The 119,646-nt window shown below is 37.1% G+C and overlaps 3 protein-coding genes across 13 annotated transcripts; 2 read left to right on the plus strand and 1 right to left on the minus strand.

Moving 5' to 3' along the window:
• Window positions 1-10,834: 10,834 nt before the first annotated feature.
• Window positions 10,835-80,327, plus strand: smoc1 (SPARC related modular calcium binding 1). Of its 11 annotated transcripts, none has more exons than XM_053509991.1 (16): window positions 10,835-11,027; window positions 30,777-30,942; window positions 32,194-32,277; window positions 38,055-38,167; window positions 38,499-38,598; window positions 40,540-40,590; window positions 41,286-41,333; window positions 44,287-44,376; window positions 44,451-44,510; window positions 53,505-53,594; window positions 61,519-61,711; window positions 64,199-64,275; window positions 65,515-65,620; window positions 67,513-67,760; window positions 70,681-70,734; window positions 79,558-80,327. In XM_053509991.1, the coding sequence occupies exons 1-16, from the start codon at window positions 10,944-10,946 to the stop codon at window positions 79,572-79,574; spliced, it is 1,581 nt and encodes a 526-aa protein (XP_053365966.1). In that variant the 5' UTR covers window positions 10,835-10,943; the 3' UTR covers window positions 79,575-80,327. The 11 variants fall into 11 exon arrangements, with proteins under 11 accessions (XP_053365966.1, XP_053365969.1, XP_053365964.1 ...); XM_053509994.1 differs by having other exon boundaries at window positions 79,561-80,327; XM_053509989.1 differs by having other exon boundaries at window positions 70,681-70,714.
• A 12,891-nt stretch (window positions 80,328-93,218) lies between these two features.
• Window positions 93,219-99,445, plus strand: LOC128535970 (solute carrier family 2, facilitated glucose transporter member 1). Its single transcript, XM_053510100.1, has 10 exons — window positions 93,219-93,245; window positions 93,654-93,752; window positions 95,084-95,244; window positions 95,340-95,580; window positions 95,707-95,869; window positions 95,963-96,147; window positions 97,618-97,722; window positions 97,919-98,020; window positions 98,255-98,458; window positions 99,217-99,445. The coding sequence occupies exons 1-10, from the start codon at window positions 93,231-93,233 to the stop codon at window positions 99,394-99,396; spliced, it is 1,455 nt and encodes a 484-aa protein (XP_053366075.1). The 5' UTR covers window positions 93,219-93,230; the 3' UTR covers window positions 99,397-99,445.
• Window positions 99,446-105,252: 5,807 nt separating this feature from the next.
• On the minus strand, window positions 105,253-109,096 carry LOC128535421 (procathepsin L-like). Its single transcript, XM_053509317.1, has 8 exons — window positions 108,978-109,096; window positions 108,655-108,755; window positions 108,343-108,485; window positions 107,301-107,492; window positions 106,980-107,171; window positions 106,629-106,794; window positions 106,352-106,457; window positions 105,253-106,082 (listed from the first exon to the last, which is right to left on the minus strand). The coding sequence occupies exons 1-8, from the start codon at window positions 109,019-109,021 to the stop codon at window positions 105,983-105,985; spliced, it is 1,044 nt and encodes a 347-aa protein (XP_053365292.1). The 5' UTR covers window positions 109,022-109,096; the 3' UTR covers window positions 105,253-105,982.
• Between the last annotated feature and the right edge of the window lie 10,550 nt (window positions 109,097-119,646).

Below are 119,646 nucleotides of genomic sequence, written 5' to 3' on the forward strand. Positions count from 1 at the left end.
GTATATTTAATAACAAACTGGACTCCATTTTAACTTAAAAACATCAACTGTTATACAGAACTTCCAGCCTTCTAACACTCAGTATGAGTGCAGATCAATCCCTGCTATCCGTTATCACCCAAATGAGGATGCGTTCCCTGTTGGGTCTGGATCCTCTTAAGGTTTCTTGCTATTGCCATCTCAGGAAGTTTTTTTCCTCAGCACCGTCGCCCTCGGCTCACTCATCAGGAACAATCTGATCACATCTGGCTCAGGCCTCTAGACACTACAATTTAGCTCTAGTTAAAGTCATTCAAATTTGTTCGAAACAAAGGTTCACTTGTTGCCTAATATATCCCACCCACTTCCAGCCGCAATACAGTAATTGTAGAAAGTGTGAGAACACATACACACACATTATACAGTATACATACAAAAATGTACTGTACACTTTAACAGTTGTTGTTGTTTTTTTAAAAAGAAAGTAAATTATGTCCGTCCTTTGTGGTGTTCTGTTTCCTCTAAAGATGTCAAGAGTCACACCATTTGATGTTTATATAAATAATTTAGTACTACAATGTTTTTGTGTATAATTTGTATACTGTATGAGGATATATATATATGCTACTCCTGATCTATAAATCCTTCATAATGCCTCCTATATGAAGTGCTGTTTGTTAATTGGTGATTTCTGAGGCTGGTGACTATATATGGTCTCCTCTGCAGCAGAGGTATGTTTTGGTCTTGCTTTCCTGGGAAGGTCTTAGTGAGAGCCAGTTTCATCATCGTGACTAATGGGTTATGTATATGCAGTTGACAATACTGTTCTTGCAAGAACTGTTCCAGAACGGCTAACCTACATGTCTTGGAATAACGTCTGACTGGTACTGTTGTTGTTTTTGTTGTTGTTGTTCAATCACCTAATTTCATGCAGTATTAGCTCATGTGTTATGTCCATTGGTTTCTACAATAACCCAAAATAAACAACAACTTTGTTTAAATACAACAGAACTGCAGTACCACCAGCTGTACACACAGAGGCGCCACATCCCCAGCAGAGTAAGCAGGACATACCAATGGAAGCCCAGGGCTTAATATCTAGGGCAGTGTTTCTAAAGCCTGGTCCTGAAACACCACCATCCTCATAATGTTGTTCTCTTTCTTCTAAGTGTATCAGTGATAATTATTTCAGACTTGCTTAGATAATGAGTTGAATGAGGTGAATTGGAAAATACCCAAATGTTCTGAGCAGTGGTATTCCATATTAGGAGTTTAGGAAATAGGTAATTAATTGTGTTGATATAGCGTATAATGTAAAAATGATGCAACATTTCTATTAAGCAGACAAGAGTCACATTCTCATCAGTACATTTAGGAATGTTTTATTAATATAATCACTCTTTACTGCAGCTCTACAAGTGTACACTTTATACACTGAGTGCATTGCATGAGTGAAAACTCCACCCAATTATTTTCTTTCTGTCACCATGTGAAAACAAGAAAGATTCCAATAACCCGAGCAAGCATAAATATTTTTCAGACTAAACAAGATTTTTTTTCCGTCACAGCGCAACAGTAATGTTTACACGTTTGCGAGAGGATATCCCTAGAGGGTGGCATGAGGAACAATCTGTAAACTGTTGTGTTTTATGGTTTTGTTGTGTCACATTACTAACACGTCACATTGCACATAACAATATCTTTTGATCCATTTTTCAGTCTTCGTGTTTGCTTTTGTTGGTGCTGGTGGGTTTTTGCATGCTCCGTCAGAGGAAATAACCAGAATGAGCTAAAACTTAATCTTAAATATTTGTCATATGAATTTTAATACATACAAAACATATTTTATAGGGACCTCACAAAACAGATTCTCAAACTAATGTAATGTTAATATACAGTCTTATGCAAAAGTTTGGGCACCCCTTGATAAATAACCCCTTGATGTTAACACAGTCTCTCTTGGAAAAAGATAAAATGCACAATATTTTTAATAAACATTGATGCATACAGTAGTTACTTCTTATGTCAAATTGTACAAAAATAAAAACATTATTATTAGTAGTATTATACCTCCTCATGCAGATATCACATCTTGCAAATGCTTTTTATAGTCAGCTAAAAGTTTTTCAATTCTTGTACTTATGCCTTTCTCCCATTCTCCTTGCAAAACGCTTCTAGATTTGTAATATTCTTTGGTCGTTTTGCATGCACAGCTCTTTTAAGACCTACCCATAAATTTTCAATGATGTATAAATCAAAGGACAGTGATGACCATTCCAAAACCTCCAAATTCTATTTATTAACTTCATCAGTCCATAGCACTTGTTTCCAAAATGCATCAACTTTTGTAGATGTTCTGTTGCACAGGTTTGGTTTTCTTCTGCTGACTCTTCCATGAAGGTCTTGTTGTGGAACGGTGCACTACCACTTCTGAGTCTGCTAAACTCTTCCTGCAGGTTTTTATTTTTGCAGCCAAAGGGGGGTTTTGATTTGTCTTTCTGACCAGCATATGAGCAGTTCTTTCCGAAAGTTTTCTTGGTCTTCCAGATCTCATCTTGACCTCCAGAGTTCCCCTGAACATTTCTCACCGTGAAAACTGCAAGCTGACAACGCTTTGCTATTGTCTTGTAGCCTTCTCCTGCATTGTGAGCATCAGTAACTTTCATTTTCAGAGTCTTACACAGCTGCGTAGAGGAACTCATGGTTGTTGAGTGTCTGCAAGCGTGTGCACAAGGTTTGAAGGGTCAAAGTATTTGTAAAAGCTTTGAAATTGGCATTTACTAATGACAGCTGTTGCCATGCATCAGATCTAATGAGCTGATTAAGGTGTGAAACCTTGTAAAAAAAAGAATCCGAGACTCTGGAACGCTTGGGGTGCCCAAACTTTTGCACAGTGCCGTAATAATGCTTTTATTTTTTTATTTTTTTATCTTTTTTTTTTCAGTTTCCAAATGATGTGTTAACATCTTTTCAATTAAAAAAATCACCAAAATCTGTTCTTTATCAAGGGGTGCCTAAACTTTTGCATAGGACTGTACTTTTACGTGTCTGAGCAGTGTGTACTGTAGGTTTAGGGAACCAGAGAAATTAACTGGTGGAATGGGTTCTGGTGACCCACTAAACTGTTGACCTGAGAGGGGTACAGTGCGAGTTTAATTGACCTCCTGTCTGTCGGCCGTATCACAGAAACAGCGAGTAAGAACTGACAAGAGGGAAAGTGTAAAATGGGGGCATGGGATGTAGCAGGGGGTCATGATTAGTACAGCCAGTGAGCAGTTCACTGGATCAAGAGCGTGTGTGTGTGTGTGTGTGTGTGTGTGTGTACTCTAAGCTGCACTGGGGTCACAGAGAGGTCAAATACATGGTGAATGTATAATTTTGATATTTATCTTAATTTAATGTGTAATTATTGTTTTTGTCCTGTGCATGACGTAAGCAGTGCCCAATTTTAACCCACACTTGTCTGATAAATAAAGCCCTGAACTAAAGTTGTATCCTGTAAATCAACACCTTTTAAGTTTGGAACATGCGAATTAATAAATCTCTTAATACTCAATGGCACAGATAGGTACCAGCAACAAATATATGCTGCACCAATTTTGTTATATATGTTTATCATGTCTGCGTAATTATGTACATAATCACTTAGTATTTTGATATATACCTTAAATATTTATAAATAAATAACATTACAGGAGAATATATGCATGGCTGTAAACAAAAAAACAAAGGTACAAGACAGACCAGTTTTCAGATGGAAACAAAAAACCTAATGTACGCTCCTGGGATTTGCTTAGAAATATAAAGAAGCGAGTGTAACAAAGTTACCAGAAGAACTCCAATTCTCCAGCAAACTCAGTAAAACCTAACACCTATTTGACTTATACCATACAAGTACTGTGCTGTCAAGGGCACATACAAAAATATGGCATATATGTTTTTGAAAACATTTTTGCATAAAAGAAACTTCTATAAAGAGCAATAAAAAGTAATACAATTAACAGTCAATATTTGGAGAGAAAACTCATTGTTTAAATCAGGAGTTTTAGACACAGAGTTTGCAGTTTTATAAGAAAACAGCTGTTAGGTTTTACTGAGCATTCTGGAGAATATGAGTTCTTCTGGTAACTTTGTCACAGCCATGTATTTACAGTATTCGAATGTACTGTAATGTAATGTTATTTATTTTTAAGTTATATATAATAATTTTGTACATAAATATACAGACATGATAAACCATATATAACAAAATTCATACAGCATATAATATGGTGCCTAGGACTTTTACTATATATATATATATTGTCTTATATATTTTTATTGCCTCAGACATCAAACTGTGTTTGGGTTTTTGAATATGTCAGGTAGAACAAAACGTATAACTTTTATAGCGTGTACATTTTACCACTACTGGAATATGGGATTGACGTCGCAAAAATGTAGAACTTTTAAAATGAGCACATTATAATAATCTTTTGGTCATAGAAACAACAATAAAAACATGTGATTATGTGTATTTTTGCTGCTTCTTTGCCTTTATAATCTTTTTTATTAATTTTTTTTTTGCTCAGACACGTGTGTATAGTTGGTGAAAAATGAACTAAAATTCAGTTCATTATGTTGCCTGCAGTAGGTTGTGCTAAAAAAAAGGATACGCTCTATATTCTATACTACACAGTTCCGAGCCGAGTATATGTTTATATTAAAAAAAAAAACAGCAAAACAAAAAATACAGAGGCTACAGAAACAACAACAAACAAACTATAAGAAATAAATAAAGTAATAAATAAGATTCACTAGGATCTCACATGTTATGTGAATGAAAAGGTGTTTATTTTTTTATACTAAGATTTATATTGTTATACTAATAGAAAAAAACTTTTATCTGGACTATCATTGATATAATAAGAAATGTGTAATACATTAATTGAGTACGGGCACATTTATTTATTTTAATTCTGTTCAGTTTAGCTTAGAAATCATTCAGTTCTTTAGGGAATAAATCGGCGCCTAGGGCCGATAGAGTGTCTTTCCGGCAGGCTTGTCCTCATCAAAACCGTGACCTTTGCTTGCCCCCATTTGACATTTTCAGCATGGCTTTGTCAACAGGAAAGGCCACGTTTTCCTGACAGTTTTGACTACTCATGGCCCCTCTGTTCTCTGTTGCTCTCCGTCTCTCCACCTGGCTCGGATGGAGAAAATCTCCTTGGCTGGAATAGAATAAGGGTCCCAGAAACCAAGTTGTTAATTCAATCAAGAGTGTGGCATGCTCAATTAGGCACCCATAAGGGCCCAGGAAGGTTCTGCGGGGCCCTGTGGAGAGCAGGCAGCCCAACCTCTGAGAACCATTAATTGTGGATGACATTGTGTAAACATTTGGGTGAATAGGCGGCACAGGTGCTGGACACCCAAGCCCTGTCTCAATGGGCCTTTTCACACCCAGATTCCCTCTACACTCCCTCACTCTCACTTCTCCTTATTCTTTTTCAAATATTACATAAGGTGCAACAATGACAGGGTTGGGAAAAGTTTGCATGTTTGTATAGAAGAAAAGAAAAACACTGATTCAGTGATCGGCGAGATGTGGAATGAAGAGGCTTCTCTAATTCAGAAGCGAGAGCCCGCTGCAACCAGAACATGTAAAAGATGTGGAATTCATCAAATGAAAGCCAGATGAGAGGCTTTAAAGAGAGAACTTTCCCTCTGACCCCAAATTCTTTTTTTTCTTTCTTTCTGTGAAGTCCCCTCTCTGTCCATCTTCCTCTTTCTTTGCACTTACTGTATCTGCTCTCCTTTTCTTCTTTGTTTCCTGACTAAGAAATATATAGAATTAATCAATCCATAACAGATCATCTAGGTTATAAGCAGGACCTTTTCCTTTTTATATAATTAAACATGACAGAACATGAAGTAAAATACAGGAAAGCTGCAAATGACTGAAATACTAATCATGTTTTTTTTTTTTTTTTTTCAGGTATAAATAGGAATTCTTTCTCTTTCCAGGAAAAAAACACTTGCCTGGCCAAAAAATTCACCTTTTAGGAAGGGTCAAATTATTGGTCTGCATTAAGCAAAGAAAACAAATAGGGATATTTGCAACGACTTGAACTGGACTTAAAAATTGTTCAACACATTATTTATAAAACATGGAAGGATAGTGCTGAAATCGAATGAATATGCATGGATAATTTAAACACTTGGTGAAGCTGCATCATAAATAATCAACAAATCACAGCTATCTGAAACTAAGTAAAAGCATTCCCCCACACACACACACACACAATTTGTGATGAAAACTCATAGGATTGGGACTAAACAGCTGTTTTTCATCAAAAAACCACTTGTTAGTGAGACTCATCAGGGAAAAAGTCTTCAGTTTGCTTAAAGATTTGGACCTTTGGAGTGACGGACAAAGGTCATGTGACCTGATGAGTCCAGACTGAGCCTATTCCAGAGTGATGGGCGTGTCAGGGTGAGAAGGGAAGCTCATGAAGCGATGCTCCCATCATGCATAGTGTCCACTGTCCAAACCTCTGGAGACGGTGTTATGATCTAAGGCTGATCAGTTACTCAGGTCGAGACTCAGCAACGTTATGGGGCAATAAAATGAAGCCATGAATGTATTGATGAATGACAAGATTATCACATCTATGGAGTTTTTCTTCTTCCCTGATGGCACGCGCCATATTCCAGGACTCAGAGTGTGAAAAAGTGTTTCTGGGAGCACGAGGAATCAATTTCACACATAAACTGGACAATACAGCGAACATATTTAACGGCCATCAAGTGAAGTCTTGGAGTGAGTGATATATTTCTTTTAGTCAGGCAGAAAGAATTATTTGAGTGTGAAAGTGTCGAGACAAAGAAACTTTCCTGTTGATCTGGTGAAACCACAATAAAGCCTGGTCCAGATGTCTAATTAAACAAGATGAAACTAGGTTTAACAGTTTAACTGCGCAGTATGAGCCAGACAGGTATTGTGATCACTCGATATGAACTTGGCCTGTCATGCTTATCTTAGACATTAAAATAATATAAAGTCATTCCCTCATCTGTACATCTGCGTTGATTAAAAGCATGCGACGTGCGCGGCCCGTCGATGATTAATCCCAAAATCGGCAGGGAGCCACTAGCTGCTCTTGTCTACAGACACCTGCTAATTTGCTGTCGGCTCTGTTCCTGTAAACAGATAGCGGAGAGCGAATTGAAGATCTATCAAAAGGCCCGGCATGATAATTGGGAGGCGCGGGTCGTTTCAGTCTGTTCGTTAATTGTTTTCCACCTCCCCCTTTTGTCAAGCAAATGTTTCAAGTCCAGCCAAGTGACAACACCAGAATGTGTCGGGCAACTTTCCACCAGCAGCAGTTTTTCAACACTGTACTTTTGTCTGGTGCTTGGGCATAGTTAAAGCACAGTGTGGGCAGAGCAGAAGTGGATGGAGTACATTAAGTGATCTCGTTAACATTCCATTAGATGCTCTTGATCCCCAGTCTTTTCTTTTCTCAGAATAACTTCACACAGGAGTGGACCAGCTGGCACATTGAGAAGTGCTTCAGTTGAGCCAAGCCCTCAGGAAGAGATCCAGGAGTGGATAAGGACACAGCCCGGCTCTGCAGGCGTGATAACGCATATCGCTGCGTGATAGCTTAGTGCCCCGAGCTACAGGTTCTCTATACGCAGCTGTAGAGCCCATGTAAGATAACTTTAGACTGAGAGAGAAACTTTGTTTGTTTTTTAACAGGCTTTCAGTTTCCAGGAAGGTTTTTGTGCCCTTTCTTATATTCACACAAACTTGATATTGTTCTCTTTCATTCCAAGCCTGTTCAGTGTTGATTTCTAAACCATCATGCCCAGCTGTACAAAGTGTGTGTGTGTGTGTGTGTGTGTGTGCGGTTGGGGTATAAGAAAGTGAGAAAGTAAGAGAGTAAGTGGAGCAGGAGGGGGGCAGGACACCTGCACACAGCTCTAATCCCCTCTGTCTCTGCTTCACACTCTCAAACACACACACACACACACACACACACACACACACACACACACACACACACACACACACACACACACACACACACTTTACAGGGAGCGAATAATGAGAATATGACATAGTTTTAAAAAGATTAATACAAATATGTCATAAGTTTTAAAAAGTATAAGAATTACAGTAAGTGACCATAACACTTCCTACACATCAACACAGTTTAGCACTTACAGTTTTTATTGACTTGCATTAGTACATGGCATTGTTTTGCACATAATGGCAGTTCGTACATTATGAATAAATACCTCAAGAAAAATAAAAGATAAAAAGAATTAGGTGCTTTGATTGCCCCATGTACTTGTCCTACAGCTACAGTAAAAGTCAAAAAGGGACAAAAATCCTTTAAATTCCATTTAAGGAGTTTTTTTTTTAAGTGTACAGTATAATGATTTTTATGATTCAATTATTAAAATATTAAAATATGATTAAAATATTCAATGCATAATTGTCTAACACACATTAAAATTTCTTCATTATAACACACAATATTTGTAATAATGCATAACAATACCTTCAATAGCCCAGAGGATACAAACGATTAAAAGCAAAAAAAAAAAAAAAAAAACACTGCCTGGAGGACATGGTCAAATTTCTGACCAGCATCAAGCAAAAACAACAAAGCAAAAGGAAAGTGATAATTTTATTATAAAAACTGTATAAGAAAAACTGTATAATACTGTGTTCCTAAAAGAAATTCTATTATGTCTGGCAATATAAAAATGATTAGGTATTAAAAAGCACTTAAATGCTTGGTAAAGTTTCATAGTAAAAAATAGTAGAAAGTAGAAATCACAGTTGTTCTTTCTCACAGTGCACATTTAAATCATAAAAAAAAGTGGTTCTGTTATCATGAGCAATCATTTTCAGTTATGTATTGGCCCCCCACACTGCACTATAAGCAAAGTCAAAGACTGTACATTGAAATCTTAGAGTGTGTGACTGTTTTTATTTTCCACACAATCTATAGTAGTTGAGAGCAGCTATTATACAGTATATGACTAAAACTTAAAAAATAAAAAAAAATAGTCCATCCTACCAAAGGACAATTATCAGTAATAAGGTGGTGAAGAAGTGTTACTGATTATTTTGTCTTATAACATAACCTTTCCTTTCTCTTATATCTTCCATGATTACAATTATTGTATATTAGATATTAATTAATAACACACACATTTTACATGTTGTAGAAAAGACACACAAAAATATGCTCCTGTTATTATTTATAATATAGCAGCTGTAAACAGTCATTTTCTCACCAACCCTTTTATTTCTTTTTCTTAAAGTCAATAAAAGAAAATACAGCAATTACCATATTATGCAAAAAAGCCAGAAGGTCTTCTGGTCTTCTACTCTAAAACATTTAGTGCTTTCTTTAATATACATACAGTATGTGTGTATGTACTGTAAAGTATATAGTAATGAAATGACAGAAAGAACAGAAACAAACCAAGCTGTTTACCCAGTCCCTTTGCCCCATCTTTCCCAAGTTACTGCTAATGGACTGAACAATGTACATCTGTATTATTATTATTATTATTACTATTATTATTATTATTATTATTATTATTATTTGTGCAATATTTTCTCCCTTCTAACAATACCTGTTTGCACTGCACTGTTTGCACTAAGAACCAAGTTCCACTGCATATATTTTCCATTGTGTATATTGTTATCTTTATATTTTAATGCAGCTATCTTTTTTTTGCTTATCCATACATTTTCTTTACTGCTGCTGGTCTTTAAGCTACCGAACAAATTTTGTTGTAGCACTACAATGCCAATAAAATCTTTTTGTCTTTTCCGAAATGTAAAGTATCATGCACCACTGACATTGGTAGTAATGCATTCAATCAATTTTGTCTGCAACATGTTAACTCTTGCTTAAAATATTCTGTTTGTGGCGGCACGGTGGTTTAGTGGTAAACACTTTCGACTTGCAGATTTGATTCCTGCCTTGGTTCTGTGTGGATGGAGTTTGCATATTCTCTTTGTGTTTGTTGGGTTTCCTCTGGGAACTCCGGTTTTCTTACACAGTCACAAAGCACAAAGACATGCAGATTAGGCTAATTGGTGATCCCAAATTGCCTGTAGTGTGTGTGTGTGTGTGTGTGTGTGTGCTGTAATGGATTGCCACTGCGTCCATGGTGTACCCTGCCTTGTTCTCTAATTCTCCTGGGATATGTTGCAGCACCCCCCCCCCCCCCCCCGACCCTGTATACAGGATTAAAAACTAGTGCACCATGGACTGTATGTAAATTAATATCCATTTCCAATAAAAATATTAATTTGATTTATTAAAAAAGAAAAAAAAAAGAAAAGTATTTAGGCAATATTTATTCAGTCTGAGAACTTAAACATCCCTTAATCTAAATAAAAAATATATATATATATATATTTGTCCATATTGTCTTTTATCTATATTCTTCACAGGTAATAAATACTGTATGTAACGCGCAGCGCGTTCATTGGTCGGTTCTGATGTCGATCATCCTCGGAGAGCCCGCCCCCTGGGTTTTTAAATGCGCGCGTAAAGAAAGTGAACTATTCAACCTGTGGCTGCCGCGAGGAGCGCGCGCGCGTCTTGGATAAACCGGGTTGCTATGGCGATCATCAGTCTGAGCGCGAGCACTACGTAGACTCTCACCGTCATCCAGAACGTAAAGAGAAAATAATAACAACAACAACAACAATAATAATAATAATAAAAGTAATAATATTAATATCCGGAGCAGGACGGACCGTGGACAGGAGGAGGACTCTGTGGACACTCTACTGTACTGTACTGTACTCTACTCTACTCTACTGTACTGTACTCTACTCTACTGTACTGTACTGTACTCTACTCTACTCTACTGTACCATCACTGTGTGTTCAGGCCTGATTTCCGCTCATCACCTGCGCTTTGATCTGCTCGGCGTTAACAGTCATGTTTCCTCATCACCTGGTTGTTCTGTGCGCTTTAGCGCTGCTCGCGCTGCGGATCCCGGCGCAGAAATCCACCGGACAGCGGGTGAGTGAGAACACACACACACACACACACACGTGTGCGTTTGTCTTTTACTCCTCTTTCACTTCCAATTAATGCAGCTAATTAACACTAACAACGAAAAACATGTTAACACTAAAACAAAACCTAAAGCAACAACAAGGAAGCTACACTATCTATCTATCTATCTATCTATCTATCTATTTATTCTTCCTGTCCTACTGTCTGTCTTCTGTCTATCTATCTATTCATGTCTGTCTGTCAGTTCAGCTGTCTGTCTGTCTGTCTATCTATCTATCTATCTATCTATCTTATGTCTGTCTGTCCATCCATTCATCCATCCGTCTATTTCCATCTATTAGCCTGTATATCTGTCTGTCTGTCTATCTATTCTTCCTGTCCAACTGTCTATCTATCTATCTATCTATCTATCTATCTATCTGTATATATATATATATATATATATATATATATATAGAGAGAGAGAGATTTAGATATAGATAGATCAATACATAGACAGACAGACAGACAAATAAATAAATAGACATATATATTTATTCATTTACTTGTTTGTTTATTCACATAAAGGTCCAGTTGTATTTAGAGTTTATACGGTTTTGTTAAAATGACCCCAGAATTCAACAAAATTGTTCAGAAAACTTTTTATTTCCAACTACACAATAACTCACACACACAGACACACACACACACACGCACGCACGCACGCACACACACACACACACACACACCAGATAGGATCAATTATCCATAAGTATTTATACATTTCTACATTATATACCTATAATCTAATTACGTAGCTTTTATTTTTAGATTTAATAATTACTTATGTGCACCTGAATGAGGACCATGACCTGGTGACCTGTCCCACATTCCTGAAAGACATAAAATCTTTAAAAAAAAAATAAAAAAAAAGACTTTTCTCCTCTTCTTGTCTGCTTGCTCAACCCAAAGAGAAGACATAGTTAAAGCAGCATTGCAAAAAAATGAATGAATATACACATACACTATCTTATACATAATTATGCGTCTAATTATGATGAAGGATTTTCCTATCACATTTCTGATATCAGAGCTCCGAGTATCAGAGACGATACTTGATGCCGTACTGACACCATCTCGACTTGCTTGAGTGTGACGGTGGCACACGTTAGGACATTTTTGTGTCATTTGTTCGTGTGCATGGAGATCAGAGTTGCATCAAAACCTGTGAACGGATTAGACAAAGTGTTATTTACCGTATGTTTGCTCGGGAACTTATAACAACCGGGATGAAACAGAGAGTTACAGTTAAGTAAGTGCATTGCCCGAGCTCTCAAGCACATCTTGGTGGTGCTGGGGTTTTGATCTCACCTGAATTCTTATAAACAGCAGCCTGATACCTTAACCGCTTCACTCACGAGGCTCGGAAATTAAATTTGACCCCACTGCAAGCCCCAAGGAAAGTAAAGACAAAAGAAATTCGACACATGAACCAGGGAATTGGTTCATCCTTAGTCTTACTTTATGCTAGACATTACTGGACAGTATTTGAATAAAAGGAAGAAAGAAAATAAAAGAAAATCGTAGTGGAATGAACACATGTACACTGTTAAAATAACTCTCCCACAGCCCTCGATCATGTCTTAGACTCATAATTCAATTCCTACATGTCCCAATAATGTCCAATAGGTGTTATTTCAAGACAAAGCATTTAAGGTACATAGACTAGAATTAATTTTAATAATAATATATGAATTATTATTACTTAAAAAAAAATAGCTCAGTGCTGAATAGTCCAGCTATCTGTGGGTGAAGTCTCATTGTCCTGTGGGTTTGCCAGTGATACTTTAGTGAACCCATTGCCCTTTTGTCGTATATGTCTTTTGCTCTCCTTGCACCCCTCTGGGTTGTAAGAAAGGAGCGAGCGGTTGCCTCCTTGGCGCTGCATTTTATACAATTTCAACAAAGACAACATTGTGGATTTCTTTTTCTTTTTTTTTTTTTTCACAGTTGAATCAGTTTGCGGGGGCAGGACGTCCTGAATGGTCGCACTATATTGCTGTATTTAAAAGCAATACTTTCCCCTTTGCCAGCTTTTGTTTTCCGTCCATTCGCCAGGCCATCATTTTCACAAGTGAGAAAGTCTGAGTCACGGTGATGAGCTTTATTCTTTCCTCGCTCACTTTCTTTCCTCTCTCCTTTTTTTTTTTGTCTACTCCCCTTTTATACTCTGTTCTGAATCAATGATATGACACTGGCCAGACAAAACTCTACAATGTGCACCAGTTACAACATTTTTTCCATCTGAGAGAGGGAGAGAAACCTCAAGTACCTGACAGGCCAGCATTTTAGGCCCAAGAATGATTTGGCAAGATTGTTCTTTTTTTTTTTTTTTGGATAATGTCTATTTAATGAGCCGCAGAGACCACAGAGAGTGAGTGAATGTGTGCGAAAAGGAGACAGAAAGAGCAGGAAATATAGGACGAGAACAAATTTTTTTAAGCAAAAAAAAATAAAAGAGAGAAAATAAGGTTGGCAGATGGCATAGATGTCACAGAAGTCATAACTGTGTTCCGAGTGTGTCCTGAGTCACAGATGAATCAGTGACAACGTAATGCATTGCTCTGATTAAAAAAATTAAAATATGGCTCATCCATATGAGAATATCTGCTTCGCTCAAGGGGTGATGAAACTGTAAGGAGCATGCACATGTTGTTTTAATTATGCTGTTTAAATCAATATATATTTTAGAGGTTTTATAGAATAGCAAAGCATTTTATTGGCTTCTGTAAGAGAAATATGTTCATGGAGAACCGAAATACTGTATTGGATTAGGAGCGTTTTGCAAATTATTCATTCATTGATTTATTTTCTTTAGACTACTATGAGAATATCTTCTTACCTTTTCTTCATTTAGTACAGATATAGAGATTAAACTCACGTTTGACAGTTACTGGGCTTCATGAGACAGGATGACTCTTTTAACAGGTGGTGTGTGTTTGTGTGTGTGTGTGTGTGTGTGTGTGTGTGTGTGCTGTAATATAAAAAGAAAGAAAACTGTTTCGCCAATTCTAAACAAGTCCTCCTTCTTGTGCTTGAGAGGTTTTTAAGAAACACCCCAGTGTAATCATTACTGGAGGTCAGAGGGGTTTTGATATTAAAAAAGCTGAAGTTAAACGCTTTAAAAACTGTCCTCCCCTCTGCGCCTCATTACAGCTAACTTATCTCTCAGTTGTGAGCTTTACGGGGAGTTATGAGCTCCGTGCTGGAAGGGAGGTGCATTCAAGCCAATAACAGGATTTTTTTTAGAATACATTTCAAGTCATATTTTATCGTCATTAAAAAAAAAAAAAAAAAAAAAAAACTTTCTTTCTTTTCATCAGAGGATTTCTAAATTTACATTTGAGGGTTTTTTTTTAAGTAAGAATTATGGGCCTCATTTCTAAAACATTTAACTGAACTGGAAAAGAAGAAGACGGTGAGCAAGTTTTTCACCTGGCGTAGAGAATTAAGCTACAAATTGTTCCCTTGATGTGGATGAATGGGACGTGAACATGTGCTGTGTTGTTTCACAAGTGGACAAACATGACCCTTGTATCTCTGTGCTGACAGAAACGAAAACAGGAAAAAAAAAGATTTATAATGCTTAAGTGGCACACCAAATGTTTAACTCTCATTTTCGCTATATTATGTTCATATTGATTATTATTATTAATATAATATTACTACCAATAAAATGAATTATGGTCAAACTTTTTTTTTTTTTTTTTTTGTCCAGTCACCATTTTTAAAAGCAGAACACAATATAGTATTTCTGAATTTTTGGATAACATAAGGGTTGAACGTCCAATAGCCACATGTGTTCTCTGTTTTATTATTTTTTAATTCCTAAGGGACGTTTTCTCAACACTATCTTGGGAAGCACCCAGCTGTAAAATGAATAAAATGTGAATAAAAAACAAGATCTATAGCATTTGAGTTGGACTAGTTGCATGCATCTGAAAATCCAATCAGAGCAAAGACTCCAGTCGACTGAATTTAGACAGGATCTGGTATTTTGTCTGTGTAGGTAGAAAGCTTTGTGTTTGGCAGCAGGAGTTCTGAGTGACAGATTTGAAAAACACTTAATTAATTAGTTATAGGTACACTGCATCATATATCTATATCATATATATGTATATTGGATTAATATGACACTGCTTAACTAGAACTGGTTTCAACAGAAATGAAATAGATGAATAGATAAATGTGTTAAACTAAATTACACAAAGAATAGGAATGTATTCAAATATGAATATTTTTTGGGGGTAAACTGATATAGAGTGTTGTGAGTGAGCTGCCTCAGTTACGGCCCGGTTCAGGAATGCAGTGGTTTAAATTCAGCTACTAGTGTTTAAATATGTGAGAAATATTAATTGTTTTTATGTTTTGGAAAATGTATTCCAAATAATGGGATGCAGGTGGAAATCAAGCAGAGACTACCCTAATGGGGGTTTAAAAAAATAGTTCCTTACATCTCTAGTAAAAATCTTATACTATACAGTAGTTACAATCTTGAGTGATGTAGGTGAGGTCAATGAAGTGACCGAGGCAGGAATGTTAATTGTATCATAAACCCTGTCACAATAGTTGTGTTAATTTCATAGAAAAGTTATTTTAACTTATTTATTTTATCTGGCGCACAGTGGGAGGATATTTTAAGTACAGTGAAACCTCGGATTGCGAGTAACACGGATTGCGAGTGTCCTGCAAGACGAGCAAAGATTTTTTATAAATTTTGACTTGAAAAATGAACAAGTCTTGGTTTACGAGTATCATTTATCACGCATGCGCTTCTTGCTTTAACACCGAGCGTTACGTGATCACAACTGAGCCAATGTTTTTTCTCTCTCTTGCGCTGCGGAATTGTGGGTAATCGTCTCCCCTGTTGGGTCTTAGTGTGCGTCTCTTACTGGTATAATCAACATCCTTGCGCACAGGTACTGTTTACTATAACACTGTGACCACGTGTGTGTGTGTGTGTGTTAAAAACATATTTTGTTTTGTGTTTGTAAGCACGTGTGTACAGCGCGCATGTACTGTTTCTTATAACACGTGTGTGCGCGCGTGTAAAGCAAAAGAAAGTCTCAATAGAAGGTTAAAAATCCATTTTCTCCCTCGGCCTGTCATTATGTGTGCGCGTAATTTGACACTCTCTTTCTCTCCCTCGTGTGTTTGTGAACCATCACGGTTTCAAATTAACGAAAACACATCTGTTGGGATTTCTTTTTTCTTTTTTTAAAAGGTAAAGTTCAGGTAAATTAATTTTTTACTTTATATTTTGTGTTAATTATTTTAATGTATTTATTTTTTGGGGCTGTTGAACGAATAATTTGAGAATACGAGCCCACTTCCGGAACAAAATATGCTCGTAATCCAAGGTTCCACTGTAATAATAATAATAATAATAATAACAACAACAACAACAACAACAACTATTGCTTCAGGCCATATTTCATTTAGTTTTTAAAAATAAATATAGGTGTATTAAACAAACACAGCTACATAGAAATGTTATTATACATATACAGTAGTAAAGAGGCATAAATTATTCATTAGACAAAGATGATTGAAATTTCAATGATGTGAAAATCAGTGCAGCTGATTGATTTGAATCACTTGCATTTATTTATATTCTGGAAAAGTGAGTACATCAAGAGAAAAGAACTGATGAGAATACAGTAAAGAGATGTATTGACTGTAATACTGTATGTTCAAGTTCAAGTTCAAGTAGGCTTTATTGTCACTTCAACCATATACAGTTAGTACACAGTGAAACGAAACAACATGCAACACACATTTACAACATAAACGCGTATGGCATTATGTAGTGCATGAAAAAAGTGCACTACATCACTGGAAATTTATATTGAATAGAATAAAACTAGAATATATATTTTACAGTGTCCAAAGTAGCTACAGTCTATCATTAGATTCACGCAGTGGTTTTCTATTCACAGGTGTGCCTTGGCCAGAGAACATTTGTGACATTTCATTACAATTAAAATAAAAGAGAAAAATATTAAATAAGAAGGTGTGTCCAAACTTTTGACTGGTACTGATACATAAATACATACACACACACAATAAACCCATTATTAAAGTCACTTGTATATAGATGAAGGAAGACCACATACCTTTATTTTATGTTTTTGTTTTAGCTTCTTACTTGAAGTGTTTAATATGCTCTCAGTGTGTTAGTTTAGATTAATAAAGACACTTTTTGAACACCTTTGGTTTTTCAGTAGTCACCAACGTAATAGCATCATCGTCATAAAGAAACGCTCTGAGCTTTAGGATGTATTACATGAAATAAACCAGTTAAGCAGTTTATTAGTCCGCGTCATGCTGAACATTTCTGTGGATCGCAAACATTAAACAGACAACCTGACCAGAGAGCTTTTTGTTGATCGGTTTTGCTGTGTGGCCGGTCTTACTCCAGACAACTTTCGTCTCGCACATGTGTCTGTGTGGGTGTGTGTTTAACTGATTAGTGCTCTCCCTTGTACTTGATTTTTTGGGCCAAAACTTTAAATGTCGGTTCCTTGTACGGTTCTGCGCTCGGACTGCATTCTGCTTCATTTGGACATTGCTTTGGATAAATACACTTGCCAGATGAATAAATGCAAAGGTGAATATAACTATCCTGGTAAGTGCTGTAAATGCCAGTGGGGTGAACTGAATACCCTAAAGAACCAAAAAAAAGAAATCCTGGCAAGTGAAATTGACGTAAATACATTCAGTACAGTTGTGAAATATTCTGTTTTAATTTATTGATTTCTAATTTGAAGCATTAATTTCACGAAAGAAACAAAATAATCTGTAAAAAAAGGAATGAGACGATTTAAAGCTCACGAAAAACGATTCAGTTTGAAGAACATTGTTTGCGTAACAGTAAATCTCTCGAAAATAAATCTTCCCATATTTAATATATTTTCACTCAATGCGATATCAAGACATCATGAAAAAAGACAAAGCAAGAACATCTGGGCATTTGGCTGTATCACAACGAAATATGATCATATGTTTCAGAGCAAACATTGAAAACCAAAAGATTCTACTTGTGATTTCATCTCCATAGTATAATTTAATCCTGGCCACTGGTTTGTAAAAAGCTCCACAAGAACAGATTCACATCTGTGATAGATGCTCGAATATGTTCTGTTCTTTAAAGTCAGTTTAGCGTGTAAAATTTTCCATGACAAACCCCTGAATAATTCATTTTTTGCTCAAATCTGACTCAAAACAATGTTACGGATTCCCAGCCTTGTGATTCCCAGGCCTTTAAAAAAAAAAAAAAAAAAGCAAACGAACGATGTTTTCATCAATCTGTTTCGCGTTGCTTTAAATGGAGGTCGCGCATTTGTTTAAGCACCCATTAGAGAAAGCTCACATCGGGGTCATAAAAACTAACGTGTAAATTACTGATGAGCTCAGACGCCGGGACTCCGGCATACCTGTGTAAGTGCATCATCGAAAGCCTTGTAAAGCTGTACGGAGAACAAAAGCAGACAGGCAAGTGTGTGTGTGTGTGTGTGTGTGTGTGTGTGCCAAGAGTGCATTCTCCTAGTCTTACAGATACCGAGTGCAACTCTCCTCGTTTCCCACCTCTCTTTTTAATTAGCGCACTTCAAAAAACACCCAAGCTGCAAATGCACCATGTGTGTGTGTGTGTGTGTGTGTGTGTGTGATAGGGAGAAAGATTGAGTACGTTCTTGTACATGTAGTATAAATTTTTACAGCCTGCTTTTAACAGTGTCTTCTCTTGTGTGACTTACTGACTCTTTCCACCAAAAGACAGAAGGCAGACAGCTCTGTTGGACCCAGTCTCTGAAAAAGAGTGAACGACTGGATGATGGAGAAGGTGTGTGTGAGTGCGCGAGCAAGAGAGAGAAAGAGAGACAGAGAGACAGAGAGAGAGAGAGAGAGGATAGAAGGCTGGCTGTGTACTCGATACACAATGAAAGACAGCTGGGATTTGGATCAGGGAGGCTTTTTGACACAGAGAATGTGTTCTGGGTCAGTGCTAAGGCATTTTGCTGTAGAGAGATAGCAGTGGGTATCAGCTGAGTGATATGGCACACTGTGGGAAACGCCGGCGAGATTGCCAGCCTCCCAGAGCCTTCTATTACAACTGGATAAAGCACGCCGTTTTCTTCCCCCCCTCGAGAAGTGTATCATTGCAAAATCTGTTTTTTTTTTTGCCACATTTGTTATTTGTTAAGCCTCATTACGTTTTATGAAACACGACAAGATATAGGAAGCCAGGGGTTCACTACAGCAACCTGACCTGACGCGACGTGTGCAGGAATTCTAAGGGAAAATTGTGATGGATGTGAGAAAAGCTATGGCTGATAACTTTTAATGATTTATTCTTCTGGGTCTGTGTAAATATTTTAGTAATGCGAGCATATTTCATCGGACTTTTCATACAAGCGTACTTGTGGGAAGTCTTGCACATTTTCAGACATTTCTTTTCGTCAGATTTGAGCCTTTTCTTGGTGAGAAAGTGAAGAAAAGGAAGCAAAGACAATAAGGATTTAGGAAAATGTTTTTGGGGTGACATGAAAAATGTACCCCCTATGCTCAAACTGCTCTCAGACACAACAATAAACATACTTTGTACATAATAAGCATGCATGTTTCCTTTTTATCTCCTCTCCCCCTGATGCTCTGACCCGATTATCGAGTGATAATGGACTTTAATGGTTTCAGGGTCACCAACAGCAGACATGAGATCAGGGAATCAAACAGACAGTTATGGAGATGTTAGAAATTAATACAATGGTTATAAAAGCAGAAAAAACTGAAGATATGCAATATAACGTGTCAATTTATGGTTCCATAGTGCTGCAGTTTTTTTTTTTTCTTTTCTAGGTTGTATGAATCCATTTCTCAAAACTTTACACACTAAGCACTTTTGCCAAAACTGCACAAATCTCATGCAGAATGTGTTCATCCTTTCCAAACCATATTCTTTCTTCTCAAAACTGATTTTTCCATCAAAATGATTAACACAGGCATCACATGAATAGGATTTATTGAGGACTGATTTCACTGATAAAACTGAAAACACAAGAATTAAAAGACTGTACAGTATGTTTGTTCAAATGTAAAAAAAAAAATGTGTAAAAACAGTTATTTATTTATTGGTCAAGTTTTGGTGTGTTAGCATTTTGCACCCTCTTTGATTCCCAGCCATGTTGGAGTTTGGGGGTTCCTGCGGTTTTCCAGTTTCCTCCCACCATCCGAAGACATGCAGATTAGACTAACTTGCGTTCTCAAATTGCCCATAGTGTGTGAATGTATGTATCCCGCCTTATGTGCTACAATAAGTCTCCTGGAATAGGCTCCAGCCCCTCTTACCCCCTCCCCCCCTCGCCCGGGACCCTGTATGCAGGGTTAAGCGGTACAGAAGATGATGAGTGAGAGTTTCGGCGTTCTTTCCTTTTTCAAGTGGTCTTTCAGCACTCCACATCAATGATAGCTACCAACCGGCGAGACCGTAGCCGAACGTATGCTTTCACCGAGGCACATGAAGCCGCTGATCGCATCTTTTCAATCTGTTAGGGTTCGTTATTCCCCGTTTGGAGGAAAACGCCATCCGCCCCTTTCTGCTTGCATGAGCTCATAGTTTACCCGTGATTGGATAGCCGTATAAGTGTGCAAATTTGCAGTCGATATAAAGGTTGTTGCCATGATACAATACAGTACTTTGTCTTATATACTGTACAAAAGCAACAATTCAATTCCTACCTCTGATCCCAATCAGGCCAGACAACTTCATGCACATGAAGAAGAAGAAATATTTTTCCTGGCCATACAGTGGGGGAAAAATGACCAGTGAATGACAGATCCAGACCTGGAAGGCAACAGCACCAATATCACCACATGGCACTTCCATTACCTGGAGTAGGATCATAGGCTCATTGGTTTTGACCAAATCTATACTCAAAGACTTTCCAGCGCCAAAAATTCTAAGCAAATAAATGTGGGGAATGTGGTGCCAAATAACGGACTGAAAAGCATGGGTGGATACCGAACTCGTTGTGGACCTGAGCATTGTGGTGGAAACTTACACTTTCCCAACCGACATTGGTCTAGGCTCGGTACTTCTAGGGCCGGTAATTCTTGAGGAATATAAGCAAATACGCTGTAATATTGAGACCATAGCTGACACCACCTCGAGTTATGGCTCCACACATGGGCCTATTTCTCCCATACAGGCTAGGGAAATCAATGCAGTGACCAAAGATGTTATTTTCTCTCTGCCTGGTCTTCTGATTGAAACACACCTCATTAATGAAGATGTGCTTGTATGGGTCATCAAGAACATTCTGAGAATAAAAACGTACAGGAACACTGAACTGCATAGTGAACATACCGTATACAGAGTACTGCGAGAATGCACTGAATCACTCATCGATAGTGCGGCTTCTTTACTCGGTCAGGGTTCATCTCAAATGGGACATGAAAGAGTTGCTCCATTTGTTTTGGCATAGGACACGACCAGTGGTGGTAAGGCTGACCCAGTTACCTTTGTGGCCTTGGGTGTGTTGTGTAGGATGACTCATATTTGAAGTTCCTGCACATGTTGTAGGCTAAGACAAAAAAAAGCCACTAAAAAATATTACTATATACTGTGCATTTCAGTAGTATACTGTAATTACTGTTATTTATACTGTACATACTGTACAGTATAATAAAACTGTAAAGTTGGTGTTTCTGTGTTTGCGGAAAAGTTTGGTGACCATACAGTAAGGTGAGTAATAAAACACATCAAGATGGTTTTTGGTATTTTTGTTTGTCTGTTTGTTTGTGCACACATCACCTAAAAAACTACTAAACGAATTTTAATGAATTTTTACAGGTGTATTTGGCCGAGCTTAAGGTAACATATAGGCCTTGTTTCATCGCAATCGGCCCACGGTAAGGGAAGATATGCTACTTTGAAATGGAAAACGCCATTATATCATAAAAAAAAGTGAGTGTCCACACTGTTATTTGAAAGCGATCAGATCAGGTTTGGCTCTGTTCAGACTGGCAGCCCAAATCTGCATGAGATACTGCGTAACAATGGGAGAGACTTGCATGCAGAGAGATATTTCCTCATACGGTATATCACCCTGTTCCTAGACGTTCCCTTCAGCTTTGTCTGTACTCAAACACCCACCCTAAAGTGTTATGACACATTTCTGTTTATCCTCTGTCCAGGAACTATTGTTCTCAATTTCCACACTGTGGTTCAGCCAGATGCTCTTCTGAAATCCTGGGTAATTTAGACGCACTTTTACATACTTTTCAAAAGCAGAAAAAACTCCTGAAACATAGCAAGTTAACTTTCTTAAAAAAAAAAAAAAAAAAAAAGTTGATTTCCATCCCATTCTTCCTGCCCATTTTTTAACAAGGGATCCATGTGCCATGCCGTGTGGAATTGTTGGACCGCGTCGGGCTGCGAGTGACAAAATGGACTTTGAAATCTGATCTGAGTGGGTAGAACATCCAGAGATACATCCTTATGAATCCAATTTGAATCGGATTTCAAACCACCTCTGCATGTGGTTCAAAAATCAAAACCTCTGGATGCAAAAATTGGGTTTGAAATGATTCAATAGGTCTTTTTTTTGTCTTTAGACTACATAAAAGCAATTTGAGTCTGATCTGGAGATGCCAAAAATATGAAGTTTGCCCTGGCACAGTGAATCTCCGTCCAGCTTCAGACATGGTCATGTTGATTACGTATTTCAAAATATTAGCTGATCTCCCTGTTTCTTGTCCACCTCATACATGTGCACACACACACACACACACACACACACACACACACACACACACACACAGCTCCTTCTCTTACTCTATTGTTCTCCATCACAGTAGAGGTCACCTGAGGTCTCTTTTGTGCTTTGACAGATAATTGAAACGTTCTGAACAAGCAAAGCTTGATAATGAAAATTGTCTTAAATGATGGGATTTTGCGTGTGGGCGTGTGGAAAAAGTGATTTCAAATTGCTCCTTGATTGGAACAAAGGAATTGTGTTGAGGGTTTTGTTGTTAGCCCATGAGTTTATTCAAGGTTTCGCCATTACGTGCATAGATCCAGTTTTAGTGTGTTAACATTAGAGAAAAACCGCAAGACTGTAAGTTTATTTAAATTCTTCAGTGTGTTAATGTGAATAAGCCATCAAAACTAATTCATGTTAGCAAAAGTGGCCAGACAGATACATTCCTCACCTTGATTTGCTCAAACCCCTCTAAGATCGGGCACATGGTCCAGTCTTTTCCGAAAGGCAAAGCTCCAGTTTCAGATTAGTTCTGTCTGAGACTGAGTCCAATAGAAACTTACTGCAGAACTTATTTAATTATTGATCAGAACTCATCACTATTCATTGACATCATAACTTATGACTTGTTGATTGTTTGATATGATGTGTTGATTGATCAGTCTTTACTAGGATTCATGTGTAGGCTAAAAGTCCATTCACGTATTCAGTGTATCATTTTTCCTCCGTACTTGGTCCCCTGGCGATCCTCACACACCATCATAAAGTACGAGAGCTGCCAGCTGGAGAGGGTAAGGTCTAGCAAATACTTCCTTTAAAACACTAATTCCTGCCATAATAGAGAAAAAAAAAAGTCCTCTGCTGTCTCTTTCTATTAGTAAACTTTAGAGGCTTTGTGTGTTGCTTCATATTTTCCCAAATCCCCTTCTCTCAGATGGCCTGACTCCTTCCTGTTTTCTGGGTGGCCTCATCATTATCAAGATCTCTATTGTTTCTCTCCAACTAAACTAATACGACTTGAGTGTAACATTGTGTGGTGTTTAATTAGCACAATATGGAAGTCTGCTGCTCTGTCCTCCTGTGGCCCAGAAACTAGAACTGAAAACTTAACCATAAGTCAGATGTAGAGGTGATGAAGTATGAATGAAAGTATAATCCATCAAAGTATGTATGGGAAAGACACACACACACACATACACACACACACACACACACACACACACCAATTTATGTGCCTGTTGAGTTGCAAATTTGACTGCAGATCTTTACAAATAAAGAAAGAACAAATCTGCTATAGCCATCCATCCAACTAGGGATCGTGGAGGCCAATGGTGACCACTGTGTTTATTTCCTTTTTTACAACCATAGTATAACCCCCTGTAAACATTCACACTCAGATATGTGCAATTTGGGAACGCCAATCAGCCTGTTCTGCATGTTTATGGACTGTGGGAGGAAACCGGAGTACCCGGAGGAAACCCACCAAGCACAAGGAGAACATGCAAACTCCATGCACACCAAACCCGAAGTGGGAATCGGACCCTGGAGAACCCTGGATGTACAAGGCCACAGTGTACTTAATAGTGCTTAGACTTAATAGTGCTACGCATTAAGTCACCATGCCAGCATACTGTATAGCCAAAAGTATTGGCTCGCCTTCACAAGCATATGAACTTGAGTAACATCCAATTCTTAATCCATAGGGTTTATTTGAGTTGGCCCTTTGCAGCTATAACAGCTTTAACTCTTCTGAGAAAGCCTATGTACTGTAGGGTGCCTACGGAGTGAGCGAGGAGGGACAACAGATTGGCGCGCATGTCCATCACAGGTGCACGCCGTAACACACTCAAACAGATTACAGTTCACCTTCATTAGGGCCAGGGGTAGCTCAGTGGTTAAGGCATTGGACTATAGTTCGGAGGATCCCAGGTTCAAACCCCACAACCACCAAGTTGCCACTGTTGGGCCCTTGAGCAAGGCCCTTAACCCTCAACTGCTCAGATGTGTAATGAGATTAAAAAAAAAGTCGCTCTGGACTGCGATCTTCTAGTAGTTCCTCACTAGTGGACTGCAGAGGAAGTTCAGCTATGGAGATTCTGTAGATTCCAAACCACAGGGAGCAAAATGTCTCAGTCCAAAGGGAAATGTGAAGACTGCAGGAAAGTCAACTGGTTCATTATGACTTCAATGGAAGTAAACAGGCAAAGTTACTCATCAGTCCTTGCACATTTTGTTTTTCACACTTGTATTTCCACAGTTACATCAACAGGTATGTGAGGTGTTTATGTTACCAAGGCAACACAGGGTAGGACGTGATGTTTGCGTTGGTGGCACTGCAGGGTGTTCCAAATGGAGAAATTTTTGTCAGGAAAGCCAGTTTAACCGAAATGAACAGGGAATAGGGAGTAATGTTCATGTACAGTACACTAGGAAATGTAACGCAGCTTCACACTCTCTCACTCTGACCCCCACCCGACTACTGATTGTGCACACCTGTCCTCAATCATGCACACACACACACACACACACACACGTACTCTCGCTTTCACGTTTGTGCCAGTTGGCTTGATACCTGTTATTGTTCTCATTATATTACCTTGTTTATAACATCTTAGTCTCGCATTATATTTCCTTAGCTTTGATCTCTGCTTCACCCTGATAATGATTCTGGTTTATTTTGTTTGTCTAGATTGATAAAATCGTGTCACCCTGCACTGTTTTTTCGTCCTCACCTGCATTCCTGCATGTCACATTGTTCCATGTCACAATATATTTTGGCTTTACTCAATTTATTTACTCAATTTATTTCAGCGTATCAAGCTCTACTTTGTCTTTCGAGTCCATCAAAAGTATTGTTTTATATGGCAGTGACATTTCTTTTTTGTTGTTTGTTTTTAGTTGCATCATGGCTCGATCATATTTATAACTTTTTTACAAACTCATAAATCTCAAACAAAAATATAGAGCTTTAACAGGAGACCTGACATTTTAAACATTTTAGATGCATTTAGGCAAATTTGTAGCCTGCAGTTGAATTTACTTAATGATTTCCCAGCAGGAACTTACCATTATACTAAGGCTGGAAAAAAAAACAAAAAAAAAAAAACAGACCATTCTTTCAATTTAGGTTTGTTGTGTTTAAGGTTGACGATGCTGACGTGTGTTTTTGATGCTTTAAAGCACTGCACTTCCTCCTTCAATATAAATGCGCGGCTATTATGTTGGTAAAGACGCTATAAACATTTTTACGTTTTGTTGAAAATGCCATCCAAGATGTGATCTTATTCAGCAGGAGTAATTTTACGATCGTACAACTCTATGCTGTAAAAGCTATTGAGATGGTTGGACTCCTGCAGATGGAACACAGTTTCTGGAAAGGATTTGTTTTGAAATCTTATGTGTGGACATATCTCAATCTTATAATTGTGTATTTAAAAAAGAAAAAAATCACCTGAAAATACATAAAATGCCTTTATGTTAATATCAGTAGACTCATGTACCATGCGGGTTGGTTACCTGTAGTGAAAAACCCATATTTTTAGTAGGACTCCTGATTTTGTCATTTACTGTAAATGCAGCTTTTTTTCTTGGAAGTCGTAGCCTCTTTTTCCCCGTCTCCCCATTCCAAAGAAGCTCTTCAAAGACATTTGTTTGTTACTCATTTTTGCTAACTTGTGGACTTAATTTTGTACTGTATCATGTGGCTGAGATAAGCCTTTTTTTTTTTTTCCAAAATAAAAAAGTTTTTTGATTTTTTTTATCAGTCCCAAATGACTCACAGACCGGAACTAGTTTGTGCGCCAGTGGTTGACGACCACTGGTTTAGATGGCTGCGGGGACTTGTCCATTAAGCATTTTCACATAAGAGCGAGTGCTGTTGTGTTGAATATCAGCAATATACAACTTTTATACAACAACAATTCAACAAACACCATAAATTACCAAGAGATCATGATTTGTTTATTTAACCAGGTATTTTGCTCCGCCAGACTAAACCACGACTGGCGAAGCTGGCGACCCGACAGTTAGAGACAGTCTGCTACTAAGCAGACAGAATGCTGTTTAAGATGAGATAATGTTATCAGATGTGTGTTGTTGCTGAAATGCTTCTGTGACTGGTTGTGAATGTGGGTTTTGGCAGGCAGCTGCTCTCTCCTCAATACTGCCGACCCACAGTTAGTGGAATTAATGAATTGTAGGGCACCTGTGATGTGGTGTGTGTGTGTGTGTGTGGTGGTGGTGGGGGGGGGGGTGTTCGGGGGTTAAATCTATTGATGGGTAAGGAGTGGAACAGGAAGTTTGTGTGGTCTGAAAAAAGGGCGATAAATCAAACAAAGAAAAGGGGCGGGGCCAGGACCAGGGAGGTTGTGGTCTGAAAATAAATAGAGAGCAACATGGTGAAGGTATATAAACTCATAATTGAGTGTAAACAAAAGTAAACAATTCTGACAGAACATACAAAGTTATTTATAATATATACATCTTATACAATTTTGTTCTGGAGACATATCATGTCCACAAATATTTGCCATATAGAGTACCCCAAAACTTGGACTTGGGTTCTAGCTAATGTGATAAAAACTTTTACTGAGACCTTGGATATCTTCTTTATTCCCCTCCGAGCCCCAGATTCTGCTACTTGACTTTGACTGTACATGTGGTTTGCATGACCTTCACAATCATGTTTAAGTTTTTAGGAAGTCCCCAGTGATTGACTTGAACATGTATCACTATGTATACATACTGTATTATGCTACTGTACAAAGCTTAACAGTAGATTTTAATTTTAGTTTAAGTTTTAGAGCAGGTCTTGATACATCCTGGTGTGTGACTTTAAATTTCATAACCTTTAGGAAAGGTTTAGTGTGTGTCTGTGCTGTCATTGGTTTGTTATACTAATAAGTTCATCTCTTCTATACTTTGTACTTTCTTGATTAGTTTTTGGATTTACACCCTGTTATTTCCTTGTCTCCTGTATTGTGAGCTAAGTTCTGTGGTTTGTCCTGGTCGTTCTGCGTTTTGTTTTGTGATCATGGAATACCCTTGCATAATGTTGCCTGCCTGTATTCTGACCCCTGCCATGGACTTTGACATAAATATTTAGATTCGCTTTAATAAAGCTAACGCCAAGGGTATGATATTGTCATGGAATAGCCCTGACAATTTGACAATTTCCATATTTGCGTTAAGGTTTTTGAGTGTAAGGTTTTTAAGGTATTGTGTGAACCTTCCCATGCCTTTGTGCCCATAAAACAACCCCCCCCTCATTGCGCTTCCTGATTCCTTATATGGTAACACTTCCTACAGCCCGTATCCAGACGAACATACTTACAAATAGCTCATGTCCGCTGGAACCTTTTTGTTTAACCGGAAAATGCTAATGTGTTTCCTATCGTCTGTCTGTCTCACGGACTTTGTGTGACTTCCATTACTGCATTGGGCCTGCCCTTAGCACAACACTTTTATATTAGTTGAAAATAACTTATATAGGAAGGAAAGATTTGCCATAAAGGTATGGTAGGTACACCATGGTACTGCTACTGAATACATCATTATCATGGAATAAAAATATTATAAATATTAAACATAGTTGAGTTTTGGAATCTGATTGGTCAGAAGATGTTGATTTATTTTCTATAGCAACAGCTTAAACTAGTCCTAACACTTTATCCTTCACAGGGACTTTATATTTCTTAAATATAAATGTAAAACATAACTTTTTTTAAGGACTTTTCAGTACCGGTTTCCATCCCTGAGTTTTGAAACAGTCAGAGGTAAAGATGTATGTTTTTACAACATGAAAAGAACTTTCAGAATGGATCACTTCGCAGAATCTCAGTAAGGTGACAAGCTGGATTAGTCCATTAAGAGTAAAAGAGAGGAGGGTGAAAGAATGACTGTTTATTGCTGGGACTGTTTATTACTGGGACTTGTTATGAAATCTCTTGGTAATAAGGCGTAAAACCGATTAACATTTAGCACAGTACAGTGATGAGAGTTTTAGCTTCATTAAAATATTAAAATGCTTCCAAAGTTTTAAAAGTCAATGATGATCCAGGATAAAGTGACTTGGAGCCATTCAGCGGATGAAACGCCTGATCCATGAAAATCAAAGAATAACTTCAAAGAATAATATTGACGATGAAACACCGTAAAATATTTGAATAGTGCAAACATTTTAAACAAGGCCGCACGTCTTTAAATGAAAATCCTGGCTGAGGTGGCAGACAGATAACTTGACACCAACTTGCGGAAGAGACTCTGTGGGAACTGTACTGTACTGTACATGCAATCATTTACCAACACCACGTGCGCATTACAGGAACTCCGCTGGGAGTTATTGCCACATCCCTCGTACAGTCCTGACCTCGCTCCAAACCATTTCCACACGGAGTTCCTGGGAGGCCAGGCTTTCAGATGGAAAGCAGTCCCCAGTGTACTGAGAAAACTTCCTACCTTGATGGTGGCACTATTTAAACACTGGGATAAGTGCATTAGTGTAGCAGAAGATTATATAGGGGAATAAAGAACAGGGTGTTGAAAGTTCTGGTTTGACTTGAACGCCCTGTGTATAAATAAGTCAAATATCATCTTGCGTAGGAATGGCATAAAGCACAGAATATGGAGAAAGGAAAGAATTTCCCATGATCCAAAGCTAACCATCTCATGTACAGTACATCTGACCGTGGAACTGGTAATCAGTTGTGTTATCTGCAAAGCAGAAACTGTTAGGTTTTACATTATGCCGATGTCTTGTGTTATCTAATATTATGCGTAGTTGTAAGGTAAATATAGGGTAATGAGATTATTTTATACGCTTAAAGTAAATTGAATCCCATGCTTCTGTCATGACTGGAGACATACAAAGACTTCCGCTCTTCTTCCGCAATTTAGCAGTCTGCATTAACATTTAAAGCTGTCTTATGAGTTTGCATCTTCCTCCGGAGTTCTCCCACTGGTGACTTTTAAACTAGCGCCGTGGCATTTGAGAACTCTTTTACAACGTGTGATTTTGTCTGTAGGGCTGGAGGAAAAATGCAGCCTAAAATCCAGCTTAAGAGTTTAAATATCTACATCTATTTCTCAGTAAGGCAAGGGCATAATGTTCAGTATGAACTGCGAATGATTCAGAAAGTACAGTGAAGCTAATAGGAGAGGTATGTAGTTACAAGAGTGACGAATGTAAACCCAGACCCACCAAGAGCTTAAGCAATTTGCTTTTTTCATTCCGAGGAGTGCAGTATCGCCGAAGAGCGATGTCAGGTCAGCTGTTTTTAATCAAGCCGCGTGTCTTAGTGTAACTCAAGCCTCGAGTCGGAGTTAAACTCCTGCTGATCGGCTAGCCACCGGACAACAAAAAATGAATTTGGTGTTAAGCACAGCCCGTCGTGAGGATCCCTCACTCTTCACATGACATTAAGGATTTATTTAACTGGAGGATTAGATGCTGAAGTATGAACTGTTTGGATGTTTGAGGGATCTGTGGGAGAAGAATAATTTGTGGTCATTACTCCCAGAACAACAGCCCTAACTGTGTCTAATTCGGAGCAAAGGGAAGCGCCATTATTGTTGTCTGCTTGCTGATTTACAGCCTCTGTTCTGCTGAGTTATGCTCATCTGGGAGAAATTTCACGAATGTTCGGTTCGTGTGAAACATATGACGCGGCATCTGTAGTTATCTACATGGTCTGAATAGATCCATCTGACTGCCTATTAATTCTTCTCTTTTATTTGGATAATGTTCGGTACGTCACTAGTAATAGCACTTTCAGCAATTTGGATTCAGCTTTTCCAGACACATGATTCATCTAAATGGTAGCAGCACAGATGGGATCAGGGTGCTCTCTCTCTTTTTTTTTTTGTCTCATGGTGAAACTCTTTATATTTCTGGTATATGTTTGGAGATTCATCTGATGGTGTCAAATATCTTGTGTGTGTGTGTGTGTGTGTGTAGTGGTTGATTGGGGATAGAGACAGTCACTGTGCAGCGAGCTGCTCGAAGACTCCAGCTAAACCGGTGTGTGGCTCAGATGGACGCAGTTATGATACAACCTGTGACCTACAGAGGGCAAAATGCAAGGATGGAACGCTGACATTAGCCTACAGGGGCCGGTGCAAAGGTCAGTATATAAGGGGTAACTTACTTCCTCACTCAACTTTTTCGATTTGTGTATAGGTTTCAGGTAACATTATATTATATTATATTATATTATAGTATGTACCATTTGTAAAAGAAAAGAGAAAACTAAAAAGAAAAAAGAAAAAATGTTTGTCTTTGTTTCATTAGTAATTTTGTGTTTCAATTAATAAACCCACATGGTCTCTAAACAGGAAAAGCCTCCCGTAAGTGTGCACAATCACTCCCAGAGCTCACACACACAACCTCCCCTCCGACACCCTGCATCAGGCACGCTAGCACCTCCACATCATAACAATTTAACTCAAATCATTTGTTCAATGTAGCATAGAGATGTTTTATAAAGTACAAATTGTCACAGAGATCCATGGTGTTAACAGAAAGAATGATAAAGAGTTTGTAGAAATAGTTAAAATGTTTAAAGCTAAAAATGATCTGATGAACTTATTATTATTATTATTATTATTTGAGGTTGAAGCCCACGTACATGTCTGTGTGTCTCTCTGTACAGCAGAACTCTCTGTCTAACTTATTAATACAAAGAAATCACATTCTGTAAGGTTAAGTATCCTAAGGTTAAGTTGTCCTTCTTTGGTGATCACACAAATACACTCCCTGTTCGGTAATCGGAGAGTGAATCACAGATGAGAAATGGAAAAAGTAAATAAAAGGATAAAGATGAAGTTTTGTCTTAAAACCACTCCAGCGTGTTAAATAAAATTCACTTATACCACTTCAGCGCTGTTATTTCAGCCAAAGTGAAAATATGAACTAATCCCAGTAAAAATATTCACTTTATCTTTTCTAATTAATATCTATTGGTGCAGGTGTTTGTTTGCATTGAGACAGTAGCGCATTAGTAGATTATTTAAAAGTAGATTATTAAATCCCACACATAACTGTTCATAACATCACTTTAACTCAACATTTAGATTTCACTGATGGTGCAGATTAAACGTCAGGCAGAGATCTAAGGACTGCAGGAGATTCAGTCAATTCTGTCCAAACAGTTTTGCGTAAAAAGAAAAAAAGGATTTTCTGAGACTGGTTTCGGGTCTCCGACCTGTGAAACTTTAAGATTAATTAAGATCATTGTTTTATTTTCAAGACAGATGTTAGTAGTACTTTTAATCAACTTTCGATTTTCTCTTTTTTTTTAGGCTTAAAACATAGTTCATCGCAATTGAAAAAAAAAAAACCTACAGCCTTTTTGTGCATTTTCCCTACATTTCAGGTAAGCCATATGGGCGGATTGATCAGTCACCTGCACTTTCTGCTCCCACACTTGCTTCAGAAGGTAAGGAGCTAGAAATCAAAGGTAAGACACACCTGGCTTTTAATGATCTAAAACAGCCCTTACACAAGGATTCACACACAACTGTATGCCCGAGAAATGGCTCACATACACTCCTTACAAAAGCATTGTGGTATTCAGTTGTTTGGATACAGTTCTTCCAAACAGATGGCAATAGGTATAAAAGATTTAGTCTCTGGAAATAAAGCTGTATCAGATTTTTGGATTTTACAAGACAAGTGTCCCGCTGTCTTAGTATGAATTGGATCCAGAGATTCCAGACTGTTAAGAGTTTTCATTCCATGCTCTTTGGTTTGCATGAAAGTGTTCACAGACCATGTTCACACACAATGAGTTTTGGAATATTGCTGGCACTCATTGCTATACACGCTCATTTCTAAGCGTGTATAGTCGTGCTAAACACGAAGAATGAAAAGGGAAAAATACTTCCAGTTCATAAACTAAGATGCAGGCAGTAAGTTATACAGATGCAGGAGCCTGTATGGCCCGTAAACCGCTGCCAAAGCTAAACTGCAAACGTAACCGTTGACAATTAACTATTGCAACAGTTGGATTTGATTTCGTTTATGAGTTTATAAAAAATCTTTTCATGGTATTCATAAGGAGCCGTTTGCTAGGATTCCTCGGTACAGCGAACTTTATTTGCTAACGTCCCGCTTGTCTCATATCAAGTTTAAAAGAAAAACTAACCAAAAAAAACTTTAAGTGGACAGATGCAATGACAAAAAACATGTTATATATCATTATAGTCACTTATATCAAATAATATTTATGTTATACAGTTTATTTTTTATTTAGATCATAATATTTTCAAATAATACTTTATTTAAATTCATATACAAAAATACATTCATACCACAGTACTGTTGAATTCCTGAATCTGGGTTGTCATACAGCACTGATTAATTTCCAGTATCACCGGCTCTGACGGCCATTTCAGTTACAAAATAAGTTCGTCTGCATCATGTCACCTGACCTTTAATTGTTTTATATTGTTTTCAGAATATAAGATTTCTGATTATTTCCATAATTTTAAGCACACCTTATCTCGCTTCAGTCATTATTTAAACTTGATCCATTATTATGTACTTTACAGCTTTTGCCACAATAAAAAGTACTTGTAAATCACGACTTGTAATGTAACGAGTATGATATTGCTTTCCAATAAATATTTTCAACAAATATTGTGTTTGTTCCACAAACACAGATTATTTACCATAACAACAGATTATGCTTTGTTTGTTATTTTAACCGAAATTTTTTGCTCCGTCAACACGTATCCTTGCGCGACTAACTGCCACTGGTGGAGCTGGCGGCCGAGACTAGCGTAAGGTTAGCGTAAAACATAGGGTTAGCGTAATTAACGGGGAGAAAGTCGTTTTACTGGTAATACAGTATGTAGCCAAAAGTTAAGGAATAATAAACCATGGAGGTGGTGAACAGTCTTGAGAAAGTTAAAAGTTTCTCTTTATGTTTTCACTTATATCAGCTTCGTTAACTACCGGGTTCTGGGTTCGAAACCCAAATATAGTATCCATTAAATGGAAAGCTACGATAGGAACTATGCGTTAGAGAGGGATTTGGGATTCAGCATTGTGTTACAAGCTAGTTAGGTTTGTTAGAGGTCTGTAGCTCGCCTTCGGTGGTAATAAAAAAGAAAACACAGATGGTTCAGGGGCGATTCGGAATGAATCAGAAGAAATGGAGACTATGGAGACAGGATGTTGTTTAAGATGACACAACGTTATCAGATGTGTGTTTACTGCGGACCGCACAGACCTACAGTACTCTCACCCATGCTGCGACCGACAGTTAGTGTAATTAAAGATTGTTAGAACACCTGTGATGCCGAGTGATAAATGTAGTTAAACTTCACAGTGCTGGGAAGAAATTTCCAGGTTCAGCCAGTGCAACTAAGTTTGAACATGAACCATTTTTACATTTTTTTTTTTTTTTTGTCTGTTTGGCCTTTTGGTTGTTTGTTTATTTATATTTATGTCTAAGTTTCAGGTTTCCTTGTTGGGTTTGTATTTACAGAATGTCATTTCAGTTTCAGATCCTTGACAGACATTCTGCTCTAAAGATCATTTTTCTGTCAGTATGTGTAAGTCATCCACTGCCCCGAGGTAGCAAAGGGGCTTGGATGAGGTCTGGGTGCTGGTGTACAAAGTTTCACTTTCTCCAAACAGAACGCTGGTTTGTATTTACACAAAAGTTAAACTTGTGTGTCATCTGTCCACACATGGCCGTTTGAGGAGTTCAACACTCGTGTGTGTTTTTTTTAGCAAGCTTGAGAAGGGCAGCAGAGATTTTATTGAGAAAACTGCGGTTTCTTTGGTGGTGCCGTCTCATGCACAACACATATTTTCAGTGACCTTCTTATGGACTTATGAAGGCAGATGTTATGGTTGCAACATTTCCCTTTGTCACATTATCCTAGGACATTGTTTTGCCACACTATACTAGTAGAAAACATGGACCTTAAGGATTGTTAGGACATTTAACAATTAAATGTCTTAAGGACATTTCTTGGTCTGTGATGGAGGCCCACATTACATATCGGAAATTCTGTTGTAAAACTTTCCTGCCTTGCGCCGATTTAACCCGAGAGCGGAAGAGATTGCCGGATTACCGGAGTTGATTGCTTCCATTCTAGTTAATGGCTGTGATTTTACCTGGTGCTTCGTGGTGTGTTTCCTAAGCGTCTTGGAGTGCATGCTGAAAACAAGAGTACACACTACATATCAAAACCAACTACCAAAACGAATAAATAAAACATTGTATATTTATACATAAATGTATGTATAAACGCATATTTACAGTACATTAAAATTCAATACGACGAAGGATAAACTACATTTTTAACCAATCAAAGAAAAGTCAGTAAAAAGTCATGAGTTGAGTCACACCATGAGAACCGTCAAGTCATAACTAAAATGGGAGCAAACCATTTCACACAGGCGACATCATAGATCCACCCCCATGAAAATCTGGCCTTGTAGTGGTCTCTTTATTAAGGTAACATAACATATATTTTATAATTCAAGCCAAGCCAGACACACACCTGAATCAACTTAGCCGATTAGTATCAACTGGCGCCTTAGTCCTATTACTCTACTTTCATTAGCCATATTTTTTTAATCAGTTATTTTTATTGTGTAAACCATATGCAACTTTAGTTCTAGTGTGTGTAATGGGAACAGAAGCTTCCAAAGCATGCAAAAAGAAAGATCAGGCCAATATAATGTAGTGTAGGCTTCTACACAGGGGCAGGGGGGGCAGGGGGGGCAGGGGGTCGATCCAGGGAACCTTGGTGCACAAGGCAGGGCACACTTACAATGGGCTGCAACCCATCATAGGGCACAAGCACAAACGAAATTGAATCAAATTGAATTGAAAATCCCAATGCCCCAAAATCGAATCGAATCGACACTCTACCTACAATCTGAATTTCAGAAAAGTTGGGGTGCTTTTTAAATTTGAATAAATTGAAAACTAAAAGACTTTCAAATCACATAAGCCAATAATTTATTCACAATAGAACATAGAGAACATAACAAAATGTTTAAACTGAGAAATGTTACATTTCTATCCAGTTAAAGAGCTCATTCCAAATTTGATGCCTGCTACAGGTCTCAAAGAAGTCGTGACGGGGACAACAAAGGGCTTAAAAAGCAAGAAATTTTGAGTAAAAAAGTGCAGGAAAAGTTTGTGGAATACTTTAAAGAAAACGTTCCTCAACTCAAATTGCAAAGGCTTTGCAAATCTCATCGTCCTTGTCCCTAACGCACAGAGATTATCTTTTGATGATGGTCCGTACTACAGATGAAGACCTTTGTTGGATGCCTGTAGTCTTCAGGCCCCTTACTAAATGGGCCCAGGAATACTTCTGGAAACCACTTTCACTAAACACGTTGTGCCGTGCCATCTGCAGATTTCAAGACAAAGTTTTATCATGCAAAAAGAAATCCATACGTGAACATTATCCTGAAGTGCTGTAGTATCCTCTGGGCTAAGGCTCATTTTAAATGGACTGTTTCAAATGGAAAACTGTTCTATGGTCAGACGAGTCCAAATTTGACATTCTTGTTGGAAATCACGGTTGCCCTCCAGGCTAAAGAGAAGAGAGACCTTCCAGCAGCGAGGTTCCAGCATGTTTTCAGCATCATTTCAAAAGCCAGCATCTCTAATGGTATGGAGGTGCATAAGTACATACGATATGGGCAGCTTGCGTGTTTTGGAAGGCACTATGAATGCTGAAAGGTATATAAAGCTTTTAAAACAACCTATGCTCCAGGGAAGGCCTTGTGTATTTCAGCAAGACAATGCAAAACCCCATACTGCAGCTATTACCAGCATGGCTTCATAGTAGAAGAGTCCAGATGCTGAATTAGCATGGCTGCAGTCCAAATCTTTCACCTATAGTATACAGAACATTTGGCGCATCATTAAACGAAAAATATATCAAAGACGACCACAAACTCTTCAGCAGCTGGATACCTATATCAGGCAAGAATGCGACTAAATTCCAACACCAAAACTCCAGAAACTCATGACCTAAATGCCCAGACGTCTTTAAACAGTTTTGCTACACCATCTAATTCGTAATGAAGTGGCGTAAACATTTGAAAAAGTGGAGTAAAACATTTGAATGGTGCAAAGGTTTTAAAGAAGGCTGTACGTCTGCGAATGGCGATGCACACAATCATTCACTAACACCACTTGCGCATTACAGCGGCTGAGAGTTATTGCCACATCCCCCGTACAGGTCTGACCTCGCTCCAAGTCATTTCCAGATGTTTGGAAAAGCTATTAGAGGAGTTCCTGAGAGGCCGGCGTTTTAGACGTGAATCAGACAGGCAGTCCGATCATGGCTCTGGCGTACTGAGAACTTTCTGCCTTGATGGTGTCCAAGCACTAGTGAAACATTAGGATAAATGCATTAGTGTAGTGCGGGAGATTATATAGAGAAATAAAGGAGTTTTTACTTTCAGATCTGTGTTCTGTTATTCTGCACAATTAGAAGTCCCGGTTTGACTTGAACACCTTTCATACATCTGACCTTGAGTTTTTTTTGACCGAGCAAGCAATCCAGGTTTGTGCTTCTGTGTCCACCACTTTTAAGAATGAGTATATGTTTTGCTGTTTACTGTAAATGCATAAGCGTATATATACTTATATATATGATACTTATGCACCAACTCGTGAGCATGTAGAAAACCCAAACAGAGATGTGTTTGTTTAACGGAAAATTACCTGCCATTACAGTACTTGGCTGCAAGCGTTCCAGTACTGTGGTCCAAGTTTTAAGTGTTGTTTATTTGCATGATATGACCCAAAACCAACTTTTTTTTTTTTGTTTGTTTTTTGCCTAATGACTTACATATTGGCACGTATGTTTACGGGGAGTTTCCAAATTAAAACCTCAGCTGTTACATCAATTTACCAAGATTTATAATATTATTTGACTGACTTAGATTTTTTATGATGGTCATTTTACTGCCTGACCTTGGAGAATATATTTATACTGGCATGTATGACCTACACAGACATTTCACCAAACATTCTTTGTGGTGTTTTTTATTTATGATTTTTTCTTCTTCTTCTTACCATATTGCATGTTTTTGTAATTACAGATTACAGACATACAGACTTGTAATGTCACGTATACAGTTGTTTAAATGTGTTCCAGCTGTAAATATTTGTGATTTATTTTTTTTTTGTTTGTTTCTAAGATGTATTAAAACCTAGTGTAAAGTCTAGCTGTGTACGTGTTTCAGACTTCGGCCAGTCAAAGTGCCTTGTGGAGAGGAGCCAGGCTCTGGAAAAAGGCGAGACGACACAGGAGTCCACCTTCATCCCGGAGTGCAACGAAGACGGAACTTTCGCCCAGGTGCGTCAGCGCTCTGGATCACCACGTCCCATACATTACAATCGGCAACACCCCTGTACACAAACAAACGCGTCACACACCAGCACCTTGATCTTGTCTCCAAGGGACACACGGCCTTGCTGCGATTCTCATCAGAAGCAGAATATTCGGAAGATGTTTGGAAAAGTCCAGTCATATATTAATTGGTCACAGCGGGCTTGCCAAATCCAGACAAGCTGTCCTTGAGTAGGATTTATTGTTGAAACTTTCACTTCAGTCCATCTGTCTAGTCGACATCTTAAGTAAGATTTGTGTTAAAGCGTTTCTTTTCTGTGTTTGTGTGGTTTCTCAGGTCCAGTGCCACACACCTACAGGTTACTGCTGGTGCGTGACTGCAGACGGCAAACCCATCAGTGGCTCCTCGGTGCAATACAAGACTCCGGTGTGCTCAGGTACTACTGTCTGTGTGTGTGTGTGTGTGTGAGTGTGTGTGCAAAGCCAGTGTGTTGGTCCATTGTGCTTGACATGATCCTCTACCGTTTATATTTACTGATTTTCCAAAAAAAAAAATTTATTATTACAAACCTATTCAGGCAGAATAAAAGTCTCTATATCATGCCAATTCCTTAATAACTAATCAATAGTGTAAAAGGCATAATATTGGAATAAATATACATATCGATTGCCTGGGCATTGGAAAATGGTCACACACTTTAGGATTATGTTTTTACCGCCTTTAGCTTTCGTTATACACAAAATGTGATGTCCAGTTCCTCGTGCTTCCAGAACCACTTCTTCACAATCTTAGTATTAGTCCTGGAATATACCTCGTGCCATCCGGGAAAAAGAGAAGCTCCAATTTTTTATTTATTTGTTATTATTTTTCATTATTATTTCACAACAAAACTGTACAATGTATGCAAAAAAAAAAACCAACAACAAATACAAGACAAATAACAAAAGACAGTTCTAATGTGACCCATGTACGGTGTGTGTGTTTGCTCGGGGTGATGGGTGGAGGGTCGCCTTACTTTGGAAAGTAAGAAAGGAGCAAAAAGGGGGGGGGGGGGCACAGAAGAAAAAAAAGGGAATGAAGGAAAGCAAGAAGGAGAAAAATTAAACAAGAAAAAACTATTATATCACTGTTATTATTTGCTTTTTAACATTTTTCAACAGCAAAACAGCTTGCCTTCTTAGATTCATTGCTTATGGAAAAGCAAATACGGGATCGCCAATGATGGCTAACCTAAAAAATAAAAAGAAGTAACAGTGGCTGTGTGTGTGCGTGTGTGTGTGTGTGTGTGTGTGGATATGCTGTAAATTTTCAGAACATACAAACATATGGAATTATGACTTTTCTTTCAGTTGTAGTCTGATTTAATTCAGCACTGACATTTATCGCTGCACGTTTTATTGCCGAGGTTGTTTCAGGGTGGATGAATCTGTACATCATAACCTCGAGACCTTTCGTTTGATCCAGGTTCTGCTCTTTATTGGCATTACTCTGATGTTTAACGTCAGCTATCCCTCTGTTTATTTTACACGTCCTCTGTTTGTGCGCTGCGTCTCTGCTTGATGGATGTCGCGGCAAAGTTTCTTGTGCTTTGTCTCTCCTCTGCATCTCATTGCTTCTTTCCACAGCCTTTCTCTTCCAGACCGTATAAAAAAAAAAAAAAAAGTAAAACAAAAAAACAAAAAAACATGCAGTTACTTTCCAAGGAAGATGTATGGAGGGGAACTCAAAGTGAATGGGAATACTTTACTGTAATAGCTATAATTTTCCTGCTAAAGATAACTCCCTGGACGTTTGCCAGAATTAGATTGCAAAATGACTAGAGCACCTGTTTCTAGTCTAGTCTCTTTTTTCTTTTTTTTTCCCCCCCATGTTTTTTTTTTTTTGTTTTTAACACTGCGTAGTTAAGAGATGTCTCACGCTGACTCGAGCGTCTATAAATTCTCCAGGTCGTTTCACATTGTTGATCATCTCACCTATTACGAGGGCAAGTACAATATGTAGCAGATACGTTTTGAACGTATTTACCGTCAAATTATATATTCTGACGCCTTTGAAGGTACAGTAGCAGGCTTGGTATGTATTTATTTATTTATTTATTTATTTATTTATTTTATTCCTAAAGTTAGGGTTAGTAATGGTCTCTACCTGTAGCCCTGCTGTCCTGCATAAGATCCAATAATTTCATTATTGTTTCTTGTGAAGACACCCTGAGAACCGAGCGCTTCTATTCAAGGTTTTGTTCCAGGCAAGATGGCAAATTCTTCCTTGGATATGTCCAGATACTGAAAAGCTGTAACAAAACGAAACTAGATGCATAAAAATATACTGATGAGTCGTAAAAAAAAAAAAAGTGAAATATCTCAAACACGTTTTTTAGGAAACTTCCCTGAATTTATGGGAACTCATGCTGGGACGAGTGGAACAACAGGTAGTACATTTTTCTCAGACTCGTCTTATTCAAATTTATTTCTCCCTTCCTTGGCCATTGGTGTGATTCTAATCCGGGGGCATTTATGCATGCCAACTTCAAATATGTGCATGCACCGAGATTCCTGTCCGTTTATAAATGTAAGTTTTTTTGTTTTTTTTTATGACGTGTCCAATATCTTAATATCAGTATGCACCCCTGAGAGCTCGATCATAGTTTACAGTTTTTTTTTCTTTTCTGTCTGTTTTACAAAACAGTTAATAAAAAATGTTTTGAGAATTTGCAGTTAATCTGTTTGTCAGTTTCGTGCATGAAAACAAATCCTGCGCAAAAATCTGTTCCTCGTTAAATTTCATTAAATTCATTTCATTGTCTGCTCAGTGTCACGTCTGTGTCAAGTTCAAGCCAAGTCACGTTTTCATTTTGTTTTGTTTTTCTTTTTCCCTGACTGTACACTCTTAGGAAAAGTGGATCTCTGAATCATTCTCGTTGTTCCCTATAAAAACTAATTTTAAACGAAAGTAACCAACAATTATCCAATTGACAAAGCCATGAGGAACATTTCTTTTTCCTAAGAATTTACAGTAGTATGTGCATGCTTATTTGGAAATTTGCAAAGGATGTTTAATGCATAATCAAGGAAAATCCTGCATCCGTTCTTTTTTTTTTTTTAATTCTGTACTTTCTTTCTAAAGGTTCAGTAACTGATAAACCTCCAGGACCACCTGGCTCTGGCAGAAAAGGTGAGTTGAGATCTATAGAAACTGATTTTTTTTTTTTTTTTTTTTTTTAAAGATTAAAGTAAAAAATAAATAATTAAATAAAGATAAATACATTATTTACTGTATATATAATAAAAAAGTATTTTCTTTTGCTCATGGACACTTAAGAATAATTATGAACTGAAAAATTGTGACATCTCCTCTCTCACAAATAAAAAAAAAAAGGGTTAACCTTAAAAAATATAACTTAAAAAAAGGTAAAATTATAGACATATATAGTACATTTATTTAATAATTTAGTTTGGGAGTATTTTTTAGGAAACAAATTACAATTAATTAAATTTTTTTTATCTAATTCTAATTCTAATTTTAATCTAATTTCAAATTAGTGGTTAGCACTGTCGTCTTGCACCTCCAGGATCCGGGTTCGATTCCCGCCTCTGGGTCTGTGTATGGAGTTTACATGTTCTCCCCATATGTTCTGGGTTTCTTTCAGGTGCTCCAGTTTCCTCCCACAGTCCACAAATATACAGATTAGGCTAATTGGTGTTCCCAAATTGCCTGTAGTGAGTGTGTACTGTATGTCTGTGTCCTATAATGGATTGGCAGTCCATCCAGGGCCTCATGCCCTAAGTCTCCTGGGATAAGCACCAAGCCCCCTGCAACCCTGTGTACAGGATAAAGCGGTATAGATGATGAGTGAGTGATTTAAAAAGTGGTATATCGGACATAAGCTTTTGCAGTTATTGCCTATGAATTTTAGAGGATGGCTTTTGTTCCAGTGTCTCTTTCCTCTAGGCTGGAATATAGCAGGAAAAACACTTTCCTCTTTTATCCTTTCTTGTTCGTTTATGTGGCTCCAGTCATCTCGCGCTACAGTTTCTTTTCTACAACTATTCCACAAGAAGCAACTTACTGTATTTGTTTCGATCTTGACTCCAGGCTTGAGTTTATGTAAGTAGGTGCTTGGCTCCTCTGGGGCCATAAACAATGAAAACATATTCAGTGTTGTTAGCTTTTCCAGGCAGTGTAAGGTCTTAGTGCTGATCAAAGCCTTGGAATCAATGTTCTCGCCCCTTTTCTTGCCACGACACACAGTGAAATCTCAAACCATTCATCCAGAGTTTACCGGCAGCCCAAACACTCTGGAAACCTAGACTGTTCTTTACAGGCCCTGGGGACGGAATAGTGGGGTGAAATCATGGCTAGAGGTTTTCTGCATAACGGAAGAAAGGAGTTTACTGTAAATCTTACTTATAGTTTATTCCTAGATCTTACTTTTTTGCATTATATTACGTACATTAGGGCATACTGTCAGAAATCCAGCTGTGGCTGAGAGATCATTAAACACATTCAGCTAATTGTTCTGTTCATGATGATTAGGACCTTAACCCTAACTCCTCGGGTTATCTATATCAATCTCATAATTTCAGCTTTAAAGAACATAAGTACGTTTGCCATTTGGAGAAAAGCCTCAGGCCTCGTCTACACATATAAAGATTTTTATCCCTGTTTAAAAAAAAAAAAAAAAAAAAAACTAATCCCATTCACACAGGATGCAGTAGTAAATCCTGGCCTCCTGGGAACCTAAGCAGGCCCTTCCTCCCCACCCTGAGACTCATGAATCACAAAGCATGCAAAATACACTGCATATCTTACCATGTTGCACATACATTATGAGTATTTGGGAAATGACAGCGCTATTAATTAACCGAATCATCAAAACGTTTACGAGCATGCATATTAAGTGGTACAGAAAAGAACTGACAATAAAATGTAAAAACTTTAATAGGGTGTTATGCAAAATCACTGCATGCAGTACAGTTTGTACGCCAGAGAGGTAGATTCGGTAGTAAAACATGTATCATATTTTGACTCACAAAGTTGTAAAATAAATATAATAATATAATATTATATTAAATAATATAACCACATTGCAAACAAGTGACAACCTGATCACCAGCAATGGATACAGCGTTGTCATGATAAAGTCTTGGGAGATTCATAATACAAAAAATATTGCAGTGGGTATGCACAGGCACTTTTGGCATGCAAGGAACATCCATCAACAAACAAACAATCATATATTTTCCCAGTCCATGTTAAAAAGTCCATGTTTTTTTTTTAATGTCGGTTTTCTGGGCATGCAATATGCATGTCTAAAATATATATAACTGGTGATTTTCTATTGTATTTGACCGCATTATTTTTTCTTGGGCAAAAATAATTTTAAGTAAAGCTTATGTAAGCGTTATTGTTCAAGACTATTTTTATTTTTTTAAATATGGCAACCGATCAAGTGTGAGCCTTCCAGTCAGCTAAGGGCAAATCTTACATAAACAGTCTTGCAGAGGTAGTCAGATGGGAATTATTGAGTAAGTTTGTAAATGTACGGTTATATACAGTATATTGCAACACTCAATTTCAGTATGTATGTTAATACTTTAGTTATTGGAACGTAATGTATAGTGCACTTTTAGATTTTCAAATCAGACCGTTGTGTATATATATCTTTTTTTTTTTCATAAGTGAGAATGTTGCATGAATTGAGAGGTGAGCTTCTAGAATGGGGTACATTTAGCTACCTCAACTAATTTCAGTTTAAATCATGACCTTGTGTGTGACCCACCCTCCTACACCAGCTGATTATTGCATTAGCATGACTCCCTTGCATGTGCTCGATGGGGCCCAAAATGCAGAGGGCTGAATGCAATGCCACAAATCTGGGTAAGTACTGTAGGACACTACAGTCATGATAAGCTTGATATGTATACTGTATAACTAGATGATAGAGAAACCAACAGTTTTAAAGTATTACTAATATTCTTTCATTGTAATATTTCTCTCTATCTATTCTTTCTGTACCTCTTACTTTGAATTCTTTCTGTACCCTGTGCTCTTGGCCGGGCCATGTGCAAATCCCAACCATTCAACAGTTCTGGAGAGTAGATTGTATTAACCTCAATAATGGTAGTCTCTTTCCGGTTCTTTCTCACCCTGAACCCAGATGATGGCTCCAAACCCACACCCACAATGGAGACGTACATCGTCCCCGATGGTGAAGGTAGGTCGACTTCAGAAAATAGGATTATAAGTGTTATCTTGGATTATTTATGTGAGATCTCCTGTTTTCCACAGAGATCACGGCACCCACACTGCGAGACAAGCAGAACCGCTCCATCAGCAGCAGAAGGCCAGGTGGGAGTACACACTTTGTTTCAAGCATTATTATACAATGGTTAGTTCCGACCAAGTAACCTGCTGGGACGAGAGGCGTCCCATAGCCGGTTTCACTGTTAGGCAAATATAACGTCAGACGCACGACAACATATAACTTTATTCACCATGCAATTATTTACTTAACAAAAATTAATTAAAAAAAACATAATAATAAATTGCAGGCAATATTATATAATAATATAATTACAGTAAAAAGTCCCCCATGATGCAATAACTTGTAGATCTACAGCTGCGATAAGTTGAAGTAATCGTTTCTGTATGACTTTCTCTCACTTCACTTTGGTCCATTCTTCTTTAGAGCTTAAATTCATTGATGTTTTTAATCATTCGCTTATGCACAGCCCTCTCAAGGTCCTGCCACAGCATTTCAGTGAGGTTGAGGTCTGAACATCAACTAGGCCATTCCAATACCTCGATTCTTTTATTTTTTAGCCATTCTGATGTAGATTTGTTGGGGTGTCTCGGATCATTGTCCTGTTTTGATCAAGGGCTCAACAGTGGTAGCTTGGTGGAGGTGAGGACCTTCTGGTCAGCAGTCCAATGTTAAAAAATAATTAAATACATGACAATCATGCTTAAAATTTCGGATGCCATAATCCTAAAAACCATCCTAAGCAGGGTGAATCGTTCTATTTTAGTTGTTATTATGGTGGCCTTGACTAAAACTTTATTGCCTCAACTGGAACACCTTAAGGTTACAGACAGCCTGTCATTGAGCTTTCTCATTGATAAGCTGGAGAGCTACAGTACGATAAAGGACAATCACAATGTTCAACACAATAGTCACTCTGGCTGTTTTATGCCTTAGAATCAAAGACAAGAATTTGTGAAGCTACATGCTAAACTCACCATATTGTAAGACAAGTCGCCATAATGAATCCATACCCCAGCTTCCCATGAAATCCCAATGGAGAGAGCTTGTTTACAAGTGGGAAGAAAATCACTCTATTTCAAGAACTGAAAGCTCTTTTTAACATAACTGATAGACGATATTAAGAGGATCCAGAGGCAGGACTCCAACACGTGGCCAACACACTTTGTTTTTCATCATGTATTATAACACAGAGTTGTTGCACATCATCACGAAAAGAAATATCACAGTTGAGGAAATGTTTGAAAGCATTAGGCATGCAGCTTCAATTATATCTGATGTATCCAGGGGCCCTGATGGGTGTCTTCTGTGGCAAGCAGGCAAAACTCCACTTACTGAAACAGGCAGAAGAGTTTCTTCATTCTGTTTAAAATACCAGTGGCAGAACGAAAACCTGTGCACCCGACACCACTGGATTTTAGGGCACCTGTGTAGTTCCTTTGCTTTTTGATTAGTAACATGAATAGATAGGCAGTTCAATGTTTTGTTAGCAAAACAATATAATTAACCGGCATCTTTAAACTCCAATCGATTTAACTAAATTCATCAAATATGATTATTTTTATCCATGCATATTTTCTCACACATTTCCATAATTTTCTTTTGATTCTGTAAAGCTTCTTTGTGACAACAATTGTTGTTCAAATTTGCTATAAATTTAAAATTTTATTGAATTGAACTAAACACCACATATACAGTATCGTGAATTTTTTTGCATGAAAGTCTCAGCTGAGATCGGACAGCATGCAGTTCATAATTTTCAGATAAAACATTATAAATTGTTTCTCCAAAAACCTAGTCTCATACTGTGTATTGGAGGAACCCCATACCCCATATTCATAATTTCTATAAGGGAATAAATTCAGACTGGAATACTATTTGACCTAACTTAAGGATAATCGTAAAAAAAAAAAAGAAAGAAGGAAAAAAAAGTGGGTGTTGGGGGGGGGTATGAACTTATTTATTTAAATGTATAAATAGGGCATGAGCTGAACCATGGCTCTGAAACACAATGGATAGACTTTCCATTCCTTCCATTGTATCAGTGCAATTGTAATGTTACTGGAACTTGCCATTTCTGGAATAGCGGTAAAATCTGAAAATTTTGGGAAAGTACAGTGTATCATTAGTATTGCCAGAAAACCTTTAGGGGAAAAAGTCTTGTCTATTTTTATTATGTGGTGACAGATCATTTACTTTCATACCTACTCAGAAGGAGGTAGAATTCACTGGCCTAATGTCAGCAGAAAATACTTTTCCTTTCTTGGGCTTTGTCCCATTTATCCTAGGGGGTCACCACATTGGATCATTTGATCCACATAGTTTTGGCACAGGTTTTACACCAGATGCTCTTCTTGTCACAACGTTCCCACTTCCTCACCGGGATTGGGACTGGCACTGCATGCAGTGGGTGGGTTATAAGGGGCATAGTACAAGGTCTCGAACCCCTGACCCTCTGCTTACAACCCAAAGCCTCAATGTTTTATTAAGGTGGAAATTGAACTAGAAATGGCTTTTATTTTATTAGGATTAGTATCATTAGAACAAACCACAGATATGATGAGACCAAATTGGTCATGGTAATGACAGGGACAAGGGGACAGGGGTAATGACAGGGACAAGGGGACAGGGGTAATGACAGGGACTGCCTTGATTCTGAAAGACATAACCAGTGACTACTGAAATGAACTTTGTAACTTACCCTGTATGCTTTTTATTTTTATTTTTCCCATTTCATTAAAATAAGTAAAAAAATAATAATAATAATTTAAAAATAATTTCTTTAAACATGTTTTTTGTCAGGATTATCATTAGCAAGGCATGTGAACCTTTTGCCCAAAAATCATAATCTATGAAGCTCTACCTTGTATAGAAAGGAGGATTTCCAAAAATTTCATATTAAAGTTTTTTTTTTTTTTTTTTTGCCAGTGCATTCAAGTGACGCCGGTTACACAATGTCTTGTTTTAGATTCAGTGTAAAACATTTCCAGGAGTGGGAAACCTAACTCCACTTGAACTATGGCGCCTGTCTTTCTCTTTCTCATGGCTCTCCTCGGAGTAATTTGTTTAGTACGTCTTTTCTGCAGTTTCCTTCAGATGAATACGGCCGCCTCTGGGCATGCCTAGTCAGCTCCACGAGGCCGGGGGAGTTTCACGCCTTGGCAAGGGGAAGCGCATAAGAGTGGATTGGATTATAGTCTGGGAGATTCATGATTAAGAGCAGAAGTGTATAGACATTATTGATGCATGTGTGTGTGAGTAAAGTATTTGCATGGGTTATTCCAGTAGCACGTTAAAACTGTTTTGAGACATGGCTGTGGGATAACTGTGTTTTTTCGCACACATCACTTACAGATGGAAAAAAAAAAAAAAAAAAACGTTGTTTATCCTCTCGTCTGCTATGAAACACTTTGTGGCATTTTGTGGTACAGCAAACACTCTGTGGGTGTGGGATAAAAACTGATTCGTGTTGACAGCTGTTTGGGATCATTTCAAGGATCCTCCTGTTTCTGATTAGTATTTGATGTTTTGAGAAGATGAGTAAACCATCGGTCCACTCTCTGGCAATGTGGTGGTAGTTTTGGGGCAGTTGACAGAGGCTGTTGAGCTGGCTTAAACATCTAGCTTTTTTTATACTTGACAGCCCAGGGCCATGTTGCGGTTTACAAGAGAGACAGTAATGTTGGAACTGATATTCCATCTACATGAAAGAATTATCAAGCCATGAGATGTGTACTTAGAAAGGTCCGGTTTTGAATTGCAAATAATCTGCAATGTATTTTTGTATTGTGCTCTTACTGTATTACAGTACAAATTAGGAACGACAATGTATTTTCTATAAATACATTGTAATTTAAAGCCCTCTACACATTGTGGCTTTTTTTTACAATGTAATGATTTACTATATTTTGTAATTTTTGCAAGTTTCAATAAATAATAATTCTGTCTTTTTAAATCAAGGCCTGTAATAGAATTTCCTGTAAATGAATATTAAAAACATGTTGACAATTAATGAAGACTTCAAGCACAGTACATTGATGAGACTCTTAGCCGCAGTGAAACATCGAATGGTGTAAACAATTTAAAGAAGGCCGTGTGTGAGAAACTTGTGTAACGCCTGGTCTTTAAAAATTGATTAACAACTTGTGGCCATCTTGCGGAAGAAACAGATCTGTTTGTGGGAAATGAACACACCAGGAACTCATTATTGTGAGTTATTGCCACACAGTCCTGACTTCGCTCCTTGCTTGATTTTCACATGGTTTAGGAGTTCCTGGGGGGCCAGAGCTTCAGACGTGAAGCAGGCGGTCGGATCATGGCTCCGTCATACTGAGAAAACTTTCTACGTTAATGGTGGACAAAAGCAAATGATTGAGTTCAGAAGTCTGTATTGTAGTTTATTTGCAGCTTTCCTTAATTATTGTAGAATTGACGTAAGTAGAAGACATAAATTATCACATATGTTTATAGTTTTATACACATAGTAATCTCACATTGCATATATCCTGGCAACTTTGTCCTGCCCTATTGTGAGGACTGACACTTATTTTCTAATGATTGAGAACTACTGTCTGTCAAAGCAGAGGCTTGGGCAGAGGCAATTGCAGATTAGCATTTGATAAAAAAAAAAAAAAAATGTAAACGGTTCAAATATATGCAATGACCAGTAGGTAGTCATAAAGTCAAAAACGGGCAAAAGTCAGAGAATGAGCAAAAAAGAGGATCAAAAAAGATCAAAAAGGGCAAAAACCAGAAAAGAAACAAAGACCAAGAAGACAGAAAGATGACTTAGATGAATAGCTACAGCTGGTTTAGTGCGGAAATATTGCACTGTTGCTGTTGGTGTTCTGTATGAAAGGAATAGAAGCAGAAGCATGGGTCATTGTTGACTTGCTTTTAATTTAGGCGTAGCGGTAGTGACAGAGGCGCCGATAATGTCACCCCATTGTGGAACAGGAGTCTGACATAATAAGGAGTGTACGGGTGCGACACACCATTCAGAGGTCTCAACAACCGTAAAATGTTACCTTCTAACCCGCATATACCTTTAATTAGATCAGACCACGGATATCTTTTATTAAGTAGATCAGGTCACAAATATTATCTACTGAGTATATCAGATATACCCCATCCACTCAATTAGTGTCAATGAACAGAAATATCTGTTTCAGAATACATTTGGCAGCACTGGGCTGATTCTAGTCTAGTAAGATGTGAAAAAAAAAATTATTTCTGACTAATCTCGACGTTTGCGTTGTGATTGCTTGCAAGAATTTGGCTTCATCTATAATTGGTTAGGTCTATATAAAAGCTCTGAAATATGAGCCAATCCAAGAGCGCAAAGCCATGACTAAAAGGCAGCTAAGTAAAGAGCCTGTTCAGTAAAAAATGTCACTAAACTGGGGGTACACTGAGCTCTGAGAAGAGTGCTGCATATCTTAAATGTGCATGGATAGCACCTTAACACTTAGTTCACCCATCCTTGTTGTTTTAAATGGTATGTGCCATGTATTTCTGACACATGTGGTAAACGTCACACTGGATGCCAACAAGCTTGTGGTAAATGCTATTCCTCTCTAATAGAGAAAAGATATGTGCTGCTTAAAAGCAAACCAAGAGTTGGCTTTGTGCAGAATTCGTGGTTTCAGTTTTAATGTTATCGCTTTTACGGTGCAATTTCTGTGTAGAAAGGGCTGTAGTTTCTAATGGCAATGCTTATACAGTCATGTTTCAAAGTACTGTACACCATTTTTAATCTTACTGTTTGTGTTTTTGTGTGAAATCAATAAAAAAAATCATCTGATTATAGCAGGTCTTAGTATTAGGCAAATACAACCTCAGATGAATAACAACATATATCTGTAACTTATTTTACCAGAATGAAACCAAAAAGTGAAAAAAAAAAAAACATGCGGGCAATAATAAGTGCCCCCATGATTCAATAGCTTGTAGATCCACCGTTAGCAACACATACCTGGAAGTAATCATTTCCTGTATGACTTTATCAGTCTCTCACATCATTGTGGGGAAACTTTGACCTATTCTTCTTTAGTTTATTGCTTGAGTTCAATGAGGTTTTTGATAACTCGAACACTTATGCCAGCTCTCCTAAGGTCCCACCACAGAATTTCAGGTGCTTTGAGGTCTGGACATTGACTAGACCATTCTAAAACTTTATTTTTTTTTTTATTTCAGCCATTCTGATGTAGATTTATTGATGACGCTAAGATCATTTTCCTGTTACTTATTCCCAATTTCGACCAAGCTTTAGCTGTCAGACGGATGGCCTCATATTTGCCTCTAGAATATATTAGCGTACCGAGGAGTTCATGGTTGACTTAATTACTGCGAAGTGCCCAGGTGCTGTGGCTGCAAAACATGCCTAAAAAATTAAAGCAATTTCCCTCTGGGATTAATAACATTCTTTAAATCTTGAATCTCTGTACTTTGCAGTGGGTATGAGGTGTTTCTGCTGAAATGTTATTTGGTTTTCTCCAAACATGGCTCTGGGCATTAAGGCCAAACAACTCCACATTGGTTTTAATATTTTTTCACTGTGGAATGTTGAACTCGAAATTCTTTGGAAATGGTTTTATAACCCTTGCCAGATTGATGAAGCAGCAGCAACTGCTTTTCTAAGAGCATTTCTTATGTCTTTCCCTCTTGGCATTGTGTTAAAGCACACCTGAATGCTCTAAACCAGCAAACTGCCAAAAAACGTTTGTATTTATAGAGATCTGCACATATGCTGACCATTTAATCAAGGGCTGATGATGAGCTGCACCTGGCTGGAACTTACTCTCTCAAATCCTGTGCAAGCAGTAAGGTGTACTTAGTATAACCCACATACTGTATGCTTTTCTTTTTGTCTTCTTTTTTTGTTAAATAAATAATTGCACTCTGATTGAACAAGTTATATGTTGTTGTTTGTCTGAGGTTATATTTGCCCAATGCTAAGACAAGTTATGATCAGATGATTCCGTGGTAATTGACAGAAGTCGCTAATGCGACAAAACCCCCAATCCTATTGAGGATATTCTGAGAGCTGGCCTCTTTTTAGGCCCACCTCTCAGATGGGGACTGGTGCCTTCAGGGTGACTAACATGACATTTCTGGCAAAAAACGGAACGTTGTCAGCAGGAATCCAAGAAGGATCCTCAGGGCTATAGCCCTCCCACTTCTTCTTCTCGCTTGGGCTCCTTCTTGCTTGGGCTGGTTGCCTCTCAGTGATAAGGAGGTCAAGAGAGATCTTGAGTCGTGAGGCATAAAAGAAAGGACAAGACAACCATGCCAGTGTAGTTCATGTTTATGTCAAATTTTACACCCTGGTCTGTTGTAAAAGTTATGTGTGGACAGCCACACTCAGGTTCTGCTTGTATCTCCTCGCTACCTGTTATAGGCTCTGGTGTGTTCTTTTCCACACCTGTTCACTCCATCAGAACCACTTATCAACAGCGGAGGAGGCTATGGAGCTTTTGTTTCACGGAAAAGGCTGAATTGGTAGCAAAGGACTCATTTGAATACAATGAGCAGAGTGATGAAGTGATGTAATAAGTTCTGGACATATTCTACCCACAGAAGGTCCTCTGAGCAGAAAGCTCTTAGAAATACACCCACTTCCTGGTTTGCTCACTCAACCTGCTTGTTAGATTAAGAGTGAAAGCCAGATGCAAGGCTCATCAAAATCTCAGTTTCTCCATGAAGCTCGACCAGACCTGGAACAGAAACTATGTGCCCTGATTACTGACCTAATTTTTCAGGGATGCTAAAATAATAGAATACACGGTTAACCAAGAGCTCAGCAATCTGGAATGATGTGGGAAGACCAGGTAGCTGGACAAAGTGCAGTGACTTGGAAAAATCAATCTTATATAACCTTAATATTGGTATTACCTTGTGACTTTGGGAGATCAGTTATGAAATCATGGCTAAATGTAATCAAGGGCACTGTGATGAAGAAGAGTCATAAGTTCTGGAAAAAAAGTGTATGCCTGCAAGCAAGTACCTTGCCTTGAGAAAATGCTATGTGGTTACTGATGTCATAGTATCCACTGGTAAAGTGGATACTCCACTGCACTGAAAAAAAATATAACACTGGCTCAACTTAAAAAAATTGAAGTAATCTGTCACACCTAATTTTTTTTAGCATTGATGTAATGTAAATAAACCATTTACATGTAACTTAAAAATTTTAAGTTCATGTAAACTAATTTCCGAAGGTAAATCAAACCAATTTTTTTTAAGTTGTTCAAAATCAAAAATAAAATAGTTGGCTATATTACTTAATCTAAATATTCTGCTAAATCTAACCTGAAATTATAAACTTGATATAAACCACTTTTTGAATGTTTGAGAAAATTAACTTTTTTAGGTTGCATCAAATAAAGATTTAAGGCATTCATAATTTAAATATATAAAAAAAGATACTTTGGACTTACTGCATTTTTAATAACTTAAGCTTAAAAACTGTATAATTCTATTTGCTAACCATGTGAAAATCTGACAATTGTTTGACAAATAGTGTGACCATAATGTAATATTTTAATGTCAATATAGAATACGTTCCCTAAATATTTTCTGCGGGGCCACAAATGTGTGTTTGAGCTTACCAGGATAGCTCAAGTTTAACGCATAGATAAGGCCAAACATGGAACATTTATGTGCGACTGGTGGAAACTCAATAAGTCACAATCCCGAGTGGTGGCTCCAGTGGTGGCTGAAGACAGTCCTCTTCCTCCCTGAGGACAAACAGGGCCATCGTGCACCTCTCAATTTCAGCCTGAGCTTCATCTTTCTGAACAACCTAATAAAAGAAAACACATTTGTTAGACAAGCTGCTCTATTTGGCAAAACAGTGTCTGATGTATGAATGTAAAAATCACTTAAGGCTCCCTATGAGTGCAAAAAAACACCTAGGATTATGGTGCATCAAGTTAAATTAAATTATGTCAATGAATAGGCCAAAACAACGGACATACATATACACACACGTTATATATTACATTATATTGCCAAAAGTATTGGCTCGCCTGCCTTCACATGCATATGAACTTGAGTAACATCCACTTCTTAATCCATAGGGTTTGATATGATGTTGGACATTTGCCGCTATAACAGCTTCAGCTCTTCTGTAAAATCTTCAAGATCTTCAGGAGAGGTTCAAGGAGCATGTATGTAACTAATGTTAATACATATTATGATTTAAAAAAAAATAATGTCCCTGTGAGATTGTGCTGTGGATAATGCCACTGACCTCGTAACATTTTTCAGTCCTAAGGTTGAAATGCTTTATGAACAAATGCTTACCAGTGTTTAAACAGTTGGTCCACATCTTCCACTAAATACACCATAAGACATTTCAGGAGATACTCTCTTCATACATTCACCTCCACACTCTAGGCATGTAAAAACAAACATAGCATTATGTTAGGCTTTTAAAGCGTAATAAAATGAACATGGCAAACGTTGAAACCTGTATTCAGACAGCATTCACTAACCTGTGAACAAGTTAAACTAAAATGTTTTATTTTGCCAGTTTTGTTTTAAATTTAGTGCGCCACAGCCAACTTGATTTGAATGCCTTGCTCAGCTCCTGTGGCTTCCATTCACAATATTACATTTGACACCAAGCTAATTTCAGCTGACTAATGTCACAGCCGACTTAGCGTAGAAACTCCGGTGTTTTCAAAAATAACCGCGTTAGTTTGCTAATGCTAAGTAATACTGTATAGGTGTTTTTAGCCAGCGAACACGGACGCAAAACTCAATCTACAAAGTAGTTGTTCCTGACATAAATCAATCGTTTGCTCATGGAAGAGATACATTTAACATAGAAATAATATGAGTTTGCTTTCTTACCTGTTATTTTCTTTGAAAAATGATGGCCGCCAGCAGAACGTTATTCAGTCCGCGATGTCATGAGGTCACGTGACACGGCGAACTTTTGGTTTGAAGTAGAAATTGTCCTTTGAGTGAACTAATTAAATTTAAGTTTAACCAGGAGCTAAAATGTTTGCTTTTAAGCAACGTAAAAATATCAGTTTCATATAGGAAATATTTTTTTTTCCATCAGATCAATGTAGAAAACTTACTTTGTGTCAATGACACAGCAGTTTACTTTTTTTAGTGTGGTAAGAGTTCCCTAGAAAATTATGATATTGATTAAAAATGAATACATTATTTTTTGTGACAATCTTTTCAGGCAGTGCCCCACCTCATGCTTTAAGGGGATGGGCTCAAACTTCTATGAGCCCAACTCCTATCCTGGGTGCATCTCCACTATAAAAGCCTGTGATGGGTCAGGATATTTTTGAAGAGGAATCCATCCATATTCAGGATGAGTGATGTGGTCAAAGCCATTTTTTTATCTTTGATATGCAAATACAGCATCTGGATTTTAGGTCAGCGGTGTAACACTCGTCTCCTACAATGATCATACATGTAACTGAACCTCCCTATTAATATTTTATACAAGTTTCCAAATCCCCCAAATCATTGCAATTATTCTTTGGCTGTTCTTGGAGTAGGCTGTTTTGTGACTGCAGTACTTTTTCTTGATTCATTTTTTGGGACCTAAACACATAACTAAGGTAAGAAATGGTGCTCACATGGAATTTTCCTTTCTCTAGTTTGAAATAGAGTTGATTCAGAGAAGGTGGGGCATAGTTTTGTAGGCACTTGGGCAGACAGGACAGTGGCATTGTCCTGCTGCCAAGTGTTTGGATTATTCCTCTTAGTACCAGTAAGGGAGAACTCTAATTATATTGTACATTGAACAAATGTATCCTATACAAGTGTGTGCATCTATGTTGGTGGAAACTGTTTGGAGAAGGAATACTGTGGTGTGATGGTCAGGGGTCCACATACAGTAGTTTTAGTTATATATTGTTTAATTTGATATTTAATCCTTAACTGAAGTTCTACTGTATCTCTTACGAGTTTCTAATGTTATAGACAAACTCTAAATAACAACTTGCACCATGAGCAACCATAACATCGAAACCACCTGCCCAACATTGTGCTGTCAAAACAGCACTGACCCTTTGATATGTGGACGCTACACCTTGAACTCATTGTCACGTTCCTCAAACTATTCTTGAACGATTTTTTGCAGTCTGAATTATTCTACTGAAAGAAGCTACTGACATTTGGGAATAGAGCTACCACCAAGGAATATACTTGGTCTTCAACAGAGGTTGAGGTGGTAGGAGGTACATACATGTCAAAACAACATCCATATACAATGGTGTGAAAAACTATTTGCCCCCTTCCAGATTTCTTATTCTTTTGCATGTTTGTCACACAAAATGTTTCTGATCATCAAACACATTTAACTATTAGTCAAAGATAACACAAGTAAACACAAAATGCAGTTTTTAAATGATGGTTTTTATTATTTAGGGAGAAAAAAAATCCAAACCTACATGGCCCTATGTGAAAAAGTAACTGCCCCCTGAACCTAATAACTGGTTGGGCCACCCTTAGCAGCAATGACTGCAATCAAGCGTTTGCGATAACTTGCAACAAGTCTTTTACAGCGCTCTGGAGGAATTTTGGCCCACTCATCTTTGCAGAATTGTTGTAATTCAGCTTTATTTGAGGGTTTTCTAGTATGAACCGCCTTTTTAAGGTCATGCCACAACATCTCAATAGGATTCAGGTCAGGACTTTGACTAGGCCACTCCAATGTCTTCATTTTGTTTTTCTTCAGCCATTCAGAGGTGAATTTGCTGGTGTGTTTTGGGTCATTGTCCTGCTGCAGCACCCAAGATCGCTTCAGCTTGAGTTAAAAACAGATGGCCGGACATTCTCCTTAAGGATTTTTTGGTAGACAGTAGAATTCATGGTTCCATCTATCACAGCAAGCCTTCCAGGTTCTGAAGCAGCAAAAGAACCCCAGACCATCACACTACCACCACCATATTTTACTGTTGGTATGATGTTCTTTTTCTGAAATGCTGTGTTACTTTTACGCCAGATGTAACGCGACACGCACCTTCCAAAAAGTTTAACTTTTGTCTCGTCGTTCCACAAGGTATTTTCCCAAAAGTCTTGGCAATCATTGAGATGTTTTTTAGCAAAATTGAGACGAGCCTTAATGTTCTTTTTGCTTAAAAGTGGTTTGCGCCTTGGAAATCTGCCATGCAGGCCGTTTTTGCCCAGTCTCTTTCTTATGGTGGAGTCGTGAACACTGACCTTAATTGAGGCAAGTGAGGCCTGCAGTTCTTTAGATGTTGTCCTGGGGTCTTTTGTGGCCTCTCGGATAAGTTGTCTCTGCGCTCTTGGGGTAATTTTGGTCGGCCGGCCACTCCTGGGAAGGTTCACCACTGTTCCATGTTTTTGCCATTTGTGGATAATGGCTCTCACTGTGGTTCGCTGGAGTCCCAAAGCTTTAGAAATGGCTTTATAACCTTTACCAGACTGATAGATCTCAATTACTTTTGTTCTCATTTGTTCCTGAATTTCTTTGGATCTTGGCATGATGTCTAGCTTTTGAGGTGCTTTTGGTCTACTTCTCTGTGTCAGGTAGCTCCTATTTAAGTGATTTCTTGATTGAAACAGGTGTGGCAGTAATCAGGCCTGGGGGTGACTACAGAAATTGAACTCAGGTGTGATAAACCACAGTTAAGTTATTTTTAAACAAGGGGGGCAATCACTTTTTCACACAGGGCCATGTAGATTTGGAGGTTTTTTTTCCCTCAATAACGTAAACCTTCATTTAAAAACTGCATTTTGTGTTCAATTATGTTATCTTTGACTAATAGTTAACGGTTTTTGATGAGCAGAAACATTTAAGTGTGACAAACATGCAAAAGAATAAGAAATCAGGAAGGGGGCAAATAGTTTTTCACACCACTGCAAATGTCAGGGAGCAAAGTCTTCCATTAGAATGTGACCCAGAGCATCACACTGTTTCTGCCAACTTACCGTCTTTCCATTGTGCATCCTGGTGCCATCTCTTCCACAGATAAGTGAGGAAATGTCAGCTGGTGTGGTAAAAGTAATAGATTGTAAAAGAAACCTTCTTCCAATGCTCCATGGTCCAATTCTGATGCCCACAGTAGGCGTGAGCAGAGGTCAGCATGGGCACTCCGTCCTGTCTTTAGCTACACTGCTCCATACACGGAATAGCCAACATAAACTTACATAAAGCTACAATAGCTCTTCTGTGGGATCACACCAGACTGGCAAGCTGTTGCTCCTAGTACACATTAATGAGCCTTGGGCACCTCTAACCCTGTCACTGGTTCAAAGGTTGTTGTTCCTTGAAAGACTTATTAATACACTGACCATAGTATACCTGGAACACTCCACAAGATCCTTCTTTGGAGCCACAATTTGGCCCATGTTAAAGTCACTAAGATCCTCCAGAACAACATGAGGACTCCATAGCTGCCTAATATATCTCACTGTATAACAATCATTAGGTAATTCAGTTTACTTGCTGTTTTAATGTTATAGCTGATTACTAGTGTATCACTTCTCTACATTTAGTTCATGTGATATCTATTTTCCCTCCCCACTGTACAGTAACAAACAGCAGTAGATCAACATGCTGTGTCTCTTGCTTAGACACCTCGAGTACCGGATGTCATTCTGGTATCAGAGACAAGTGTGCACAGGCCTAAAAATATTTGATAGATGCACTTGAAGTGTAAGTGTGCAAGTGTCAATGAAATAATTTGCACCAGATTGGGATGAATATGTTTGTGTTATGACACTATCATGATGAACTCGTGGTTACCTCTGAGTTCTCGGTTACCTTTCACATTAGAGAAACATGCCGGTAGGTGTGCGAGTTTGTCAGTTTAGTGTGTACATGTTGTCCTTTGATGAACTGGTGTCCGACTGGTCTGGTGCCGACGGTTTGCGGGGTAGCCTCCAGATACATAACAACCCTAACCAAGATAAAGTGGCTACTGAAGAAGAGTAAATCAGTAAAGCAATAAAAATAAATAGTGAACATTTACAGAATAGTTGTATATGTTATGAGCATTTCAGAGCTTGGCTGTAGAAATTATAGCTCTTAACTAAAAGCTCACTTCTACTAGTCTATTAATCAAAACAAACAGAAATGAATCTTAGAGAGAATTGTAGTGATAATAAAACTCAGTCCCATGAGACTTTTGTTTTCTACAGAAATTTCTTCTCCTTGTTTTTTTTCTCTCTCTCTCTTTGTGTGTGTGTATAAAAGAAGGAGAAAAAAACTGTTTACTTGGGAATCGTAGCTGCCTGGCGCCTGTATACCCCCACTATAGTAAACAGTGCTAAATAATTTCATTATGAACAGCCTTGGATAGGAGCGAGAGCGACTCATGGCAGCTCAGAGCTCTTAATCACGAAGACTTGACTCGCACTCCTGCTCCGATGGCAACTACTTGCTGGAAACAGGTCCCGTTCCAAACTTCCCCACTCCCTCTGCCCTCACCCCTATCCCACAAGCACACATACAGTACACACCCCTCCGCCCTTCAAGCCAGGTCCCAGTTAAATTGCCCCAGGACCGTTCCAGAGCATGTCAGTACTGTCAGGCTGTGTACCAGAACTGTTTGCAAAGGACACAAAAACAAAAACACCAGTATTATGTTACAGCCAAAGAGGTTATATATCATGCTTTCCAATCAGTTTTAGACGTCCCTTTGGCTTCTGCAGCCTTTTCCTTATCCACGGCATGGTCTACCACTTAAAATCCCACAGTTTCTTCTTTATTCGAGAAATTCTCTTACCCACAACATAAACTTGGAAAGTAACATGATGCCATAAAAGATGACTAAGGTCATTACATTACATTAGATTTATTTGGGGATGGGATTTAAACATTGGCGTCTTTAAGTGGAACGGTCTTGGATGAGAATTCGGTGTGTGTATTTGTACATGTACAGTATGTGTGTGTGGGTGTGTGCGTATACACTACACAAGGCCCCTGTTAGTTTTATCGGCCCACCTGTTTTTACCGATTGAATACGGATTTTAAGTTGATAAGGAAAGTGGCAGTTTTTGAGACACTCTATCAATACACACTCCGTTAAAAAAGGACACAACCGACGTTACTAAAAAAGCCCTTGTCTGAACAGAGCTAACTGGATTAGCTTCAACATGTTTAACAGCGCTGTTGTACTTGGCCTCCACGCAGCCAGCAACGTGCTAAATGGATCTTAACATAAATAGAGATTTATGAGACAAGGCGTTAAAACATTTAAACAAACATCTGTTAAGTGTTCATGGTGTTAATAATGTGAGGTGTGTGTGTGTGTGTGTGTGCATGTGTGTGAAGTTTTAGGCCTCGGAGAAAGGTCAGGGATGAGAGAATACCTCGAGAATATTTCCATCACTAGACTTCTGCATGTGCTAATTTAAACAAGCACTTCCACTTTCCATCCCCTGCCTGGATTTCGTCTGGCGGAATCACAACCTGTAGAGCCGACAACGTTGTCAGCAGGTCCTCTTAGGGTGCTGAGTGTTTTTTTTTATTTAAAAAAAATAGAAAAAGGGAAAAAATATTCTTTCTGCTCTGGGTAAAACCCATTCTATGTCATGTCCATTTCGTTCTGCCCATGACATAAGTGTATATGCATAAGTGTATCTGTTTAGTTCCTTATTAGTTTGTCTATTTGTATCTTTATGTTTTGTTTTGTTTTGTTTTTGTCATTCTGCGCTTTGCATTTCCAAACAGTTGCCTAGCACCTTAGGTCTAGTCTTACTTCCTGGTTTTGACCCTCTTGCCTGTTTCCTCTGTTCTGCATATAGATTATTTTCATGTGAATTTGCCAACCTGTATCTTACGACCACTTTGGACGTCAAGTCAAGTCAAGTAGGCTTTTATTGTCATTTCCACCATATAGTCCACAGTTCAGGACACAGTGGAACGTTTCTGCGGTGCGTTCCTCCATGACAGAAGTGTTACATAGTGTACATACATAAAATAAATAACTAGCTGACTAAAACACCTAATTAGCTGACTATCTAAGACAAACCAAATAAATAAACAAAACTATCTACTGTATCTAAGTGTAATGCAAAAGACAACATGAAGTGCAAGATGAAGTGCAAATGTGCAAACAAGAGCAACAAAACAACACAACACAATGCGATATGCTTTGGGAGTTGAGGTGGGGCAAATAAATGACATGATGAATAAAAAAAATTTTTTTTTGTAAAAGTAGCAGGAAAGAGTTCTTATTCAAATTACAGTTCATAAATTTTTGTATTGCGTAAAAAAAAAAAATCTCTGATCAATGTGTGAAATTGCTGGATAGTTGTAGATCAGTGTTTGCAAGTGTGTTTTGTGTTGTACAGTATTGAGGTGATTGTTTATTTGTGTGTTTGTATGGCAGACTTGCTGTTGATTATTGGTTTTCCTGTAACAAACATGTGGATTTTAAATATACATTTTATTTTGCATACGTCTTACAGACATAATTTGTACATCTCTTTTCTTTTTTTTTTTTTTTACATTTTACGTGACATCTGGAGTGTGTTGTATGGCCTTGGACCGGGCTGAGGTGGGCAAATCATTAAAAGCGCTATGCAAATAAAATTGCAAACTTTTTTGTAAACAGATTTTATATTACGGTTAATCCGGAATTTATTGGCATTATACTGTATGGCATGAATGTAGACAAAATAGCCAATAATATTTATGTGGGGGAAAAATCATCAATATAGTTTACAACATAATTCACAAACATAAAACTATACAACCATCTTATGTGACAACTGAATGCAATTAATCTGTGTAATAAATTAGTATAATATGATCGCAATATAAACACACCTGTTCAAAATTGATATAAAAATGTTGGAAAGTAAACGCCCTGTGTATGTGCATTTTCAACTTCCACTTTATTCTGTGCTACTGAATATGTGCTCAATTTTAAAGAACGTCTGTTTTTTACAAGATGCAGATTTTCGTACCTGTTTTTTTATTTTATTTTTTTTTATTATTCTCTTAACTTATAAAAATAAGATATATATATATATATATATATATATATATATATATATATATATATATATATATATATAGCAGTAAGAATACCAATATGTACTGAAAAATAAAAGTGTACTAACTCATTTTGTTTATCATGACTCTAGACAAAGATCCTTCGTGTGACCAAGAGAGACAGAATGCACTCAATGAAGCTCGGCTGAACCCACGAGAGGGGATCTTTATTCCAGACTGCGGGCCGCATGGCCTGTTCCAGCCTGTGCAATGCCACGAGTCAACCGGCTATTGCTGGTGTGTGCAGGTACACACAGGAAGACCCATACCTGGAACCTCAGCCAGGTAAATACATGATTAGAGAAATGCATTAAGCTTAAATTACTAAAATAAACTACAATTAATAGTGTGTGTGTGTGTGTGTGTGTGTGTGTGTAAAGATGAGAGGAGGAGGGGTCCTTAGTCCAAAGACATGCAGATTATTCAAACTGGCATTCCCAAATTGTCCATGTGTGTGTGCGCAGGCGTGCGCGTGAGTGTGTGCCACGGTCATAAAAATGAGAATAAATACAATGGCCACCACTGGCCTCCACAGTCCCTAGTTGGACTACAGAGGTTGAATGGATTAAATTCCTTGTTTGTTTGTGTTTGCGTACCTGCGTGCCCTGAGATGTGACTGTCTACCCCACATTGTGCCCTGTGAGTATAGGCTCCAGGCCTTCCCGATAAGCGGTATAGAGAATGAGTGAGTGATGAGAGAATATTCTGAGGTAATGAGAGATATTTTTGCACGTGGGGAGTAAAGCAGAGGTATGTCTCAGTTTCATGCTTCATATTAATTTTCCTTGCCATCAAGACATGATTAATAAATTCATAGTATCATTATGTTAAAGTTCATGAAAAGGTTTTATTCAATTTTTAAATGAGTCAACTTGAATCGAGCTGTAATTGCAGTTTTTTTCTCACTAACAAGTGGTTTTCTTATGGACACACAGCTGTTTAGTCATTGTGTGTGTGTGTATAAAAAACTTTTTATTTTCACTATTAAACTTAGCTCTAGTTTACATTTACATTTAGCAGACGCTCTTACATTTTTATCTCATTACACATCTGAGCAGTTGAGGGTTAAGGGCCTTGCTCAAGGGCCCAACAGTGGCAACTTGGTGGTTGTGGGGTTTGAACCTGGGATCTTCCGAACCGTAGTCCAATGCCTTAACCACTGAGCTACCCCTGGCCCCTTAATTTATAGATGGTTTCACTTCCAACTCCAACTGTTGCCCTTCCTTGGGGGGTACCACAGGGCTTCATTCTTGGTCCACTTTTTATTTTCATTTTACATTTTTAGGCATTTGGCAGACGCTCTTATCCAGAGCGACTTACTCCGAACCGTAGTCCAATGCTACCCCTGGCCAGTTGTTACTGTATTACCAATTCAAGTGTTTAAGTGATCTCGATTCATAAAGTGTTTTTTCTGCCCACATTTCTTCCACACAATTGATGAATCAGCACTACACTACCCAGGTTTTACTGTGCTGAAGCATTCTTAGCCCAGTTTCAATAATTTTAATTCTCCTTAGATGTTTTTTTTTCTTGATGCAGCCCATTTAATTTGACCCCTTCGAAATGGTCACTTTTTTTGGCCACTGTATCATGTGACTGCTATAGTTTTTTTTTTTTTTTTAACACAATAAACATTAGTCTTTGTCTTTTTTATACTTGCTAAACTTTATTTTATTTATTTTATAGTTTGATATGGTTTGGTTTATCACTTTTTTATTGTCTTTTATCACATTTGACAGCAAACGAACGATGTGATTTTCATTTCCACTTTTCCAACTCTGCCAACATTTTTTTGGCTTTAAATGGAATGCTAATATTAAAGGCATCATCCTGGATCCATTTGAAAAGCCCCACTTATACTCAATCCTCTCAAAAATCTGGTAACCTCGGGAGCTCGAACTACACACTGGACATTTTTTATCATCAAAATCCGACACCGCAAAAAAAAAAAAAAAAAAAAAAATCTCAAGCAGTTTTGTAACTGAAATCTAAATTTCATAACTTTCCCCCCGGGAAACATTGTTGTAATTTAGTCCCCAGTTCTGAATGTAGCTCAATCTGTCTTCTCGTAAAAAGGACAAATTGTTCTTGTATCATTTATGTGATGCCTTTTCCTGTAAATGTCATGGTTTGGATAACTGCTTTTATCGAAATATTTCAGCTTGTAGATTTAGTTTTCAGTTTCATTTCGAGGTCAGGCACTTTTTCTGCCCGCATTCTTTTGTTCAGAGTATTTAACTGCCGAATGGATCTTAGGCACGTTAACACTTTCATTACCCAAAAAGTGTTACAAAGTGTACTCTCGTGTCTAAGACGTTATGTGGCAATAAGTTTGTTTTTCATACAGAATAACAAAAAGCAATCCAACTCGGACCAAGCAGCCAAATAAAATACACAGCAAACTCTTGTTGTTCAAAGCTTAAATAAAAGTGACCAACAAAAGGAAATTCAATAACGTGCTCATTCATTCATTTTCTTTTTCCTTGAGTTGAGTGTTTCAATCACTTTTAATGAAAATATAAAACTAAAGCAAAGCATGTTGTGCAAAACTGCTCTTTTGTAAACTTTCCAAGCAAAGAGGTCACAGTTTTTGCTTTAAAATGTTCGTGACTCATTACTTTATCTGGTGACACAATAGATGTTTTTTCTTTTCTTTGCTCGTGTGGATTTTCCCAGTCTCCAGACTTCCCGGATTTTTACTGACGTTGTGTCTCAATTAATAAAAAAAAAACGTCTCCTTCTCTTTCTCTCTCACTCTCTGCTTTCCCTTAGAAATAAAAACCCCGATTGCGCAGCCCGTCCCCAGGTGTCTGATACGGAGGATCCGTTCAGGGACAGAGAACTGAATGGTGAGGAAAGAACAATGTGTATTTTTTTTAACTGTTCCCTGTTAAACCCACTGTGTGAAACAAAGCCAATATTCTTCTTGCTTCATAGCTGTGATACTTGTGCATTTTCAGTTGCTAGTCGCACTCACTAACATCATTTGGGAAATGGTTACAGGATTATAACTCCCATGTGTTGCCACCTCAAGGTGGTCTCTCTTTTAAGTGGGAAACTTTTCACAAGGTTCCTGGGCTTCACTTTGGTTGATCTACTTTCTCCCCTTCATTTCAAGTTTCATTATAACTGCTCTTTAATTCCCCATCTGGTGTATTTACAGAGTAAAACATGGCTCCTGACTGTGTAGCAGATGTGTACCGTGCTTTATGGCTGGTTATAGCAGTGGAGGGGGGGTGGGGGGGTGCTACATTAGGAGCAGGGGACATGGGGCGGTGGGGGGTCGACTGGGGTGTTGTTGCCCCTGCAAGGTTGAGGGGAATTATTTTTATGTACTCTAGTTATATGACTCGGCACACTCAGAAAAAAAACAACTTTAGATTCTTATTTGTAAAAATACTCAGTGATAAAAAAAAAAAAAAAACAATGACTAATTAACCCCTCGACCTTTTTGAAACTTTTTGTTCAAATCAAATATTTTGCATCCATTCAGAACAAGAGTTCGATCCAATATTCGACATGCTCTAATTTAACACTCGCCTGGAGAGGTGGTGAGGCGCTCAAACGGTGCGTCACGACTCTCGTCCTTGCCTCAATTACAGTAATTGGATTCACCTGCATGCAACCTGACTCCAAACTCCCACACACTTTCCCAGAGGTCAAACAAGAGGAACAAGAAGGAATGGTGCATAAGGAGGTCAGAGAGAGTGTATAAGAACGTGAAAGAAGTGGAGACCGGGGTGAAAATGTAAAACTAGAATTCGTTTATTGTGTTCTCAAGTCATTTTTTAAGAGACACAATTAGGGTGCTGTTATGGCTCTACATCTGGAGCAATTAAAAGGTCCTGGTCGAAAGTGTTGGGCAGCGTGCTAAAAAAGTGTGCTGGTTGCTGGATGAACATTATGTCACCTTGCATTCTACATTTTTTCAATTTTTATTATTTTTGCATGTTTTTTTATACATGCAAATTTCCATTGTTTATTGTGAACAAAAAAATATGTCTTTTTTGACTAAAAGCAAAATTGACAAGCATTTTGTCATTGTGTGAGTGTGTTCATACTGTATTCTTTGATCAAATCTGATATAGGCTGTTCAGATGGAAAGAAACTAGAATTCATAACCAGCTTGTTGGATGCCCTAACAACAGACATGGTACAGGCCGTTAACTCACCAACTCCCCCTGGTGGTGGGAGGTAAGAAGCTTTTTCATTTTAAAAATCTGTAAAGAAATAAACTACAGTTAAACCTTGGATTGCGAGTAACTTAGTCTGCAAGTGTTTTGCAAAAAAAAAAAAAAATTAAATACGTTTTATGGTTGTGGGATTATGGGAAATTGTCTTCCATGCTCGGTCTCAGTGCGCGTGCGTCACTCGTATAGTCAAGATCCATGAGCATTATACAGGTAACTTTAGCATTGAAACCAGTCTGTAGCATTGCGGGAGATGATTCTGTTTAACGATAATGCAACGTCACATTTCCACACAATCCTCAAAAGAAGTCAAAAGCGAGTGTCATTAGAGAGGTTCCTTGTTAAAGTCAGAACATTTTTTTAAAGATTCCAATCCTTTTCTTCTTCCTCCTCCTCCTCCTCCTCTTTTCTCTCATCTTACTCACACCAGTCACCATTCTTTTCAAAGGTAAAGTGTGGGTTAATTTGTTTTATTTTTACTTTATATTTTGTATTTATAATGTTTATATTTATATTTTTGTGTTGTGGAACGAATCATCTGAGTTTTCATTATTTCTTATGGGAAAATTTACATTGTTATACGAGTGTGTTGGATTATAAGTACAAATTCTCAAATAAAGATCTATTTATACTCGCAATCCAAGGTTCCAATGTAATACTACTGTATATTCTTTTCCTTAACAATAAAATTCTATGTTGGAATTTTTAAAGAAAAAAAAGAGAACATCACAAAACAGGGTTGAATCACTGAATCACAAAAATCACACCAGGATAAATCCACCCTGAAAGGCTTCCATATCAATCTTCATGATTTACATGTTTTTTTTTTTTCAGTGGCACCAAAAATTTTTAATTTTACACACTCGGCTTGTTTCAGGTTTGGTAAAGCCTTTCTATATGATCTTTCCCGTCTGACTACCTGCCAATACCATGTTGGAATTAACACTTACAGAGAAATACAGGAGCACATTATTGATTGCTATAGTCTGTCTGGCACTTTACCCTATCTCTGCTAAATCAGATGATCATGCAAAGCTTTAAGTTATTTGCTAATACCATCATTAATCATGCTACTGTAGTAACAAAAAATAGCTAAACACATGATGTTTAACAAATGTGACTGATCACACCAATTCAGGTATTAAGTCACATTTTGGGTGATTTGAGTTATCCATATTTTCAGATTTAAATGTATGTCGGGTGGCTGAGATATGGCCAGTGCGAGTTTGTTTGTAAGGTGGACCTCCTTCCCCCTTCATCCTATTTTGAGAATATTTGAATGAATATTCCGTGATGTAAGAAGGAAGGAACCCTCAGCCTCATGTTGACACCAGGATTTCCCTGCCACCCCGAAAAATATCTTTACCAGCAGCAAGGGCTTATAATAGGAAAAATAATGTTATTTACTAACATGAAAACTGGAGGTGTTTGGTAAAGTGTATTTAAACAGTTTTTAGGATAAAAACTTTCTTAGTTTTTTTTGAAGGATCAGGAAGAAAAGTTATTTATTAACTGATTTTTGCCAAAATTGAGGATTTATTAATATATTTCACCTACTGCAGTAATGCAACTTAATACCTGACTATGACGAGTCACAAATATTTCAATATAAACATATTTAATTGTGTGTCAGCATGGATTGGGTATGAATTATAAAATAACTTTTGAGGAATGAGAATTGAGCTATATTTATTTTATTACAACACATAGTCTTATACAAATACCTGTATAATATACACTTATACAAATCTTATACATGAAACAAAACCATGCTGATTTTTCCAATTTTGTAGAAAATGGTATGTGACGTGGTCTCCAAGCAGTTTACGTCATACAGAAATGAGTTTTAGCTATATACGTTGCATTGACTGCATCTTACCCAGCACCAATTTTCAGCAGGTTCCCAGAGCCTGACCCGAGTCACACGCTGGAGGAGCGCGTGGTGCAATGGTACTTCTTTCAGCTGGACACCAACGGCAGCCATGACATCAGCAAAAAGGAGATGAAGCACTTGAAACGTTACGTAAAGAAGAAGGCCAAGCCCAAGAAATGTTATCGCAAGTTCGCTGATTACTGCGACCTGAACAAGAACAAGGCCATTACTCTGCAGGAGCTAAAAGGGTGCCTTGGCGTCAATAAAGAAGGTGAACGTTATAAAGTTATGAAGAATAATTGTGATAACAATTAAAACCAGCTTTACAGAAAAATTATATATATATATATATATATATATATATATATATATATATATAAAACAATATTAAATATATATTTTTCATGTAATTATATTACAAATATTTACATAAAAATATATATATATATTTAATATTTCATATTATGTACTGTGTATATATATATATATATATATATATATATATATATATATATACAGTACATAATATGCAATATATTAAATATATATTTTTTATGTAATTATTTGTAATTAATTATTATATACTATTGATTTTTATACTAATAAATGATACTTGCATACATTGTCATGATTCCTATTTATCACTGTATATTATTTATTAAGAATTGCAAACAAAGCAGTGAAATGACCATTGTTAAAAGCGCTATATAAATAAAATTGAATTGAATTGAATCAGTTTTGTGGAAAATTGTGCTGGCTGTAACACAAAATTTAATATAGACAGTTTTATATTTAAACTTAGGTTCTAATGTAATTGTTTTTTAAGTAACAGTGAATTCATGGCTAATAGTCTAATGCTGAACAGATATTTTAAAAAAGCCGCTGTATTGCAAAGAAAAATATAATTGCTGCACAGATAATCGCTTAAAAATCAAAATCGTAATATGGACCTGCACAATTATTTAACTGCAATTGCCTGTTTTTTTTTTTTTTTTCGTTTATTTTTTTTATACACACAATCTGGAATTTAGTGTCAATAATTAATAATTAAAATAAATTAATAATTTAAAAAGTATTTTTTTCATATCATTTTGAGATGATATATTTTGGCAAACATCCTCTTTATGAGATCATTTATGACATTACTTGCTGTTAGCCTGGATAAATACAGTACGTTTAAATGGAAAATTTGACATTGAATAGTTATCACAGTTTAAACAACCAGATATTCAAATATCCACAGTTAAAACGACAACTGCAATTAATTTTATCAAATCGTGCAGTCCTGATTAGTGATATGGTGACACTTTTTAAAAAAAGATGTTTTTGTTAAATGTTCCTGGATGGGGTCTTTAAGGTAGAAGTTGGTTTTCCAGCATAGAAAAGTTTTCTTTGTGCTTTGAGTGTTTTTTTTAGGCTGCAAGACAGAGAGAGAGAGAAAGCGAGAGGGAGAGAGAGAGAGAGCAAAAAAGAACCTGGAAGAAAAATACTGTTTTGAGCTGTAACATAAGTGATGAGTTATTAACTGCTTTCACTGGCTTTCCATTACACTGAATATAACTATAAATTCAATAAATAAATAAATAAATACATTTTAATAAATTTTACTTGTCAAACACACAGCTATACACAGTTTGATATGCAGTGAAATGCTTATACGATGACGGCTTGTCACCTAAAAACCAAAAAAAAAAAAAAATTGGAGTATTCAAATAGAAAAATAAAATATGAAATAAGAGAAAATTGTACCACTATAGAAAACTTTAGCTGGAAAAATTACAGTATGTACAAGTTGGCTAATAAAAGAGAATTGAAAAAGAAGTGAGAGATGTTAAATGTTTAAGTTATACAGTGAGATCAGTAAGTATTTGTGTGATTTTGCAAGTTTGAAAAAAAAAATGAAAAATCCGAAAATCACATTGTATGTTTTTTAACAATTTATTTGTGAATTACTGTCAAATAAGTATTTGATCACTTGCTTATCAGCCAGATTTCTAACTCTCAAAGACCAGTTATTTTGCTTTTAAATAGTCCATATGCTTCTTACGGAGCCACTCCTTGGTTTTCCTGGCTGTGTGCTTTAGGTCATTGTCATGTTGGAAGACCCAGCCACGACCCATTTTTAATGCTCTGACTGAGAGAAGGAGGTTTTTGCCCAATATGTCACAATACATGGCCCCGTTCATCCTCTCCTTAATACAGTGCAGACGTCCCCTGTCCCCTGTGCAGAAAAACACCCCCAGAGCATGATGCTTCCAGCCCCATGCTTCACTGTAGGTGTGGTATTATTGGGATGATACTCATCATTCTTCTTCCTACAAACACACCGAATAGAGTTAAGACCAAAAAGTTCTACTTTGGTCTTATCAGACCACAGGACTTTCTCCCATGTCTCTTCTGGATCATCCAGATGGTCCCTGACAAACTTCAGACGGGCCTGGACATGGTCTGACTTAAGCAGGGGAACCTTCTGTGCGATGCAAGATTTTAAACCACAGCGTCTTAGTGTATTACTGATAGTAGCCTTGGAAACGATGGCCCCAGCTCTCTTCATGGCTCCTCCCGTGTAGTTCTGGGCTGATTCTTTACCATTCTTAGCATCATTGATACCCCATGTATCTACTTAGACTTTGGCTTATTGTTAAAAAACCATACAACGTGATTTCCGGATTTTTCTTTTTAGATTCTGTCTCTCACAGTGGAAATGCACCTATGCTGAAAATTGTAGACCCCTCCATGATTTCTAAGTAAGAGAATTTGCAAAATCACAGGGTGATCAAATACTTATTGACCTCACTGTACAGGATACGTTGTTTATAAATAAATAGCTCTTTAAAAGAGAAATAAAACTTTATCCATTATTATAACAGGACGTGCTAAAAATAAGACGACATCTAATGGTTCTTGTGCACCAACATGCATCGTAATATTTTTTTCAGTAATGCAGCTGTTCATTAATTAGCCACTTTGTTAACTCATGTCATTACTAAGGTATTGTTATGCATGCGACATTATTTATGTAGGCATTACTGTGCAACAAACGGTGAAACTAACATGAAGAAACCAACAGAATATGAACACTTTCCAAGGTTTCCTGGATGCTCATGACACTAAATGTAGGGGAAGATTTATGTTTCTTTCTTCTTTTTTTCCTTCTCTGTCCTTCTTCCCCACTCACTCCTCTTTTGCAGGTCCTACAACAAGCAGCAGCAGTCAGGGGACAAGGCAAGGAACTAATTTGTTCAGTAAGGCAACACTAATCGCTTTCACTAACATGTGCTTGAGTGGCTGCAGATGGCTGCAAATATAATTCATTAACATTGTGAATCACTAACACAGAACAGAATTTCAGCATGTTAGTGGAGGAGGTAGTGATGCTGACAATCCAATATAGTGTGTGTGTGTGTGTGTGTGTGTGTTGGCAGAGCTGAAAACACCAATTACTTTCATATTTAAATCTATCCGTGTCATAGCGAAGATGCTGCGTGTTTAGACTGAAGTGTTAATATTTAATGCTGAAGAAACATTACGTTGGTGACGTGACAGTCAGCCATTCAGTTGACCTCAATGGCCCAGTCTATGAGCGGCAATGAGGTAGTGGAATTACAGGAGACAGGGTCATCGTGTCTGACTGGGAATAATTACGTCTTGCCCTCCTTTGACCCAATTGTGGACACCTGTCAGACGAGGATGCACCTGTTTGTCCATGCAGCGCTCGATGTGAGGGTTATAACTTTACATCTACAGTATGTCTCTGCTGTCCCTCCACATTAATAATAAAAAAAAAGAATCACTGGCCATGGTATGAAATGTTCCAGAACTTGTATTGAATTCAAACCCATGTATGTCTGGAAACCACTTTTTTTTTTCTTCTCTACTTTACAGATATGAACTGACAGTCTATTTGGAGTGAATGTAATGTTTCCACTGTAATAAATCCCAAATTGTAGGATATTATATCTAAAATACGCAGCAGCAATCAGGAGGGTGGTTTGTTCTTTCTGATCGTATTTTTGTCATGCTTTTTTTTTTTTTTTAATCTTTCACAATATATTGTAAGGACATGATGAAACAGCAGAAACGCCTGGATCACATGTAGGAAAATGTGGATGCTCAAGACATCGCGATCCTCCAGCACGCCGTGAGGAAATGGGATTGTTTTCTTCCTCCTACTCTAGAGTTCAGGCCTTTTTAGTATTTATAAGCAGCGAGATTGATTTTTATTTACTTTACTCTATGAAAAGGCTACAATTCAAATTTGTCTCGTGTCACTTGTTATTTTAGAAAAACTACATCGCCTCTATTTTATTCCTGCGAGCTGTGGATAAACATTTCATATTTCAGACCGTTCAGTACAATTTATGTTAAGAGCTACTGTGCTTTTTTTTTTTTTTTCTCACAAGCTTCCCTCGTTCCCTGCGAGTGTGTTTTTCTCAGCCTGAGAAGCTCTATCATAGTTTGGTGGTTACTACGTGATGACAGCTCATCAGCCCGCTGCTCTCGCTTCTCTTCTGTCTGGTGGGATCGTCTCGTTATTAGGAGTGTTGTGTCTGTTTACCCTGGACTGCGGGCTGTGTCGGGTCCAGCGAGGCCTGAGCTCATGTGTTTACTCTGGCGCTACCTGCTTCGCACTGAAAAACAGTGGCTGAGAAGGGGCATAACGTCAGACACGGCAGCGTGTGGCCAGGGACGCCAGGATAAACATCAGGTTCATTTGGACAGCCAAAAGGGGTTTCTTTCGCCCCCGGTCCATTGGTTTGCTTTAGATCCCTGTAGACATGCATGCCTTCCCCAGCACGCAGTCAGGCATTGATAAATTGGTGCAAATGTCTTCCAACAGACAGTTTTATGTCAGTTCACTGGAACGCACTGAATTGAAAATTGATGAGCATACTCAAGGTTTGGGACACACTCTGCCAAAATATCTAGGACACGATGAGAGCGTGTGCCCATTTTCTTGAATTTGGCAGCAGCTAAGGTTGAAATTATTATTTTTTTTTTACTTTTTCTGTCTCCTTAAAGATGTTGGCCTAAAGCAAAGCACTGTATCTTCAGTAGCATCACCGCTCCTGCAGTGAATAGCAGCTGACTTTACACCTTTAAATCTCTCACTCAATGTATTATGTTGATTTGTGAAATGAATAGATGGCATTTTTCTTGGCTCTGTCTTCTCCTAGTGTCAGATTGAACAGATGAGGCATTATTTAAAGCAGGCATGGTTTATAATTGACTAAGGATTAAAAAAAAAAAAACCTTCAAGGTTAAAGAGTTTTAATATATTGGCTAATCAAAGATTGTTCGTGTAATAAAGTTCTGTCAAAGGGCCATATTCAGAGAAGTGAGCAGTGTGATGTGGGGTCAAATAAGAAGCGGTATGAAGTCCAGCAGCACCGGCTGACAGTTTTATGCTCAACTAAAAAAAAAAAATAAAAAAAAATTGTGCAGACTGCCTAAACACACACAGGTCCATAAATTTTGGAACAGAAGTTTTTTGGCGTATGGCCTCTGTACACCACCACACTGAATTTCAAATATGGGAGCAAGTAAAGACTTTCAGATTTAAGTCAAGGCTTTCACAAAGTGTGGCCTTAATCAATCAGGAATTACAGCCTTTTTTTTTATACACACACTTTCATACACACACATTTCATCCAAGTATTAAAGGCAGTCCTTATGTTTGTAATTATGTTCATTTGTTCCATTATTTATGAGCCCCCCTCAAAAAAAAAAAAAGTGGTGGTATGAATGATGGCATTAATTCCTGAATGGTTAATCAAAGAGACATGAATGAACTGTATTAATAAGACTGTCTGTCAAATTCATAGATACTTTATTTTAAACCAGCATCATAATTGGCAACTATTTTATAAATAGTATAAATAATAAGTAATTATTATTATAAATAAATGACACACTAAACGATCCGTAACCAAAGCTAATGAATGCCCTTGAATGTTGAATTTGGACAAGTTTTCCTTGCAGGAGACTGCACCAAATTAACAGAAATATTGCCATTAATTAAATTAAATAAATCACATCACATAAGCAAATTAGGGTTTTTAATAGGCTCATGTTATGATTTCCTGACCTCAGTGTACTTTAGTAGCTCATGACTATTAATATTTGTGCATAATTAACTGTCATTTTGTGATGCAATGGGGAAAAATTGTGGCCCAAATCTGCCTAAGCATTATATTTACTTCTACTGTACTTCTTGTTCATCACCGTACTGCGCTTAAATGTCAATCAGTCTTATGCAAATTTTAGCACAAATCCCAGTGTGACTTTGTATGCATAAAACTGACTCCTGCTTATAGAATATATGCTTATTTTATACTAGATGTGCCCACAACTTAGTTCAAGCGATATTTAATTGCACTCTCATAAGCATGTTTTTAAAAATGTACAGTACAGCGCCATCTGTTGAATTTCGGATCGAACAAAAAAATGTATGTGTTACCGTGAAGTGTGCGATATGAAGGTGTGAGATCATATTTAGTAGTAAGTAGATTTCAATTGCACACTCATAACGGCGTATTTAAAGGGGTCATACGGGCCTACATGCACTTTTTTAAGCTGTTTGGACTGAACTGTGTGTTAGGAGAGTGCGTACCTAAATTACCTAAATGCGTTCATGTTTGCACTAATCATTTTTCACCAGACTGCTTTATAAACGCGGGTCAATATAAAGCAGGTTTTGCTAGGAAGCAGCTCCTAAAAAATGGATCTGTACTAACGCTTCGTGTTCCTGCTTCATCTTCACCAGGCTCAGTGAGTGTGATTTATTTTACTATGAGTCTTTGCAGATCGCCTTTTCTAATAATCACGATAAATGCGGAGTGTAAGTTAACTTACACTCTCATAGAACATGGTTATGGCTTCTTCTCTGTGTACATCTGTCTCTATATAATCCCTAATCGGCCTTTTATAATAAACAATGCATTAAGGTGATTGTCTAGTTGCAAACTGTGTACGTAGTCAGAAAACTATATTATGCTTACCTTTGTTACGTTAGATGGTTTATAACGATGTCTGTCGAAGATTAAGAAGTCATGTAAACACATCAGTAAACACATCGCGTCCGTGTCTCTCTCGGTAAGCTTCTCCGCTTTATGTTGTTGTTGCTCGCGGCAGCGTAACAGCCCCGTTAATTCATGCCCATGCAGTGATGAGAAAGACAAATCGAGTCAATGCATGTCCATTCTTTTAATTTCTGCGTTGTCAGGCGATATTACAAACTTCCGCGTAGTTTCCGTACTTAAATCAAACCAAAAACGACTGAAGAAAACAGGCTCAGGCTCCATAATCCAGCGTTTTCCAGTTTGGACTGCATTACTCACAAAGCACTGCATTGTTTTTACCAGTTAAAAGTAGTGTTTTTTTTTTACACAACCATTAAAATTTTTTTATTAAAAATATTTTACAAACTTTTTATTAGGACCCTAAAGATCATATTAACATTTAATGAAAAATGTGTCTGGATGACCCCTTTAAGTCTACCTGAGCCTCTAATAAGTACCTGGACTCCATATTAACATCAATTAACATCAACTGTTATACTGTAGCTGAACTGCCTGCCAACTAACACGCAGTATGAATGCAGATTAATTCCTGCTCTCTGTTTCACCCAGATGAGGATGGGTTCCCTGTTCCTGTCAAGGTTTCTTCCTATTACCATCTCAGAGAGTTTTTCTCGCCACTGTCGCCCTCGGCTTGCTCACCAGGGACAATCTGGACAACCATTTCGTTTCGTACACATTCACATTCCATTCAAACTTAAATGACAATTGTTAAAAGCGCTATACAAAAAAAATCAAATTTATTATTTTTTTAATTGTACAGCGCCATCTGTTGAATTTTTAGTTTTCACAAGGTCGATTTTTTTTTTTATAACATAGCGTTTTCCATATAAATTTCCGAGTAGCATATCTTCTCTTCTTGTGGGCTGATTGCGATGGAACAAAGCCTATACAGTATGTTACCTCAAGCTCGGCTAAACACACCTGTGAAAACCCATTAAAATGTGTTCAGTGGTACAAACAAACAGACTAAACCAAAATGTAAAAAAACGATCTTGATGTGTTGTTACTCATCGTACGTCCCACAATTTATTATTTTGCAAATATCAGACACACCAACTTTACAGTTTTATTATATGTATATAAAATCAACCCTGTGTGTAAGCTGACTCTAAATAAAAGGAACTTTCCCCGGGGTAATTATTGAGGAACTTTCAGGCTTAAGTCACTGATATCCCATTTTTTTTTTGTTGCTGGCAAACTTTACAATGATTTTAAGAGTGTTTCACGTCATGACCTCTATTTATCAAACACCACATTCCTTCTTTATCACAGAGGAAAGCCAGAGCTCTGAACACACTAATTGTTACCCTGCAGAGGGACAGTTTAACTTTTATGTCTTCGCTGAATATTAGGAGGCCTATTAAACCCGGGTGGCCGATTCTTCCACGGCTTTTGTTTCGGGAGTTACTCTTCTCCCTGTCTCTCTCTCTCTCCCTCTCTCTATCTCTCTAAAACACACCTGTCCTGCGCATTTCATTACACACTCTTCTGTACGATTATTAGTTCGATTTTTTTTCTACCAGGTTTCTCAGAGAGTGATCATAGTTAAAGCTGTTAGTGACTTTCAGATGCTGTAACATCAGCAGAGTGAGTAATGCCGAAACCAGAAGGCAAATGTGCTCTTGATAGTTATGTTTATTAGACTAGAAAGTGTATGGCAGCTCTGCCAGGATAAACATTAGGTTCATCTGGACAGCATAGTCAGGGCTTGTGTTGAATATTCTACTTGAAATTGCTGCAGGATCCAGAGTGCGTTTTTCTCCTTTACTGTTATTAGTGCTGTTTGACTTGCAAGCGACAGGTTAAGCAGGTTAACCCGGGTCTCATAAAAGAGTGGTATTGCTAATTGTGTAGTTTAAAACTTAGGTAAGTTATTTGCATACATTTCACATTGCCCCAAGACCTTTAGAATATTTTGATAGTTTATAGGTTACTAGGGAGGAAAAAAAACCTTTACATCGTCAAATTATTGCATATTATGTTCTGTTTAGCCAAAAAGTAAAAAAAAAGAAAGTTTTCATTTTCAGACGGTCATATTAGACCGCTATATTTTGTAAAAGCAGGAGTTTTATGTTCTATTTGCATATGAAATACAAGACATTGAGTATGCAGTATATTTGTATGTGGAAATTCTTTACAACATAACCATCTCGTAAAAGATTGTTGCTATTTATCCTGTTTGATGTCTTGTATATTTCAAGACAATTGAATTATTATAAGCAGCACGGATCGGTTAGCCCTGATGCCTCGCACCTCCAGGGTCTGGGTTCGGTTCCCGCCTCGGGTCTGTGTGTGGACTTTGCATGCTTGGTGGGTTTTCTCTGGGTACTCCGGTTTCCTCCCACAGTCCAAAAACATGCAGATTAGGCTAATTGGCATTCCCAAATTGACAGTAGTGTGTAAATAAGCATGTGAGTGTGTGTGTGTGCCCTGTAATGGATTAGCACCCCATCCAGGGTGTACCACACCTTATGCCCTAAGTCTTCTGGGATAGGGTCCAGGCCCTCCGCGACCCTGTATGCAGGATAAAGTGGAGTAAATTTAAATTACAAGTTGATCATTTTGTTTAGAGCAACATTTCGGTTTGTATTGACATCGACTGGCTAAAACGTTAGGACTCTTTATTAAAGGAATAATGACGGACATCAAATAGACCTGATGTGAAATTATTAGGAAATCAGTTTTTCAAGAATGTTTCCTTTCAAGAAGCATCTTAATCCATGACTTTATTAATTTACCCAAACTTAACAGTTCTATCTTTTCATACAAATTTCCTGATGTGAGATCATGTGGGGAACAGCAGATCCTGAGTGCTGGTGATTCAGTAAACTGTGTGTAAGTTGTTTTGTTTTGCACTGCGCCACAGTGTGCATGGCTCTAATCACAGATCAGCACTCAGGTGAGGCTGTTCGAAGGCAGAGCGGATCCGGTTTCTCCGCTTTATCAGATGATCGTGTCCGGGGAACAGCTTTGTGTCCTTAATGGCGCGGCTATTTCACCACTTTGCCCCGCTGAATGAGGAGAGGCCAAAGTGAACTGCTTCTCTGGAGCCTCTTAATTGCCATATGGGACTGAAGCTATAGAGGAGACTGAGTGCGCAGACACTCAGATCTTACAAGGTCTTCAGAACTGGTGGACAAATGAGAACTCTCGAATTCTCTCCAAAAAAGCTCCTAAAGGCCATCACACTAAATAATGGACATAAAAGTCAAGTTATCTTGTGAGTGCTCAAATATATAGTTGTGCTTGATAGTACTGTCTGTCGTGGTCCACATACACGAGCATCTACTTTTCAGCGAGTATAGTGTAAGCAGTAAATCTGCCGGGTGTAATAAAACAAGAAACATACCTTGGTATTTGACTTGGAGCACACCTGCGTCACCCCGCTCCCCCCGCCTCCCCCCAGGAACCTGCTGTTAACCTTTCATTCTTTAACTCGCACACACACACACAGCCATGTGATCAGTCCTCCAGGCCAAAAAAACCCTCGACTACACTTGCCCTTCCCCCATGGACTATGAAGCTTGACTGGAACGCTCCCACTCCTGTCTTCAGATGCCACCTGTAAGCAATCTGGTCTCCTTACCCCAGTCAAAGCCCTCCATTTCCTCAACTCGCTGGCTTTACCATGATTAATGGACCCAAAAGGAGTATCCCATACCCCATGCCGCTGATTCCGACAATCGCACGAGTAATGTTGGATCGAGTTTGTCGTAAGTCATACTCTGCAGTATTTCGTGAAATAAAGTGAATATGAATGATGTGATGATGTAACAATTAGCACAATTAAGTTTGAGGGAAACATTTTATAGAAAAGAATATTTTAGTTAGGGTGAGTCACTGTGTTAGGAATTTTTCATCTCTGCAAGATCAAACATTCCTTCAATGATTTATACGCAATCAAATAATTTGTATGACTTCAGATAAAGCTAATTATTATTTCATTTTTAAATGAATGTTTTATTGTCGTTTGTGAAACAATAATGCAAGGTATTTACAGAAATAAAATAACACACATACACACACGTACATATGCGCTGTTATATAAAAAAAGTTAAATAATTATAGTCATTTAATCACTCTAATATTAGACATAATTACACCTTCAACAATAACCATTACATTATTTTTCAGAAATAAGAAAGAATTAAGGCCTGGAATGAACAAAACACTTGGGGGGGTTTGAGAATAATCAACGACGTGTGACGATCATTTTCCCATAATAACATGTAAAATACTTTATTACTCCTTTTACATTACTGCAGTTTACCCAAAACCACAATTATTTGCTGTTTAAGGAACATTTTTATCCATTTATAGTTACAACTAATGAGTTCAATAGGTTGCTTCGTGTTTTAATAATAATAATAATAATAAAACTTAGCTTTTTTCCCCCTAATATTATGATATATTCTGACTATCCGGCCAGATAAATGATACAGATGTCTGCACTGTATAAACCACAATAGTGTGTTGAAAAGCAGCCCGGCAGGGTCAGCAGTTAGAACTGAGGCCAGAGATAAAGTAAGTGAGAGAGAGAGAGAAAAAAGGGATGAGCACAGAAAGGTAGAGGCCGAGGAAGAGTTACGGCCTGATCACAGAGGGGAGATCTGTTTCCCACATGACTTCCGAAAGGGAGAGAACTCTATCTCATCCTCCCGTGCTCAGATACACACACACACACACTTAGACACACATCCACACGCTATATGCATGTCATACATTCTTTGAGAATCCTCTGCACCTTAGAAGCCGCCATCAATCATCTCATCCTTTATGTGCGGAAGAGCTGGGATTTAAGTCGTCTTGTGGTGTGCATCTCATCATATCGTCCTCGGCCTGTTTGTCATTTCCAGACAAGATATTTGTGTGTGTGTGTGTGTGTGTGTGTGTGCTCTTCCATGGTTGAGGGTGGGATTAGCCGAGCTGTCATGCGAAGCACTGAAGTGAACACTGACTCCCATTTCTTATCCTGTTTCTTCCCAGTAGGCCGTCTAGTGTGAGGACAGAAGCTTCCAGAAGATGAGCCAAGAATAGAGAGAAGACAAGCTGACGACTTGAACAGAAAGAGAGAAAAAAAAAAAGAAGAAGAGGTTCCTAAAGAGAAAAAACAAATTATGCTGAAATGATAATGGTGGAGCCAAAATATTTGCACTTTTCTTCTCCTGTCGGTAGACATTCGCTCTGTCTCTGATTTTCGTTGTAAACATTTTATGACTCTGATGTAAGTGCACGAAGCATCGCATAAGAACATTATATGGCACTCGGACACGTGGCTGACTACCTGCTTCAACCCGCACGACACGTTATAAGTGTGTTCAATAATACTAAACTCACAGCGAGGTCTAGTCAGTATTATACACCAGATTTTAATCACAAACCTTCCATGTAGTCTCCTGACGTAGCGGTCATAGTTGCACATAACCAGTTTGTTTATATAAGATCACGTCTTTTATTTTTTTATTGTATGTATGGCAAGAACGAGATAAAAACTATATAAAAACATGGTTTGCCAGCACAACATGATGTGTGTAGATGATCATGAGCATAACACACGTGTTGCAGGTTTAAATTGCGTATCACGCGTCTTATAAAACTTCACTTAAAGATGAGCCAAGGATGATGTACAGTATCAGATCAGTCGAAAGATGATTGTGTTTAAAAACTTTCATAGCAACTGTTTTATAAGAAACACCTGCTAAGTCAACAAATCATGTTTAATAAACAGTCTTAACATGGATAATTAAATAATAATAATAATACATTTCTACATAACTTTTTCACAAGAATTTATGCCAGATACATTCTTTGCCTTCGTAATAACTTCATAACACATGTATAAGATTAAAATAACATTTCTGTAATAATCCATTTTAATGCAAGAACAATTTGTCAGTATTGCAAAAGCACAGCTTTTTTTTTATACATAAAGGGAAATAATGTAATAATTCGCCTTTTAAGATCCTTCACATAACAGCTCCCGACACAAACCCTTTTAAAAACAATCGCCGTCTGTAATAAAATGTCTCCTCTATGATTAACTCGCGATTTACTGTAACAACAACACGATCGAGTTTTCTCTCGGGTTTCATTTCCTGAGACGCCAAACGCAGCCGTATGTTCATATTATGTAAGGAAATTATACGTATCAATATTATGATTATGATTATTATTATTATTATTATTATTATTATTGTTGTTGTTGTTGTTAATCAGTACTTATAGATGTGTTATAAAGTCCTTTAAGATAAGGATTTAGAAAGAGGAAGATGAGAAAATATTCCAGAGGTATAGAGAACACCATTTAATGTGATCTTTCTGGTCGAGGAAAGATGGTGTGTGTATGTCTGTGTGTGTGTGTGAGAGAGAGAGAGAAAGAAAGAGAGGGAGAGGTGTGTGTGTTTGGATGCGTGTGTGTGGAGACGTCCTTGGATGTGATTGCTTTGGCTTGTGAAAGGAAAAAAATGAACCAGTGAAGTTGTAAATATGTATCATATGTGCTTTTTGGTCTTTTCAGTCATGCCACGGTCTTTCTAAACAGTTTTTGCCATCATTTAGAACCTCTTTTCGAGTAAATTGTGTAATTAAAGTGTTTTGCTCTCAGCCTGAGTTTGTTTGAAAGTTTGTTTATTCCACTTAAATGGCTGTGTGTTAATAAATACACTTTTCATCAGTCACTCCTCTGTTTATTTAAAAGTTTTGAAATTTGCCATCATTAGTCATCTTTACTCAGTGGCCTGATGTTTAGAGAGGCTGCCACTGTGAATAACTGCGATATTTATGTAAATTAACACAATCTCAAGTATTTGTATGACGTTATTTAATATTGAATCAAACGACACATTTGCAATAGTAGTGTGTTTTAAAGAACATTTTTAGCCCAACAGTTAGTAGTAAAGGCAGTATCTGGGGTAATAACAAAAAAATAAAAATAATTAAAAGGTCCCATTTTTGATTATTTAATATTTTCTTAACACATTAACACAGGTCTTATTGTTCCCCCAAAGTGTGTCTGTTGCAATACTGCTCAAATAATGCATTTTTCATTCCTCAAAGTCCCTCCTCCCTCCAAAGGCAGAGTGTCTTCTTATACTGTATAAAAATCAACATTAACATTTAAAAACAAAACATTCAGCCCAAAATTATGTAGGTTCCTCTTGTGCCACTGGGGAAGCTCTGGCCCATCTCATGGCATGATGTCTGGGAGTGTGCTGTGGTGTGTGGCACTGAGACATCAGTAGCAGATCCTTATCGTGGTGTCGGTCGCAGCGCGAGGCCTCCATGGATCAGACCTGCTTGTCTGGTGCATCCCATGGCTGATCCATCTAATTGAGATCTGGAGAATTTGGAATCCACATCAACAACCATAGACTAAGACCCATACTCATCCGGCTGCGTTGCACTGGGAGTTCTGAACCCTTTTTATCACAGCCAGTCTTGACGCTTTTTAGCAATTTTCTTGATTAAACCCTGACCAAAAATGGAAAAGAACTCAAATCAAGGCATGCTGGAGACTTATCAGAATTTCTAACAGTAACAAAAAAAATAAATAAATGAAATTGAGGAAGATAGTGAAGAAAGCAGACTCAATATACTTTTTAGTCTAAACATGTTTCATTCCAAGTTCGGATAAAATTGGATGGTTGCGTCAGAAAGGGTATAAAACCTGTGCCAAGTCCGGCGGTTCACTCTGGCGACCCCTAGACGAGACTGAAAACAACCTAAACATATAGTTGAAGCCAATTCTCTAGTTAACCTTGTGTTGCACATTGTTTAAGTCTATGCTAGAGAAAGTTTCTTATGCTGCAGAGGAAGCTCATCACCTCTTACAAAGTGTAACCGGTGCCTACGTCTGCCCTCTCTCAAAAGACATTCCTTCCACAGTTATTTTTGTTTCAGCAGTTCATTATTATCGTCACTGTGGATCTGGAGCCTATTCCAGGAACACTAAGTCTGATACGAGAATACACTGTCCATGTAAGTTAAATAAAAAAGTAAATCCTTTTACAGTGTGCTGCGAATTACGTTCTGACCAGCTCAGTGTGACAGATCCACAGGTTGCACATCGTTATCCAATCTGAATGAGCAGCGCAGTCCAGCTGCAAGAGGCCGATCCACACTCATTCCTGGGTGCCAGTGAAGCTTGACATTACATTCTACATCTAAAGAAGGTTTATCATTGAGATGTGAGGACAGGAGCTTCCATGCTGTGCGCTCACGGTTCCAGGAGCAACAAGAGACTGCATTTGAAGCTGTTTAGGAACTAAACATCTTTTTGTTTAAGCAGATTTGCTGTTTGGGGCAATAATTCCACTTATGGTTTTAAAGCATTAAATCGTTAGCATTAAACATTGCATTAAAACATTAAACCTTGTTAAACAAATTTGCAGCCTCTATGACTGTTAACGGAAGTGTGATTAGACACGTTACAATTTTTGTTATCAGAAGGTAACCGCAATAATATATAGTGGCAAAAAAAAAAGTATGTAAACCTTTTTTTTGTTTGTTTTTTCCATTAGTTTGTCATTAGTCAAGGGTAGGTCAAGATCTTCATCTGAGTCAAGAGACTGGTGAAAGTCTTTAAAATCACTTTGTAATCAGCTTTAGATTAATCAGCTGTAAAATCAACAATTCTTGATCAAAGATCCTCTGAAAGCTTCTTTTGACGACCCATGGCTCACATATGCGTATTCTACTTAAAAAGTTTGAGTGGTTTTTAATCGGTCGAAACTCGTTTTCTTAACAAGACTCCAGGTATGCTAACAACTTACTCTATTTAGCTCTTTTCAGGTCATTAACTCTAGGATTCACATTATACTAGCACTCCGCTAGCACGATAAGGTTTGAAAGAGCACGATGAAAGATGACAATTGTTTGTGTTATTTTAGGCACATTGTATTTGTCAGTTCTCTTAACTTAGATGAAGATCAGATCACATTTTATGACAAATAAACGCAGAAAAAACATGAAATTCCAAAAAAGGTTCATATACTTTTTTCTGCCACTGTATTAACTTTACAACAATACTTTCGTGAATGAAAGATCTTAATTGTCATGCAATTTATATTACAAATATAAGTAATTAAAATGAAAAACACAATAAGCCAAAAATGTATTAAATATTTCTACTAAGTAATTTTAGTGTCCTGATATCAGATCTGTGTTTAAATGCAAAAGATGGCAGTTTAATTAAGAGACTGAGAAACTAAAATCACCTTTGAAATGCAAATTTTCACAAAGGTCAATTTTAATTTTCATTTTTTTTATCTGCATTTAAAAAAAAAAAATCACATATATTATCATGTTGTAACATGAAGCATTTTAAACCACAAAAAAAAAAAAAAAAACTTAATGACTGGGGTCATTAAGACATAATTGTCTCTATCTGAACACCAGGTTGAATCTGTGAATCAGGACATCTGCTTAATTAAGTCAAGGCAAGTTTAATGACCAGCTTAGGTTTGAAACGCCATGTGGTAATGTACTAAGCATTTGGCCAAAGCCTCAGATGAGGTTTTTAGTAAAGCCCACACCTCTTTTCACAGCTGCCCTCCATTTTCTGTGACCCCCCACCTGCAGGAGTCGGTGTGCGTGCCCCCTGAAGTGCTTCCAGACTGCGGCTGAGCGGCCATAGTCTTCCAGCTGTTTCAAATCGCTTGACTCAATAAGCATGGCTGCAATCACAGCTAATCAAACTATCATAGATTATTGTCAAAGTTGCAGGAAGGGCTTTCATAAATCTAAAAAACAAACAACAACAACAGAAAAAAAGATGATTAAAGAGATCAGTTAGAAACACTTTCATTTACCAATGAATTTGCCCTGGTGCAATAAATATCTAGAAATGAAAGTCAGAATATAAAGTATAAATGATATAAATGTGAAGGTTTTCGATAGTGCAGATTTAAGTCATAAATAAACACAGGAATTTCCCTTAACTCTAAACAAACCCCTTAAAGGTGTTCTTTAAGTGTTTTTTTTTTATGATTTTAGGGGATTTTTTAAGCCAAACTGGAACTCAATCAATTAGATCCCATTATTTCTCTATATAATCTCCTGCTACACGAATGCACTTATCCCAGGGTTTCACTAGTGCTTGGACACCATCAAGGAAGAAAGTTTTCCTCAGTATGCCGGGAACCAATCGGACTGCCAGACTGATTCACGTCTGAAACACCGGCCTCCCAGGAACTCCTTTAATGGCCCAAACATGTATAAATGTGGTGCAGTGAGGTCAGGACTGTAGAGGGGATGTGACCATAACTCCCAGCCCAGTTCCTGTAATGTGCAAGTGGTGAATGATTCTGTGTACAGTTCAACCAGACAGATGTGTCTCTTCCTTGTGGTAAATTGGTGACCAGTTATCCATTGATTTTCAGTCGTTCCACTCGCTGAATGTTCACGGGAACGACTGCAGTGGGCCACCTCAGTCAGGATCGTCATTCATTGACATAAACCTTTCCTTAAAATGCGTGCACTGTTCAGATATTTTACTGTGGCTAAGAGTCTCATCACCGTACTGTGCTTGAAGTCTTCTGTAAGTGTCAATCACTTTTACATCTTCATTCACCAGAAACTTCATCACAAGTCCCAGTTTGGCTTGAATGTTCCTTGTAGTTTTTAGCTTATTGGGGCAGCCAATTCCCTAAACCTGACCAAGCCCTGGTAGAATTTGATGGTTGTGTCAGAAAGGGCATCTGACATAAAACCTGTGCCAAGTCATACGTGAATCGGATGGATTTAAAAACAGAACTGGTGGAGTCACCCATGCTTTAGATTGGTGAGGATGAGTGTGTTATATACTTTGCGATGCTGGTTTGTATGTGAAGGTAGAAGATATTGATAATATGGGATTGAGGCTTGAGGGTGTTAGACTGGCAGAAGGAGACGGGTGGGTGGAGAGATGAAAAAAAGCTTACAAGCAGCTGCACTACATCTGTCTTACACTGACACATGTGGCATTTGTGAAGTTCAAAAGAAGTTTTATAATGATGCAGCTGTTTAAAGATGTGAGAGAGTGTGTGTGTGTGTGCATGTGTGTATGTGTAAATGCAAAGGTGTAAAGTTTTTTTTTTTTTTCCGTCCTCTTCTTGACTCCTGAGCTGATTTATTTAAATAAATTAATTTTTTTAATTTAGAAAGAAAAATTGGAGTTGGAGCATAAATACCTAGATTTAAAACACTAGTTTTTATACAGTATGTAGTATATATTCTTCTCCTTTCTCCAGCTCAAACATGTGAAACAAAGATGTTACATAAGCAGCTCTGGCTGTGTGCAACCACTGCTCCACTGATCCTGATAGATATTTCAAAGGCCATTAGAGCTTATTAAAGGCAGTCAGTTGTAGGATCGCATGGTTAATAGTTACAATGAGGGTCTGAATGGGTCAGGAAGTGTGTGTGTGTGTGTGGGAAGTGTTTTTAAAACACAGTATTTACTGTGAACCATTTGTGCCTGATGCCCTGCGTGACTTTCTGGAGCAGCACCTGCTCTCCATGCCCAGAGGTCACCAGTCAGGAGGTCAATGCCTTGGGTCGAAGGTCATTTCACAGAAACTCAGCAATGATTGAGAATACAGATGGCCTAATCAGGTCAGGTGTCTGTCTTTCTTCTAGCTCTAGTCTTTTTTTTTGATGGTTCGTACACACGTGTCTTTACAGCGAGAGCGGATTCTTTGATTTTCACATTGATTAAGAACATCATTCAGAAAACTAAAAAAAGAACCGAGGCATGTTTAAAGTGTGAGATCTTGTTGTGCAGCTTAAAATTCGATCTCGCACCATCTGTTTTCCATTACAATTTGGATTAAGCCTGATTAGGTTTCAATTCCAGAACTGCCAGTGATAAAAGCCTGGAAAAGATTCTGTTTTTTTGCATTTCTTATCGCTTATTTTAAAAAGAAAAAAAAAAAGAAAAAAAAAAAAAAAAAAAGAAAAGAAAAAACTGGCTGAAACCCAAAGTTTGGAATTGGGCCTATGTTTTTTGTACTTTTTTTTTTACAAGAAAGACTTTAGAACACTTTTAGTCTGGATGTGCTCCCATTGCTGATATATAAAAATCTTTAAAGATATTTTCATTACTAGTTTACAGATTCAATCTATAAATTAAAAGAAATATTTAATTTACTTTTTGCATGTTGTTTTTATATGTAGTGGGAAGTTTAATAAAAAAGGTTTTGAGAAAAATCTTCTAAAAGGTTATGTATAAAAGGGAGCCCCCTGGTGGTGCTAAGGCAAAGCAGTTAATTATTTTTATTAATTTATTTTTTTAAAGCCAGATTTTTTTTTTTTTCCAAATGCATGAGAAATAGTATGTAAAATAATTTTACCACTATTAGTTCAGAAATGCGAAACATAGACCATGGTTGTTGTAGGTGAGGCCTCGCTGCTCTGTGAGATAGAGATCATATGTGATGACTCATTTGTGTGATGAAGTCATGTGCGGGGGATGCGGGAGGGATTACCTGGAACTCTGGGGCCATGTTCAGGGCACTTCAGTTTTATAGTATTTCACTCAGCTTTTACGGCTGTGGGTTTTTTTATTTTATTTTTGCCCACTTGTGATGTGGTATCGATGTAGGAATGCATCCTCACTCGTATTCATTACCCATGCACATTTCATCTCCACTTTTATACTGGCCTTGCATGAGAACCGTGAGTGCCATGAGTAAGTGTGATTGAAAATCCTCACATACTGTATTGTTTTTTAAGTAATGCACTCCCAAAACGCTTGCTTACTGTTGAGGTCAAGATGAAGGTCTGACTCAGCACTCGGTGTGGTGATGCCTTCAATATGTCACTTAAAACAACTATTTATTTAAAAGAAAAAAATAATAATAAAAAATTAAACAATAACCATTGACACTCAGACGTGCACTGCTGAGACTTTATTTTTTAGGTTCTGGGTTAGATATATATTAGCTTGTTTATTCAAAAGATGCAATTAAATTAAATGTCATTGATTAAAGTAAAGAAATAGGAAGAAATGTTTTACTGCGACATTCTGCAAATTGCCGAAAGATCCAATTTAAAACTTAAATTTAAAGCATCATCAGTATACTGATCACGGCCTGATCATCTGTCATCATCTGCACCTGTTTCTCACTGGCCTTTGCAGTGTTTTACGAACTTTTCCTTATGAAAAGTTGTTTTCTAGTATGGCTGCTTTAAATTATTTAGTAACATTTCACATTGACAGTAGGACATTCTGGGACTGTCAGAACAAGAGATCTGAATCTAAAATAACACTTACATTATGTTAACTTACGTTATTACATTACCACCACAACAATATACCTTTTTTTTTTAAAAAAAAAGGAAAAATGAAAGAGAAAATAATGAAAAATTATAAAAATCAAATGACTCTTTTTAGATACTGATTTAAAAAACATTTCTGCTGATAAAACAAAATGTCATTATTAAGACCATTAAATGATACCACAATGATAAATAATCATATATATAATAGTAAGATTTTAAATACTCATTTAACACTTGGAGAGTTTTTTTCTTTGCACAATGCATTTCTTAATGTGTAATCATAATACTTGGCAATTTATAGTTATTTTTAATGTGTGCACAATCGGTCAGTGCCTGTTATTCTGTTATTACATTAAAGCAGCTATAACATGAATAAATGAATAAATAAAAAAAAAGTTCATCTGTCTCCCAGGATCCTAAAAAGCAGCTATTGTTGCACCACTAAGAACATCCTGACCAACTCTATCACATGTCTCCATGGTGTCTGGAAGGAAAGTCATGGGTGGTGAAAACTGAACGATACATCATTGTCACCCAATTACCAGCCATTAAACATCTTCACCACAGCAGATGTCTGCGCATAGCATGTAGCATCATCATTGAGGTCTGCTGATGATCCGAGTGACAAACTGTTTGCCCTCCTTCAATACAGGTGGAGATGCAGGAACCTTTAAGTCAGAGTCTTCACACAACATTGATTACATTGAGAACAGTGATAATCTTGGTATATTGTCAGACCACAACTTTATTATTCATATAATGTATGTACAGTATATATAGCCTAGATTATTATTATATATTTTATATTATATGTATACTATGTGTATATACAGGCTACAGGCTGCAGGATGCAGGCTGCTTGTCAGTACCGCGTATTATGAAAAATACAGCTGGGGGCAGAGCTTTTTCTTACAAAGCCCCAAAGTTATGGAATAGTCTTCCAAATAGTGTTCGGGACTCAGACACAGTCTCAGTGTTTAAGTCCAGGCTAAAAACCTATTTATTTAGCCGAGCATTTTTATAAATAGATTTGCCATAGGTAAAGGAGCAGATCTGGGGGACTCATGGACGTAGAGTATTATGGTGAACTGGTATGTTTGGATGCTGTCTTCCTCACTCTCATTGATCACTCAGGTTTGCTGACGGTGAGGTGATTGTTTGCTTTACATGTCAGGAAGCCCTCATGTTTGTGTTTCCTTCTGGCTCCTCCCTTTTAGTTATGCTGTCATAGTTAGTCCTGCCGGAGTCTCTGCTTGCACGCTACAGTTAATATACATTCACATTATACATTGTGTGACTGTGACCATACCTAACTGCCATCTCTCCTCTTCTTCTCTTTCCCCCCCTCTTTCTTTTTCCTCTCTCCTCCTGTCCCCCCCTTTCACTCTTTCTCTCTCTCTCTGTCGAGCTACACATGTCGTTCCTGAGCTGCCAGTGATCCAGACTCCCTCTGCCCTCCGGACCTGTCTGACCCATCCTGGTGCCCCGCTTCTGGCTGAAGATCTCGTCACATGGATGCCCCGTGTGTCTCTCCGGGATGCGTCTGGTGTCTGGGAATGATTCTCTCTACCTAGAAAATGGTTCTGGCCTTGACTGGTGTTGGCAACTGTTTCTCTGGGGACTTGACAGTTCGATAGTTCATGACTGGAACTTCTTACAAGTCTACCTGGGTCTTCAATAACTACCTGGACTCCATATTAACATCAATTAACATCAGCTATTATAGCTGAACTGCCTCCCACCCTACACACTGTATAAATGCAGATTATTTACTGCTTTTTGTTTCACCCAAATGAGGATGGGTTCCCTGTTGAGTCTGGTTCCTCTCAAGGTTTCTTCCTCTTACCATCTCAGGGAGTTTTTCCTTGCCACTGTCGCCCTCGGCTTGCTCACCAGGGACAAACTGACCATTTTGATTCATACAAATTCACATTTCATACAAACCTAAATAATTCTTTTGACTATGTAAAGCTGCTTTGCGGCAATGAAAATTGCTAAAAGCGCTATACAAATAAAATTGAATTGAATTGAATTGAATATACAGGGGTGGCTAAAAGTATTGACAACACATGCCATGTATTATAGTCTTCTGGTGATTTCAATAATTAGTTCGAGCCTAACTGGCTGAAGAATTGTGATAATTAGAATCAGCTGTTTTAATTAATGGATGGAACAAATATGTTACAGGACTTTAACTTTATAAAGCCAGGGTGTAGGGCAGGGGTTGCTTATTAGTAAAGGCGTTAGAGTACTGATCGGAAGGTTCCCAAAAAAAGGTTAAAAATGTCATCATGTTCTTCAATTTTTTAAACAACAAATATAAACTCAGGTCTAATATGGCATTCACAATCATCATAAAAATAAAATAACTATTAAAAAATAAAATTACATTTCAAGAATTATTTACGTTCTGGATCAGCCGAGAGTGTTTAGTAAAACTAGGGAATTGTACGGTGGCCGTGAAGTGCAAAACAAATTAACAAAACTGAAAACAAAATATATAAAAAAAACAAAATAATAAAAACCCAAAACAAAATAACAAATTCAAAACCAAATTAACAAAACGAAGAACAAAATAATTAATTCAAAAACAAAATATCAAAACACAAAACAAAATAACAAAACACAAAACAAAATAACAAAACCCAAAACTAATTTGTTATTTTGTTCTCAATTTTGTTGTTTTGTTTTTGAATGAATTATTTTGTTTTCCATTTTGTTTAATTTGGTTTTGAATTAGTTATTTTGTTTTGGGTTGTGTTATTTTGTTTTCAGTTTTGTTAATTTGTTTTGCACTTCAGGGTCACCGTAGAATTGTAAATTACTGTACAACAATGTACCAGAAACAATCCTGCAGGATTAGGTGAGTGACACCAAAGTACTGCAGTACTGAGTTTGAGCAATTAATTATTTCATACTAAATACCAAAAGGTTGTATAGCGTATTAATTGCATAAAATAACAAAATATTTTTATTATGCTGATTGTGGTTATTTTAAAAACTTTAAATGTCATTAAAACATTGAATTTCACTTTTGTTTTCATACTTTTTGTCCACCACCGTACATTAATTATACATTCCATAGATAGTCTGGTACTGTTGGGTATTCAATGTACATTATATTCAATGCACATATCTCCTAAATAAAACATACATACTGTAATATTGCTTTATAAAAATACTTGCTTATATCTTTTTTATTTTATAATAATGCAATTTTACAATGTATATTGTTATCCATTTAATAGCCATTGTACATATTTATTACCAATAGCCTAGTTATATTATTTATGTGTACATGCTGTATAAATGCTTATTCATATATAGTATGCACATTAAGGCCTACATCCAGAAATGATCACCTTATAAACTATAATAGACTCATTGATTTTTTGGCTTATATGGAGAAGACCTTAGTTCCTATCTATCTATTCATCCATCCATCCATCTAGAAACCTCTGTGTGCTTGGAGTTTGCATGTTCTCCCCGTGCTTGGTGGGTTTTCTCCAGGTACTCACAGGTTAGGTTAATTGCCTTTTCCACATTGCCTGTAGTATGTGTGTGTGCACTGCAATGGATTGGCACCCTGTCCAGGGTGTACCCTGCCTTGTGCCCTAAGGGTTAGGCTTCAGGTCCCTGCGACCCTAAATACAGGATAAAGCGGTATTGAAGATGATTGATAAAAGAGTGAATAGTCAGTTTTTTGAAGGTAATTTATTGGAAGCAGGTAAAATGGCCAAGTGTAAGGTTCTGAGCAATTTTGAAAATGGACAAATTGTGATGGAATTTTGGATGCAAAGCATCTCCAAAACCAGCAGTGTTTGCAGTATGCAATTGTTAGTTCCTACCAAAATTGGTCCAAGAAAGGACAACCAGTAAACCAGCAAACAGGGTCAAAGGAACACCAGACTCATGTGTTGACCTTCAAATTTCCCAAACCTCAGTCCAATAAGGTATCAGTGGGATGTGCTTATAAACATCCCTGATCCATGGAGGCCCTATTGTGCAACTTAAAGGGACAAGAGTGCAGAATTAAAGTTGGAGCAAATATTACTGATTAATCTAGCTATTCAGTAGATGTTAAGTCTTTTGATAAAAATGTAAGAAAATAACAGGACTATGACAAGATGATGAGAGAGAGAGAGAGAGAGAGAGAGAGAGAGAGAGAATTTTGTGTAGACTTGGAATGTCTGTCTCTGCCATTCTTTCAGACCCAACTCAAAATTCATCATACTGGTGTGACTTCATCAGGGATCACATGGGAGCCTGGGTATGGACAAGTGTCTCACTAAGTAAGCTCACTAAGGGAGCGATATTAGTGAGATGGGAGTGAATCAAGGGGGATATAGAGGTGGAGTGCAAATGAAGGACCTGGAACCACTGGTGTATGTGAACAAGTGTTAATCCCTGGATAAAGTGTATACAGACTCAAGAGGTGCCAAGATGTTGGGTCTCGAGCAGATATAATCACTCCTCAATCACATAAACAGGTAAGGGACTCACTCTACAGGTGTTTTGTTTTTACAGGTAGATTTGATTGGCTGGTCTGTTATATTGTAAATATCCTAATTAACACCTGGCAACATGACATCACAGCATCCATAAGAGGTCATTGTATTGGTAATTCGTTTACCTAATGCAACGCCCTGTATTAGTAAATGTTCACAAGATGTAAAGATTATTTATGTGTTTGTTTGCTACCAACGTCCTTATTAGTACTGATACACGGTGGGCTCACTAGGGGAGGTGACATTCTGGAATACATTTAATGTGGCCCAATCAAAAAAAAAAAAAAAAAAAAAAAGAAAGAAAAAAAAAAGGTGAATATATGGTCTAATTAATATAATAGTCTTCTTTTTGCAAATTTTTAAGTTTGAAAATTAAACACTAAATATAGAGCCATAGTTTATCTTTATAATAAATATTTAATTTAATTTTCATTTCAAAATATATCTGACATAAAACCTATGCCAAGTAAAAATATGTAAAAATAAAAAGTAAAAATAAAGTAAAAATATGTTTTACTTTACAAAATTGTTATCATTAAAATTAATATATATATATATATATATATATATATATATATATATATATATATATATATATATATATATATATGTTCAGGATGTTTGTGAATAAATGTGCCTTTTAGAGAAATGCTGATAAATGAACAAATGTAAAGACTTTTTTTTTATGTGTTGCCAGTCTAAACTGTTTTTTTTCCCCCTCTTTAAACCACTTAACCCTGATCTTGAGATATCACATGGGATACCTATTCAGCTCTGCGGTGTGCCACTTTAAGAAATGCTAATATATATGCCCCAAAGCTGGAAATACAAGCTCTAAAGTAAACATAATATTAACTGCTTTCCCTAAAGAAGTGACAAGCCGACAAGCCGATGGCACACGGAGAGGTTAGTGTTTCCCTTATTTATTCTTTATAAAATCTGTTAAAGAATATAAAAAATATTTTTTAACAAATCTATTTTATGTGTATGATTTTGGAAATAATAGTATAAAGTGAATGAGACTAATGATGGGTGTGGTTTAATGTGAATGATGAGACTTAATGGATGAGCAAAAATGTAAAAAAAAATATTTAAAAAAAAGTGTTGCACAATTATATGTATTGAATTTGAATCTTTGCTATATGATGAAAGAAAATACAAAGTTTTAATATATATAATATAAGATAATAATAAAATACTAGATAAGAGGAATTTGTGTCTCGTGTGAGAGCGAACGTGAGCATTAGTCAGTGTGTGTTTACTTTGGGCTTATAGAACTGTTTAACTGTGACATGTGTTTGGTTTTGTGGCCAGAGTCAGCTGACTGCCACACTGCTAACCTCTGTAGTGGCGGCAGTGTTTGGCTCTCTGCAGATCGGATACCACACCGGCAATGTCAACTCCCCAGCCAGAGTGAGTACATGACTCTGCATAGCATGGCACGAACATACACATCTCGTTGAATAAACTTTCAAAAAAAAAAAAAAGTCGTGAGAGCTTTCTATTCAGCTCGCCGTGGTGTTGGAAGGATTTATGTTTACAGACAGGTGGCTACGATGTCTGGACTCTGTTGATTTATCAGTTTGGTGTGTGGATACTGTGCCTTGGTCTCCAGTTGGTATTTCATTCCAAAGCTATCCAGGATGGCCTTCCAGGTCTTAGTCATGTCTTTCAGGTGGATGAAATGCATTATATTCATTAATTCTGTGAATTTGGCATGCAAATGGAATCTGATGTCAAAACTGCAAGACACAGAAAGTTTCAAAATACTTCATCAAATGCTCACAATCTTCCCATTCATATATACAATCGAACTAGCACCTGTTCATAAGGACCTTGTTATCCTCATTACCTTATGTCTATTTTTACATGATTTTAACATTCAACAATGTGTCTGCAATATCAGGAGTCTTATCCAAGGCACCATTACCGCATAAAGCACTAAATTCATTTAAATTTAAATCGGCCACTTAGAGATCATGAGGAAGAAACCAGCCTCAAAAAATGAACCCATGCCTGTCTATTCTAGGCAAGCAAAGTACACTAGACACAGAAAAACACCAAGCTTAGAGCACACAATAATTCGGCAATGAGTGGTTGCTTGTGCAAGACTTATATAAAGCGAGGTGATGAATAAAAATACGTAGCAGGTGTGTTCGAGCCAATGAATGAGGCAGCAAAAGAGTCGCAGGTGATCAAGGTTTGGCTCGAGGCGTGGGCGTGACCTGGAGTATCGTGATAATGCCCTTCTGGGTGATGCATGATAAATGGGATTATAAATTATTACACACCACCTTTACAACCGTGAACTGAAAAATCAAAATACACTAAATTTGATTTGATACACTGAAAAGTTTCTTGTCAGTATGCAACAAAGATTATCTACAGACATTCACTTACATTACAATTGTCAGGAATTTGTGAAATAAATCTGTCCTATAGATCATCATGAGGTTTTGTTGGTGCTATAATATTCTCCTGCTTGATCTGCTTGACAATAACTTTGAACTGGACTTCACACACATCCTGTAGACACATTTTTTTGGTTCGTGCCCCGTTGTCTTCTTATATTCTATTTCACATAATCGTTATGGTTACTGCACTGCTGGACTATGGTTATTACATGCTGGAAAGATGCTCTAATAATATCTCATTGTTATTTATACTCTGCTAATTATAACAATGACAATAAAGTTAATTGATTGATTGATTGATTGGTTGATTGTTATCCTTTAATGACTCAGGTTATTGAAGACTTCTTCAATGTGACATGGAAGTCTAGACATAATCAGTCCATGCCAGAACACAGTTTGACATTTCTGTGGGCTCTCTCAGTCAGCATCAAGGACTTTGGAGCTCTGTTGGGGTCACTGGGGGTCAAAAGCCTGGCTGATTCCTATGGAAGGTGAGAACTGACTTCAGGGAATCCATTTTTTCTGAAAGTATGTTGAATACATATTGGTTGCAGTATCACTCTTGCTCTTTTTTTTTTTCCTGTAGGAGAAATGCCATTCTCATAGCAAACATTTTGTCTATAGTGGGTGCCGGTCTGATGTTCCTAAGCAAAGCATCTAAAGCTTTTGAACTTCTTATTGTGGGCCGTTTCATTTTTGGCCTTTTCTGTGGTCTGGTGATGAGTCTAAACCCGCTGTATATCCAAGGCGTGTCCCCGATTAACCTCCGTGGTGCCTTCGCAACTCTCAACCAGGTTTCTTTTGCCTCTGGCATCTTCCTGGGCATGGTGAGAGACCACACAAACACTTTTTTCTTTATCTCTTGTTCATCCTTTTAAAACTCTTTAATTATGATCTGGTTTCCATCAGTGAAAGACTAGCCTAGACTCATTTGTTTGTGGTGAACGTTACAGGTGGTGGGCTTAGAAACAGTCCTGGGTACATGGAAGTACTGGGCGTTTATGTTGTCTTTGTCCCTCATTCCTGCTGTCCTCCAGTACTTAATCTTACCTTTTTGTCCTGAGAGCCCTCGCTATGTCTTTATCAACTGTGGTAAAGAGCAAGAAGCAGAAGCTGGTAGGTGTGAGAGAGAAATTTACATGCTTAGACTTGTATAAAGAATTAGAATGTGCATCTCATCTGCATATTTCATTTTGATTTTACCTTCAGCTTTAAGAAGGTTAAGAGGGAACCCTGAACAGGTAGCAAAGGAGATGGATGAAATGAGAGAGGAAGCAGCTCACAGTGAAGCCAGAGTAACTATCGGGGAATTCTTCATCAAGCGTTGCTACAGGCAGCCCATAATACTTGTTCTAATCATAAACCTGGGGAGCCAGTTATCCGGATTCAACGCGGTTAGTGTTGATATAAAAAAAATAACAATCTGATTATAAATATAGAAAAAAAAAAATTTGCATAAACATTAATTGTGTTTGGTTTTTGTGATTTTTTTTTTTAAATCATCACTAAATGATAAAACTTTCAAATATTGTGTATTTATACTAATGTGAAAAAAGCACCTACAAAAAAGGTAAACATTAACCCTTTCTGTATGAGAAATATTCTCTAATAACTTTACCAACCTAGTTTGTACAGGGTGGGCCATGGAAAAGTAAAAAAAAAATTATAATAATATACCGGTGCCATGTACTTTGTCATTCTATCATTATAATAATTACATAACAACAACTTAACATTAAATAATAATACAATTACAATAATGATATTTATTATAATAAAATAATTACATTTACATAAACTCAACTTGTCATACTTTTGCCTACTTTTCCATGGCCCACCCTGTATTTTCAAACAGGATAGGCTTTTTTCTTTTGCTTGTTCTTATGTCCTTTTTAACATATCTTTTATAACTTGCCATTGACACGGCAATTCTTTTGTTATTCGGGAGACCTAAAGGTTTATGACTAAAATGATTAATATTCATATTATTGACAATTTGTCATAGAAGAAGTGCATATTTTTCCACCTTAAAATGTATGATTTTTAATTACTCACTTATAATTACTTCATCTTCTTATCAGTCATCTTCTATACCGCTTTATCCTGTATTTAGGGTCATTGGGACCTGGATCCTATCCCAGGAGGCTTAGGGCACGAGGCAGGGTACACCCTGGACAGGGTGCCAATCCATCGCAGGGCACACACATACACACACTCACACACACTATGGGTAATTTAGGAACGCCAATTAGCCTAACCTGCATATCTTTGGACTGTGGGAGGAAACCGTTGTACACGAAGGAAGCCCACCAAGTACGGGGAGATCATACAGTACAAACTCCATGCACACAGAGACGGAAATCTAGCCTGGCTGGGAATCAAACCCGGACCCTGGAGGTGCAAGGCGACAGTACTAACCACTACACCGCCTTTATGATTAATTTTATTATAATAAAATGAGTATCTAATAATAATGATCATAATAACAATAATAATAATAATAATAATAATAATAATACATTGAATACAGTCATGTTTTGTCAAATGTAACCTACTACATATCACAATTACCCAATAGTCCAGAAATTTATTTTTCTTTCCAACAAAAATGGCACAAATAAATGCAAATATTCTCCTTTATTATTATTATTATTATTTAATTTCCTCCTTATCCTTCACATCCTACAATATTATTATGTTTTTATACAGCATCTATTGATCCTCAATTGTTCAGTTGTTTACGGGTGGACACCATGGACTTTTCCACTATTTAATATACTTAGGGGTTCTGTTTAAAAGATTCTTCTTTTTAGGTCTTTGTTGTTTTTGAATAAAATACCAAACTCTTACTTTTTCATTTACAGATCATAAATTATTCAACGAAAATATTTACCAAGGCCAAATTTGAAGAAGCAAAATATCTAACACTTGGAGTTGGAGCTGTCAACGTGGCATTTACCATCGTGTCTGTGAGTGTGAGAACTTTCCTGTGTATTTAGAGCTGTGTGTGATTCAGAGGTATCAGTGTGAGGTTTCTATTTGCAATCCCTTTTACTGATGATATTCGGTCAGTTCTACTGTATTAACATCTTATATTTAGAAAACATGAAACATGAAGGTATGCTCTGTGTTATTTCATAATTTGTCATTTGTTTCTTCTTAAAGTTGTTCTTGGTGGAGAGGGCAGGGCGCAGGAAGCTGCTCCTTACTGGCTTCCTATTGGTAGCTTTTTGTAATTTACTAATGACCATCACAGACTCCTTGCTGGTGAGATTAATTCATATGTTTTACAAAAAAAAAAAAAAAAAAAAAAAAACATATATATATTTTTTTATGTCATTCCTTCATTCTGGCTATTTTGAAACTCTGAAGTCAGAACTCCGGCTGTAATCTTCAGAGCTAAAAGTCAGAATGGCCCTAATCCTCTTCCATATATTTAACGTAGGAAACCCATCCAATAATAATAGTAATGATGATGTAATTCACTTTATGTCTCTTTAGGACATAGTCCTGGACATTCGTGGGCTTCAGGTGCTTGTGGTGTTTACCCTGATTTCAGCATATGAGCTGGGTCCAGGGCCCATCTCCTGGTTCATTGGTTCTGAGCTTTTTGACCAGCCAGCCCGGCCCATCGCCATGGCTTTCACCAGCATGCTCAACTGGGGAGGGAAATTCCTGCTAGCCCTCCTTTTCCCACCACTATTGGTATGGCTTTACTATTTCTAACAACTAAAAATTTATTAAATTTAAAAATTGCATTGAAAATTAAATAAAATAATTACTACTATAAATAATAATTATGATTTTACATTAACAAGCAAGATGCAAGGGAACTAGTATATTGGAAAAAGTAAAAAAAAAAAAAAGAATAGCATATTTCAGACATTTTACAGTTGAACTTTTTTATCTTACAGTTGATATTTTTACATGCCTGATAATGCAATTTTTTTGGTCAATCATTTTTGTTTATCATTTTACAATCATATTTTTAAATCATTATTTATTAATAACAGAGCTTATGGGAACAACAGACCCTATAGGTTTAAAATTTGTAACTTTGCTGGAGTTGTTTATCATCTTTTTTGGTAAGAGACGCACTCAGCTCTACATTAGACGATAATGGCTGATCATTTTGTCACGCACCGTCATACAAGTGGAGTGACTGATTTGACCCTTTTGAATAGTAAAATAATTTTAACAATGATGCACAAAACATTGATGACATCTTTAAATAAAATGTGTTGTTTTGTCCACAGACATTATCAACCAGTTTGCCTTTCCATAGACTGCTCTCTAAATTGTTGCCGCATGGGTTCTCATTTAGTTCAGCTATGATCTTCTCAAAAACATTTTACCAGGGATCAGGAAAGTTGATAAACCACCTGTGTCTGTTTTGCATATTCTGATTAATTTCCTGGTCAACATTATTATTATGTATTCTTCATTTGTGTTCCTCGTTCCAGCACCTGTGTGGAGCTTACGTCTACCTCATCTTCATGTCCATGGCCATGATAGCATTTGCCTACACAATGTTTCGCCTTCCGGAGACAAAGGGACGGACATTTGATGACATCGCTGCTGAGTTTCGCGGGGCTGAGAGCATTCCCCTGCATAACAAAACAACTTTCAATACTTTTACATGAACAACGTGGCTCTTCTGGCTCAGGCACGGACTCAGCAGTCTGATAACCCCCCCATAATCCCCCTACCCCTATAAACTTTCCTTTACTGCACAAAAGTTTTTTTTTTTTTCTTCCCCATAAAGGATTTAGGTTTATATTTGCCTGACTTAGGCCAATCCTTGCAAATTAAATCATATGGCCTAATATTATTAGGGATGTGGCGTGGGGATATTCTTTATCAACCTACGTAATCTGGGCTCCAAGAGTTCATCAAAAGTACACTTTCTTTACTACCTAGCGAAGACGATTGAGAGGTTCTTTGCTCATTAATTTCTAGTAATGGTAATGTTCCATGTTTCAAGTCTTAAATTCCCGTTATTTCAAGTTCTGACTCTACAATGTCATATGTAACATTTCAAAATCACTGCATGTAGTCCAGATAGTTTTTACTGAATGACTGGAATGTGGACATCCCATAATTCAGATGTTTATCTAACATGTAGTGAGTCTGAATGCAATTGTCCCAGGATATCCCCACTTATGCAATCTGCTTTGTCCAATCAGAAATTAATGAATTGTTCAACCAGACTGTGTAGTAGTTGTCGCCTTGCACCTCCAGGGTCCAGGTTCGATTCCCGGCCAGGTTCACTAGACACACTACACCGCTGTGTGTGCATGGAGTTTGCATGTTTTCCCTGTGCTTGGTGGGTTTTCTCCGGGTACTCCGGTTTCCTTCCACCGTCCAAAGACATGCAGATTAGGATAATTATCGTTTAAGAGTGTGTGTACGCCATGTGATGAATTGGCACCATGTCCAGAGTGTACCTGCCTTGTGCCCTAAGTCTCCTGGGATAGGCTCAAGGCCCCCCAGGACCCTGAATATAGGATAAAGTGATTGAGTGAGTGTTTAATCATATCTAAGTGTTGTATTAAAAAAAAAAAAAATGCTAAGTATCAAAATACAAGATACCCTCCAAAAAAGATTTCCAATGTCCCTGATTGACCCTTAAATAAGTTAATGTAATCAGTCCAGCTAGACAATGGTTAGTCTGTGACTTAACATTAATAACTGTAATATCTTCATTTTGCCACATTTTACTGACTTCAATGCCGTTTAAAGTGTTGTGTTTAGATTTGTTTAAATCAACCAAGAATAAACAATAATGTAAAGATTTTGTTCTATAATTAAGAATGAATTTAAACAGATTCACCCATCTGCATCTATTCACGAGTCTAAAACACATTTTTATGTATCCATTAAACAGAGCCCTACGAACAACCTCACTAATAAACAGGGCAAAGCGCTTTGAGTTAATTGTTTATGAAATCTGACATTTGTCTTGCTTACAGCAGTTGTCCAAGTTTAATAAACCATGGCACCTTGTAGAAACAGAACAGGATGGTGGGTCGACAAGGCTCCTTTAAAATAACAATAATTCCACACAGGAGCAGGAGTTTATGTTCAGATGTTTGGCACTGATATGTGCAGTAAATAGTACTGCTTTTTTTTTAATGTTTAAAACGTGACCCACACTGGATTTTTATTGCACTTTCTTCAATGCAAGAACAGAATAATACAATACCTCTTTTAAACATTACTAAGTTGAAACTGTTTGGGTTTTTTTAATTGGCGATGAGATTTCCATTTTCATTTGTTCCTTCGGTTTTCATTAGACAGGAAACAGTCCAAGCATTGAGAAAAGTGTGATTGGATCTGAGACATTTCTTTTCTTCTTGTATGTGTTTAACAGGGTTAATGCATGTTAACCAGCATCAATATTTATGCCATTTCTGGGTAGGTTAAAAAAAAAAAGTTTTTTTCAAACATTCAAACCAGCTGAGAAAACAACCCATAACACAATTTTAATTTATGTGAGCATTATAAACCTTCTACAACATAACAATAAACATGTTGGCACTCCAGATTTTCTGTCATCCATGACTTAGCATAGTTTTAAGTATAAGCCAATATTTTAAAATCTTTTAAATCCACAGGAAGTTCATTCCAATATGATGCACAGGAAGAAAATACAGATTGATGAAAAAATGTTCCCTGGTACTATTGTGCAATTGCCTCTTGTAATGGTCAACATTTTATGTACAGTATAGTGTCCTGTATGTATAAACACACTAAACCATTTAAACACTGGAGAAGCAAGACAATTTGTGGTTTTAAAAATGAATAGTGCATTTCAGAATTATATAACATTGTCTAATATAAACAATGCCTTATTTGTTTCTCATACGTCTTCTCTTTGATAAGATCCTGCAGCTGCATTACATAACAGCCGTATGCCTTTCATAATTAGTTAAAAGGAAACAAGGGAAAGAACAAAGAAATAAAGAACTGACCTAATGCTTTGACACATTTTTATAGCAGTTTATCTTCTAAAGTGCAGAGTGTTGTAATTAAAAACAGCATGGTCAATATGGAGACAGTTACTTTAGCTTTCTTCAGTTTACACCAGTGAAGATCTCACACATAGAACACAACTTTAGAGAACATTTACACAAAATGTTAATTATCAAAGACACAGAGCAAGGAACAAAAAGAACACGCATGTATGTAGGTAGACAAGTATCATATGCATGTGTACAGTACATGTATGATTATACGATCAGGTGTGTGTGGGTGTGTGTGGGTGTTGGGTAATGTCATATGCACAGCAGATGGAGGTTGTGTTCCGATGGCTTTTCTAATTCTCAAACATTTTTCTGGCTACAGCCTAAAGTTTATTGTTAGATTGTGTGAAATCCTAGAAGATCTTTCCTGTTCTTTCACCAGCCTAGTCTAAATGGCCACTAGTGGGTTCACTATACTTCCCATGATCACATAATTCATACATGAATACATATACAGTACAATTTCCGAGCAAAACGTGGCCAACTTCTCCTTTAGATGCTTTCTGTAATCACATATTACTCACATTATCATGTGTGATATATCCCAATCAGCCATAACACTATCACCACATACTTTAACAGTAACTCACTAACATTGATTATCATTTATTTACAAGTAATCTAGTGACAGGATCATGTGTTAATTTACACAGTGCTTACTTTTTACATACTTACATTTTTATATATTTCACATACTTCCACTTTATACGTAATTTTAATTCAATTAAAAAGATAATAATTTATTTAAAATTTTACTGTATATTTTATTCTTTCCTATTAGCATTTTTGCCTTCTTATTTCCTTTTCAATGTCACAAACAGTCATGTAAGCATTTCACTGCATATCATAATGTGTATGGCTGTATACAGTGAGGTCAATAAGTATTTAATCACCCTGTGATTTTGCAAGTTCTCTTACTTAGAAATCATGGAGGGTCTACAATTTTCAGCATAGGTGCATTTCCACTGTGAGAGACAGAATCTAAAAAGAAAAATCCAGAAATCACCTTGTATGATTTTTGAACAATTTATTTGTGAATTACTGTGTCAAATAAGTATTTAATCATTTGCTTATCAGCCAGATTTCTGACCCTCAAACACCAATTATTTTGCTTTTAAATAGTGCATATGCTTCTTACGGGGCCACTCCTTGGTTTTCCTGGCTGTGTGCTTTGGGTCATTGTCATGTTGGAAGACCCAGCCACAACCCATCTTTAATGCTCTGACTAAGGGAAGGAGGTTTTTGCCCAATATGTCACAATACATGGCCCCGTTCATCCTCTCCTTAATACAGTGCAGTCGTCCTGTCCCCTGTGCAGAAAAATAAAAACCCAGAGCATGATGCTTCCAGCCCCATGCTTCACTGTAGGTATGGTATCCCTGGCAAACTTCAGACGGGCCTGGACATGGGCTGACTTAAGCAGGGGAACCTTCTGTGTGATGCAAGATATTAAACCATGACGTCTTAACGTATTACTAATATGAGCCTTGGAAACGATGGTCCCAGCTCTCTTCATGGCATTGACCAGCTCCTCCCGTGTAGTTCTGGGCTGATTTTTCACCATTCTTAGCATCATTGATACCCCATGTATGTACTTAGACTTTGGCTGATTGTGGGGTGCTAAGTAAGAGAACTTGCAAAATCACAGGGTGATCAAATACTTATTGACCTCACTGTGTATGACAAATGAAAAATGTTAAATTTAAATTATTTGAATTAAGGTTCATACATGTGGGGACCAAAAGCAACCCCACAGAGTAAACAGTAGGATTTGGTGCTGACCTTAGACTTACTGTAAGACTACAACCCTTTAAATGTATTAGCTGTTGTCTGTAGCAAGGTCACGCAACTTGAAAAGTGCAAGAAAAAAATTAAAGTAAAGAAAAACTACAGCCAAACACAAGTGCTCCTGTGGAAAAACAAACCCCTAGAAAGAAGCCAGTGACTTTTTACAGCCCAATGAAATAGGCCAGTAAAATATAGCAGCATTGAATAAAAGTCAGACTTGCTGAAATAATGAAAACCATTTGCAATAGACAGTTATTATTTTTTCTGGGGGGGGAATCAATATAGTTATCTTATCTCGTCTTAACAAAAAGTTGGATATGAACAACAAGTGATGGTTTGATTTAAACTAATCATGATGTATTATCAGAGAAAAGCCTATAGAACAATAAATAGTTTTATCTGAACAAGTGTGAATTAGAAAACAACAGGATATTTCACCCTTAAGAGAAAAAAAAAAGCAGTCTGGATAGTAAAACAGTGCCATCTAGCGACATTCAAGCTTATAACCAACACTTTCTGGTCACTATATACTTTAAGTGTCATTTAAAAAAAACCAAGCAGTTTTGGTATCATTTTTTATAAATCCCATAACTTAATATGGCTGATATACTTAATATAACCTATAAGCTGAAATTCTCAGACTTATTCTATGGTGAGAAATAATAAGGAAAAACTGTGAAAAAGCCTCCAGGGAGCATTTTACAGTTTGGGTTGTGAAATTTATTGCATGTTAGACTATTACACCTGTTCCCAAAACAAATATCTGTGCATTATAGAAAAGACAGAAAACAAAATATATTTAGTGTTTTTTTTTTTTAATCTTCATCTTTGTGGCATGGTATCCACAAGAAAAATGAATAGTCGTTAATTGCAAACAAAGTCTGCCCTCTAGCGGATAATGTATCCATTGCATACTTTTACATACCATGTGTACAGTAGAGATTATGGCACATGACACACTCATTTTTATAATCAAGGTACTAACAAAATGTTATTTTTATGCACTGAAATTGCTATACAACAATCAATATTTGGTATGAAGTCCTGTATTATACAAAACCTGCTGGATCTGGTTGGATATAGAGTCAAAAACTCTACACAGTAGTTCAGTACAATGTACACTTGACCTTTTCCCAATAAAACAGTAAAATAGTAAATTATGTTATTACTTCTGGTCAGGTATAGAGCTTAACATGGTATTGCTGGTGTTTATTTTTCCATGAAAAAAGAAATTGCTGTCATTTTCAGTAATATCCTGGATAAATATGTTCTTTGGAGAAGTATTAATGGTGTTAATACTATGCGGTAGGGAAACAAATTGCCTTGTTCATTTAAGCATTAAACAATAACATACTATTTTTATAAACAATGTAAGCGTTTGTTATACCTATAATTTAAAATGTAGATTCCTGCATTACATGGCAACAAAACAGTATTATTATGTGAGTTTAAAAATAATTATTTGAATTGTAAGTTTATTGTTGCACATAAATTATTTTACCCTGTTTTTGTTCATTTTCCACTGTCATAAATGAGGATTTGCTTTAAATTAAAACGTAATTTTCTCAAAAAATGTTTTGTATTCTCTGACATATTTTAATCCAATAATTGTTCCTCAATATTTAAATTAATACAGACCCAAATAACAGACATAAGATGTGTTATGTAACAAACTACATCGCCAAGTAAAGTCAAGTAGGCTTTTATTGTCATTACATCAATATATATTTCAGTACACATTGAAAAAAACAAGTTGCTACAGGACCAATGTGCTTCATACAACATAAATGAACAAAACTAGACACCTAATTAGCTGATTGCTTGAATTACATGATTAATTCATTACAAAGATAAAAAATAATATAAACAAAGTTAGAAAAAATATTTAATTTTTAATTAATGAATTACTATATTATAGTGTGTGTATATATAAGAAAATAACAATACACTACAATGTGCATTAATTTTTTTACGCTTTGAAATATTGTTTGTTTACATCAGGCTTACATCAGACCTTTGTGATTCAGAGAACATGTGGGAGGCAGGAGGTTCATTTCCAACTAGTGGCTGATATTTGTCACTACATTGAGTATAAAATAGATCGAATTAAGCAATTCCTATACATACTGTACCAATAAATGCAGATTGTCGGTCTCCAAGGGGTTCGAATCTTAACTACTTAAACCATGTTGACTTATAATAATCAGGCTTTTTAGAGCATTGAAATTCAGTTTGTCATTCACAAGTTATAGTAATGAAATAAAATAAAACTATTGTAAGAAATAAATTCTACTGATTTCTTTTCTCCAGCAATTTCTGCTATTAATTCTGATACAAAAATATTATTTTTTATTCATTATCATTTAAAATATAAAAGAATCTTTAACTGCTGTCATGTTGACTTTTTGTAACACCTTTAAACCAGAGGGTAGGTGGCTGCAGTGGCAATACCACACTGATTACGCTTGTTCCTTGACATCATGATGTAACCTTTATTACCCCAGTCGAGTCCCCAGCTGTAAAGTTAATGTAAATGTAAGGAGGAATTTAGTGGTTGCTGTAACTTTGTTTAATCTTTCTTGATTTTAGAAATAAAAACAATAATATTAATAATGAATAATTCTCAACAAAAAATTGTGCTTTAGATATTTAAATGTAAAAACACATATTCATTTGTTAATTATTTAATACATTTTTGCTTTACTTAAATGAATATTATATATATATATATATATATATATATATATATATATATATATATATAAAATTTTTTGTTTTGTTTTACCTGTTCTTGACCAGCCAGTAGAGTTTTTTTTGTTTCCTTCCATAACCAACAGCCAATACACCATGATCCAGGTCAGTGCTGCTACAGTCAGGCTCATCATAGATGCCTTTAAATGAATCATCTATTGGTTAATTACTCCAACATTATAAAATCAATTATTACATTTGTTATTCCATAAATTAATAGATGCCACATTATGCTAAAAAAAAAATAGGGCAATAAATAGAAAAAAAAAATACATATTCAGATTATTACTGTAACATTGAAAAAGTCTCACCAGATTTATAGAGCTGAAAGGATATGTTGCCTGCGTCTATGGCGACAGAAATGGGTCCAATAGTGGCTACGGCTTCCTGTAGAGCTTTCTCATCTCCAATTTTTACATTCATGTAGCCAGTACAGGTGGCTCCCACAGTGTCTGGATTGAACCTGCAATCATTATCCTGAGTGGAAAAATTCATACCAGAGATCCACTTATTAAACATTACTGCATATTGTTAAATTGTACGCTCACTAACAGTTTTCATCCTGCAAATAGCAAGCAAGATGATGTTTAAGCTCTGTCAAAATTGCTTTTTAGCTCATCATGCCTAGCTGTTCATCTAATGTATTGTCATGTTGAACTCACTGTAGCTTCATAAGGGTAGGACTCCTCTGTGTCAATTCCATTATTATCTTTAATGTATTCAAAGGAGCTGTTCATCCAGCCTCCTCCGCAACCATAGTTTCCATAATCCCTGGAGCAGTCCACTAGCTGCTGCTCACTCAGTGACACCAGCTTTCCCGTCTTCCTTCGAGTCTGACCTTCCAGTGACCCTGTCTAAGGAAACAAAGTGAAAGTGATCCATATTACAATCTGGAAATGTAGTCACATGTTAAATCTCATGGCGACAGAGGTGACAAAGCTGTGGTAAAGAGGTCATGTTGCATGTGTCAGCTCAGGTCTTACCGCACTGAAGGCCCAGCAAGAGCCGCAATCCTTCTGGTCTTTAACCTCAGTCACATAGCCTTTTTTCCTCCAGTCCACAGTTTTTGGCAGAACACCACTCGATCTGAGGAACGTAAATCTATTGTGTCTCGGGGTCCTGTTGAAGGATCTCAGGCAGCCCATGAACACAACCTTTCTGTATTCCTGGTTCTCCTGTTAAAAAGAAGCAGTGAAAACAAAGAGCAGTAGTAAAACTAAATAAATTGTCCTTTTCCATTTATTTATTTATTGATAAATACACAGATATGCTTGCTATGTGAACTAGCCATGTATGTATGCATATATATGCAGAAATACAAATAAATGATGTTTTTAGTACAATAAAGTGATAAACTGTCTTGAGAATTATATATTTTAATAATCGAAACAACTAAATCTTTATTAAATTTTATTTTTGCAGCGGATCATTAAGATTAAACATTTAAAATGCATTACAAAAACAAACCGCCAAAACACATTGGTGCTTATTAGATTTTTTTCTATGTTATACATATAATACAGAAAACATGTGTGCCAAAACAGCTACTTTTAAAGTTTATGCAACATGGAAGTGACTGATCTTGCTTCCCTAAAAAATTGCAAGTTGAGACCTTCATCCGTTCTGGAGACATGATTTTATATGTGCCACTCAAAATGGCCATTTTTCAGCATTAAACTGTCTCGTTTCAAACAATAAATAATTAAATGCAAATCCACTGATACCATGTTTTGGCCGAAACACTTTAAATAATCCAGATTGTTTTGTTAAAGGAAAATGATTCTTAAAATGTCGTCCCTGCCTAGTCTAGCTACAGACTTGTTCTTTTTTTTTTTTTTTGCTTTTAAATTGCATAATTTTCCACAGAATGTATTTAGTGTTCAAGCATGCATTATACACGTTTTTTTTTGCCGGAACAGTTTATAACTTGGAATGAGCAGATACAAGCCTGTGAGTCATACAGTATGCCTATGTACGTTTATTATTATATACCCTACTGTATATAGTTTATGTTTTCTTTCTCACCATGTCTGCAAAGTAGTTCAAACCGAGTCTGTAGCTCTTAATGCCCTGGTCTTCCAGCATGTTGTGTGCAAAGACTAGCTTACGATTTTCCAGCCAGATCATCTTACGCTGATCCTCTTCCTCTACAGACTTATAGGTCTTACCTAGGAGGCAAGAAAATAACTGAAACTAACAAAGCAACATTTTGTTTAATCATGTCATTGATAAATAAGGATTTTTCTTCTTAATTGAAAATTAAATCCAAATAAGCATTTTATAGGAAAGTGACTAACAGACAGATTTTAAGTTTGATTAGATACATGGATTTCTCACCAAACTTCAATTTCCAGTCATTGAACTCCAGGTCTTCTAGAGACATGCTGGTCACACTGGCCAAAGCCACGAGAGCGGTGACAATAAGCAAAAGCATAATTCTGCAAATAAAAATATTTGTGTGAAAATTTCTTTTCTTTTATTTACCGTGATTTGTCAGTGCCCTCGTCGTTTCCCCACATTTTAACTCACATCCTTTTTTTCTCAATTACCAGAAATTACTTAAATCAAAATGTGTTTCTTGTTAGATTAAATTCAAAGATTGATCTGTGTTCAGCCAGTCTATATAATGTACTGTATATCCAGGTGTATGTCATACATACCTTATGTTGTGTATTTTAAGAGCAAGAGATTTCATGTAAATCATGAATTCTTCTACAGAAGCCGAGCTGTCACGGGTTTCCTCCTCTATATATAGCCGTGTTGTAGCCTCGATCAGCTGCTGTACACCCAAATGATGACAAAGTTCTTTTTTTTTTCTTGAGGAATTGCGTAATTTAAACATGAAAGGTTTCTATGTATGGTTTATTTAAAAACATTTTAAGTTATAGTTTTTTTTATTATTATTTAGAAACGTCCCATTGTAAACTATCCCCTGTGTTCCCAGGTTGATCTTGCGACCTATTCAGGTATTTTTTTATTTAATATTAATCCTAATAACCAAACCTAAAATTCAGTTCAGGAAAAAAATAATAATAAATTGATACTATACCATAAAAAAGCCACGATGTTACAGAGTACATTTAAGTGATGGGTGTAATATTTATATATCTTGATACAGTATATATCTAAAATATATCTAAAGGAGGTAAATCTACAGTATAATAAATGAGCTGATTGTTTTATTTTATAGTTCCAAAGTTTTTTTTTTTTTTTTTAAGTAGCTTTATTCACTTAGCATGCTCTCAAACCCTCGTCATAGTCTTGGATTTCTCTCTTTTTGTTTATTTAGCTTAACTGCATTACCTAGAAGTTTTTTATTAAATCCATATCTTAAATGGATATGTAGGGTATGCACAAAATCTAGAATATAACTATTCCAATATATCTGTACTGTATATACAGTAGAGCATGTAATCAGTGTGGCTGCGGGTTTATCCAATACTATTTATAGCTGCAATAGCAGATAATTTGCCTTTTTCTTTGCAGCAGTACTACAATTATCAATTAATATAATCATCCCAGGTCTTACACTTATCACTAGTTAATGAAAGCCTACTGTTTTTAACACCTTTACATTTCAATCATTATAATAATGGCTTTGGTGAGTGTTATTACTGTATACAGCATATACTTCATTAAATTTACTTAATAAACAAAACAAAATTAGAAGAAATGTTCACTAATAACTCACTGGCCAACACCCTTACACCCTCAGCAGGTCCTAGTCATAAATTTAAATTAGTAGAAGTTTTCACTAATAACTCACTGGCCAACACCCTTACACCCTCAGCAGGTCCTAGTCATGAACTGATTTCTAAAGGGGGAAAAGCAAAAGGATCATATCACGAAAAGCTGCATTGAACATGAAAAACTGATACACTAATAGCACCAACAATTTGTTTAATCATGTCATTGATGTATAAGGATTTTTCTCCTTAGTTGTAAAATAAATCCAAATAAGCATTTTGGAGGAAAGTGACTAACAGACAGATTTTTTAGTTTGATTAGATGCATGGATTTCTCACCAAACTTCAATTTCCAGTAACTGAACTCCAGGTCTTCTAGAGACATGCTGGTCACACTGGCCAAAGCCATAAGAGTGGTGACAACAAGCAAAAGCATAATTCTGCAAATAAAAATATTTGTGTAAGGATTTGTTTTCTTTTCTTTACCGTCATTTGTCAGTGCCCTCGTCGTTTCCCCCCATTTTTACTCACATCCTTTTTTTACTCACAAGTGTTCTTCTTGTTAATACACTAATAGTACACATTATTTTTCTGCATGATTATATTAATAAATTATTATTACATTCAAGTTAAGAAATTAAATTTCTTTTTAACTTTCTAAATAAAAAGATAGGTATCACAACTGTATTGAGACTGTGAGTGTTGTATGATAAATATATATACTGTATATATATATATATATATATATATATATATATATATATATATATATATATATATATACAGTACAGTAATATTGAAAAATCAAGGTATGTAGTAAATTAGACATGGGTTTTTTTTTTGTTTGTTTGTTTGTTTTTCCACAAGCCTAAAACATGATTGCAGACATCAAGAGCTGACATACAGCACCAATACGTCATCCATGCTTACTGAACTTTACACTTGGATCACATCATGCATTATAAAAATTTTGCATAAAACCTTGAAATATCTTTTGTAAATACACAATACAACAGGTTTATGATCTAGACATTTTATGAATATGCAACGTTATCCAATGACAAATCTGTTTTATCAATTCTAGCTATAAAATTGTGTTTAAAGTTGTGTTTTCAACTCTTAATTCTGACTGATCCCACAGTTTCCACTGTTACAAGACAATGAAGACCTTGATCTCTGTACACACTTACTCAACTGAGACCACAGATAAATATTTTAAGTGATTTCCATAGAAATATGGCCACAAAACACTTTAAGACTTCTTGCAGAGAAATGGATTTCGTGTGATGGCCGGACATTCAGTTAGCATTTGCTGAACTGTTTAAAACCAAGTCAACTGACTTTGACTCAAACTCCCACTGATGCAAGAGTTGACCAGAAACAACTTACTTAAAACAATCTGCGGTCAATTCAATGATCAGGAATAAAAACAAGTTAAACCATATAAAAAATTCAGCTGTAACACACTCTTTAAAATGATTCTGGCCTAGTGTAGCTTTTACATATTAATATTGTGTGTTTATTTTCCTTTTTCTGTTTAATTAATTTACCATAAAAAATTTGTGCCATTATTTAAATATTTTTTATTGAGTAAATTCTCACTATTACTTTTACTAAGTCTGCTATAACAGCAATAGTGATACCATTATATGTGATGTTTTTTCTTTGTTGTTTTAAATATAAATGTGTCAAACTTTGTAGGTAATTCGGGTTAAAGAGCTGCACCAGGAGATGTAATAATATTAATTACTTTAATTACAAGTTATAATTACAATTATAATCAAAAGTTTGTGCGGGTAGACAGTTCCATTTAGAGATATCGTGGGATTATTAATTAATTTAAACTAAAAAGCAAACTACAGTATGTGCTTTATACACTTAAACTCAGAGCAAGCATGCATGCCACTCGCACTCTGCGCTGCTTTTTCTTTCTCTTTTACGCCCTGTAGACATGGGCTGGGTCTTTTTGCTTTGTCTCATCCTGAACATGAACACGTGCTTCATCTTTGGCCCTAATACTGTACCTTTACCGGTGCTACCTAAAATGATCAGCCTGTTCTATGCATGCTCGCAAACCCTGCGTAGTTACAGTAGCCCCCCTTTATGGTTGGCTTCCAACGTCCAAGGGACAACCTGGACCCTACGGAACTCTTTAATGTGTTTAGGGTCCAGTGTGTGCTGATCAAGGGGCACTTGATCACTGGCACTGAGCCTGGGGGTCCTTCACTCGGCCTCCATAGGGGCTTATACGCCGTCTCATTGGTGGATATATGGGGGGGTATAATGCAAGGCGATGTCACGACGTATGACACTGGAGCTCCGAAACTGTCAAGCAAAAAGGACATTTCCAAGTGAAGCCTCGTTTCAAGGCTAAAGGAAATGTAACAATGACGAATAAGGCCTTGCCTTTGCCGGAGTCACGTGACAGATTTATTTGCCGCTTCAACTGGGTTAAATAAAGGTTCATTCACAAGGAGTCTCACTACTATAATCTGCAAACTCTGCATCCCTAGTAGCAGGGCATTTGTTAAATGACTGTTATTAAATGAAGCTACCAAAAAAGATAGGGTCTTTCTATTTGGGAACATTTTTGTTTATTTTTTTCAAAAAGAGTAGCTAATTTAATAAATTGCTAGAATTTAGTCAAAGTCGTTTTTCTCTATTTTTTGCAGGGGGGGCGGCGGTATTTATATGTATATGTATATGTATATGGGCACAAATCTAGGCACAGTGCATTTTTTAACAACATAAACGAATATGTATGCAGGTGCTACAAGGCAGAATTTAAAATATGTGTAGTTGAATAGTTATTATTTAAAACTCTAAAAACACGAGTTGTTATCCTTCTTCTTTTCTCCCCTCAAGCAACTTCTTATGTTTTTTTTGCAAAGGTGAAATGTTTGCTATGTCTTAAAGAGCTGACATACAGCAACAACACGTCATTCATGTTCAGGCATGTTCGTGCAAATCATGAGGGTGGAAATCTCCAGAACCAATCACACAGATCAAGTTAAGCCTCACCTGAAACACTACAATTGGATTATTGTCTTTATTACTGTTAAACTGTTCAAATAGTTTCTTATTTCAGGACCAGCACAACTGCAAAGGAAAGACTACGCAAGGTGCAAGAAACCACAGGCATGCGCACACATAAATTAATAAATGAGGCAGAAATCCGGTGGAATAGTACAGTAAATATGTTACAGCGCCTGTATGAACACCGATAGCCAGACCTAGAATATGAAGTAATTAAAGAAGCAATACGGTACAGTCTAAGCATGAAAAGCTTAAAACTGATAGTGCACAGCAACTGGCAGATAACTTACTCCAGAGAGCCAGAGACACCTTGGAGAATTAAGATACTGAGTGTGCGGACACTAGCAACACTCCTTGATCCTATATTTAAAACCCTGGGGTTCCACAGCCATACTGTATAAGAGCAAACAAGGAAGTCAAGAGACTGTAACTTGAATGTGCTAATGCAATGACAAGGCCACATGGTTATGTCCAGGCAGATGCCCAGCCTTCCTCAGCTGATGTAGACAATGCTCTTCGGCAGGGTCGGGATCTACAGCCAGCTCAGGTACATTTTATGCTGCTCCTATATTTACTGGTATTGACAATAAATTTTCTTTTTGTTTACTCTTTTAAATAGGTGGTAATCTCTGGCTTAAGCTTGACAGCAGTGTGGAGCAGAGCCAGACGCAGACAAATGCGACAGCAGATTAAATTGTCGAGGTGCAGGATTACCTTAGAGAGGGGAACATTTCACGAATGAAAGATCCGTTAGGATACTGACAACAACACAAACAACTGTACCCACATTTGTACCAGCTGGCATTACAATTTCTCTGCACTCCAGTCTTATTAGTGTTTTGTAAAAGGGTGTTTTCTATGGCAGAGAATTGTCTCAAAAAAAGAGAAATCGACTCTTAAAACACTATAAAAACACTTATTTCTCAAAAAAATAGAAAAAAAAATCAGTAACTAATGCCCTAAAAAAAAAAAGAAATACACAATCACTGTCTACACCCACAATACTTTCTGTCTGTCATCAAACCCACAATATGCATGCATATATACATACATCAACACACATCATTCATTTTTATATATAAAAAAAGGCAGTATGTGTATGGACATGTTTGAATAACTGACAGTTGTCAATAATGAACGCTATGCAGCTAAATGTCCATAATCCTGCAGTTGTACTGCTTGCAATGTTCATATCTGTTTGTAACACATTTATCCACTAGATGGCAGTAGAATGAGCCACGTCATTGCACGTGGTGATAAGGGACAAGTCTTTGTACTGTACGTGGTGATAAGGGCTACGTGATTCCACCCTGAACTGGTGACCCGGGTACGAAACTCAACCGTGTAGTAAAGAATGGTGGCTTAAAAAATCTTGATTCAGTTCCAAATTCTAGTTTGTGAACAATGATTGTGGCAGCCATTTTGGACCGCATCCTTATTTCAGTATGCATGCGGAATAAGAATCTTAAACCATGTCCATTTAATAAGTTGATCCCAATAAACTAGGTATAGATCGAAAAGAATTATGCATGTTATTTCCTGAAATATGAGCATTTGATTTTTTGGTTTTGTGGCAGACGTCTCGGATGTCATCTTTGTTAGAACCACGCTGTGAGGTGTTACATTACAAAGAATAATCATGCTAAAATCTTAGACACAAAAAACTTTGGTTTACACCCTTAATGTGTTTACTTTCAAATATTTAACAGCAGAAGAGGAATGTTCTGTGCGAAAGGCGGCCATCTTGAAAAATGGACCCTGGAAGTGGCGAGGAATTAATAAGCGATAAGCAAGCAAATATTTGGGCAGCTCAAGGCGCTTATTAATTCCTCGCATCTCTGAGATTAACGTGGATAGGGCTTTCTCATGTTTGCCTTCATACATCCTGTAGTGATGTTACTATGACACAAAACCTCCGACGCCTGTATTGAGCAGAAGGGGGCGTGTCCAAACGAAGTCTCGCTTCAAGGCGTTCGTCGTTTCCCTCAGAATCATGAGATCAGCAACAAACGAAGTCTCGTGTTTGTCCGAATCACGTGACTGACTCGTTTGGCGTTGTAGCTGGTATATACACTCACCTAAAGGATTATTAGGAACACCATACTAATACGGTGTTTGACCCCCTTTCGCCTTCAGAACTGCCTTAATTCTACATGGCATTGATTCAACAAGGTGCTGAAAGAATTCTTTAGAAATGTTGGCCCATACTGATAGGATAGCATCTTGCAGTTGATGGAGATTTGTGGGATGCACATCCAGGGCACGAAGCTTCCATTCTACCACATCCCAAAGATGCTCTATTGGGTTGAGATCTGGTGACTGTGGGGGCCATTTTAGTACAGTGAACTCATTGTCATGTTCAAGAAACCAATTTGAAATGATTCGAGCTTTGTGACATGGTGCATTATCCTGCTGTAAGTAGCCATCAGAGGATGTGTACATGGTGGTCATAAAGGGATGGACATGGTCAGAAACAATGCTCAGGTAGCCCGTGGCACTAAGGGGCCTAAAGTGTGCCAAGAAAACATCCCCCACACCATTACACCACCACCAGCCTGCACAGTGGTAACAAGGCATGATGGATCCATGTTCTCATTCTGTTTACGCCAAATTCTGACTCTACCATTTAAATGTCTCAACGGCACCAACAACCGTGCCACATTTAAAATTGCTTAAATCACCTTTCTTTCCCATTCTGACATTCAGTTTGGAGTTCAGGAGATTGTCTTGACCAGCACCACACCCCTAAATGCATTGAAGCAACTGCCATGTGATTGGTTTGATTAGATAATTGCATTAATGAGAAATTGAAAAGGTGTTCCTAATAATCCTTTAGGTGAGTGTATTTATGACCTCAATTTTATCTCATAAAACATGTGAAAAGTGTTATTGTACCTTTTTAAAATATATTTTTATTTCCCTAATTAATCATGTTAATTGTGTTTTAATCACTTGATTTGTGCATTAAATCCCAACACTGACTGGTGATTTTATATCCATCTTCTGTTCAAAGATTCCAAATAGTGGCTTGTTAGTTATAATAATAAAAAAAGAAAGAAAGAAAGAAAAGGACTCCCCTATTTGTTTACTTTTCCTTTCTGGTCTAGTTTTTCACTTAATTTTTAAAGAATTAGAGGTGATTATTTGCATTTGCCTGTTGCCTTTGAACAGTTGTTTTTTAACCAAACACATGACTGTTAATGATTAATGCAATTTTACCAGCAGCTGCATGTCCATAGTAATTGTGCTGCTTGCAACACAAAATATGTCCACTAGATGTCAGTAAAACGAGCTCTTATAAGAAGCTTTATGAAATTAACCTTTTGTGAAATTATTGGCTGGGAAACCTCGACACCTAAACGAGGCTTTACCTCAACATCTATACTGTCCTGAACTATGTACCTTTACCAGTGCTACCCAAATGATCACACAGTACAGATTATTTTATCAACTTGTAATATATTCATTTTGTAAGTATATTAACATGTGTTTTCTCAACATTTCTCAACATTTCTCAACATTTAAAAATTTTTATTTGAGGGTGCAAAACATTTATTATGCCAGAGTGAATTTATGACACTATGTGCGCTGTTGGCAAATACTGTGGGGAGGGGGGGGGGGGGGGTTAGATTAATTAACAAGACAGAGTGGATGTCTCTGTCTAAAACATAAAATAGATTAAAAACCTGATCCACCCTGATTCGTAACCACGACTGGAAGAACTTTAAACAGTCTATTTATGTAGTTGTTACATATAGTATCTTTTAGTTTTTCAAACCAGAACTTTTCTATGGCAGCAATTAAATCGGTCTTTGTAGTTGGTTTTGCTGTTTTTCTAATATAGTCTTTCATTGCATGCCATACCATCTCAATGGGATTCATATCAGGGGATTCAGCTGGAGTCTTGACCCAGTTAATGCCCTCTGCGACACTGCCCACTAACAAATATCATGAGGGAATAATCGCTGTTTGCCAACATTAATGTAGTGTGTATTTTTTGAAAACACTGTTACAACAACAACATTATATATATATATATATATATATATATATATATATATATTTTATTTATTTTACATCAGTCCGTCACATAAAACCTGCATGGCTCCGCTTCCTGCACGCGACTTTGGCAGAACCCAAAGAAGAAACTTGGTGTAAAATTCTGAACAAATAGACAAATATATAAGAACTGTGTCTATTTGTTCAGAATTTATTGTAGCTGTTTTTTACACAATCACCAAGGTACATGTGCATATAGACTATACTATACTGTACATTGCAGACTTTAAATAATTATACATATAATGAGCTCTGGCAGAGTTCTTCCATGTGCCACCTGGTGGGAATTCTGTGAAGTACAACACTTGGATGAAAATTGCAAGGCGCGCACTCGCAGAATAGCGCGGCAGTCAGCGAAAAGAATTGCGTCATGCCGCAGAAAAAAAACGCTTAAACTCATGCCTCATTTATGATTTTTCTGAGTTAGACAGAGTAGCGTAGTAGCAGTTAATTAGATCAAGGCGAAGTTTAGTTTTGTTGAATACTAAACCTTTATTATTGCAATGATTGATGAAGATCATGAGAAATCTTTTAAACAATACAAAAAATTTAATCATCAGACCCCACCCTACTAGTTTTAGTTTCACGTTAATACTTAAAGACAGCTATGTGTCATAGTAGAGGTATGCACCATTTAACACCCATTCATGCATCAACTGACCACATGTCCTCTAAGGCTATTATATGGAATGTAGTGCACAGAAATAAAAGTGTCCTAATCGCAGTGCAGACATCTCATGGCTCTTTAACTCAAATCCATTGCACAACTCACATTGTTGGTTGCAGCATTCTCCACAAATCATTTAAATAAAACATACCACCTGCTTTGTTAAACAGAAAATATCTTTGCTTGAAGAAGGAATGCGTTTAGCTTGTCACAACTTGTCCACTTTTTCTCGAAAATCTGACACCTACTGAACGTATTGTGCTTTGGAAAGTAGCTAAAGCCGGCGACAAAAAAAAATAAAAAATCACCAGACAGTCTGCAATTGAGAATAGAAGTTAGAACCTTAGTGTACGTGCATGTTGTTCACAAGTTCTGACGCGTGTCCCTTTTGTTACACAGTGTCACTCACGACTCCAGACGTTTCGTTTTTTTCTTGTCTCTTGTTTATTTTTAACATCAAGGTACAACGGTTGTTACAGTTTCTTGCATAAATCCACTGTAGTCACGACAAGTCGCTTGCTGTGTTTTGTAGCTTTAATAGATTACAGTTACAACAATTCATTTTACTGTATTCTTTTTAGCTTACTGTCTCACGGTCAAAAGCTTGTGTTCTCCACACCTTTCTGTATTCTTCCGTGTCTTAACAACAACTGAACAACTAACGTGCGTGATAGACATGCAGCTACATAACGGTGAGATGATGTCACAGAACAACTCATGAAATGATGTCACAATACAAATTATAAGTATGATACTTAATGCTTAATGCTTAACTCATAGACTAAAATAAAATAAATACAACAACAAATCACAAATATGGCCCTTACAGTTCCAGCCCAGTTTTTTTTTTGTTTGTTTACATTTAGGCCACAAATTTACTATTAAAATTTGAGTTAACTTTCTTAACACTTTAAACATTTGTTAACGGTTTAACTTAAGGTATTCATATCGTTGCGTACCAAATGAAAGTACAACGTTCATGTTTGCGATAATCATTTTTCACCAGACTGCTTTATAAACGCGGGTCAATATAAAGCAGGTTTTACTAGGAAGCTGCTCCTAAAAATGGATCTGTACTAACTACAGGCATGCTTAAGTGGGTTGCTCGAAGGTGTGATGGCAGTTCGAGATATTCCGTTGCCGAACTGTGGTCGTAGTGGTCGTTGTGTTCCGGTTCGGGGGGGCATGCACCACTCGTTTCGATGACCACGCTCTGTCTCGCAGGATGTTGTTTTTTACGGTCCTGGTAAGAATTTAGTTCAGCATCGGCCATTGCAAGCGCCGTTTCCATTTCCAGCCTTTCCTTTTGTGCTTTTAATTGTGCTTGTTAAGCCTTTAGTTGTGCTTTTAATTGCTTTTCCTCAGCCTTTAATCGTGCTTTCAATTGCTTTTCCTCAGCCTTTAATCGTGCTTTCAATTACTCTTCCTCAGCCTTTAATTGTGCTTTCTCCAGTTCCAGCGCCTGCCGATCTCTCAAGGTTGCTGCTTTAGCCAGCAAAGCTGCTCTGTTGGCTTCTGCCTTTTTTAGTCGAGCTTCGAATGCTGCTGATGTTAAGGACCTCTTGGATGCCGCTGACGTTACGCTTCCATACCTTTGGGGGCGGGCGTCTTGAGCTCCAGCATTAACACACTGTCGTTTGGCGAAACTCCATCGTCAACTGTTTGGGGTAACTTAAAGCGATTACTAGTTTCCGCAATCCACAACTTCATTCTTACCATGAATTCTGTGCAGCGCGTCAATCTAGGGTGATACCAGTGGTGCTAATCGGTTTCACGCTCTTGATCCTTTGCGCACGATCACACTTTTAAATTGCTTTCAATAAAGTCATTTAGCAGCCCTTCGTATTGGCGCCGCTTGGCTTTAACGTCATGCAAATTACA

This window comes from Clarias gariepinus, chromosome 13 (genome assembly GCF_024256425.1).
Source record: "Clarias gariepinus isolate MV-2021 ecotype Netherlands chromosome 13, CGAR_prim_01v2, whole genome shotgun sequence".
In the NCBI taxonomy this organism is placed as follows: domain Eukaryota; kingdom Metazoa; phylum Chordata; class Actinopteri; order Siluriformes; family Clariidae; genus Clarias; species Clarias gariepinus.

Coding starts and splice junctions, on each gene's coding strand:
- LOC128535970 (XM_053510100.1), top strand. Junction 93,753..95,083: donor ATGTCAACTCCCCAGCCAGA/GTGAGTACATGA, acceptor TTAATGACTCAG/GTTATTGAAGACTTCTTCAA. Junction 95,870..95,962: donor AGAGCAAGAAGCAGAAGCTG/GTAGGTGTGAGA, acceptor TTTTACCTTCAG/CTTTAAGAAGGTTAAGAGGG.
- LOC128535421 (XM_053509317.1), bottom strand. CDS start 109,021: ATGATTTACATGAAATCTCTTGCTCTTAAAATACACAACATAAG. Junction 108,486..108,654: donor TGACTGGAAATTGAAGTTTG/GTGAGAAATCCA, acceptor CTTGCCTCCTAG/GTAAGACCTATAAGTCTGTA. Junction 107,172..107,300: donor CTTGCTGGGCCTTCAGTGCG/GTAAGACCTGAG, acceptor TTGTTTCCTTAG/ACAGGGTCACTGGAAGGTCA.
- smoc1 (XM_053509989.1), top strand. CDS start 10,944: ATGTTTCCTCATCACCTGGTTGTTCTGTGCGCTTTAGCGCTGCTCGCG. Junction 44,377..44,450: donor CATCGTCCCCGATGGTGAAG/GTAGGTCGACTT, acceptor TGTTTTCCACAG/AGATCACGGCACCCACACTG. Junction 64,276..65,514: donor CAGGGACAGAGAACTGAATG/GTGAGGAAAGAA, acceptor AATCTGATATAG/GCTGTTCAGATGGAAAGAAA.